At 41.1% G+C, this 117,270-nt stretch overlaps 1 protein-coding gene and 1 pseudogene across 1 annotated transcript; one reads left to right on the forward strand and one right to left on the reverse strand.

Annotated features, from left to right (window-relative positions):
* The first annotated feature begins 667 nt into the window (after window positions 1-667).
* On the forward strand, window positions 668-82,128 carry LOC133765287 (rho GTPase-activating protein 20-like). Its single transcript, XM_062198901.1, has 16 exons — window positions 668-695; window positions 1,122-1,215; window positions 38,015-38,056; window positions 39,235-39,319; window positions 52,981-53,058; window positions 55,229-55,295; window positions 60,195-60,374; window positions 64,584-64,720; window positions 65,932-66,093; window positions 69,827-69,933; window positions 70,729-70,924; window positions 72,119-72,269; window positions 72,393-72,470; window positions 76,776-76,813; window positions 79,208-79,245; window positions 81,366-82,128. The coding sequence occupies exons 1-15, from the start codon at window positions 668-670 to the stop codon at window positions 79,214-79,216; spliced, it is 1,452 nt and encodes a 483-aa protein (XP_062054885.1). The 3' UTR covers window positions 79,217-79,245; window positions 81,366-82,128.
* Window positions 82,129-116,677: 34,549 nt separating this feature from the next.
* Window positions 116,678-117,270, reverse strand: part of LOC133765288 (5'-AMP-activated protein kinase subunit gamma-1-like) — an 11,170-nt pseudogene continuing 10,577 nt past the window's right edge.

Raw genomic sequence — 117,270 nt, forward strand, 5'->3', positions numbered from 1 at the left:
TTTGGCCTGGCCCAGCCCCGGCCTTAGTAGCCACCTGGGGGTTGAACCCCCAGATGGACGATCCGTGAGAGAGAGCAAGAGGCAAGAGTGCTCGCGATGCCCATGCTCTGCTACTCTCCCCAAGTGGCTTCAACGGCCAGCGCAGGGCCAGGCAGAAGCCAGGAGGCTTGACCTCCATTCAGGTCGCCCAGGAGGCAGGGAGGCGTGGTCCCTGGGTCACAACTTGGACAGGCCGCACTGCAAGCGGCCCTGGGGCGTCGGACGCTGGACGCGGCAGGCAGCGCGCAGGTGCGTCCCGTGGCGCCACGGCGGCCGCCCGTGGGGAGTGCGCCTGCGCCCAGCGCTGTGACCCGGAAGTGGCCCCTGGTGCCCCGCGGTGCTCAGGTAGGAGTCCTCGCCGCGTCCCGTCCGCTCCTGCCGGAGAGCCCGTGTGAGCCGTCGGAAGCCGTCCTCGAGGCTGCCGGTGGAGCCTGCGGGAGACCCAGCGTCCCTGGGCTCAGGCCGGGCTAAAAGAGGCTGCGGCCCGAGACGGCCGCGGCAGTTCCCTTGCACTTCTGGACGTTTGTGGGCGCAGTCCTCTTCTTCGGCAGCTTCCGGAAGACTACCCCTCGGGACTCGGTTCCTGGTCCAGAGGAGCAGAAACGCTCTCTTTGGTGAGTTGGGCGCGATGGCCTTCCTGTCGCGGGCTAGGTGGGGCCTGGGGTGCAGATAGCGGCCAAGGGGTGTGCATGTGAGGGGTCGAGGGGAGAGGAGGAGGAGAGAGGCGGCCAAGGGAGATTCGGGAGGAGAGAGGAAGGGGGAGAAGGAAAAGGTGGCGTGAAGGTGGGGTGGCGTGGAAGGAAGGGGAAGAAAGGTGTGTGGGGCAGCGTGAAGGGAGGGCGAGTGTGACAGGAGTCCCGGTGGGCGGGTGGAGGCGGGGTTGGGAGAGGAAGAACTTTTCCCACGGCCCGGCTTCCGTTTTGGGGGTTTCTGGCCCTGGCTGGAAGCAGTCTTGGCCGCGTCCGTGAGAAGCGGCCTTGGCTCCCGGCTTCTCTTCTCTGTTCTGAATGGTAATGTGTGTGCGAGAAAACTGGCCTGGGGCACGCGAATTAACTTGCACGTAATCCGGTGAATTTTCACAGATTGCACACAAGGACTAGAAAGCAGAAGCTTAGAGAAACCCCAAGAATCCCTCTGTGCTCTGTTCCAGCCTGTCCAGGGTTCTGACACCTCATGGTAAGTACTAGATTTTTTTTTTTTTTCTTGTTAAAGATTGGTGTGAAAGGCAGAGTTACAGATGAGGCAGTGGCGGAGAGAGATTCAGTGTATGCGTTCACACCCCAGGTGGCTCCGATGTCCTGGGGCTGGGCCAGGCTGAAGCAGAAGCCAGGTACTTTATTCAGTACTCCAGTGTGGGTTCGGGTGCCCAAGTCCTTGGGCCTCTTGCTCTGCTTTCGTAGGCTTGTTAGCAGCCAGCTGGATCACGAGTGGAACAACCTGGGCATTTGGGGGTGGGGGCGGGCCGAGCCGTGGCATAGTGGATGAAGCTGCTGCCTGCAGTACCAGCATCCCATATGGGTGGTGGTTCGAGTCCCAGCACCTCCACTTCCGTTCCAGCTCTGCTGTGGCCCGGCCCAGCAGTAGAAGAGTGCCCAAGTCCTTGGTCCCCTGCAACTGTTTGGGAATCCTGGAGGAAGCTGCAGTCTCCTGGCTTCAAATCTGCTTAGCCCACATCTGCTCAGGCTGAAAATGGAGAGAAGTGGAGAAAGTTTACAGGTGGCACTGAAGGCTTGAGGGAAATGAAGGAGCGAGAATGATGCTAGGGTTTGACTTGACCTGCTGGTGAAATGGTGGGTCAGTTATTGCAGGGGAAGACAGGGGGCCAGAGCAAGAGGTTTTTTGGGGAAATCAGCAGTTTGGTTTTGGATACATTGAGTTTCATGTGTGTGTGGTTGTGTAAGGGCAGATGTTAATGAAATGGTATGACTTTTAATTTTAGGCGATTGGGATCGATTTAAATCAAGAATGAATTTCTGGGAGAAGCTGTTACAGTTATGTAGGTGACATGATGAGACTCTGAACTGGGACAGTGGCTGTGGAGGGGGAGGATGTGCAAGGTCTGCGTGAAATAGGCCTTAGTGACAGTTCAGTTGTAGCTACTGGTACAGCTTAACCAATTGAACTTAGGTCATATTGGTTGTTCAGGATAACTCTTAGTTCTAATGCTTGGTGATTAGTGGTGCCGGCCTGTCAGGAGAAGGAAGAAGGGAGTGAGTGAGCTCAGCCCAGGAGGTGTTGAGTTTTCAGCCTGTGGGCTCTCGCAGGGAAGACACCTGGCAGCCTGCCTGGGCTGCGAGCATGAAAAGGGAGACTTACTGCTCCTAGGATGTCAAATGTGTGTATGATTGATTTGGAACCTTACGATTTGCTTGTTTAGCTTCAGACCCTTACTTAGTAACCTGGGGCTGCATTGAGAAAAACAGCATTGAAAGAAATGCTCCCAGGCCGGCGCTGTGGCTCAACAGGCTAATCCTCCGCCTTGCGGCGCCGGCACACCGGGTTCTAGTCCCGGTCGGGGTGCCGGTTCTGTCCCGGCTGCCCCTCTTCCAGGCCAGCTCTCTGCTGTGGCCAGGGAGTGCAGAGGAGGATGGCCCAAGTGCTTGGGTCCTGCACCCCATGGGAGACCAGGATAGGCATCTGGCTCCTGCCATCGGATCAGCGCGGTGCGCCGGCCATAGCGCGCCAGCCGCGACGGCCATTGGAGGGTGAACCAACGGCAAAGGAAGACCTTTCTGTCTCTCTCTCTCTCTCTCTCACTGTCCACTCTGCCTGTCAAAAAAAAAAAAAAAAAAAAAAGAAATGCTCCCGAAAGAAATTAGATATTACATTATAGGATCACAAAACAATTAGTACTTTATGATGCGCTTATTCTGCAGTCTTCTACTCTAAAGAAATAAGAATGCAAACAAACATTCACGTGCAAAGATGTTTAAAATCACCTTAGTTGTAATGAAGAATGGGATAAATGCACAGAAGGTATTCCTCAACGTTAGCATGATAATTCTAGTGAAGGGGTTATGGTGGCTTTTATCCTCTCCTTTTTGAATGATTGTGATTTACAGTTTTTCACAACTGAGCATGTTTTCCTTTCTGATGAGGGAGGACAAATGAAGTTAGGAATAATATGTACATGGAAAAGAATAATATGTAAGTAAGTAGTAAATTCTGCTGAATCCACAGAGTAAAATGTTAGAAAGCTATTTATTTTTTTTAAGATTGTATGTATGTGTTTATGTATTTGAGAGGCAGAGTTACAGACAGTGAGAGGGCGAGACAGAGAGAAAGGCCTTCCGTCCGCTGGTTCACTCCCCAAATGGCCGCAACGGCTGGAGCTGTGCCGATCCGAAGCCAGGAGCCAGGAGCTTCTTCCTGTCTCCCGCACGACTGCAGAGGCCCAAGGACTTGAGCCATCTTCCCCTGCTTTCCCAGGCCATAGCAGAGAGCTGGCTCGAAGAGGAGCAGCTGGGACTAGAACCGGCGCCCACATGGGATGCAGGCGCTGCAGGCAGAGGATTAACCCACCGACCTACAACGGCGGCCCCGAAAGCTATTTATTTTGTTATGAAAAGTTTTTAAGTAGGTGGGTAAATGCTTCTAAAGTGTTAAGAGTACCTAGGGTCACGAAATTCTTGTGCCTTGTTGTTTCCATAGTGTTCTTTTTTTTATTATGTTTATGGTAAGGTTGGTAGCAGTGTGCTCTCTGTCATTTCTGTGATTACGTCCCTTGAGTCTGTTCTCTCTTTTTCCTTGTTTCCTGGGGATACACATTTTGTCAGGTTCACTGAGTTTTCAAGAGTTGTATTTTAGACTCCCTGATCTTCTGTTGGCCACAGGTCATGGCCACATGTCAAGGACACTCAGGCCTTCAGGAACTAGATGGAAGGAAGAACAAATCGTGTATTATATTGTATCTTACCAATGAAATACTATATTTTATATTATAAATTGTTTTTGTAAGTATTATACATTGTATTTTGTATGTTATAAGTGTACTTTAAATTGTATATTGTAAAAGGTATAGGGGCCGGCACCTTTGGCATAGTGGGTTACTGCCCTGGTCTAAAGTGCTGGCATCCCATACGGGCGCCGGTTTGATACCTGGCTGCTCCACTCTGATCCAGCTCACTGCTGTGGACTGGGAAAGCAGTAAGAACATGGCCCAAGTCCTTGGACCCCTGCACCTGTGTGGGAAACCTGGAAGAAGCTCCTGGCTTCGGATCGGTGAAGTTCCGGCCATTGTGGCCAATTAGGGAGTGAACCAGTGAATGGAAGACTCTCTCTGTGCTTCTCCTCTCTCTGTGTCACTCTGACTTTCAAATAAATAAATAAATCTTGAAAAAAAGAAGTATATGTGCTCAGAGGTATCACGTATAGGTGCTTGGAGGTATCACGTACAGTTCCAGGAGTCATGAGCCTAGCTGGCTGAATTCTGATTCCAGGATGGGTGAATCACCAGGTGGGTATCTCCCGTTAGGTGGGCGATTAAGATGTGTTAATTTTCAGGTTTCTTCTTATTTTCTGGATTTTGTGGCTAGGAGCTGGGAAATGTATCTTTTACCTTGTTTTGTAAATTTTTAAAATTTTATTTATTTATGTATTTTCCCAGACAACTTTTATTTAAGGTATACATACTTTATGCATTCAATAATTACAGCTTTAGCAGCTGTATTTATTGGTAGTAGTAATTCTTCTACCGTACCTGCTCTCTCATTGACACTCCTATCCTTTTTATAGTGTTTTTTAAGAATACTGACCTAGGCAGTTACAAGTACAGAATAGAGTATGAACTGTTTCCCCGGGGTGTATATTAGATTTACAAAACCGTATCTCGTAATAACTGCAAATTTGATTTTTGTTTGTTTGTTTGTCTGTTTGACAGGTAGAGTTATAGACACAGAGAGAGAGAGAGAGAGACAGGCCAGAGCTGGGCCGTTCCAGAGCCAGGAGCCAGGTGCTTCCTCCTGGTCTCCCATGCGGGTGCAGGGGCCCAAGCACCTGTGGCATTCTCCACTGCCTTCCCAGGCCGCAGCAGAGAGCTGGGCTGGAAGAGGGGCAACCGGGACTAGAACCGGTGCCCATATGGGATGCCGGGCGTCGCAGGTGGAGGATTAACCTAGTGAGCCACGGTGCCAACCCCTGTAAATTTCATTTGAAAGGCAGGAAACAGAGAAAAGGGGAGAGAGGGAGAAAGAGAGTAAGGCAGAGACAGACAGGGTGAGAGAGAGGATGAGGGATATCTCATCTCATGCATTATTTCCCTCCTCAAATGTCCTCAGTGGCAGGGCTGGGCCCCAGGTCTCCCACTTTGGCACAGGGGCCCACGTACTTGGATCATTTTCTAGTGCTTTCCCAGGCACATTAGCAGGGAGGTGAATGGGAAGTGAGCAGTTGGGACCTGGTCTGGTGCTTACACGGGATGCTGGCAGTCCCGGTGGAGGCTCAAGCATTTTTTTACACCCCAGCTCCAGCCCCATAACCATATATTTGTATTGTTTGACTACCCTCTCTTCAGTTTCATGCTCCCAGTTCATCACAGACACCATCCTACTCTCTGACTGTGTTAGTTTGACTTTGTATATTCCACATGTAAGTGTGATCATGTAGTATTGCTTATTTCTGTGTCTTGTTTCCCTCATGGTAATATCCTATAGTTCCATACTTTTGGATCCATCTGTGACAAGTAGTAGTATTTCCTTTCTTTTTAAGGTTTGGTGAGGATGCCACTGTGTGTGTATCCCATTTTTCCTTATGGGTCCATCAACAAACCTTTGGATTATTCCCATATCGTGGAATTGTGAATGATGCTGAAGTGATGTGGGGGTGCAGACAGTTCATTGAGATGGTGATTTTCTTTTGAATTCATGGTCAATAAAGGTTGTTCCTTTTTAAATTGTATTTGAGGAACTTCCATATTGTTTTTCATAATGGACAGTACAACGTGCATTCCCTCCAATAATGTGTGTTCGTTTTCTCTACGTTGTGCCCAATACGTGTGTTATCTTTTAACTTTTTAACAGTAGCCATTTAACAGATAGGAGTAGTAACCATTGTCATCTTGATTTACATTTTGCTGATGTTAGCAATGTTCAGAACTTTTTCACATGCCCACTGGGTACATTGTATGTCTTTGCTGGAAAACATTGATTCAGTCCTTTGTCCATTTTTAATTATATTCTTTGCTTCTTAGTGGTGCACATTCCTTGTATTACTCCCTTGATCGCACATCTGGTTTGCTAACATTCTCTCCTATTCATTGGTTTGCCTTTTCATTTCATTGATCTTTGCTTTACTGCTTTATTAGTTTGTTGTAGTTTCATTTCCTTATATTTACTTTTGCTCTCTGTGCTTAATTGTTAACACATGAGCAACCACTCTTGAGGCTAATGTCAAGGATTTTTCTATTTGTAAGGGTTCAGATCTTCTGTGTAGACTTTCAGTTCATTTTGAGTTGATTTTAATATGTGGTGTCACAGTGACACAGTTTCAGTTTTGGACATGTGGATAGCCAGGTTGCTTCTGCCTCAGATGTGGGCCCTTACGTTCAGTGACTGCATGTTTGGCAGCCCTGGTGGGCCAGGGTTCCCAGTGTCTTCAGTTGGATCCGTTAAACCAGATGCTGTGGCTGGAGTTGAGCAGGAGCTTGGCAGAAGCTGGCAGAAGCCAGGTTGGCCCTTACTGCTGGCTCATGGTCTGAGTCCCGTACCTCCATCCTAGCTTTAGTGCTCTGATGTTCTGTTCTATCTGTGGTACTAGGTCCCCAGGTGACACTGGGCCTTATTGCACACTGGGGTTGTTAAGTGTACACTCAACAGACCCGGGTACCCATATCTCAGGCAGAAACAAACTGAATATCCACATACAGATATCTGAAGCTGTGTTATGATATGGCCCTTATGCCAGAGAAGACAATGGGCTGGTTGAAGTTAGGGAGGTTGTGGGAAGCACACATGGAGGCATGTGTGGTGATTGGGGAGTAGGAGACCATGCAGTGATGGGGTCAAGACAGGGGACTGTGGCCTCCTTCTCTGGAAGCTAGGGTTATATGAGGCTGTGTCAGAAAGTTTTTTTGAAGGATGGATGTTTGGCATAGTGGGAAGACAATGCTCAGGATACCAGTGGCAGCAGTGATGGCTTAAGTAGTGGGATTCTTGCTACCACATTGGAGACCATCTCCCAGCTCAGCCTGGGTCAGATCAGCCCTTGAGTACTGTGGGCATTTGGGTAATGAACTGCTAGATGGGTGGGTATCTTTCTCTCTTTGTCTCTCCCCTTCTCCCCTTTATTGTTTTTCTGTGTTTTGCTTTTGAAACCAATTGCAATATTAAAACAAGGTGGAAAAAATGGTTTACGGATGATGCTGTATCCCAGTGGCAGTAGATCATTGAGTCATTTCCTAGAGTCACACAGTGGGCTGTGTGTACCTCACAGTAATCTCTGTTAGATCTTTTATTAGCAAACCAAGTAAATGAGCTCAAGGCTCTAAGCGTAAAATAATGTCCAAAGAGAAATGTAGATTTGATCAGTACAAATTTTATATAAATATTGAAATGTCACACTAGCCCATACATACATACAACTCTTGTGGATAAAATATAAGTAAAAATACCAACATGTTAGTTGGTGTATAAGGTTAAGGGGTTTTAAATGATTAATGTCACAGCTAATATTATGGTATTTGAAAATGGCTAATACAAAAACATAGCCTGTAAATGACTGAATGGTTCTTTCTTGGGGTGCTCAGTCAAAAGGCTATTATGTTGCATTTTAAATTGGTGATGAATATTTATTTTAGATTGTTTCCTTTAATTAAGAAAAATGGTAGTATGTTTTCATGTGTATGTGAAATTGAATAGCATCAGAGCAATACAATGAATATGAGATAAGCTTTTTTTCATAATTGAGGTTTTATTGGATTTTGAGAATCACTACAGAGACATTTCAGTTTGTATACTATTCTTAACAAACCAAAAATTTAGAAAGTGAGGGCTTGTCATTCTCTTTAAATCTTTTATTATTTTTGAAATAGTGTATTTTTTTTTTAAATTTGCCTCCTAAGAGCTTTATATTCCACTCAATAAAGAGTTCAGCTAGTAAGGAAGAATATAGGCAAGGGCCATAAAAATGATCAAACAAAAAAAGTCCTATCTTTAGGATCAGTTGTGTACTTAAACTGATCACTTTAACTAGTAAGATGGCATTAAGTGTCAAAGGGATCACATAAATAAGACCAAGTGTCTGCTAATAGTAATAGAATTAAAAAGGAGAGAATGATCCAACATGGGAAGCAGGCCATGAAGCAGACTCATAGAATGACAAATACCCTAAACAGCACTCTAGCTCAGAATCAGCCCTTAAGGCATTAGGATCTGGCTAAAAAGCCCATGAGAGCATTTCAGGCATGGAAAGCCAAGACACTGTGGCAAAAAGTCACCCACATGAAAGATCTCTCGGAGTGAGATCCCAGGGGGAAAGAAAGGGCTGTCAAAGAGGTCAGTACCTATCTCTGAAGGAAGGAGCAAACTTCCACTTTGATTATGGCCTTGTCTAAATAATGCTGGAGTTTGTGAACTCAAGAGGCTTCCATAGCCTTGGCAGCTCATGACCAAGAGCCTAGGGTGCTCACTGATGTCAAATATAAGAGTGTCAGCGCAGCAGCGGTTGTGGCCCTCATGGCACACATCCCATGGCGGGTGCTCAGGTATATTGTGGGGATATAGCTATGGCTCTCTGAGCAACAGTGTGCATCTGGAAAGTCCTGGAAAATGTGGTACCGAGGTTATTCTCACTATAAAGGAAACATCCTCTGTTGTAGCAAAGCTGAGCCAGGTGAGCTAATTTTTGCAGCAGGCAGGGATACAAGCTTCTGGGGGTCCTTGGTGTAGTGACGGCAGGAGGTGCTCTCCCCTCCTGTGACTAGCACGGTCCTGCAGACATGTGAGTCTCAGGGCAGGACGGCTGTGGCGAGGGCCCTTTCTCAGGGTGGGTGCACGAGATTTGGAAGGTTTGCCAAAATGAGCCTCAAAGGAAAACTGATTTTCTAACCTGTGACTTTTTGACATGAATTATTCCTGTTAGTCTATTTTTCCGAGAAACAATGTATAGAAATTGTAGATTTGTTTGATAATCCTTACATCTTCCTTTTTTAGATGAGCATATTCTGAATGTGGTTTGGTCTTGAGGGGAACAGTTTACTCTCCTGCTTTCCTTGTAAGAGGGTATATTTATTTTGAATAAAGAATGGTTGTTTGGTTTCACACTGGTGATCATAGGGTTATCTGTGGCCTTGATCTCAAAAAAAAAAAAAAAATGAGTGTCAGTTGTTACATCAACAACAGGTGTCGCTGTGCACTTGCTCCCCATGTAGGACCTCTGTCCTTAATGTGTTGTACTATGAGAATTAACGGTAAAACTAGTCTTCAAACAGTACTTTCAACTTTGTGTGTCTGTGTGGGTGTAGTCTGTTGAAATCTTTACTTTGTATAGAGTTAATCTTCTGTATGTAAAGGTAATTAAAAATGAATCTCAATGAAGAATGGGATGGAAGAGGGAGTAGGAGTTGGGATGGTTTGTGGGTGGGAGGGAGAGTATGGGGGGAAGAACGGCTATAATCCAAAAGGTGTACTTATGAGATTTATATTTATTAAATCAGAGGTTTGTATAAAAATGCCTACTACACTCATACACAGTAAATTTTAAAATGATCATGAATTATTAAAATTATAGTAGCATATCATTCTTTTCTCTCTTTTTTTTAACAGGCAGAGTGGATAGAGAGAGAGACAGAGAGAAAGGTCTTCCTGTTTTTTTTTTTTAACTTTTATTTAATGAATATACATTTCCAGTGTACAGCTTATGGATTACAATGGCTTCCCCCTCCCATAACTTCCCTCCCACCCGCAACCCTCCCCTCTCCCGCTCCCTCTCCCCTTCCATTTGCATCAAGATTCATTTTCAATTCTCTTTATATACAGAAGATCAATTTAGTATAAAGATTTCAACAGTTTGCACCCACATAGAAACACAAAGTGAAACATACTGTTTGAGTACTAGTTATAGAATTAAATCAAAATGTACAGCACATTAAGGACAGAGATCCCACATGAGGAGCAAGTGCACAGTGGCTCCTGTTGTTGACCCAACAAATTGACACTCTAGTTTATGGCGCCAGTAACCACCCTAGGCTGTCGTCATGAGTTGCCAAGGCTATGGAAGCCTTCCAAGTTTGCCGACTCTGCTCATATTTAGACAAGGTCATAAAAGACAGAGTGAGGATAGTAACCAATGATCCTAAGAGTGGCATTTACCAGGTTTGAACAATTATACTGCATTAAGTGGGGAAGAGGACCATCAGTACACACAGGTTGGGAGTAGAGCCATTGGTGGTAGAGTAGAGGTTATGATTACAAAGGAATGAGGCCCAAGTATGCTAGACAGGGTCTAGAACAAAGGACAGAGTCATTATTAGAGGAGCTAAGAAAGGTGCTGTCTAAGCTACAAGTAATTTTTCTGATTGAGAGGCAAATAGAAGCTGATAGAAGGGGCTTGATAATAATCTGGTGGGCTTTAGGCCTTGTAAGTTAAGAGGCCCAGACCTATCTATCTCTTCACATGGGGTACATCCTAAGGGAGGTGTGAACCTCCTAGGGGAAGGCACTCTGTTGACTTTCATTACTTGGCTGGCCTAGTAGGAGAGCTGGCCAGGTAAAGGCAGGGGGCATCTCTAACAAGAAATTTACAGTTCTTTCTGCAATGTTGCTGACCCTACTTGGCCGTCCCCTCAGCTGCAGTGGTCACTTTGGAAGTTGGGCTGAGTGAAGGGCTTTTCAGCTTAGAGCCAATAAGATCTGTGGCTCTGACCTGGGCATCCTTCGACTCCAGGGCAGGTCCATTTCCAGTGATCCAACTCTTGGCAGAGCTGCCAGGGCTCTTCACAAGCTGACTTCTGCTGAAGCCTATGCTTACCACATTGAAAGCCACTGCAGTGGACTGGCCTGTTGGGTCTCCTTGAGGGCAGATCACTGTACAGATCAGCCATTAATAGACCTGCCACCCATTGCTTCTGATGCCTAGCTTTCTTTTCTTCCTGGTTTGTGTTAAAGCAGACCAGAGGATGCAAGTCAAGGGAGTGCCCGTGTCCCATCTCTAATCTTCGGTGGCCTGAACTACAAGTCTATAGTCACAGGCACGTTCTGTAGTAGTTTTTCTAAGGTAGACAATGCCCATGAGGAAAATTATATTCTCACTTTAAATCTTTCTTTCCCTTTGGTCTGAAAGGGAGGTTTTTTCTACTTACTGTATACTTGGCTGATGGCGAAGTGAATCTAGCTATGAGATTATTATTTAAGTTCTTATTTTGGCTATGCTATTACAGAAAAATGTTAGCCATCTCTTTTATAAGGTCTAAAGATTAAATTGTGCGTCCTACAGATTCCTTCCTAATAGAATTAGTTTCCTACCTTGAAGAGAATAGAGAAATGAAAGAACAAGTTGGGCTTCGAATAGAGAAATGAGGGAGCAAGTCCTAGATCGCTTGCTGACAATAGCAATATCACATGAATACTTAGCAAACCGTTTCAACCATTAGATAACAACTTAAGAAAACATTTGCCAGAAGATCCAATGCCTTCTATAAATTTTAAGAATCATGTATTTGAAAACACCTCTTAAATATCTAACATGGTGTAGTTTGTTTAACCAGTAAACTTAAGCACAACCATATAAAATGTTTTTAGTTTCTTTCTACCAACAAGTATAAAACATATGATACACAGATTCAGGTCACACAAATTAAAATGTATCTTTGATTGATTTTAGCAGCTTAAATTTATGGACAATCTTATCTATAAGCCATTTAAAATAAAACTCTTAATAAAATTTCCCCATGTGGACATACAATATGTACACACATATAACATAGCATAGTAGACCAATATAGCTTTTAAAATAATAATAGCTTTTAAAATCTTTAACTCTTTTTGTAGATTGCCAATTGATTTGAATTGCTTTTGGTTTTTAGTAACCTCAGTTAACCATACTTTCTCTCAGTTGGTACTGTTAATACATTATTGGCTTCATCTGTTTACAGAGCCATCCCAAAGTACTGAATACAATAGAAGTGGCTGGAAAAAGTCCATAGGAACCTATAGGAGGGCAGCTAAACACAGAACCAACAACGCTTTAGTTTTATGAGCAGCAAATCCTATATAACTGTGGATGACAAAAGACTTTAAGTCGCCATGTTTAAAATTATAAACTCATCAACCAACAAGAGGCACTTGCTTACTTCACAGTATTTTTGAAAGCACCTGTAGGATTTTACAAGTATTTAACCCTTTAGGCCTCTGGGGCTTTCTCATTAAGATAACTATCATGTCTAGTAACACAAGATCATTAGACTTTTTAATTCTCAAACATTTGTATTAATAGCATTTTCCATTATAGAAACTTAAAGTTTGGTACCACATCACATCTTGACAGTACTTCTAATATAATCCAAATAGCCTGATTAGTTGGTGTCTCTATAAGATGAGAGACATAGGTCTTTCGATTTTTTCAGTTGGGCCCAAACTGGAAAAACCAAAGTCCAGGATTTACTGGAAATTTTAGAGACCAGATTGTTTGAAACTTTGATTTTTTGAATGCCTGTCAAGAATGCCAAGAAGGCTCAAAATCCAAAATATCTGGTTGAAATAAGATTCCTTAAAATCATGACATAACATAGACCAAATTTGATCATTGTTACAAGGTGATTATTCAAATCTTTGAAAATAAGCACATATTTAAATAACCCATAGCTCTTAATAAAAATTCAGCTGTTTTTGAACAATTAGAATTTAACAGACATCAAGAGAACATAATAGATTACTTTAACACATTGCTCTAACAGAGCATCAGAGTTTAATTCTATGTCAAAGAGAAATTGAGCTTCCTGTGATCTTTTGCTGTGAGGGTTCCTTCCTTTATCTTCTTTCATATTGGTGACCATGTTTCTGTGTTTCTGTGTGTAACACATCTTTAAGCATCTTTTGCAGGGCAGGATGAGTGGCAACAAATTCTTTCAGTTTCTGTTTGCTATGAAAAGTCTTAATTTCACCTTCATTCACAAATACTGCAGGATATAGTATTCTGGGCTGGCAGTTTTTCTCTCTTAGTGCCTGGGCTATGTCTCGCCATTCCCTTCTAGCTTGTAGGGTTTCTGATGAGAAGTCTGCTGTGAGTCTAATTGGAGATCCTCTAAGAGTAATCTGACATTTCTCTCATGCACATTTTAGAATCTTCTCTTTAGGTTTTACTGTGGTGAGTTTGATTACAATGTGTTGTGGTGAGGATATTTTCTGGCCATGTCTGTTAGGTTCCCTGTGTGTTCCCTGTACTTGGATGTCTTTATCTCTCCAAACTAGGGAGATTTTCTGTTAATATTTCACTAAAAAGGCTTTCTAATCCTTTCTCTCTCTCCATGCCTTCAGGAACTCCTAGAACCCGAATGTTGTGTGTGTGTGTGTGTGTTTTTAATAGTATCCTGTAGATTTCCAACCGTTTTTTTTTAGGTTTCTAATTTCCTCTTATTGTCTTTGGTTTGATTGTATTCTTTCCTGTGCTTTGTCTTCTAAGTCTTATAGTCTTTCTTCTGCTTCACCAATTCTATTGTTAAGGTTGCATTTTTGTATTTGTTCTGTTAAATTCTTCATTTCATTTGGATTTCTCCTTATGATCTCAATTTCATGGGAGAAATTGCCTTTCATATGCTGTATGGATTTCAGTAGTTTGTGCATTTGCTTCCTATTATTTCTGTGTAATCTTATGATCAATTTTTTGAGCTCCATTTCTTGCATTTCTTCCATCGATGTCATCATCTTCACAGTCTAGCATGGAAGCATTGTGTTCTTTTTTTTTGACAGGCAGAGTGGACAGTGAGAGAGAGAGAGAGATAGAGAGGAAGGTCTTCCTTTTTGCCATTGGTTCACCCTCCAATGGCCGCCACGGTAGGTGTGCTGCGGCCGGCTCACCGCGCTGATCCGATGACAGGAGCCAGGTGCTTCTCCTGGTCTCCCATGGGGTGCAGGGCCCAAGCACTTGGGCCATCCTCCACTGCACTCCCGAGCCACAGCAGAGAGCTGGCCTGGAAGAGGGGCAACCGGGACAGGATTGGTGCCCCGACCAGGACTAGAACCCGGTGTGCCAGCGCCGCTAGGCGGAGGATTAGCCTATTGAGCCGCGGTGCCGGCCGGAAGCATTGTGTTCTTTTGGGGACTTCATGTCGTCTTCCTCCTCCTTGTTTCTTGAATTGCTGCGTTTGTTGTTTGGCATTTGTGGAGAAACTCATTGTTTTTTTTTTTTTTTTTTTTTTTTTCCTTTTTTGCTCTGGTGGGTTTTATATTTGTACTGTGACTGTGCAGATAATTGGAATGTCTGCTTTTGAATCTCTAGAGACTTGTAGTGGATGTGGTCAGAGAGCTCTGTTCAGTCCTCCAGGGTTAAGGGCATGCCTATGTTGACACACCCAGGTTTGGCATGATACATCTCGCTCTCTCTTTTTTATCAGAAGGTTAAGTTTTTCTGCTCAGCCGAGCTCCTCTCCTTAATGGAGACCAGTACCTTAGCGCTAGCCCCAGTAGCTATAATATTCATCCACTCTGTCCCAAGGAGCACACAAAGGATCTGTGCAGTCCTCAGAGTAAGTTTAGATTCCCCAGCAATGTCTCTCTCCAGGTAACCAGGAAGCCCTGAGCATGTGGAGTCTCTCAGTGTGAGTGCCCAGAGTCCCAGCCATGCTCCCTGCCACACTCCCTCAGTTTTTTTCACAGTCCCAGTACAGAAGCCTCACATAGTCACAGGCTCCTATCTCCCTGTTAGTTCTCCCCACCAGTCAGGGTCTCCATTTGGCTGTTGCTGGGCACGGACACGAGCTGGCACAGCTGTTACATATGTCTAAAATGGTGCCTGCTCTATTGGCTTGTTACAGGATGCCATTGTAAGGTGATTGTCGTTTTTTATTTCCCTCCTCTAGTTTAGCTGGTACACTATTCCCCATGGGGTTCCAAGCTGGGTGCCCTCTAGGTTCTTCTTTCAGCTTTTTTTGCCAGTGGCTTGGGCTGCTGCAGTCTGGTCTCACCCCCACCCCCCTTTCCGATGCTGGTGTGTAGGCTCTGCTGCTGGAGTCCTGAGCCTGGGCCCACACCCTCTATGTATGTCCACCATGTCCCTTTAATTTTGGTAGCGTTTCCTTTGCTGCTTTCTCCCTAAATCTTCTCTGAGACTATACTCTCTCCACTTTTTTTAAAGCTATCTTCTCCTGGGCTAGAGCAGTAGGCTCCCTCCCTACTCTGCCATCTTGGAACCCAAGACCAAATACTGTGAATTTGAGTACCGGAGCTTGACCATGTATGGAGCAAGTTTTCTTGCCTTTAAAAGAAGATGCAAAATAACTGTGGTGGAAATGTGCTGATGGTAGAATGTGGGACATGAGAAGAGTGTTGCTTTGAAATGAAGAGCTCCAGAAAAGGTGTTTTGGGGCAGGCGTTTGGTGCAGCTGCCTTTTGGAAGCCTGCATCCCATAGCAGAGTAGCTGTGTTCAGTCCTGCCTGTGCCTCCACTTCTGACCCAGTTTGCTGCTAATGCGCATTCTGAGAGGCATCCATTGTTGATTCAAATACTTGGACTCTGCCACCCTCCCAGGAGACTTGGCTGGAGATCCAGGCTTCTGAACTTGGCCAAGTGTAGCCACAGCTGCTGTGGGCATTTGGAGAGTGATCCTGCAGATGGAAAACCACTTTCTTTCCCTATAGATTTCAAAAAGTAGAGATAATTGAACAATGTAAAGGAATATCTTGCTGTGTGTTATGGATTGGTTATCAAAGTGTTTGGCTCAGGAACTGGTGGAATCACCTCATATATTAAAAGTGGTTGGGGTCAGGCCGGTGCCATGGCTCACTAGCTAATCCTCTGCTTGTGGCGCCGGCACCCCGGATTCTAGTCCCGGTCGGGGCACCAGTCCAGTCCAGCTCTCTGCTGTGGCCCGGGAAGGCAGTGGAGGATGGCCCAAGTGCTTGGGCCCTGCACCCGCGTGGGAGACCAGGAGGAAGCACCTGGCTCCTGGCATCAGATTGACGCGGCGCACTGCTGTAGCGGCCATTTGGGGGGTGAACCAACGGTAAGGGAAGACCTTTCTCTCTCTCTCTCTGTCTAACTCTGCCTGTCAAAAAAAAAAAAAAAAAAAGTGGTTGGGGTCCTTGAAAGATGGCACTTTGATATTGAGTGTGATCAGACTATGATGATGAACGGTTTGGCAGGAATAAGACTTTCCTACTTTGGTAATTTCCCCCTAAATTTCCTTTTATTACCACATGAGTCCTAATTATTTGGAATTAGATTCATATGATGTACCATTTGTTTCTCAGGTGTGTTTTACGAGATATGTTCAGTCTCCTGTGGAAAAGAACTGTCCTCTCCTTGCTCAAATTTTTAAAACAAATTCTGACTTAACAAATTGACACTCTTGCTTATGGCATCAGTAATCACCCTAGGCTCTTGTCATGAGTTGCCAAGGCTATGGAAGCCTTTTGAATTCACCGACTCTGATCATATTTAGACAAGGTCGTAGTCAAACTGGAAGTTCTCTCCTCCCTTCAGAGAAAGGTACCTTCTTCTTTGATGACCTGTTCTTTCCACTGGGATCTCACTCGTGGAGATCTTGATCTTTCATTTAGGTCTTTTTTTTTTTTTTTTTTTTGCCAGAGTGTCTTGGCTTTCAACAATAGGAGTCACTGTGCACTTACTCCTCATGTAGGATCTCTGTCCTTAATGTGCTGTACATTGTGATTTAATGCTATAACTAGTACTCCAACAGTATTTTTCACTTTGTGTTTCTATGTGGGTGCAAACTGTTGATATCTTTACTTAATATATGCTAAACTGATCTTCTGTATATAAAGAGAATTGAAAATGAATCTTGATGTGAATGGAAGGGGAGAGGGAGCAGGAAAGGGGAGGGTTGCGGGTGGAAGGGAAGTTATGGGGGGGAAGCCATTGGTAATCCAAAAGCTGTACTTTGGAAATTTATATTCATTAAATAAAAGTTAAAAAAAAAACAAATTCTGAAATCATTTGATTCACATAGCTAGCTCATTTCTATCCCTTATGCTTTATATATCTAAAGAGGTAAAAAATATTTTCATCTGTTTGCTTAGCACTATGAGATGAAAGAATGCAAGAAATTTCCCTCTATTCTTAAAAAGTATACAGTTGGATCAGAACTATCATCTTGGTGAGATGCATAATTACAAACAAAACCAAAGTATGCATAATGAAATGAACCAGTTTGTTTACCTCATGATCCTCCGTCATGTATGTTCCTCTTTTCAGATCTCAAGCTTCAGAGAGGTCAGGACCTTGTTGCAGTCATCCCAGCACTTGGCACACAGTATTCTGCACATTTAGAAATGCTCAACAAGTGATATTTGAGGATGCTCGATAAGTAAATTTTGATTAGTGCAAGCAGACTAGCCAGAAATATGCATCTTGATAATCCTTATACTATATGTTTGAAAAGGGAACATATTCTTGTCTCAAGCAAATACTCTTTACTCCAGTTCTTGTGATTTCTGGCTATAGGCACTCTCCCCTCTAGCCTGGCTTGGCCATCTACCCTGTAAGTGTAGTCAACTTCATTTCCTTTCAGCAGATTTCATCAGTTTTCAGCAGTATTACTCATGTGCTCACCAATCAAAATAACACTGTGGTAGAGATATGAAAGTAAGTGTGGTGCAGGTGAGCATTCAGGACTCCTCTTTATAATTTGCAGCAAATTACTCAAATATTCCACTCTTTTGTTCATCTGTGAATATTTGAGAAATGAATTTTCTTCTGTAAACATTGCTTTGTCTCCTTTAGACTGGCAGAGGACAGTGCAGCAGCAAATACACAAAACTACAATTTGCACATGGCTAAAGTCTGTGGTTACCTTACAGCATCCTGGGCACTTGACATCTGTGAAGTAGGAATTGGGTCTCTGCAGCAGGTGCTGCTTCCTGCATTTGCTATTCATTTCTGTAGAGAGATGGAGGAGCTCCTTTGCTTGAGGTGAGTTCACCTGGAGAGTCATCATGGCTAGAAAGGCTAGTTAGTCTGTCATTTATTTATCTAGTTAGGATACTTTTAAAATAATTGATTTTAGTCTATATCATTGGATTTTGAACTTAACTATTCATAGTGGTAAATAGGAAACTATGCGTGGTATACTAGATGGCCCATTTAATCAGTTGCTCAGAAACATTTTTAACTATAAAGGATGATTGCAGATGCTTTCCTAGATTGACATGTATCGTTATGATACTCATAGTTCATTTACATGTATGAAATTCCCAATATACTGTGTAAACTTCTGAAGGGCTCAGTCACCCTAGGTGGAAAATGCTCATGATTCTATGAGCATTATACTGTTGAGCATCATTCTAGACATAGTTTCCTATGAAATCAGAGCATTCCTCTTGATTACATCGGGAGTCTTTGAATAACTCTGAAGATACTTTCAGTTGATTAGATAAGTGTTAATTTACATCCCCCTTCCTCTCCTAACAACAGTTTTAAAGTATGCATTATTTTGAAATAAGAAATGTTGTTTGGGTTTTGTTTAGTTTAGCAAATGTTGGATTGCAGTGCTGTTATACACCTTTAGTCTTTATATATTTAAACACCATTCTTAATACATTGCCTTCATCAGTAGTGTCATAAGGTGTATTCTTTCTGTTATCACTTATTTTTTCCAAGGTCACTTTAAAATGAATTTTAGAATGTCTATTCTAATCTCTACTCTACATCTTATCCATTTTATAATACTTCACTGTAATTTTTTTATATTGTATTTAAAAAAATTTTTTTTAACAGAGTGGACAGTGAGAGAGAGAGACAGAGAGAAGGGTCTTCCTTTACCGTTGGTTCACCCTCCAATGGCCGCTGCGGCCGCTGTACCACGCTGATCCGAAGCCAGGAGCCAGGTGCTTCTCCCGGTCTCCCATGAGGGTGCAGGGCCCAAGGACTTGGGCCATCCTCCACTGCACTCCCTGGCCACAGCAGAGAGCTGGCCTGGAAGAGGGGCAACCGGGACAGAATCCGGCGCCCGGACTGGGACTAGAACCCCGGTATGCCGGTGCCACAAGGCGGAGGATTAGCCTATTGAGCCACGGTGCCGGCCAATATTTTACTATATTAATGTCTTTTTAAAAAAATTTTTTTTATTTTTTGACAGGCAGAGTGGACAGTGAGAGAGAGACAGAGAGAAAGGTCTTCCTTTTGCCGTTGGTTCACCCTCCAATGGCCGCCGCGGTAGGCACGCTGCGGCCGGCGCACCGCGCTGATCTAATGGAAAGAGCCAGGTGCTTATCCTGGTGTCCCATCGGGTGCAGGGCCCAAGTACTTGGGCCATCCTCCACTGCACTCCCTGGCCACAGCAGAGAGCTGGCCTGGAAGAGGGGCAACCGGGACAGGATCGGCACCCCGACCGGGACTAGAACCCCGGTATGCCGGCGCTGCAAGGCGGAGGATTAGCCTAGTGAGCCGCGGCGCCGGCGTATATTAATGTCTTAATAATAGATGTTGTCCTAAGGTCTTCATGTATGTAACTCATTTAATCTTCACCTTTATTAAGCAAATGCACATAGTCTTCATCCATTCATCAAAAATGACTTATTGAGCATCTGTGAATGTGCAGAATACTGTGTGCCAAGTGCCAGGATGGATTCAGCAAGGTCCTGGCCTCTCTGGAACTTGAGATCTGAAAAGAGGAAAATACGTGACTGAGGGTCATGCAGTAAGCAAACTGGTTCATTTCATTATGCACATTTTTTTTGTTTGTAATTATGCAAGATTATGGTTTAACCATAATTATAACCAAATAATTATGGTATTAACCAAGATTATGGTTCTGATCCAATTGTATGCTTTTTAAGAATAGGGGGAAATCTCTTGCATTCTTTCATCTGATAGTGCCAAACAAATAGATATCAATATTTAATGAGGGTTACAGGAATGCTTTTATGAAACACCATAACCTGAGAGTTGTTGGAATTACCTAGTGGGATTTCAGAGGGCTAGAAAAGATCACCCAACAAATGGAGTTCGCTAATAATGGAAGTACTCATACACAAATGGAAATAGTGTTGATTAGGAACAGTCAGACATCTAGGTTTCCAAATAGCCTCAGTGAGCCCTGTTAAGACTGAAACATTCAGTTGAACTCTAGGGCTGTTCAGTACCTCTAACACTTGAAACGTGGATTCAGAAGAAAAGCAGGAATAGTGTTTGAGTAAAACATGAAGATAAAAATTCTGGTAGTCTTTTTATGAAATATGTTAAAAAATTCTTCTAGAAAGCAGAGACTGCTTGAAACATTATATGTCAATTTGGTAAACAATGGCAATAATGAGATCTTCCCCAAAACATTCTATGACACTTTAATGTCAGTCTTTCCTGTCTATATTTGGCAAACCAATGATCTTATTATTACTACTTATATGATTAATTATAGTAGTGCATCTAGAAGTGAAGTCCAGAAAGTAATGCCCTAGAATGAAATGTTGGTCTCAGTAGTAGGAGATGCCAACCAGTCTATTGCTTACAGCTCCTTCTGTAGCACCGGTTTTGCTTTAGCTGAGCCATTAACCATTTTTTTTTTTTTTTTGACAGGCAGAGTGGACAGTGAGAGAGAGAGAGAGAGACAGAGAGAAAGGTCTTCCTTTGCCGTTGGTTCACCCTCCAATGGCTGCCGCGGCCAGCGCACTGCAACTGGCGCACTGTGCTGATCAGAAGGCAGGAGCCAGGTGCTTCTCCTGGTCTCCCATGCAGGTGCAGGGCCCAAGGACTTGGGCCATCCTCCACTGTACTCCCTGGCCACAGCAGAGAGCTGGCCTGGAAGAGGGGCAACTGGGACAGAATCCAGCGCCCCGACCGGGACTAGAACTTGGTGTGCCGGCGCCATAGGCGGAGGATTAGCCTATTTAGCCGCGGCGCCGGCCAGGCATTAACCTTTAAAACAGCCCAAACTGGGTTCAGAAAGGTAGCCAAAGGAATGACAGGAAATGCTGAAAAACTGAGAGCAAGGGCAGCTTCTGGGTTCTCATTGCAAATGTGTGGACCCTGAAAATCTTTATGAAGTAAGGGAGCTATTGACGTTAGTGAGCTTGATCATTTCAGGAAAAGTGCCAATGAAAGCTCTGTATGCCTTTTCACATCATGAGGTGTTTCACTAGGCATTCTGTGAAATGACATTTTTAATGGTTGACATGCATTTTGTTCATTCCCTGTCAGCTAGCATCTTTAGTACAAATTCTTAGAGCTTTATATAATCTATGTGTTGCTGTACACTCTTGTGGGGTATTTAATGTCCTATTTTATTTATTTAGTTGAAATTTAGAGTGACTAAGGACAGAGGGAGAGAGAGGGATGGAGAGATAGGTAGGTAGGTAGGTAAGTAGGTAGGTAGGTAGGTAGGTAGGTAGGTAGATAGATAGATAGATAGATAGAGATGTATACCTCAAAACCAGTGGTTCACTACTCAAATATCTACAATAGACAGTACTGGATCAAGTCAGATGAAGATCCTAGAACTACAGCAGGGCTTCCCACATAAGTAGCAAAGGGCCCAAGTCCTTGGACCATAATCCATCGCTTTTCTAGGTTCTCTAGTAAGGAGCTAGATAGAAGGGCAGCTGGATCTCAAATCAGCATTCCAATATGGAGTGTGGCATCACAAGTGGTGGTGGACTAATCCACTGCAACATCAAGCAAACTTGTCTCAACCTCCTGTGCTGGGAGGCTTACCTTATGTAGAAGACATTTAAACCAAAAGCTGAGGAGTCACGGCTGACATCCACACATTGCTCTACACAGAAAATGCAGCATTCTAAGAGTGTGGTGGGCCGCTGGTCTGGATTAGCTATCACTCAGTTTTTCTTATCATAGGTAGAGGAATGAAAACCTGTTGCAGTTGAGCCCATCAACATCAGAAGTTGAGACTTAAACCACACTTGAACTTTGAGTGAGATCCTTTTGCTAGTGTTGTCAATCTGAGAAGCCAGCCTCTATGGGAAAGCTTAAGCAGAGTATACTCATCCATGAAATTTGGATTTTGCTGCATTCAAATAGAGAATATCAACAGTAAGTATTTTTTGTTCTATATATTTACTTTTTGAAAGTCCGAGTGATGCACATATGCATACATACACACATATATGCACACACAGAGGGGATAGAGAAAGAGAGGTAGGTAGATAAGTAGATAGATAGAGATATCAGAAATCTGTTCACTCCTCCAAATGCCTGCAACAGCTAGGTCTGGGCAAGGCTGAAAAAAAGGATCATGGATCTACCCCTGGGTCTCCCACACTGGTAGCAATGAGCCCAAGAGCTTTAGGCATGATCCATCAGTCTCACAGGTACGTTTGCAGGGAGCTGGATTGGAAGCAGAGCAGCTGGGACTTGTACCACCATTTTGACTTGGGCATCACAAGTGGTGGCTTAACCCACTGTGACACTAGGCTGGCTCAATGAGTGTTTTGTTTCTCATGCAAATTTGTAGATAGCTAGAGTGGGTCTGTTTCACAGGTCTCATTCTGCCATTGGAGGGCTAGTGGCTACTCTGGACTCTTAAGATTAACTCAGAATCATTCACACTGCCTTTCGCCAACGTTTCCATATTTGTCATGTCTCATGGCCAAGCCAGAGAGTACAGTTGTCTCTCTGGTCCTTGAGGATCAGTTCCACTCACCTGTGGATACTAAATTCCAAAGATACTCACATTCCTTACATATAATGGTATATTACTTCCATTTCATCTGCTCATATATTCCTGCATACTCTAGACCAACTCTGGATGACATCATAATATCTAGTACAGTGTAAATCATTATACTGTTTTGGGGGGAGGACTAACAAGAAAAAGAATCTTTACATGTTAGTTATCTTTCACTTTACTTGAGTAGCCTGAAACTTTACCTTGTAGCCTGGAACTGTTAGAGACAACATTGTGTGAGTGAATGACCATGGGTAACGTTAAGTATTTGACCTGTTTTTGACCCACTAGTTGTCATTTGCCAGCCTTGTAACAGATCACAATTTACTCTTGGGCACCACTATTCAAAACTCCCCTAGCTCAGAAAGTTGTTGATTTCTTTCAAGTTTAAGCTCTCTTGAAAAATATCATTATTTGTTTTCATCCATACCACCTCACGTTGGATATTTATGTCAATTCCATATTTTTCTAAACCACAGCTTGCCATTTCTTTGAGGTATTATCTGGGAGAATTTTGATCTGAAAACTTGGACAGGAAGGTTTTAAAAAATGTAGTATTTTGCTTAGAGTGTATAAAAAGGCTCATAGTAGAACAAGGGTTCCATGCCTGTCTTGTTAATCATTTTCTCACTATATAAACATGCATGCTGAACAGAAGCTGCCTTTATAATTAGAATGCAGTGAAGCTTCTTCTGTTCATTATCACGACCCTGTTTTATTTTTTTAATTTTTATTTTTTATTTTTTGACAGGCAGAGTGGACAGTGAGAGAGAGAGAGAGAGAAAGGTCTTCCTTTTTTTGCCGTTGGTTCACCCTCCAATGGCCGCCGCGGCTGGCGCGCTGCGGCCAGCGCACCACGCTGATCCGATGACAGGAGCCAGGTGCTTCTCCTGGTCTCCCATGGGGTGCAGGGCCCAAGCACCCGGGCCATCCTCCACTGCCTTCCCGGGCCACAGAAGAGAGCTGGCCTGGAAGAGGGGCAACCGGGACAGAATCCGGTGCCCAGACTGGGACTAGAACCCGGTGTGCCGGTGCCACAAGGCGGAGGATTAGCCTAGTGAGCTGCAGCGCCGGCGACCCTGTTTTAAAATATAGGCTGAGAGACCATTAGCATCATAGGGTACATATTCCCACAGAGACATTTTTCACTTCCTGCTTTCATTTGCAATTTCATTTCAATTGTAGTGTTTAATACTTTCCCCATGTCTTGTGTATGAAAGAACAGAATGGTGGTAGGATGCTACACTGTAACTCCTAAATTCCCAAAAAGATGTGACTAATGCTGTCAGGTTTAAATTAAGATGAATTTCTTCAAGCTCGTTAAGACTGTGATATTCAGCTTTTCTAGTAGGAAGTTCACATGGGGGATTTCTCAATTCAAGAATATTAACTGAGTAAAAAGACACATGCTTTGTTGTTTCTAGGTTCTTTGTTTGAGTAATTTCATTTAATGTCATGCATTACTGAGGAAGCTGAACTGTGGGCTCGATGGGTATCCCAGTTGTGCTGTTGTTTGACATTGACATGGTCCCTTCCTTCATTCCCCAGCCAAGGAAGTTCATCCTGTGGCTGAACATCCAATAAAGTGTTTCTGAACCATTTTCTTTTCACCTTTTGCATCCTTTTAGCAATTGAGTATCCAGGACACAGGAGATTCCCTTCACATGCTTTCAAAATGTACCCATGTCTGATTTTGTGATTTCTATTTACACTTTCCTCAGGTATTCCATTATTAGATGATTGGCTAAAGAATGGAAGGAAACAGAAGACAGAAGCCTTTATCTTAATCTTTCGTTGCTTAAAGAATCCACCAGGTGAGATCTGTGACTGGTGTGAAACTGAATTTTCTATCTACTCAGAAAAGTATTCAAATGAACATCAGATCCAGAGAGTCCTTGAGGAATTCTGTTTTGTATTACTTGTAAATAATCTGTGAAATCTGTGAAATTTATTTCAAGTAATTTTGTTCACTATCACATAAGAAGCATTTATGTTGGAATAACTATAGAATGAATACTCTCCTCTCTCTTTCAAATTTTTATTTATATTTCGTAAAATTGGAACAGTAGGGATCCTTCCATATCGCATGATTGAAAGCCAGTAGTATTTACTGGTGCCTATTTTTAAAGTGTACATAGAAAAGCTACCTTATATCTATGAGTGTTGACAATTGTGTTCCAGTCTGGCCAAAACCTTGTGACCCAGCAATAAGATCATAATAAAACATCTAGGTAGGAAAATAAGTTGACCTTCTGATAACCCAAGTCAACTTGCATTACTATGTTACCTATTTTTGTCCTCTATCATTGGATCTATTTTTAAATAAGAGAAACACGATGTATTTTCAGTTATTTGTATGAAATACATTTTCATCTATGTTTGTTTGTGCCCTTTGCTATGCAACTTGTTTCCACAAAGGGACTTAACCAGATCAAAATCTTTTTTTCAATTGTCATTCATGTTCTGTGTTTGAAAGACAGGGAGGGTAACAAGTAGAGTTCTTCCATTTGCTGGTTCTTTGCTCAAGTTCCTGGAGTAGTGAGGGGGTAGATCAGGCTGATGCCAGGTTTAAAGAACTCAGCTCAGGTCTCCCACATTGGTGGCAGGGATCCAGGCACTTGAGCCAGCCTCCTAGAAGGAGTATATGTAGTAAGGTGGAATGGGCAGTTGTTCTGGGACTTGATACTGGCACTGTGGTAGAAGATGCTGGCATCTTAACTGCTGTGCCAAACACCCATTCTGAATCTATGTTGTCTTGGAATATTATCTGTGTACCCAAAACCCTGCAAGTAGAAACTGAACAACCCCTAATCTAAGTCCATGCAAAAATACTATCTCAAACACCCTTGAAAACTGTCTACATATGGATATACCTGTTGGAAGCCAAGAGGTAGGTGTGTATTTCTTTGTGATAAAGCAGCTCTTCTGATACCCAGCGAGCCCCAGAGGGGGAACCATCCAGCAGAGCGACAGAGAAACGCTATCTAGACATTGAGAGAATACTTCCAGGGTTTCTGGAGTGCTATCTGTGGGTCAGGCAGGCATCAGGGATTGAATTATCTTATTCCATGCTTTATCTCACACTTCATCACAACACTTTGAAAGTCATTATCTTCTTTTTACAGGTAAAAGAACTGAGATGCGGAAATATTAAGTAGTTTGCCAAAACTCAAACATCCATAATCTATCTCCAGTCCCAATTCCAAAGACCCTATTATTTTACCATCTGCCCTTGCCTTCCAGAGGTGAGGAGACAGGAGAGGGTCCCCTGCATCAGCACACAAGCTTAGCTGCAAGAAGAATATAATGCTATGCACATCTCATTCCAAGTTGGAGAAGTGAAGACCAGGCAGTTACAATATTTGAGTATCTAATTGTCAGTCTACTCTATGAAGACATAAGGAATGGAGTAACTAACACCCTGCTCCCTCAGCACTGTTTCAATAGGCAGTATTCTGAAAAAATCTTTTTCATGAGATGTTGCCTTGAGTAGCTTATGAGCCCAGGGTATTATAGTCATAGCATCACTACATTTCTTCCGTCATGATTTTCTTCTCTCATTCCTTTATGCATTTTTGTAGCCAAATTGTGTGTTTAATTTGTGTTTACCATATTATCCTATCCCCCTCTACTCTTTCAATCAACTTGAGAAATAGACATGGGAACTAGGAGATCTGATTTAACGTGTATATTATCATCAGCATTATTCGTTTCTTTAGGAAGGCTGAGTAGGACATGCTTTATCGCTTTATCCTCCATTTTGTGATTTCTTTTGCTCATTTCTATAAACTATGGGAATGATGATTAATATTGGGAGCCTGATTTTCCACTGTGATGTTGGAACTCTGCCCTGAATGAAAAGATAGAGGACAGATGCAGCTAGAAGCAGCATTTCAGGGTGCACTTAGATATTTTACAGTGGTTTTGATTTGTTCAGAAATGTTCTCAAATATTATTCATTTTATGGACTTAGTTTTGTGACAGCACTTCCAATTTGGTGTTCCAGAATTCATTCATCTCAATGAAGTACCTGCCTTGTGCCAAGGTCCTGAGAGGTAAAATATGACTTCCTATTCTTGCCAGCAGAGGGCAGCAAAGAACACTGGAGCAGGTGCTTGATATCAGCTACTGAGGATGTTTCCCTTGGTGGAGGCAAAGATGAGGGTGTTCAGAGGACCAACATGAGAAAGGATCATTACGGGGATCCAAGAGGGAGACCAGAACGTATGGGGAGTGTAAGGGTTCTCCCAAGGGCTCGTAACTGCCAGCACAAGTAGACATCTGGAGAGTCATTGATTATAATCTTTTCTTGGTATTGACTGTTATTCTCAGCCTGTCTGATGCCAAGGTGTGGCTGGCTAAGGTAACAGGCAACTAAAAGCATATCTGGACACTAATACAAACTGGCTGCCTAAGAGTTATCAACAAGCTGCCCACAGAGGCTGAGGGGTCCAGAAGCAGCCCTGTGAGGGTGAAGGATGAATGGGTGTGAGGGCTCACCAAATCCAGCTGCAGAAGATACTGAGGCCCCGGGTATATGCCAGGAAGATGATTCTGTGAAATATATATACATACATATGTAGATAATACCAAGGATATTTTCCCCTTGTCTTGAGGGTGGGGGGCACTGCTTAGCTATGGAAACACTGTGTGATTTAGGAATTAGACAGTTCTCACTTTACCAACTGTTAGGTATCTGGCCCCCAGTCACACAACTTCACTGAGCTTCAGTTTCTCCACCTGTCAAATGGAATTAATAATTTTTACCTCAGAAGCTGATGTTGAGGCAAGGGGATGCTATATATAAACTACCTTGCAAGAAGCTTGATGTTTTGTAGTTGCTCAATGGATTTGATTGTGTGACATATTCTCCCTCCTTTCTCTTTGGCCATGGACAAACATCCATGATAGTGTTCACTGTTTTGGAAAATAATGTCTCCCTGTCTTTTCTAAGCATCCTAGGTATTAAGCAAGAATTATTATGTGAGTTAGCTTGCTAAATTTTCTATACTGTTATCCCATTTTATAGTTGCGGCAATCCTTTGAGGTGCACTATCACCTCTGTTGTGCAGGTGGAGACACTGAGACTCTGCTAGAATAACTCCTTTTACCAGCACCCTATACGTGGCGAATGCTGAAGGGGGGTTCAAAAACTACATAGTTTGGTTTCAGCCCTCCTGCCAGTGTTGCTACAAAACCTTCTTTCCTGTGTAGATAGTTCATCACCCATTTACTTTTTTTGAGGTTTAATTTATATATGTATGTGTGTGTGTGTATATATATATATATATATATTTGAGAAAATCAACTTTGAAGAACCCAAGAATAGTGCATCCTTTGTGAGCACTTAGACATTACTATAGCTTATGAGACATAGATAACATCCTCCACTTAATACATTAAAATGAAGTAAATCTTTGCAAACAAGTTTTACTATTAACTCTCATAATCCAACAATTTGAGGACAGAGGTCCTGCATGGGAAGTTAATGTACAGTGACTCCTGTTGTTAATTTCACAATTAACACCCTTATGTGTGATGTGAGAGATCACCCATTTAAACACTTAAGAGGGAAAATTGAATAAAAGAATTTTGTGTTTGTGATATGTTAAAATAACCTTATAATTGACACAGCATCACATTGATACTATCTCTTCATTTGGTATTTAGGGCCGAAAGGTCAGTGTTCAATGACAGAAATGAAAATAGACTGCTATGGTCAGAGTTCTTCCCCCACCCACCCAATTCTCCTGTTGAAGCCCTTATCTCTCTCTCTTTCTGTGCCATGCAAGGACATAGTGTGAAGATGGTTGTCTATAAGCCAGGAAAAGAGGCTGAGTCAGTGGGGCCCCATGCTCTTGGACTTTCAACCTCCAAAACCGTCAGACAAGTAAACTTTTTCTTTGACACATTACCTAGCATAAGGGGTTTTGCTGCAAGTACAGAAAATGAGTGAAACATGTATTTATTTTAATGTTGTACATATTATTTTTGTATAAAATATTATATAGTTATACTAAAATATGCAAAGAAATAATATTGCACTATAGCTTTGAAATATATTGCCGCTTGGGCAAACTGGAGGAAAGGTTGCTGAAATCTCTCTGTGTTTCTTACAACTGCATGCAAATGAACCATCATCTCAGTTTAATTTTGAAGAATTGAATGATGGTTCCAAAATCTAGAAAACCAATATATCAGTTTGAGAGTTTGTCAGTTATGGCATGAGCCTTAGAACCTTGACATCACAATGCTGGGTGATCTTGACTACTGCGGAACCCACAGTCTTCAGGGACTTGTTCATAGTCTCTGTTGAAGAGTATAGACAGAGTCAAGGGTTGTGACAAATGGAAACTAATGCTTTCAGAGCTTCCGGAAGTCATCCGCCAGTCCCCGGCGCAAGGTAGCCTTTTCCTATACTACTTGTGATCATTTAAGCAGACTGGTCGCCCCAGGAAGAGTTCTGTCCTGTTTTCCCTAAAACAGAGGAAGTAATTCCTGACTTTGGTGCTGGTTTCATGAGAAGCTACTTTTGTTCTTTGATTTAGTGCTACTGAGCTCAAAAGAGCAGGCTTTGTACTATCAGGGGAGACACTTCCTTGGCTTCATGGCAAAGAGTTTTCTCTGAAAAGATCTCGAAAGAGGCTGTCCTGTTTATGAAAGAGTTTTATGTTCTGCTCAGTCTAACTGTTTTACCTATTAGGGCACAGAGCCCCATTGGTACATGGTCCTAACTCAACCAGTTATATCTAAGCCTGTCTGATGTTAAGAAATGTTTGTGGATGTTTCCAGTATTATTTCATGTTGTTTAGCACTTCTCTCCCCTCACCTCCCAATTTGAACACTAATTTAGAAAAGATGGGCCGGCTCCGCGGCTCACTAGGCTAATCCTCCGTCTAGCGGCGCCGGCACACCGGGTTCTAGTCCCGATTGGGGCACCGGATTCTGTCCCGTTTGCCCCTCTTCCAGGCCAGCTCTCTGCTGTGGCCAGGGAGTGCAGTGGAGGATGGCCCAAGTCTTTGGGCCCTGCACCCCATGGGAGACCAGGAGAAGCACCTGGCTCCTGCCTTGGGATCAGCGTGGTGTGCTGGCCGCAACGCGCCTACCGTGGCGGCCATTGAGGGTGAACTAACGGCAAAAGGAAGACCTTTCTGTCTGTCTCTCTCTCTCACTATCCACTCTGCCTGTCCAAAAAAAAAAAAAAAAGATGGGAAGCATTTTACTAAGTGGGAATCAATGTATCCCTATTATGTAAATTATCATGCTAACAGGGGACCACGTTACAATGACTTCTTTACCAATCGCTGTGTCATTTTGTTTTACATGTGATAGGCTGAAAATTGCCTTGTGTTCCCTCTTCTGAAACCATGTTTTAAGAGCTTGGTGAGTGACAGCTGTGGTGTCCATCTTAGTGTTCTTTACAGAGGGCAGTGTGGTAGTTGAATGGAAATACTCTCTTTAGAGATGTAAACTGCTTTAGAATATCAGGGGCATGTGATTTAATTTTCCTTTGAAAAGGCAGAAGACATGCCTGTTGCTTTTACTTAGAATGAATTAGCAGCAGATATGTATGGAGAACTTCACAGTTGAAGATTGCTTTTGATATTTTACTTGAACTTGCACTAAAACCAGGCAGATTGATATTATTGTTCCAGATTACATGTTCTCTTTTATGATATATGCTCCCTTTCATACACAGCCAGTTAGAAACAAACTCTGAAATTTTCAATAATCTTCAGTACTTTCTTTTTTTATTCTTAAAATTTATCTATTAAGGAATACAAATTTTCATAAGTACAACTTTAGGAGTATAGTTATTCTCACTATATCAGTCCTCCCACCCACACTCCCATGCTTCGTCCCCCTCACTCTCCCCTTCCCAGTTCTATTCTCCATTAAGATTCATTTTCAGTTAACTTTGTACATAGAAGACCAACTCTATATTAAGTAAAGATGTCAACAATTTTCACACATACACACACGCACACATACCCAAACTGTTTGAAAACTGGTTTTACAGTTAACTCTCAATACAGTTCATTGAGGACAGAGGTCCTGCATGGCAAGTCAGTGCACAGTGACTTCTGCTGTTAATTTAACAATGAACACTCTCATGGATGACATCAGTGACCACCCGAGGCTCTTGAAATGAGCTGTCTAGGCTATGGGAGGCTTTTTTAATAGAAAACGTTTATTTCATAAATACAAATTTCAAAAGGACAACTTTTGGATTATAGCGGTTTTTTCCCTTATGGACAAGGCCATAAGCAAAGTGAAAGTTATCTCTTCCCTTTAGAGATAAGTACATTCTTCTTTGATTGCCACTTTTTTCCGCTGGGGTCTCACAGAGATCGTTCATGTAGACTATGTTTTTGCCACAGTATCTTGGCTTCCCATGCCTGAAATGCTCTCACAGACTTTTGATCCTCAATACTGCCAAGTGCACACTAGCAGAATCTTTCGTATGCACATTTATGCTAACTGTGTATTCAACAGAATTTCAGCTTTTTCTTTCTCATGCTATTCAGACATGTTACAGCCTTCACTTATTGCTGATTGCAAATCCGCATTCAAATTTTTAGATGCTTATGGCAATGGCACCTAGTCTCAGGAAGCAACATTCTTTTTGTTAAAACAATAGAGGTACAACAATGACCAGAAACAGAGAGATTGAAAATCACAGGAATTCCTTGTTACGGACCTGTAGGGCACAGGTTTATTTGGGATTCTCTGTGTCCACTTCATAGGGTCCTCTAAGCTTGGTCCACGTGTTGGGAGATTGCTCTGGGCTAGGATCTGCTTCTGAGCTAATTCAGAACATTGGCTAAATTCCCTTTCTTGTAGTTGAGGTACCTTCCTCCTCCAGCTGTCACCTGGGGGCTGGTATTTGCTCCAGGGAGCTGACTGTATCTAGTCTCATGTTTTTGTGCAGCTCCTGCCCATATGTTAGATTCATTCTCCCTTGCCCTTCAACTCTCTCTGGCTTCCCCTTCTCTGCCATGTTCTGAGTCAATGTAGATGATAATCTCTGATTTGGGGACCTTTGGGGGTTAGTAAACTAACCTCCTAAACTAGGGAATGTAGTCTCCCTATTTGAAGGTTCATCACATTCATCCCGTCTTCACAGTCTCTTTTTGCAGATAGCACAGTCATAGGCTGCAATCATTAGGGTGTGAGGCTTTTGGATGGGTTGTTTTAGGACCCTCTGTGTACCACAGACTTTCTGGAAAACACCCCTTCCATCATTCCACCAGCAGTTGTCCATGGTTACCAAGACCTCCATGTTAGTAAGTCCAATGATGAGTTCTCAGTAACCACCTGCCTTACCTTCCATAGCATTTGATGGGAGTGATGGCTCCCTTCTTGTTATCCTCTCAGTTCTCCACTTACCTGACACCTCTTGGTCTGAGCGGCTGTCTTCTTTTGCACGCCTGTAAGACGATACTTGCCCTAGGTTCTCCCTTGAATGTGTTCCCTGTCCAACTCTCTCAGTGCCACCTGCTCTTCAATGAGACCTGTAAAACCTGAAACCCCATTGGCATCTGTAGTTGGAGATCCTTGTCTGAGGAATTGAGATGACAGTTTTATCATGTGTCACTCCTAATGATTGACATCGAACTAGTCTGTGACCATTGACTAGCTACTCTTTTGTGTTTGCTGTTGAGCAGGGACGGTGATTTTCAGGAGGCTGGCACTTTAGCGAATGCAAGTGCTTCAAAGGGACGTGTCCAAAGACTGCTAGTGCACGGTCCGATAAAGTTAAGAACGGGTAATAAGAAAACAAAGCATCATGCTTTTTTGTTCAAGGATGAACTGAAAATCTCTAACATTCAGTAGGTACATATGCTGCATGCTATCCTGATCATCGTGAAATATATTGTCTCTAACAAAATTCATTTTCATGCACTCTTTCTCAGCGAGTAGCATGTTTTTACTTTGTTTTTGCCAGTGGTTTCATTCGTCACTTACTAAACAAGTAGTCGTGGAAGTTTTATTCTGTATTGTGCCCCTGTAGACAGTGCAATCAAGAATGGGAGCGACAGGGTTCCTCTCTCTCTCTCTTTTTTTTTTTTTTGAACATTTATTTATTTATTTTAAAGGAAGAGTTAGAGAGAGGTAGAGGCAGTGAGAGAAAGAGAAGGGGGAGGGGGAGAGACAGAGACAGAGAAAGTCTTCCATCCGCTGGTTCACTCTCCAGATGGCAGCAAACGCCAAAGCTGTGCCAGTTTGAAGTCAGGATCCAGGATCCAGGAGCTTCTTCCAGATCTTCCACAAGGGTACAGGTACCCAAGGACTTGGGCCATCTTCTAATGCTTTCCCAGGCCATACCAGAGAGCTGTATTGGATGTTGAGCAGCCGGGACTTGAACTGGCACCCACATGGCATGCTGGCACTGCAGCAGTGGCTCTACCTGCTACGCCACAGTGCTGGTCCCAGGATTCTTCTTTCTTGAGACTTGCCTAGAGATGATAAAACTAAGAAAGAGACAATTGAAGATTGTAATAATATGCATCTGATAGTAGGAAATAAACAGTGCCACGTGGAGAGTGTCAGAGTCCCACTAGGGTGCCTATGTGAGATGCAACATTGAAACCATTCCTCTGGTGTGAGAAGCAGCCACCTGTTCTAGACTGGGTGTCCCAATTTGCCTGGCTGAGGGGACTGCAGGCCATCGTGTATGCAGCTTGACCCTTTGGGAGCAGGGCTTTAGCAAGGCTGATGTTTCTGGAGCTCATTGTAATTGACCAGGTCAGAGGTGAGACTGAATAAGTGCTCAGGGTTCTGGTCACAGAGGATCTTGACAGATCCCAGTAAGGGGTTGAGGAATTCTTTTGAAGGGGTTTCCTTGTGGAAATGACCATATCAGGTAAATATTGTAGTATATTATTGTGGCTGCTGGGAGATAATGGATTGGAGAGCTGGCAACAATATAGGAGGGAGACTATGTCCTGGAGATGATAACCCAGATCACCGATACCAAGGACCCCAACTTGGGAGGGACAGTGAAAGCAAAAGGTACAGGAGGCAGATTTGGTGTGCCGGTTGGAGATAGACACCAGAGGATGGCCCGGGTGCTTGGGCCCTGCACCCGCATGGGAGACCAGGAAGAAGCACCTAGCTCCTGGCTCAGATTGGCAGCACACTGGCAATAGCGGCCATTTGGGGGGTGAACCAACAGAAGGAAGACCTTTCTCTCTCTCTCTCTCTCTCTCTCTCTCTCACTCACTCACTGTCTAACTCTGCCTGTAAAAAAAAAAAAAAAGGAAATTTGAAATAAGCTATCTTTAGAGAAGGAGTGGAGAGGGTCCCTTCCCCCCCCCCCCCCCCCCCGGCCAGGATCAATTTGAATAATTATAGCATCTTTCACGGGCTGGAGAAAATCGTCAACTTAAAAATTTAGCCTGCTATGATTTATTGAATTTTGAATCCAGCTTGCAGTTAGTTGCCTTGGCAGTGCCAGCCTCAATGACTTCACAGGCTTTGTACAGCCCAGGGACCAGACATTCACCATCCCAGCTTTCAAGATGCAAAATTCGTATAAGAATTAAGATTCAAATGTATTTGTAATATCTGAAACTAAGGTTATTCCGAGATTATGTATAGTCTATCTCTGTGAAGAAGAAAATTTTATAAATAATTCATCCATGATTTAATCTTTGTTCAACCCCTCAGACACTCTGTTGAAGTCAATCAGATGTGCATGACCAGAGAATGAGTGATTCTCTTAAAATGTAACACCTTTAAAATATAGAGTATGGCCTCAAGTCCATAGTCAGCATTCAGAAAGAGACCAATCCATCTGTTGCCACTGGCTGCCATTAGTCTTGTGTGTGTGGGCCCCTTGTGGGCCAGCCTTCACTGAGCACATGCTTTTGTCAAGGACCACCTGACTCTTGACCGTGCTGTGCACTGAGAGGGAATAGATGGATGTGAGGTGTTCTTGGTTATGGAACATGGAGAATTGGGGTTTGCTCAGGAGAAGATGTGCTTGCATTACATTTAAGAAAAAAAAAAATCTTGCTTGATGATCTTTTTGGGTACAGCAAAAATAATTACTACAAATATGTAATCCCTGTCAATGAAATATGGATTTCCAAATGCATTGTTTAGGAAGGTGATACCAGTGCCTCCAGGTGCCTGAATATTGGCTGGCCAATGATAAATTACAGGGCCAAGTTCTTGGTTTTTTTTCACTTTTTTTTTTATTTAATAAATGTGAATTTACAAAATGCAACTTTTGTATTGTTGTGGCTTCCCCCCCAAACCTCCCTCCCTCCCGTGGCCCTCCCCTCTTCCTCTCCCTCTCCCATCCCGCCCTTTATTGAGTTTCATTTTCAATTGCCTTCATATACTGAAGATCAACTTAGTATATACTAAGCAAGGATTTCAACAGGCTGCACTCATACAACCGCACAAGGTATAGGGTACTGTTCGACTAGTAGTGTTTTTACATTTCATAGTAAAACACATTAAGGACAGAGATCCTACGTGGGGAGCATGTACCCAGTGACTCCTGTTGTTGATTTAACAATTGGCGCTCTTATTTGTGATGTCAGCAATCACCCGAGACTCTTGATATGAGCTGTCTAGGCTATGGAAGCCCCTTGAGTTCACCGACTCTGAACTTGTTTAGTCAAGGCCGTATCACAGTGGAGGTTCCTTCCTCCCTTCAGAGAAAGGCGCCTCTCTCCTTGATGAGGGCCAAGTTCTTGTAAGTATCACTGCTGAGTCTTGTAATTTTACTTTGATATGGAAGGATATAATCCTTATTGCCTTTTCTAACAAAGATAGAGAAATGCACCTAAATTTTCTTCCAAACTTGTTTGTTTTTTTTTTGGGGGGGGGGAGGGGTGGGAAGCATTTTAATTTGACCCTGTAATAATCCGCTGCCTCACGCTTTGACTTCCAGCCATGGCACTTGTATGACACATATTTTCCCCAAGAGGTTTTGATGTGCCAATATGTGTGGAGAGAATGAAATAATGGGAACTGTTGGAATGATTTGCTTTGGTCTGGAGCAATGGTTTTCCAAGGGCTCCATGAGCTACTTGGGGAGTGGGTATTTTGGATTAATAAAAATAGATTTGAGAGAGCAAGGCTCTGGGGCCCCTCTCCAATATCCTCCAGCCTGTAGGTCTAGGCTTTTGTGTGTTTCAACTAGTAGAGTAGATCAATTCAGCTTGAAAAAGTCCTTTTATTCTCCCAAAGTAATGCCCTAAAGAAATACTACTTGATTATACAAATTAAATTATATCCTGGGTTGCTAGAATTGCTATTTGGTGTCTTCAGTGATACGGCCACCTGAAACAAAGATTTGATTTATGGGATGTGGGTGAGTTTTCCAAGGCCCATTTTGAGGCTAGTATGAGGAAAGGAGACGGGGCTCCATTTCCTAGACATCTTGTGTCTATGTTTTTGTGTACACAGGTACCTTGCAACCCCTGCCTGCTTCTCTGAACAGGCACAAACCGTATGTCCTGTGTGTTTTTCACATAGTTCATCCCAGGCGCTTAGTGCTCTTTTTTGCTCTCCTCCTCTCCTCACTCCCTCCAGGTCTGTCAGGTTATTATTGAAGTTGATACAATGAAGATATATCCAAACTGTTAATTAACTCAGTTCTGTGATGGAACTGCTTGCAAATATTACTGAGAAGAAAAACATGCTTGTACCACTGTCTGCATGTCTTTTTGCCGTGACAAATTTTCTCCCTAGGTTCTCAGATTCTATTGCTTAATGTTTTCTTAATCTTGCAGGTGAAAGGAAGCTGCCTATTTGGGCATATGTGGTGCCTTTGATGAGGAGTTCCACTAGACAGTTTTTTCAATGAGGGAGAAGTGTGGGCATGAGGTGGACATAGGCTATATTGGCTGTGAAGCTATGTAAACACATACAACACATTTACAACAATGCCCTGCACTGAGTACATTTGCTGTTGGCTGTTATCACTCTTATGCAAATTGGCATAAGTAACCAGTGGTGGTCAAGTCCATATGAAGGTGGAAAGCCAAGGAAATGTCCACTTTTCTGTGGAAGCATGTCCTGAGAAGGCATAGAAATGCAGCGTGGAGGAGCTCTTGTTGGTAGAAATAGGAAATGTGGCAGCCCCTGCAGAAAAACCTGTTGCTTCCATGAGTTCAATGTAGGATGACCACAGGACTGAGCAATTCCACTCTGGAATATAGGTCCAAGAAAAGTGTAAACATACATACACTCTATGTTTGTTCCTAACTGTGACTTTTGGGCACAAATGTTCCTAGCAGTGTTGTTCATTAGAGCCAAAAGTTAGCAACAAGTCACATGTTCATGACCTGATGAATGGATAGTTATGATGTGGTGTAGGATCTGGGGGTGGTGGAGAATAGGGCGTGGCTGCTTACTAGAGAGCAGGGTTTGCCCTTGGGATAATGAAAATATTCATGAACAAGGTATTACAGATGCTGCCGGTACAGGACCCAGTCATATAAATGGTCAGTTTTATTTTCCATGTAGTTAATCACTCCCCAGCTGTTTTGAATGCTAGTAAATTATAAGCCCATGTATGTTTGAGACTGCAGATCTTTTTCATTTTGGATTTCAAATACATTAATGATGTAGTAGAAAGGATATAAAACATTAGTCACCAACCACTAGGTGCTTTGACATCCTTCAGCACATCATAGCACTAACATTATTTTCTAGGTATTTATTTGACATCTGACAATTCTGCAGCCTCTGTGAAGTACAGTGGTATGGATTTCCCCCCTAAAGTGAGCCCAGAGCATTCATTCACATGCCCAATCTCTTCAGTATGACCTAATCTGATCATAATGCGTTTTCCATTTGAATAGCACTTCAAGCTACAAGAGCACTCTGAGGTTTAATGACCTCCACTTTCGATGGTGAATACTGAGACTCATGTCAGTTCAGTGACTCCTGTGATCACTGAGTTAGCATCCCATAGCTGCAATCCAGGGTTTCATTTCAAGTCAGCTTCTCCTTCCCTTTAAGAACTCTTTCCCATCACTGTAACGTTGCTGTACAAGAGCAGACTCCACCCAGAGCCCTTGTATGAGAGGGCACTACTTACACCTGAGTCCCCGTCACCCACAATTGCAATTGCCTGCTGGTGTGTTTATCTGCAATGGTAGTTTTAATCAGATGGAATTAGTCTTTTATGTATCTTACTATTTTCTCTGACTTCTCTGCTTGCAGCTCCAGGACCTTTAAGAAAAAATGGGAACGCTTGCTGGACAGGTATTTCTCTAGCATACACGTTTTGAATCTTTAGTTTGTGATAGGAGGCATAAATCTCTGCGAGCAGTGCCCCTACATGATTCCCACTTAAAAATGCTCTTCCCACTTAAAAATACTCTTAGATGATCTTGCAATCCTTGGTTCCTCTACATGTGCTGTAAGTCGTGTTCCCTCATTCACATGAATGTTCTATTCACTGTTGAAGAAGTTCAAGATGTACCTTTCATCTTTCCCTCCGAACAGCCTATGGATCAGAGCTGACAATATTCCCAATATGTATTAAATGTCTATAAATGTAACTAGTACTGAGCTACTCAGTAGCTGAGTGGATCTACTCAGTGCTCTACTGAGTGAGTCTGAAAGCACCTGTTGCTTCCTACACTTGAAGCCATGAAGGCGGTCCAGATAGGAAAACTTTGAGGGGTGGATCTGCTGCCCAAACCACACATCAAGACACTCCCTGTTATTTTCCAGGCCATGCCGTCTTTCCCAGAATTATTTTCCTACTCATCTGGTTTTGTTGTTGTTCTTGTTTTGGCTTTTTAAATATTTATTTATTTATCTGTTTGAGAGGTAGAGTTACAGAAAGAAGGAAAGGTGGAGGGTAAGCTCTTCCATCCACTGGTTCACTCCCCAAGTGGCCACAATGGCTGGAGCTGGGCTGATCTGAAGCTAGGAGCCAGGAGCATTTTCCTGGTCTACTGTGGAGCTACAGGGGCCCAGGCCTTGGGCCATCTTCTACTGCTTTTCCAGGCCATAGCCAGGAGCTGGATTGGAAGAGGAGCAGCTGGGACTGGTACCGGTGCCCCTGTGGGATGCCGGTGCCACAGGCAGTGATGTTACCTCGTATGCCACAGCGATGCCACTCCTCATCTTTTGACCCTGCTGAGAAGTTCTACAAATCTAAATATAAATAATACAAAAGTTATTTATAGATAAATATAAATATTTATATCCTGTAAGTATGCTATAGATATCTGTGCACAGAAATACATATATGTATGTCTCTGTATCAGTATATGTATTAGCTAGCTCAAACAAGAGTTTCGTGTGTGTATATATATATATATGTACATATAAATGATGAGAAATATATAGAAATTTTTTGCCACATGAATTGATTTGAAGAGAAACATTAGCTAATTCATTAATTTTTGTTTCTTAATGATTTTGATTAGGTGTACAGCTGAGTCGAAAGAGAAAGATCAAAAGCAGACCACACTTCTGCAGATAGAATGTGACACCGTTGGCAACATTCCTTATGTAAGTGTGTTTCGGACGCAACATTTTAAATTGCAGTTTCCTGACTTTGACTGAAAGAGAGGTAGAGACAATGGGGATAGAGGTTTTAGGTAGAGAAACAGATAGAGATCAAGAAGTATGGGAAGAGGAACAATATAGTGGAACAGAGGAGAGGAGAGAGGAGGGGATGAGAAGAAGAGGGAGGAGAGAGTGAGATTGGAGTGACAGAGAGAGATGGGAGAGTGAGAAGGGAACATGGAGAAATATATCTTCACCTACACATGTAATTTTTTTGTGTACATAAAAAGTAAATGTTAGGTTATTTGAAGCATTGGGAATCCATGATAACTCAATGCTTATGCTTAGAAAGAATATTTCCTGTTAAATATCCACTAAGTTTCATGTTTTCATAAAGTGTTTTTCCTAAGCCAGTATTCTGGGAGTTAAATATTTCTCTTCATTTGTCACTACTTTCAAACAGTGATTTTGTTTGTTCCCAGTTTTTCAATATTTATTTCATGTTAAAATATTTTTATTTATTTGGAAGGAATTTTAAAACCCTGAAATGTGTGAAAGAGTGATAGGAATATCGCATCCAAATGTGCTGATTTGATAACATCTTGTCCTATTTTTGTTCCATAATTTATTTTCTCTGTCTCTCTCTTGATATGTGTCTGGATATGCTGCTTTCTGAAGGCAGTTACATATGCTGCATGCCTTTATCTTCGAATACCTGTGTATTCCCAAGATCAAGATATAGTCTTAGATAAACACCATACAGTCCTCACCTGGAAATTGAACATTGGTATAAATAATATTGTCATCTATTGTTCATTTCATGTTCCAATTGATTGTTTGCTCTAGTAATGCTCCCTTTGTGGAACAGAATCCACTCTCTGAGTTAGGTATTGCATTGAGCTGGATATGTCCCATACCAAAGTCTGTCAGGATTGAATTAAACTTGAAGGGGTGAACCTTTGGAGAGATCGGTGTGTGTCTTTCTCATTTTTGTATGTTGCAGGGAAGAATAGCTTCAGTTGGATCACATTTGATTTCTAAAATTATGACACACTAGCCCAGATCTTCATAACGGTGACCATGATAACACTGATATGCTATTTGACTTTTTTCTTTACAGCAGCTTCAGATCACAAAACATAGTATTTGCAGTGGAAAAAGCCTAGTCCAACACAGCCATTTCCCAGCAGCTAATCAGAGCCAGGCATCTTTTATGAGCTGTTTTCCATAACCAGAGGAATTGCTTGAAGAAGTTGAGAATGGAGTTCTCCTGTAGGGAGGAGCACCCTGTCTCAACCTGCTTTGGTTTTAGTTGTGGCAAATGGTTGCTCATCCTGGAATTTTTCAAAATCAATTTCATTTATGTATGGTTTTCATAAAATAACCATACCTAATGCTGTTCATTCACACTTGAAAATCTGAGTTTTCTCTAATTTTATCTTGATTTTATCTTACAGAAACTTGCCATTTCCTGTAGTAAAGTTTGGTGCCAACCAATTTTCTAATTTGCTTTCATCCAAAAATGTGTAGATTTCAGCCTCACCTTTTTTTTTTAAAAAAAAGATTTATTTATTTATTTGAAAATCAGACTTACACAGAGAGAGGAGATGCAGAGAGAGAGAGAGAGAGAGAGAGAGAGGTCTTTCATCCGATGGTTCACTCACCAGTTGACTGCAATGGCCAGAAGCCAGGAGCAAGGAGCTTTTTCCATGTCTCCCACACAGGTGCAGGGGCCTAGGGACTTGGGCCATCTCACTGCTTTCCCAGGCCACAGCAGAGAGCTGGACTGGAAGTGGAGCAGCCAGGTCTTGAACTGGTACCCATATGGGATGCCAGCACTTCAGGCCAGGGCGTTCACCCACTGCACCACAGTGCAGGCCCCTCAGCATCACTCTTGAAAGGTTCTTTTGCTGAACCTGGAAAGAATATCCTAGCTAATAATTCTCTCTCTACGTCTTGCAGGTGTTCCACTGTGTTCTGATCATGATACTTTCTGATAGCTTGAGTGGTCCGTGGTGACTGTCTTATTTGCCTGTTTTTGTGTCCCTGTTTTCAGGATCTGTGCTCCTTCTCTGACTTACAGTAATATGACCACAATGTGCCAAAACATGGTTTTCTTTGAATCTATTTTGTTTGATATTTTCTGAGTTCCTTTAATTTGTAACTTTTTAAAAAGATTTATTTATTTACTAGAAAGAGTTACACAGAGGGAGAAGAAGAGGCTCAGAGAGAGGTCTTCCATCCACTGGTTCACTCCCCAGATGGCCGCAATGGCTTCCGATCCGAAGCCAGGAGCTTCCTCCGGGTCTCCCACGCTGGTGCAGTGGCCCAAGGAGTTGGGCCATCTTCTACTGCTTTCCCAGGCCACAGCAGAGAGCTGGATGGGAAGTGGAGCAGCCAGGACCTGAACTGGCACCCATATGGGATGCCGGCATATCTTACCTGCTATGCCACAGCACCAGCCGCTAATTTGTAACTTTTTATTTTTGTCAAATTTGGGGAAATTTCACAGTGCCTGCAAACATTTTTTCCTCCTTGTAGGCAGCAAATAGATGGGTTTTGTTTGTTAATCCATTCAGCCAGTCTGTGTCTTTTAACGGGGGATTTGAAGGCATTTACATCAAGATGAGTATTAATAAGTAACTACTTTGCCCTGCCATTTTCCCAAAAATATTCCTGTTTTTTACGTTGAATTTCCTTTGAACTTTTACTGAGGGATTTTGTTCCTTTACCTTCTTTTGTAGTGATGACCATGTTTCTGTGTGCAACACATCCTTAAGCATCTTTTGTAGGGCTGGATGGGTGGTAATAAATTCTTTGAATTTCTGTTTGTTATGGAAGGTCTTTATTTCACCTTCGTTCATAAATGAGATCTCTGCAAGTATAATATTGTTGTATGACATTTTTTTTTTCTTTTAAGCCTGGGACTATATCTGGCCATTCTCTCCTAGCTTGTAGGGTTTCTGATGAGAAGTCTGCTGTGAGTCTAACTGGAGATCCTCTAAAAGTACTGTGGCATTTCTCACATGCACATTTTAGAATCTTCTCTTTCTGTTTTACTGTGGTGAGTTTGATTACACTGTGGCATGATGAGGATATTTTCTGGTTATGTCTGTTAGGAGTTTCGTGTGCTTCCTGTACTTGGATGTCCCTTTTTTTCTCCAAATTAGGGAAGTTTTCCATTATTATTTCATTAAAAAGGCCTTCTAATCTTTTCTCTCTTTCCATGCCTTCAGGAACTTCTAGATCCTGTATGTTGGGCCCATTTTATAATATCTTGTAGATTTCCAACAGTGTCTTTTAGGTTTCTAATTTCCTCTTCTTGTCTTTGGTTTCACTGTATACTTTCCTGTGCTTTGTCTTCCAAGTCTTATATTCTTTCTTCTTCTTCTTCTTTTTTTTTTCTACAGGCAGAGTGGGCAGTGAGAGAGAGAGACAGAGAGGAAGGTCTTCCTTTGCTGTTGGTTCACTCTCCAATGGCCGCTGTGGCCGGCGTGCTGCAGCCGGCGCACCGCGCTGATCTGAAGGCTGGAGCCAGATGCTTCTCCTGGTCTCCCTTGGGGTGTAGGGCCCAAGCACTTGGGCCATCCTCTACTGCACTCCCGGGCCGCAGCAGAGAGCTGGCCTGGAAGAGGGGCAACCGGGACAGAATCCAGTGCCCTGACCGGGACTGGAACCCGGTGTGCCGGCGCCACAGGCAGAGGATTAGCCTATTGAGCTGCGGCGCCGGCCCATATTCTTTCTTCTTCACCGATTCTGTTGTTAAGGCTCCCCACTGCATTTTTAATTCAATTTATTGAATTTCATTTTGATTTCTCTTTAAGGTTTCAATTTCATGGAGGAAATTTTCTTTCATTTCCTGTGCAGATTTCAGTAGTTTGTGCATTTGCGTCTGATAACTTCTGTGTAATCTTATGATCAACTTTTATTTTATTTTATTATTTTTTTGGCACTTTTTTTAATTAAACTTTTATTTAATGAATATAAATTTCCAAAGTACAGCTTATGGGTTACAATGGCTTCCCCCTCCCAAAACTTCCCTCCCACCCACAACCCTCCCCTTTCCCGCTCCCTCTCCCCTTCCAATCACATCATGATTCATTTTCAATTCTCTTTATATACAGAAGATCAGTTTAGTATATATCAGGTAACGATTTCAACAGTTTGCCCCCATATAGTAACACAAAGTGAAAAAAAATACTGTTGGAGTACTAGTTATAGCATTAAATAAGAGTGTACAGTACATTAAAGACAGAGATCTTACATAATATATTTTTTTAAAAAAATTAATTAATTCTCTATGCCATTTCCAATTTAACACCAGGTTTTTCCTTTTTTCATTTCCAATTCTCTTTATATACAGAAGATCGATTCAGTATATAATTAGTAAAGATCTCATCAGTTTGTACCCACGCAGAAACACAAAGTGTAAAAATACTGTTTCAGTACTAGTTATAGCATCACTGCACATTAGACAACACATTAGGGACAGAACCCACATGGGATGTAAGTACACAGTGACTCCTGTTGCTGACTTAACAATTTGACACTCCTGTTCATGGCGTCAGTAATCTCCCTAGGCTCTAGTCATGAGTTGCCAGGGCTATGGAAGCCTTTAGAGTTCGCTGACTTTGATCTTATTCCGATAGGGTCATAGTCAAAGTGGAAGTTCTCTCCTCCCTTCAGAGAAAGGTACCTCCTTCTTTGATGGCCCTGTTCTTTCCACTGGGATCTCACTCCCAGAGATCTTTCATTTAGGTCTTCTTCTTTTTTTCTTTTCCATGGTTTCTTGGCTTTCCATGCCTACAATACTCTCATGGGCTCTTCAGCCAGATCCAAATGCCTTAAGGGCTGATTCTGAGGCCAGAGTGTTGTTTAGGACGTCTGCCATTCTATGAGTCTGCTGTGTATCCCACTTCCCATGTTGGATCTTTCTCTTCCTTTTTGATTCTATCAGTTAGTATTAGCAGACACTTGTCTTGTTTGTGTGATCCCTTTGACTCTTAGACCTATCAGAGCCATCGAATGTGAACTGAAATTGATCACTTGGACTAGTGAGATGGCATTCGTACATGCCACCTTGATGGGATTGTATTGGAATCCCCTGGTACATTTTTAACTCCATCATTTGCGGCAAGTCTGATTGTGCATGTCCCAAATTGTACATCTCCTCCCTCTCTTTTTCCACTCTTAAATTTAACAGGGATCACCTTTCAGTTAAAATTTAAACACCTAAGAGTAATTGTGTGTTAATTACAGAGTTCAACCACTAGAACAACAACAACAAAAACAACAACAAATACTAAAAAGGATAAAGAATTACATTGTACATCTAGAGTCAGGACAAGAGCTGATCAGTTCATTGTTTCTTATAGTGTCCATTTCACTTCAACAGGTTTCCCCTTTGGTGCTCAGTTGTCGACGATCAGGGGAAACAAATGATATTTGTCTCTTAGGGACTGGCTTAATTCATTCAGCATGATGTTTTCCAGATTCCTCCATCTTGTTGCAAATGACTGGGTTTCATTGTTTCTTACTGCTGTATAGTATTCTGTGGAGTACATGTCCCATAATTTCTTTATCCAGTCTACTGTTGATGAGCATTTGGGTTGGTTCCAGGTCTTAGCTATTGTGAATTGAGCTGCAATAAACATTAATGTGCAGATGGCTTTTTTATTAGCCAAATTAATTTCCTTTGGGTAAATTCCAAGGAGTGGGATGGCTGGGTTGTATGGTAGGGTTATGTTCAGGTTTCTGAGGAATCTCCAAACTGACTTCCATAGTGGCTTAACCAGTTTGCATTCCCACCAACAGTGGGTTAGTGTCCCTTTTTCCCCACATCCTCTCCAGCATCTGTTGTTGGTAGATTTCTGGATGTGAGCCATTCTCACCGGGGTGAGGTGAAACCTCATTGTGGTTTTGATTTGCATTTCTCTGATTGCTAGTGATCTTGAACATTTTTTCATGTGTCTGTTGGCCATTTGGATTTCTTCTTTCGAAAAATGTCTATTGAGGTCCTTGGCCCATCTCTTAAGTGGGTTGTTTGATTTGTTGTTGTGGATTTTCTTGATTTCTTTGTAGATTCTGGTTATCAACCCTTTATCTGTAGTATAGTTTGCAAATATTTTTTCCCATTCTGTCGGTTGCTTCTTCACTTTCCTGACTGTTTCTTTTGAAGTACAGAAACTTCTCAATTTGATGCAATCCCAAATGTTAATTTTGTTTTTGACTGCCTGTGCTGCTGGAGTATTTTCCAAGAAGTCTTTGCCTGTGCCTATATCTTGCAGGGTTTCTCCAATGCTGTCTAATAATTTGATGGTTTCAGGTCGTAGATTTAAGTCTTTAATCCATGTTGAGTGAATTTTTGTTTAAGGTGAAAGGTAGGGGTCTTGCTTCAAGCTTCTGCACGTGGAAATCCAATTTTCCCAGCACCATTTATTGAATAGACTGTCCTTATTCCAGGGATTGGATTTGGATCTTTGGTCAAATATAAGTTGGCTGTAGATGTTTGGTTTGATTTCTGGTGTTTCTATTCTGTTCCATTGGTCTATCCATCTGTTTCTGTACCAGTACCATGCTGTTTTGATAACAACTGCCCTGTAGTATGTCCTGAAATCTGGTATTGTGATGCCACCGGCTTTGTTTTTGTTGTACAAGATTGCTTTGGCTATTCGAGGTCTTCTGTGTCTCCATATGAATTTCAGCATCATTTTTTCCAGATCTGAGAAGAATGTCTTTGGTATCTTGATTGGTATTGCATTGAATGTATAAATTGCTTTTGGGAGAATAGACATTTTGATGATATTGATTCTTCCAATCCATGAGCATGGAAGATTTCTCCAATTTTTGGTATCCTCTTCTATTTCTTTCTGTAAGGTTTTGTAGTTTTCATCGTAGAGATCTTTAACGTCTTTCGTTAAGTTTATTCCAAGGTATTTGATTGTTTTTGTAGCTATTGTGAATGGGATTGATCTTAGAAGTTCTTCCTCAGCTGTGGCATTGCCTGTGTATACAAAGGCTGTTGATTTTTGTGCATTGATTTTATATCCTGCTACTTTGCCAAACTCTTCGATGAGTTTCAGCAGTCTCTTAGTAGAGTTCTTTGGGTCCCCTAAATAAAGAATCATATCATCTGCAAAGAGGGATAGTTTGAGTTCTTCCTTCCCGATTTGTATCCCTTTAATTTCTTTTTCTTGCCTAATAGCTCTGGCCAAAACTTCCAGAACTATATTGAATAGCAGTGGTGAGAGTGGGCATCCCTGTCTGGTACCAGATTTCAGCGGAAATGCTTCCAACTTTTCCCAATTCAATAGGATGTTGGCCGTGGGCTTTTCATATATTGCTTTGATTGTATTGAGGAATGTTCCTTCCATACCCAGTTTGCTTAGAGTTTTCATCATGAAAGGGTGTTGTATTTTATCAAATGCTTTCTCTGCGTCTATTGAGAGAATCATATGGTTTTTCTTCTGCATCTGTTACGTTGATTGTTTTGCGAATGTTGAACCATCCCTGCATACCAGGGATAAATCCCACTTGGTCTGGGTGGATGATCTTTCTGATGTGTTGTTGCATTCTATTGGCCAGAATTTTATTGAGTATTTTTGCATCTATGTTCATCAGGGATATTGGTCTGTAATTCTCTTTCAATGTTGCATCTTTTTCTGGCTTAGGAATTAAGGTGATGGTGGCTTCATGGAAAGAATTTGGGAGGATTCCCTCTTTTTCGATTGCTCTGAATAGTTTGAGAAGAATTGGAGTTAGTTCTTCTCTAAATGTCTGGTAGAACTCAGCAGTGAATCCATCTGGCCCTGGGCTTTTCTTTGTTGGGAGGGCCTTTATTACTGTTTCAATTTCTGTGTCAGTTATTGGCCTGTTTAGGTTTTCTATGTCTTCCTGGCTCAATTTAGGTAGGTTGTATGTGTCCAAGAATCTGTCCATTTCTGATAGATTTACCTGTTTGCTGGCATACAAGTCCTTGTAGTAATTTCTGATGATTCTTTTTATTTCTGTGGCGTCTGTTGTTACGTTTCCCATTTCATCTCTGATCCTATTGATTTGGTTCTTTTCTCTTCTTTTTTTAGTTAGTTGGGCCAATGGGGTGTCAATTTTGTTTATTTTTTCAAAAAACCAGCTCCTCGTTTGGCTGATTTTTTGTAATGTTTTTTTTGGATTCAATCCTGTTGATTTCTTCTTTGATTTTAATTATTTCTCTTCTCCTGCTGGGTTTGGGTTTGGTTTGCTGCAGAGTTTCTAGATCCTTGAGATGACTTGAAAGCTCATCTATTTGGTGCCTTTCCAATTTCTTGATGTAGGCACCAATTGATATAAACTTTCCTCTTAACACTGCTTTTGTTGTATCCCATAGGTTTTGGTATGTTGTGCTGTTATCCTCATTTACTTCCAGAAAATTTTTGATTTCTCTTTTAATTTCTTCTATGACCCATTGTTCATTCAGGAGCATGTTGTTCAATCTCCATGTGTTTGCACGTGCTCTAGGGATTCCCGAGTTGCTAATTTCCAACTTCATTCCTTTATGGTCTGAGAAGCTGCATGGTATGATTCTAATTCTTTTGAATTTGCTGAGACTTGCTTTATGGCCTAGTATGTGGTCAATCCTAGAGAAGGTTCCATGTACTGCTGAGAAGAATGTAAAGTCTTTAGATGTAGGATGAAATGTTCTGTAGATATCTGTTAGATCCATTTGGGCTATAGTGTCATTTAAATCTACTGTCTCCTTGTTGATCTTCTGTCCTGTTGATCTGTCTATCTCTGAGAGTGGAGTATTGAAGTCCCCCAGTACTATTGTGTTGGGGTCTAAGTCTCCCTTTAAGTCCCTTAACAAGTCTTTTAAATAAGCTGGTGTCCTGTAATTAGGTGCACATAGATTGATAATAGTTATATCTTCCTGTTGAATGGATTCCTTAATCATTAAATAGTGCCCCTCTTTGTCTCTCCTGACAGTTTTTGTGGTAAAGTTTATGTTGTCCGATATTAAGATGGCTACGCCCGCTCTTTTTTCATTTCTGTTGGCGTGGTATATCTTTTTCCAGCCTTTCACTTTCAGCCTGTATGGATCATTGTTGGAAAGATGAGTTTCTTGTAAGCAGCAAAAAGATGGGTTTTGTTCCTTAACCCAATCAGCCAATCGGTGTCTTTTAACTGGACAGTTCAAGCCATTAACATTGAATGTGACTATTGAGAAGGAGTAACTTTGCCCTGCCATTTGCCAAAGATATTTTCTAATATATGGTTTGAGATTCCTGTGATCTTTTGCTGTGAGGTTTCCTTCCTTTATCTTCTTTCATATTGGTGACCGTGTTTCTGTGTTTCTGTATGTAACACATCTTTAAGCATCTTTTGCAGGGCTGGACGAGTGGCGACAAATTCTTTCAATTTCTGTTTGCTGTGAAAGGTCTTTATTTCACCTTCATTCATAAATGAGAGCTTTGTAGGATATAATATTCTGGGCTAGCAGTTTTTCTCTCTTAGTACCTGGGCTATATCTCGCCATTCTCTCCTAGCTTGTAGGGTTTCTGAAGAGAAGTCAGCTGTAAGTCTAATTGGAGATCCTCTGAGAGTAATCTGGCGTTTCTCTCTTGCACATTTTAGGATCTTTTCTTTATGTTTCACTGTGGTGAGTTTGATTATGACGTGTCATGGTGAGGATCTCTTTTGGTCATGTTTATTAGGGGTTCTATGAGCTTCCTGTACTAGGATGTCTCTGTCCTTCTCCAAACCTGGGAAATTTTCTGCTAGTATCTCACTGAAAATGCCTTCTAATCCTTTCTCCCTCTCCATGCCTTCAGGAACTCCTAGAACCCGAATGTTGGGTTTTTTGATAGTATCCTGTAGATTACTGACAGTATTTTTTAGATTTCTGATTTCTTCTTCTTTTCTTTGATTTGATTGTTTCCTTTCCTGTTCTCTGTCTTCTAAGTCCGATATTCTCTCTTCTGCTTCACCCATTCTGTTTTTAAGGCTTTCTAATGTGTTTGTCATTTGATCTAGTGAGTTCTTCATTTCATTATGGTTTTTGGTCACTATCTCAGTTTCCTGTTCTACTAGTTGTTTCATTTCATTTTGATTCCTCCTTAATATTTCATTTTCACGAGAGAGATTTTCTATCTTGTCCATTAAGGATTTCTGTAGTTCAAGAATTTGTTTTTGAGAACTTCTTAATGTTCTTATCAGTTTTTTTGAGTTCTGCTTCTTGCATTTCCTCTATCTCTTCATCTTCACAATCTTGGATTGGGGTGTCTTGTTCATTTGGGTGCATCATAGTGTCTTCCTTGCTCTTGTTACCTCGGCTTCTACGTTTGTTGTTTGGCATGTTGGAGATAATTTATGTTTTTTTTTTTTTTGCTGTGGTGATTTTTTCTTGTTATACTATGCCTCTAAGTGGGCTGTCTGCTTTGATGGATCCTTAGAGGCTGTGATGGGTGTGGCCAGAGAGCTCTGCTTGATTCTTCAGGTTTAAGGCTGTGCAAAAAGTGACTCACCTTGCTCCTTGCTGGATCTTTCTCTCTCTCTCTCTCTCTCTCTTTTTTTTTTTTTTTTTGACTCATTTGGGAATTAATTCCAAATGGCTGAGTGGAATTGAGGGCAGTTGAAATCTGGCCCCTGTGAGTATTCGTTTGAACTACCCCTGGGACCACACACAGAGTTTATGCAGCCTTCAATGTGTTCTCAAGTTTCACCTTAGACCCAAAGTTACTGTGTTTGTGTACTCATTGCCGCTTTACATATGTAAAATGGTGCCTGCTCTTTGTTTTGCTTAAGTGGAGGGAGGGGCCTCTGCCTTTCCCCACTAATGTCTCGTGTTTCTGGGGCTTTTGTCTTACCTCCCCTTGTTCCCGTGCTGGGGAGATTCTGAGGCTCGTCTCCCGCGGTTGGATTTCCACGCGGTGGGCTCCTTGTAGGTCCTCTGTGTCACATCCACTAGATCCAGAAGCGTTTCCTCTGCAGTTTTTTTCTTGAATCTTTTCCTGAGGCTCCCGTTGGTTCCCGTGCTGGGGAGATTCTGAGGCTTGTCTCCCGCGGTTGGGTTTCCACGCGGTGGGCTCCCTGTAGGTCCTCTGTGTCACATCCACTAGATCCGGAAGCGTTTCCTCTGCAGTTTTTTTCTTGAATCTTTTCCTGAGGCTACAGTAATTCCACTTTTATGAAACTTTATTTTCCCAAACTACGGTGCACATCCTCACTATCCGCCATCTTGGCTCCGCCCCCTATGATCAACTTTTAAACTTCATTTCTTACATGTCTTCTGCATCAGTGTATTCACAATCTAGTATTGAAGTGTTTTACTCTTTTCAGGGTGTCATGTTGTGTTCCTTATTCTTGTTTCTTGAACTGGTGGGTTTGTTGTTTGGCATGTGTGGAGATACTCATTGGTTTCTTCCTTTTCTTCTTCTTCTTCTTCTTCTTCTTTTTTTTTTTTTTTTTTGGTCTAGTGGATTTTATCTTTGTACTGTTGCTCTGTAGATAAATGGAATGTCTATTTTCAGTGAATATCTAGCTTGTAGTGGGTGTGGTCAAGGAGCTCTGTTCAATTCTCCAGGTTTAAGGGCATGTCTGAGGTGATACACCCAGGTTTGGCACAGTAAATCTTCTCTCTCTCTCTTTTTTATCAGAAGGGAAATTTTTTTCTGCTCAGCTGAGCTCCTCTCCTTAATGGAGACCAGTGCCTTAGCGCTAGCCCCAGTGCCTATAATATTCATCCACTTTGTCCCAAGGAGCACACAAAGGATCTGTGCAGTCCTCAGTGTAAGTTCAGATTCCCCAGTGATGTCTCTCATCAGATAACCAGGAAGCCCTGAGCGTGTGGAGTCTCCCAGTGTGAGTGCCCAAAGTCCCAGCCTCACCATGGATCCTGCCTCACACCCTCAGTTTTTTTCACAGTCCCAGTATAGAAGCCTCACACAGTCACAGGCTCCTATCCCCTTGTTAGTTCTTCTCACCAGTCAGGGGTCTCCACTGGACTAGTTGCTGGGCATGGACACGAGCTGGCACAGCTGTTACATATGTCCAAAATGGCACCTGCTCTATTGGCTTGTTACAGAATGGCATTGTAAAGTGACTGGGGAGAGAGAAATTGTGTCTATACTTTTTTTTTCTCTTCTAGTTTGGAAGGTACACTTTCCCTGTTGGGGTTCCAAGCCAAGTTTTCTGTAGGCCCTCTTTGCAGCTTAATCACCAGTGCCTTGGACTACTACTGCTACTGTCTGGTCTCACTTCACTTTCCAATGCCAGTGCATAGGCTCTCGGCTGCTGGGCAGGCTCTCAGCTGTTGGAGTCCCAAGTTGTGGGCATCCATGCCATCCACGGAAGTTCCACCATGTCCCTCTAATTTTGGTAGAGTTTCCTCTGGCATTTTCTCCCCAACTCTTCCCTGAGACTACACTCTCTCCACTTTTTAAAAACTATCTTCTCTTGGACTAGAGCAGTAAGCTCTAATTTTTTCAATCATACCTTTCTTCCTTCAGACTGGCTATTTCCAATTGATGTATTTTCAAATTCATTGTCTTCCATTTGCCATCTCATTTGTGCTTTTTAGTCCACCCACTGCATTGTTCTTTCAGATATTTTTCACAGCTAAAGTTCCCATTTTGAAATATCTTCTGTTTTTGTGCTGGGACAGCCTCTACTTTTTTTTTTTTCCATTTTCAGCACATTTGTTTTAATGTCTTGGAGCACATAGCTGCTATTGTTTCGTAATTTTCATATGAAACTCTTAGAGATCTGGTCACATTTCTCTGGGCTGTTATATATCGAGTAACATCTCATATGGAAAAGAAATGAAACTCATTTCCGTATTTTCTAATTATTGAATAGTTTATTTAAGTTACATGCTTATAAGCAGCTCCATCTATTGTGTTCATAGAGAGAACAGGATCAGAAAAGAAGGCCCATATCCTTGTACTGCTTATTTTGAATTAAATGATTTCCATATACCATGAAAATCCATTATGTTACAAACCAGATAAATTGGAAAAAGATGAGTAAGCCTTCAAAAGAGTTTTTTTTTCCCTTAAAAAACTGTAAAAGTGTTCATGTATAGTTTTAAAATTCTATGGGTATCTCAAAAAAGAACTCAAATGTCTAGAATTTTCAGCCTTGAATTCTGGGTTCATGGTCTCAATACATTTTGACGATGAAAATCTAAAAAGGGTGATCTGACTAGGAGAAGGTATTCCCTACACAGTGGTTTACGGAGCAAGAATGCCTGTGAGAGCCAGTTCTTAGTCTCATTTGACAAGGACTGAACATATGGTATGCAAAGAAATCAATCTAAACATAAAAACACAACTCATCAAGAGAAGGAGAGAGACTAACTCCTTGTTGAATTATTGTCTGCATGATGGAAAGAGTCTTTGGGTGTTGGGCTCTTTCTGAATTGAGGTTCTTTCTCTTTGGGCCTAAGCAGTTATATTTTTAGTACCATAACTCCTCTATTAGAAATATGTTAATTAATTGAAATTCTTTCTTCTGGCTTTGTGTTATGTAAAGTAATAAAAATCAGTTATCATTAAGGTTTGGTGCTTCATATGTATTTTGCTTTGTCATTACTCAAACTTTACCCTGAAACCAAGAGTTTCATAATTATAGAATCATATACTTTAACATTCTCCTGTATCAGAAGTTTTTTCTTCTTTTCCCTCTTACAGTCTGGAATTATACCAGTTACCAATTTAGACACAGTGAAGGACGTTATCCATATGGCACTACCAGTGCTAGGATTAAGTGTAAGTAATCTGAAAGATACTTTTAGTTAAATAACGACTTTGGTTTTTTAGATGAATATATTTTCCCCTTGATCCAGATGCACACATGCTTACAGTGTATATTTGTAAAATACAGTTCCGGGCAAAGATCCAATTGTAGGCAGAAATATATTTTGTCCCCAGAATCATGTGCACATGTGGGATGGAAAACATCAGAGATGTATTTGTCTGTGTATGGGTATTGCTCTTCTGTTCTGATTTTAAATTTCATGTGAATGGAAAGCCATAATTTAATGAAGTTGGAGTATAATTTCAGATTGTTATTGTCATGTATTTTATTTTTGTGTGTATATATATATATACACACACACACACACACAAAATATCTTACATGCTTCCTAATGCGAAGGTTATAACCTTGTCTGTTGGGTTGCTATTTCTGTATATTCTGGTTTCTCCAATCTCACACCTATCATCTCAGTGTACACAAACCTAATAGACATGTGTAGTTGGATTTTTTTTTTTAATTTTTGAGGGTCGGAGAGGACAGAGATAGCAAGAGAGACAGGCAAAGACAGAGAGACACACAGAGAGGAAGACACAGAAATACATAGAGAGGGTGCTCCCCTCTGTTGTTGGTTCAATCTCTAGATGCCCACAGTGCCTAAGGGTGGTCTGAAGCTAAGGTCTGGACCCAGGAGTACAATTCAGGTATCCCACGTGGGTGGCAGGAACCCAGTTACTTGAGAATTCATAGCTGCTTCCCAGAATGCACATTAGCAGGGGCTGGAATGAGGACCTAGAACTTGGATTGGAACCCAGCTGTTGTGGTGTGAGTCTCAGGCTTCTTAAAACCGCCATGCTAAAATCTCACTCCTTGTAAATTTTGACATGAAGAACACCTGCATAAAAGCCGTATGCCTTAGATGCTGATTCAGGTAATGATATATCTGGTGCCTCCAGTAAATTATTAAAGAGTAAGATAAGAGTTGAATGAAAGCTTGCTATTTGGGGAATGTGTGTGCACACCACATACATGTCTTTTTTAAAAACTTATTTGAGAGACATAGACACACAGAAGAGTTTATGTCTATGGTTTCACTCGACAAGTGCCTACAGCAGCAGTAGAGCTGATGCCTGGAGCTGAGAACTTAATCCAGGTCTCTTGTGTAGATGATGGAAAGCCAGCTAAATCCAGTAAAACACAGCATTCTTCAAAGAGACTGGAGATAGCTGAGAGTGGAATGATCAGGATTAGACTTACCTTTACAAGTGAAGTGGCATAAATATGATTCCTTATTCCTTAGGTCACTTGGGATAATAGCATTGTGATCCTTGTCAAAAGTCATGTGGCATGAATCTGGGATGTAGTCTTGGAGGCTCAGAGAGGGACCGAAGTTATTTCAGTCAGTCCTGTTAACTCGAATAGCATTGGCACTGGTCCCAATTATTTTCTTCTTTGGAAATGTAGAAATGCTAAAGAAATACATCCTTGATCTGGCTAAAAAGCCCATGAGAGTTTCTCAGGCATGGAAAGCCAAAACACTGTGGCAAAAAAATGACCTAAATGGAAGATCTCTGTGAATGAGTTCCCAGTGGAAAAAACAGGCCATCAAAGAAAGAGGTACCTTTCTCTGAAGGGAGGAGAGAACTTCCACTTTGACTATGGCCTTGTCTAATAATGCTGGAGTTTGTGAACTCAAGAGGCTTCCATAGCCTTGGCAGCTCATGACAAGAGCCTCTGGTGATTACTGACATCATAAATAAGAGTGTCAATTGTTAAATCAATAATAGGAGTCACTGTGCACTTGCTGCCCATGTAGGATCTCTGTCTTTAGTGTGTTGTACTATGTGAATTAATGGTAAGACTTATCTTCAAACAGTACTTTATGCTTTGTGTGTCTGTGTGGGTACAAAGTGTTGAAATCTTTACTTAGTATATACTAAGTTGATCTTCTGTATATAAAGAGAATTAAAAATGAATCTTAATGAAGAGTTGGTTGGGAGAGGGTGTAGGAGATGGGATGGTTTGTGAGTGGGAGGGTGGTTATGGGGGGGGGGAATGCTATAATCCAAAAGTTATACTTTCAAAATTTATATTTATTAAAGTTTTCTAAAAAAAAAAAAAGAATACATCCTTGAAGTATGCCCTGACAAAGACTTGTGATGCTTAGTTCTTTTTGTCTCTAAGGGCTCAGAAATGGACTACCAAATGTGGGTCTATTCAAACCAGAGAAAGGCTTCTTACCCGCTCATCGGTAAGTGTCCAGCAAAATAAAAAATGAAATGTATTGCTTCAAAATGTTACCTATTAATTTCCAGACTATGCATTGTTTGTTCTTAAGCTTAAATATCTTTACAAGGGAGAAAACAACCTCATAAAGTCAGTACTCATTTATAAAAGGAATTGCCAAGTGTGTACTCTACCCCGGGTGCCTGACAACATATCTTCATACAGCAATTTAAGTTATAGTTGGAGAAGAAACTGAAGTTTTATTCTCTGCTTTTCCATGTGGATAACACAACTGTCTTGGAATAGTCCTTTTTTTTCTTTTTTATAATGAAATGAAAATGGAGTCGAATTTCATCTCTCCAAACATTTGATTGATGTCCATATACTGGTTTGTATTCCCCTTTTCCATTTCTTGTTTCATAGGTAGCCTCTATTTTTAAGTCTTCGAAAATCTGTCACGTCTGTGTCCAAGTATACCACTCTCCCTCCTCCTTCCTTTCTTATTCTTTCTTTTAAGTTTTATAATAACATACTTTCAGTTTACTTTAAAATTATATGCTTTACCCTCTACTAAGTAAAAACTTTACCAATAGTAAGAAAGAACAACAACACTGTTCTAAATAGTAGAGGAACAGATTATTATTTACAGACAAGGGCTTTAAACAATAATCACACCTCAAAATGTGAATTTTACTCATATACATTAAATTTTTGTACTCTATTTGGTACCACAGATCAAGGAAAGCATATGATATTTGTCTTTTGGGGACTGGCTTATTTAACTAAATATAATGGTTTTCTGATGCATCCATTTTATTGCAAAAGACAGAATGTCTTTCTTTTTTGTGGTTGAATAGTATTCCATAGTATGTATATAGCACATTTTCTTTATCCAGTCATTGGTTGGTGGACAGTTGGCTTGATTTTATATCCTAGCTATTGTGCAATTGAGCCACAATAAACATGGGGGTACAGATAATTCTTTCATGCACTGATTTCATTTCCCTTGGTAAATTCCCAGGTGTGGGATGGCTGGGTCACATGATAGGTCTATTTTCCTGTTTTTGAGGAATCTTCATACTGTGTTCCATAATGGCTGTATTAATCTACATTTCCACAGATGTGTATTAGGGTACCTTTTTCCTACGTCCTCACCAACATTTATTGTTTGTTGATTTCTGCATGAAGGCCAGTTTAATTAAGGTAAGGTAAAACCTCATGGTGGTTTTGTTTGCATGTCTCTGGTAGCTAGTGATCCTGAGGATTTTTCATGTGTCTCTTGGCCACGTGAATGTCCTCATTTGAAAAATGCCTGTTCAAGTCCTTTGAGCATTTTGTAGCTGGGTTGCTTGTTTTGCTGTTGTTGAGTTTCTTGAGCTCTTTATAGATTCTGGATCTTAATCCTTTATCTGTTATATAGTTTGCCAATGTTTTATTCCATTCTGTCAGTTCTTCTTCACTTCGTTGATTGTTTCCTTTGTAGAAGCTTCTTACTTTGATGTAATCCCATTTGTGTATTTTTGCTTTGATCTCCTTGCTTCCAGGGTCTTTTTCAAGAGGTGTTTGTCTATGCCAGTGTCTTGCAGAGGTTCTTCAATGTTCTCTAGCAATTTGATGGTATCATGTCATAGATTTAGATTCTTGATCCATTTTGAGTTGACTTTTGTATAGGGTATATAGGTATATAGGTAGGGTTCTTATCTCATACTTCTGCACATGTATATCCAACTTTCCAGCACCATTTGTTGAAGATACTGACCATTCTCTAGGTATTGATTTCAGCTCATTTGTCCAAAGATTAGTTGGTTGTACATGTTGAATTGGTTTATGAAGATTCTATTCTGTTTCATTTATCTATGTATGTATTTTAGTGTCAGATCCAGGCTGTTTTGATTATCAATGCCTTGTAGTATGCTTTTTTAAAAAAAATATTTATTTATTTATTTGAAAGTCAGAGTTTCACAGAGAGAGGAGAGGCAGAGAAAGAGAGATCTTCCATTCAATGGTTCACTCCCCAGTTGGCCGCAACGGCCGGCGCTGTGCCGATCCAAAGCCAGGAGCCAGTAGCTTCTTCCAGGTCTCCTACGTGGTTGCAGGGGCCCAAGGACTTGGGCCATCTTCTGCTGCTTTTCCAGGCCATAGCAGAGAGCTGGATTGGAAGTGCAACAGCCGGGTCTTGAACCGGCCTCCATATGGGATTCCGGCACTTCAGGCCAGGGCATTAACCCACTGCACCACAGTGCTGGCCCCTGTAGTATGCTTCTAAATCTAGTATTGTGATGCTCCCAGTTTTGTTTTTGTTGTTTAGTATTGTTTGAGCTTGTTGGGCTCTCTTGTTTTTCTATATGAATTTTAGCATCATATTCTCTAGATCTGAGGAGAATGCCTTTGGTATTTTCATTGGATCACATTGAATCTGTAAATTTCTTTCTGTCATATGGACATTATGATGATAAGTCTTCTGATCCATGAACATGGAAGATTTTTCCGTTTTTCTCTGTTTTCTATTTCTTTCTTTAATGTTCAATACTTTTCATTGTAGAGATCTTTCACCTTCTTGGTTCAATTTATTTCAAGGTGTTGACATTTTTGTAGCTATTGTGAATGGGACTGATCTTACAAGTTCTTTGTCAGGCTTGGCATTGTCTGGGTACACAAAGTCTATTACTTTTTTTGCATTGATTTTATATCCTGCAACTTTACCAAGCTCTCTTATGAGTTCCAGTAGTCTTTTAGTGGAGTTTCTGGTTCCCCTGTGTTTGTGAATGTGCGAGTGCGAGTGTGTGTGTGTGTGTGTGTATGCATGTCATCTGCAAACACATATATATTTATTGTGAAATTATGCCAAGAAGTTATTTGAGCATGATTAACAATTAAGATAATCACATTCAAACTCCTAAAAGGTTTTTTGATTAACAAACATGTACAGTTCAGCCATTCTTTTTGTTGAGTTTTCTATCATTTGATCTTGGGGTTGTTGATAAAAACATTATACCTCTCCTAAAATAGTTGTTGAATTAACCTATATAAAGAAGAAACCATTCATGAATCATCATGTGTTTCAGTGTCTCTCACAGAAACAAGCCCTGGAAAGGAAAGGAGGCATACCATTTGTCATAGACTTTGTGATATAATGCTGGTGATTTCTATGAAATCATACAGTATTACTTACCTGGGCAATCTTCCTATTCTTCTTTCAACAGTCATGTAAAGAAACTAATGTGTAATTTATAATGTTTTCAAGTCACTTAGAAAATTTGAAAAATAAAGTTTCTGTTCTTTCTGAATGTACTTTGTCAGTCTCAAAATTCAGGAATTGCTAAATACATCTGAGGACAAAAGCCAACCACCTATTTTATGATGTTTCTCCTTAATTTTGACATCTTTGTAACAAGATAGCAATAGAGTTAGTGTGAAAATCAAATACTGTAAATGAATTTATTGAGTAGATGGCATTTGTTTATGTAAAATGTTTTTTCTGGAGGATGATTTGGACCCGAACAATAGCATGCATGGTGACTGGCTCTAAGAAATCCTAAGAGTGTATCTGTCATTGGTGACCCCTAGCAGTCATTAAGGATGTGTGTTTCATATGCTCTCAGTTCCTGATCATCTTTCTCTGTCCTGGTTATGCTGATGGTTTGGTTTTATTAAAATTGCAGTGATAGAAGCTTCTTTTACCATGAAAGAGACAAGGTGCTATAATTCTTGCTCTGAACAGAGTATTAATGTCCCATGAAATGGAAAATTTAACTAATATGTCAGAAATTGAAGAAAGGGAGCTTTCACTTTGTTGTTGAAAAGAAAATCCCTTTGACAGCACAGAATCATGAAAACATGTTCGAAGTTTATTTTTTGAGAGGCAAAAATAGAAACAGAATGTTAAACTGCTAGTTCTATCCTTAAAGGTCCACAAAGATTGGAGGTGTCCTAGGGCAAGGGCCAGGAGCCAGAAGGCAGGTCATCAATCCAGTCTTCCACATGAGTGGCAGGAACATCAGTATTCAAGACAACAGCTCGGCATCCTAGGGTCTGATCTGCATTTGCAGAGAGCTTCAGTCAGGATCCATGATCAAGGACCAAACCAGGTGGTCCAATGTGGGACACAGGTGTCTTCATGGACATCTCAATTGCTAATACCCACCAGTAGCAGAGGACTTTGAGAATTTCTTGGGTTGCCAGCAATTTAAAAATGAGAGAGGAAAGCAATGACTTTACATGTACTCTGTGAACATCAGTTGGTAGGATGGCTCTGGGTCTCTAACACTCTGCAGCACTCCCTCAGCTAGTTAGCTGTGAGGGGCTCCCGAGAGGGCCAAAGTAGGAGGGAAGTGTAACAGCAGACCATGGCCCCAGTGCTCTTGAGAATCACAGGCTATAAAACTGACAGAGAAATGAAGTCTCTTTTCATGATCTAACATCGTGGGAGAGAGATTCTAGATTACAGCAACTCATGACATATATCCCAGTCATTTAAGAAATGCAGACCACTGATGTTTACTCATATGAGGATGGTAAGTATGGAAAGGAGTGAAATCTGGTTGAAATTGATTACATCTTTTTATTGTGAGGTGTAAAAATATAGTTGGAGTCAAGGCAGATTTTAGGAGGCCTTATACTTTACAACGGAAATAACAAGTTATCAATGTGCAGTGCACTGAGGGATCTTGGGCTTCTAAGCTAGGCAATGGGTTACTAGTTCTGTTTGCGTTGGAAAGGTCCTCTGCCTGGGTACCTGCTTTATGCAGTGCCTCCCCAGAGAGAGCACACCTGATGCTCACACCCGAGACACAGCTCTCTTCCTTGCAGAAGCCCCAGGAGAACTTGAGCTGTCCCCGGTGCTGTACCCACACTGACAACAAGGCATGTTTGATCATACCTGTCACCATCAGCCTGATGTTTATTGAGATTTTTCTCTGCCTAGGGCATGAATGTCTGTATGCTATTCAAGCAAGCTACCATCGAGCTGCTCTTCATAATCATGAACCGGGGAAGTCCACCTCCACCTCGAGCGTGGAGGATCCCATTCCGGAGATCTTGTCTGATGGAGGGATCCAGTTTGTTTTGAAGCCCAGGCACACGGCTAAAAGGCAGCACCGCTGCAGTAAGTCTAATTTCCAGCAGGGTTCTGCTCTCTGCTCATCCATGCATTCCTGAGAAAAAATTCATGACAGAGAGCTGTTCTCCCTGAGGGAGGAGGTGTGCGTAAGTACAGGGACCCAGTACTCACCAAGAACCAGGCTTAGAGAAACTGTTCAAAGTCAGAACCCATCTCACTCCCAGGAGGATTGCGGTGGTTCTTCTACATTAGAACTTTTGTCTCCTCTGGATACCCTGAGCATTTGCTCCATAAAATAATGCATGCACAAGCCTATGTGTCTCTAGAGAGAAGTTTCTTGGGGCCTGGCATCATGGTACAGTGGGTTAAGCTGCATCCTGCAATCCACATCAGAGCATTGGCTTGAGTCCTGGCTTTCCCAGTTCTGATGAAGCTCGCTGGCTTTATCAGAATGTGCCCGGGAAGGAAGCAGAAAATGACCCAAATACCTGGGTCCTTTGTCTCGCATGTGGGAGACCCAGGTGGAGTTCTAATCTCCAGCCCTATTCCTGGTTGTTGTGGCCATTTGGGAAGAGAACAAAGTGATGAAAGATGTCTTTCTCTGTGTGTTGTTCTGTATTACAAATAAATCTTTACAATGAAGAGCATCATGTGTGAAGGCCTGGAAATGAAGACTAACCATTCCAGAGGTTACCCCTGAATCTGGAGTGAGAGCAGGAAGTAATCAATTTACTGCATGCCTTAGACTTAGCTTATACGGAAGATCTCCAGGATGGTGAGAAACTGTGGCATTGCATTTGGATCTCTTCTGGCTTGGGCTGAAGTGGCTAGAGGGTTGCTTCCTGAATTGATCTCTTCATTATGCCCATGGCATGCTGACTTTCTCCAGGCTTCAGATGCATATCTAGACCAGACATGGACTGAACAGTTACGGTCAGGGATGTTTCAGCTTTTTGCTTTCCATTCTCTCCCTACTTGTCAGTATTCTTTTGAGAGACCTTTCTCTGAAGAACAGTTTTTAGTAAGGTGGGAAATCTTGTGGCAAGAATATAATAATTTCCACTGTGAATGGTGTTCGTACTTTTCTTGTTGTGAGGATATTCTGTGAGTTATATAGCTTATAAATGTGTTTTTGGTTGTAATTTGTGAGCATATAGCAATATTCTATAAATGTTGCTCCTATACAAGATTGTAAATCTTAACTTTTTAAACATCCACAACCCCCATTTGGGCAAGAGAATGCCACCACCAGAAGCATCGCCAGGACTGTCAGAAAGGCTCAGTGTTTTTGAAGTGAGCTTGTTGAATTATGCAACGTGTCTCATGGAAAATGGCTGCTGTTTCCATTGGTCGCAGAAGCAGCATGCATGCTCTCTCACTAAATAATGTACCTTATGAAAGCCTCAGCTAAGCACCGAAAGTATTTTTGTTTGAGAAAGATTGTAATGGCACTCATCTCTCTTTGTTCCCATATGTTCTGGATGTATAGATTCATATCAAGGCATGGAGCATGATGCTTAATTGCTTTGCTGTGTGACAACTAAGTAGTGGTTATGTCCCAGTAGTTTTTTAAATAATGAAATCAGGTGAGTCTTAGGTGCACCAGGTTGCACACGAGTTAAACCATGTACTCTTGCCTGTTTTAAACAAAAACTTGGATATGGTAGTGTGTATGAGTAGCCTCCTGCAGTTGAGATGGCATTTGCTTTTTTCTTGTCTCCTTTTAAAATGGTGGAATTTTGAATGCTTGGTGTTGGATTTCTTTGTGACTGCATGCTATCTGGAGAGTACTGACTAGCCAGAAAGAGAGTGGAGATAAAGTTTACTTTAGGGTGAGGAAACTGATGTGTAGGATCCCTTACACCATTTGATTGTAAATGATTATAGAAGAAAGTAATTTTCTTCAAGGTTGTGATGACTTGTGTGCCATGCTGAGTAATACATTATAATAGTGCAATGAGGTGTGGATAGCGTCATTCTTATACAAGTTGAGTCAAAGGAAAGTCCAAAGAATTGAGTAACTGGGCTGGCTGATGAAGTGGCACATCTTGGAGCCTATCCTGGCTTCCTCAATGATACAGCACCATGAGGATTGCCTTCCCTTGTTTGTCTGATGGTGATGCATTCAGGGGCCCAGAAATGCCAAGAAGATGGCTAATGAAAGCTATTTGGGGAGGGGGCCGGTGCTGTGGCACAGCGGGTTAAAGCTCTGGCCTGAAGCGCAGCCGTCCCATATGGGCACCAGTTCTCATCCCGGCTGCTCCTCTTCCAATCCAGCTCTGTGCTATGGCCTGGGAAAGCAGTAGAAGATGACCCAAGTCCTTGGGCCCCTGCACCCATGTGGGAGACCCAGAAAAAGCTCCTTGCTCCTGGCTTCAGGTCGGCTTAGCTCTAGCTGTTGTGGCCATCTGGGGAGTGAACCAGTGGATGGAAGTCCTTTCTCTGTCTCTACCTCTCTCTGTAATTCTGTCTTTCAAATAAATAAAATTAATCTAAAAAACCAGATTATTTTTGGCAATTTCACCCATCTGTCTATCACACTGCACCTTGACCCCTCTGGTGCCTTTTATGATATTCAGCATAAATGGGTCATTTAAGAAGAAAAGTTTAGGTGCCTTCTTAGAAAACGTGCACAGCTGAGCAGTAGATATTCCAAACTCATGTTTTCCTTGGTGATCCTCTTGTCTGTGGAAAATTCTTCTTCAGCATTCACCTGGCAGAGCTTAATGGGTAGCTAAAATATAGTCTGTATAGCTTGGCAGGGTGGCACAAGGAACAAGGCCCCATGGGATCCTGCCACTCGTTTGGGAACCAGGTGAAGAAGGTGGAATCAAATCACCTGGGGAACAGGTAAAGCTTTGTAACCCTGAAGAGTGAGGGAGGCAGAGGCTGGTTGAGTGATATCAGGGAGCTTGTGTCATGAAGTGCAGATCTCTTTGATGGGAGTGAGTTGCTGGTGGTTGGGCATTCAGACTACCAAACAGGAAATCTCATAGGGAAAGGTGACTTAGCATGAAGTAGATGATGAGACTCCACTTGGTTTGAATGTCAACTGTATTTTTTAGCTTTTCAAATGAGTTCTGACGCCTGACTCCACTGGGTAAACTTAAGAGGACGCATATAACTCAATGTGAGGTGTCTCATTGTGCAAAAAAATAAAAAGCAAAAACTGTAGGTAGCACTGCCAGAATTGAACCTGAGCAGCTTCCTCAAGTCTTTATATTTCATTTCTGGTTGATTAATTGATTGTTTGATTTGAGAGACCATCACACAAGAGGCGAGAGAGAGAGAAAGGGAGAGAGAGAGAGAAGAGGGGAGGGGAGGGGAGGGAGGAGGAGAGAAGAGAAGAGTTTCCTATCCTCTGATTCACTCCCTAAATGTCAGCTGTGGCCATGGGCCAGGGACAGAACTGGAATCTGGTATTTATGGCATGTCTCCTTTATGACAGGCAGGGCTAGAGCTGGAATTTGGGAACTTACTCCATGTTGTGCTTGTTAGAGGTAGGAACCCAAATTTGTTAGCCATGCATACTGCCTCAGAGGGCCTGCATTTGCAAGAAGCTGGAATTGGGAGCCAAAGATGGACATCAGCTCCAGATACTCTGATATGAGCCTAGGGCATCTTAACAATTAGGCTAAACACCTGATTCTAACTGCCAGCTTATAGGAAATTGGGAAGAAAAGTTCATGAACATCACGTGGATGGAACTAGCCAATTTCAGATCGTAAGCTCTTGCACACCACAAATGGATCTTTTCTTTTTCTTTTTCTTTTTTTTTTCTTTTTCTTTTTCTTTTTCTTTTTTTTTTGGACAGGCAGAGTGGACAGTGAGAGAGAGAGAGAGACAGAAAGGTCTTCCTTTTGCCGTTGGTTCACCCTCAATGGCCGCCGCGGCTGGCGCGCTGCGGCTGGTGCGCTAAGGCCGGTGCACCGCTCTGATCTGATGGAAGGAGCCAGGTGCTTCTCCTGGTCTCCCATGGGGTGCAGGGCCCAAGCACTTGGGCCATCCTCCACTGCACTCCCTGGCCACAGCAGAGAGCTGGCCTGGAAGAGGGGCAACTGGGACAGAATCCAGTGCCCCGACCGGGACTAGAACCCGGTGTGCCAGTGCCGCAAGGCAGAGGATTAGCCTGTTAAGCCGTGGCGCTGGCCTCTGTCTTTTCTGAGGGTGGAAACAATCATCTGTCAAATGGAAAGGGTGGAAACAGAATCTGTCATTGATCCTCTACAGCTAATGGTCTCACTTTCTCCTCAGGCTTTCCCACGAACTGGCTGTCTTGCTGGGGCATTACCAGAAGCCGTAATGACCTGCCCCAGGACTCCCCTCCTGCTGTTTCAGTGCCAGCATTCCTGAGAATGTCTGGTGTGGAGGACCTGGCCCTCACACTTTTGGTAGGTATCGTTTTGATCTTCTGAAGCCCTCCTGAGGAGTGAGCGTTCTGAGGGGGTGGTGTCATCATCCAGAAGTGTTTCAGATGAGGCCATCATTTGTCAGTCCCTGGCTTTGGCCGGCATGCCTTCTGAATGTGACCTCAAAGAAGAACAGTCAGATCAGTTATCGTGCTCTTACTTCAAACGCAACAGGAGAAACAACCGTTCCGTTTATTCTGCTGGTGTCAGCGATGTTACCCAGTCACCTGCTCACACACAGCAGAAAGGAATGTTTCTGAGTCTCTTTGAGTCGACATCTCCCCATGTTCCCCTTTTAGCCTCTTCCTTGAAGTGTTCCTTCATTTCCTTTTTGTCTAGATGACTCAAACTTATAACTCAACGTCCCTCACATGGGTGTGGTTTGTATTTCAGATGATTAGATGGATCATCTGCCATTTATGTATCCTTCTATCATAAGAGAATGTGTCAGAGGAAAGCCACAGAACGTGGCCTATGTTATTTCCCGGGAGGGCATTTAAGAGTTGGCACATTGATTGTCCAGCACATCTACACGCACTATGCTAGATGTAGGGCATTTTATGCTAGGTGGGGAGGAATGTATCAAGTTAGTTCCATGCTAGATGGTGCCCCAGCCCTTGCAGCATTCATAAGTTGAAGGAGTTGCTAGGATCCTCATCACTGTGACATCATTCATGGATAAAAGGAAAGCATGAGTAAGGTAATGTACTATGCCCAAGGTCTCATGTAAACTAAGGGACCTAATAGATGACAAATTCCTGGAGATACCTGACTGTGACACTTTGTTCCCCTCTTGGCATGAAGATGGGGCAGAAGGACATGAAAGTCAACAAGTGTGGCAACAAGTGTGGCAATGAGATTTTCCTAGTTGGGAAAGGTCATCAGTACTAGGAAATAATGAGAACAGGAGAGAGTGATTCATTAAAAGCTTGAAGCAGAGAAGTTTGGTTTAAAAGTTTCATTCCTTGAAAAGGAAAATAGGTTAAAGCCAGCATTCAAAACAATTTAGTGGGTGGACACAGATCAGATGGATGGGTCAAACATATATTTAGAGACACTGAAACAAATTTTCTTCCCCCACTTCAGCTCCTGCTGTATTAGTTCACATACGCTTCTCTACAGGGGCTAGCTTTTGTTCTGGGCTTGTGGGTATGAAATGTCCTTTAATTAGCTTTCCTTTTTCTTTTCCACAGGAGATGATTTGTGTTATCAAGCAGAAAGGGCCAAAGACAGAGAATATTTTTCAAAAAGTTGGTGACATGAAGTCGTTTATAGCCCTAAAGGAAAGATTTAATAAAGGAATTAGAGGCGACTGGGGCAATGAATCGCCACTTGTGTTAGCAACACTATTAAAGGTAGGGGGATTCTGGCATCATCTATGCACAATATGGAAGCTGTGTGATGGGTTTCATTCCTTGTGACATCTCAAGAAGAGTAATAGGCCTAATCAGTTAAGCGTCTGAGAAACTGAAAAACACATCAGAAACTCCAGGTTGTAGGCAGCTACTCCCTTCATTGGGCAGACTCTGCTTGTTAGATAGCTTTCCTCAGTCTTCAGACTCAATGCTTGCTGTCCTCATCTGAATGCTCCATGCAGAATTATGCTAGCATAGTTCATAATAGTTGCCCAAGCATCTTCCAAATAAACCCTGGTTATTCATAGAGAATTTTGGCCAGTACAAATCTCCTGCGTTTGCCAAATTTGACAGTGTCTTCCTAATGACATCAGAGTTTCCCAAAGAAACTTTATTTGAAATTTTGAAAACCATTCTAGGTGTTTTCCAGAATAAACAAACATGGCTTTTAAAATTAATTAAAAATACACATAAATGCCAAGAAAATTCCATTCTTTCCATTGTCATTCTTTCCCCTGTCTCTTATGCCTTTGCTTCACATGTGGTGTCAGGACTCTGCTATTTGGAGCTGCCTTCATTTTGACTACTGTTGGCATCTTATGTTCATTTCCATTGTACTTAAGCCAATACTCATAGTTATATTTACATAGTAATGAGCCCCAGCACAAAGCTCAGCTTGTAAATCTGACTTTGAAAGTGTTGCAGCAGGCAAAGCTACGTTAGAAGTTTTAAAATGTTGGGCCTGTGTTGTGGCATAGCAGGGTATGCTGGGGGTTGGCCTGCTGGCGTCGTATATCAGAGCACCAATTCAAGTCCTGGCTGCTGTGCTGGGCTGATCCAGCATGCTGTTAATGCATCTGGGAAGGCAGTGGAAGATGGCCAAGGTACTGAGGTTCTTGCCTCCCATGTGAGAGGCAGGGATGATGCTCTTGGCTTCAACCAGGGTCTAAACTGGATTTTACAGCCATTCGTTTATGTAGGATCTTTCTCTGTCTCTCTTCCTCTTTCATGAACAGTGTGTGTGTATGTGTATGTGTGTCTCGCTCTCTGTGTCTCTGCCCATTGAGCACAGAATTCTCTTTTTTTTATTTATTTGAAAGTCAGAATTACAGAGAGAGGAGAGGCAGAGAGAGAGAGAGAGAGAGAGAGAGAGGTCCTTCATCCGATGGTTCACTCCCCAATTGGCCACAATGGCCAGAGCTGCACCGATCTGAAGCCAGAAGCCAAGAGCCTCCTCTGGGTCTCCCACGTGGGTGCAGGGGCCAAAGGACTTGGGCCATCTTCCACTGCTTTCCCAGGCCATAGCAGAGAACCTGGCCGGAAGAGGAGCAGCCGGGCCTCGAACCCGCGCCCATACCATATGGGATTCTGGCACTTCAGGCCAAGGTGTTAACCTGCTGCGAAACAGTGCCAGCCCTGAGCAAAGAATTCTAAAAACCAAGGTGATGCAAAATACACATGTATTTCAAAATTATATGGTAAAATCACAAGTATCCAGGTACATTTCTATAAGGGAAAATTGAAGTGTTGGTATTTTCAACAGCTGTGAAACAAAAATCTGGTAATACCGTAATCACTACAAAAAATATCCTTACATTCTTTGAAACGCTCATTACACTTGCTCTTTCCTTACCCTGCATCAATGCTTGGCCACATGTTAAATGGTTACACTTCTGTAATGACTTACAGGCCCACATGTACATCACTCAGATCATAAAAATATACACTAGATTAGACAGGCACATGTTTGTGTTGTTTCTGTTGTACATGAAGTTGATGTCATTTTTCAACAAGATACAGGGTTTACCCCTCTGAGGACTTTGGAGTCTGATTTTTGATAAATACCATGTGAATCACCTGGAGAGTTGGTCCAGGCTAAAAATAAATACAATCATCGAGTTGAATTTGCCATTGAGCTACCTAGAAGCAGAGGTACAACAGCAGATCGTTTTCACATATTCTCCTTGGCTCACAGTGTGGCTTCCACAACATGCCCCGTCTATTCATCCTGCAGCACAGGGAAAGCCAAGAGAGGCACATACCCCACATGCATGGAAGTAAGTACTCAGCAGACAAAGCTACTCCTGAACCATCCCAGACTTCCACATCATTCAGAGCTCCACACATATTGGACATACTCCTTGGGAAACAGTCAAAGGCTGTAATTACAGTGGGAGAGTATTGGACACCAGTGACATAGTCAAGGTATAAGAGGGCTTGGATTTTGTCCGTTTTCTTCACTGTTCTGTCCCCAGTAGTCCAAACTGGATATGACATAAATGACTACTCAAGAAATACTAGAATGAGTGAACAATGTCTGCATTATGAACACAACACTTACTGAGAGGCATTTCCTACACACACTGCTATTTAAAAGTGTCATGGGCCATATAGTGAGACCAGTGGAAAGAAAGCTAGCAAGGGGATATGAACTGGAAATATAAATCCCACCATCTTCTGGTTATATTTGTAAAGAGTTGATCAATGAGCTAGTGAAAAGGAAAGTAGAATGAGGCTATTAGGAGAGTATTTTGCCCCAGGGAACAGACATAGTCAGAATGTCCAGTCCTTACTTCCTATTTTATGTGAGTACATGTATGTATATTTAGTTCATTTGGTTCGGAACTTTTGCTGCTAAGACTTAAAAGGATTAGTCTGAAATCAAAATGTGAAGTATGTATGTTTACATGTCCTCAGTGCATAATTTGGTTTAGGATGACCCATAAGCAGATCTGTCCGTTTGTACTATTTTGCTAAAATATAGGCAAAGAAGACTATATAGATTTGTTTTATATATTTGAATGGCAGAGTGATAGAAAGAGACACGTATGGGTCTGGCAATGTAGCACAGTGCATTTACCTACTGCCTGCAACACAGACAACCTACATGTGCACTGATGTGAGTCCCTGCTGCTTGCTTCTGGTTGAACTTACCACGAATGGACATGGGAAGGCAGCAAAAGATGGCCCAAATACTGTGGTCCCTGCCGCTCACATAGCAGAGCTGGGTGCAGTTCCTGGCTTCTGGATTCAATGTGGACATTTGCAGAGTAAATTTGTGTATGGAAGATTTCTCTCTGTCTCTGTTTCCCTCTCTGTCTCCCCTCCCCCCCTTGTCAACTCCATCTTTTGCATAAATAAATAAGCTTACAATGACACAAACACACACACATGCTCATACAGAGATATCAATCTTCCACATGTTGGTTCACTCCCCAGTTTTCTGCAGTGGCCCAGGTTGGGCTGGGCCAACCTGAAGCCAGAACCCAAAACTCGTTTCAGGTCTCTGAAGTAGGGCAGAGCCCCAAGTACTTGGGCAGTTACCCACTGCTTTCTCAGGCACTTTGGCAATGTGCTGGATCAGAAGTAGAGCAGCCAGGAATTGAAGGGACCCTCTGATATGAGTTGATGGCATCCCTGGCAGCAGATAAATCCACTATGCCATAATAACTACCCCCCAGAAGATGATTGAGACAATAAGAGGTGTTTCTTCCCTTCCAAAACTTCTCAGACTCTGTACACCTCTAGTGTAAGTCAGAAGAAATTGAAGCACCCGTTTCTGCATGTACACAATGGTGGGAATTAGAGGCCAAACTCTATGGAGGTCACAGTTTGAACGTCTAGAGAAAAAGCGGAGATTAAATGAAATATTGCAATTAAATGTTTTCTTTGTAATTTTTCCAATCTATATTTGCCAACAAATTGATATAACTTCTTTTTTAATCTCTGTAAGGATTGTCTTCGAGCCTTTCCTGGCACGCTGTTTTCAGCCGACCTCTATGATCAGTGGCTGAATGTTTTTGATAAAGGGAACGACAAGGAGATCAGAGACATCCAGAGGTGATTCTATATAATTGGTACTCTACTCCAGACATGCCTCAGAAAGCAACCGACATAGTCTGAGAAAAAGATTCTCTTCTGCTCTCGAGCATGAACCACTATAAGAGTGCACATTGTGAAGAGGGTTCTTGTAGTCCCACATACCATAGCCAGAATCAGACATGTAGACTCTACCATTGTCATTGAGTTCTTATTCTCCCCAAATAGTGTTATCATCGAGTTGTTGACTATTGTGCACATTCTGAATGTATGACATTGGTGGGGAGGAAGCTTGCTGGTGTCAGAAACATGCTACAAGAACAGTTGACCACTGGTCTGACCGTCATGTTGTCAGAAGCAACTAAGTGGAGATCTTTGTGTGTGCTTATAGAATTGAAGTCAGTCAAGCACTTTTGTATGCGTTCATGCCTGGGATGTGTTTGTTCCATCACTACTTTAGACTCTTGGCTTGAGGCAGCATTCCTGTACTATTGCCTTTCAAAGAAGGGCAATGCTTTCAATGAATTGCTGTTGAATTTCCTCAGTAAGCTCTCACCTGAGCACATTCTGTAACACAACATCTGTTTTTAATATACCTGTGTTCAATTAGATATTTACAAAGTTATCCCAAGTGAAAACACATTGTGATTTCAGCAAAAAAACATAGGATTTTTTTTTAAGACTTACAGCTCCTTTTGTCTGTATTTTCATTGGATTATGTCAATGGCATTAAAACTACTGTATTCCCATTTTTTTTTAATCTACAACTTCCTGAGGAAAATGACCTGTTATAAGACTGCATTTTTTTGTGTTTAGGCTTTTAGCCCATCTGCCCAGAGCTAACGCAGCTGTCCTAAGACACTTGTTTTCATCATTATATGCAATCTCATGTAATGCATCATACAATCAAATGACTACATCAAAGTTAGCTTTGTGCATCACCCCGAGCCTTCTGTATGTCTGGCGATCTACTTCAAGAAGCCCAGCCCTTGAAGGCGAATTGAAGAGAAAGGTAATGAGGTACCCTGTTTGTATGTGTTGAGGAGCACAGTCCCATTGGGAAAGTGAAAGTCAGGATTTGCATTCTGATGAGTTTGTTTTTTTTTTTTTTTTTTTTTTTTTTTTTACCGTGAAGACTTCCATTTTACCCCTCTACAGTGTCAGGTCACTTATTCTGTATTGGGAATTGTGGAAGGGTGGGGTGTTATGCAGGAAATTGATAGCAGTGAGTTACTTCTTTCCTATGTAGGAAACAGAAGAGTGATATGACTTAAACATGGAGAGAGAAGAAGCTCATGTAACATGATAGAAGGAAACCAAGTTTTGGTAGTTGGGCCATCTAAGGTGCAGTTCTGTCTCTGTCACTGAGAGCCATGCAGACTTGAACCAAGTTTTCTTCATGGCTTCCTAAGCGGAGTGATGGCAGTGGTGATAATAGTGGTCAGTAGTGGTCAGCAGTGACACTGCCTTGTGTGCTTGGGCAAGATGAGCACATTTATCCTTCCCCCAGTGACCTTCATCCACCTGCTGTGGCTCATTCAGAGAAATGTTTGTGTGCAATTTCATCTCTGCTACTGGAATGTGAAGGTGAATCAAGGTTTCTGGAGCATTCTAGTGGGCCCATAACATCTCCAGTATCATCACAGCTCTTCTCAAGCTCGTGCAGAATGTAATGCTGGGTTGAGGCAGAGCCGTGCTGGTGGAGAGACTTCAGCTAACCAAGCAGACAGTTTCTTTGCACTGACTCCTTTCACGTCAAAGGATCCACAAAGAAACTCTGCTTCTCAAGCTTAAGATAATTCACTTGAGAAGCACATTTCACATGTGTTCTTCCATCGAGTACTTTACATATTTTAGTGTGAAACTATTACTTCTTCACTTCAAAACATCCTGCATAGGTTAACTGACACTTACCTTATTTTTGCCAAAGAAGCAAGTGATATCAAAATATTAGCCATTCAACTAGGCCACAAAATATGTTGGTCTTCTAATGAGAAGTGTTTTTGGACAAGTTACATAGTATTCTTGAAAGTGTAACTGTGATTTATGAGAAAAAACTGGTTCCTGTGTGTTATTGTCAAAAGCAATTTTTTGTTAGAATCCAGAATTTCACATTTTTTGTGATATTCACGGTTCACATAGGACTTGTGCTTGTAAATAGGCCAAGTGGAAAAGAGCACCCCATGTTTATCCTTTTGTGTCACAGATATCCCTTGTGGAGTTTATGATTGCAAGTTACCCCAGAATATTTAGACATGGCAAGAAGTCTAAGAAGAGCTGTAAGAATTCCAAAAGAAACGTTGGAGAGAGTACACAGCAAGTCATCGCCACTGCGGGGCAGAGTGCTGCCGCCCTAGGTGAGAGTTCCCTGAGGTGGGATCTTAGGGCCAGCGTGCCTGGTTTCCTAGGCGGAGGCAGGTGTGTTGTCCGAAAAGACCTTCACTCAGGCCAAGTGTGTTGTGTCTCTTCTTCTTCCGCAGACACCGAGCCCGGCACCCGGGAACCGCTGCCTGACGTGCTGACCCCACGCATGACCGCCAGAACCGAGCCTGACCATGGTAGGGGCCCGTGTGTCCTGTGTCCTGTGTCCTCTGCCCCTGGGTGCCCGTTGGGTTGCCGGAGCTCCTTGAGCGAGAACAGGCTTTCCTATTCCCTACGGGACCGGGAAGCTGTCGCCAAGCCATTCCTTGTTCCCTGAAGGTGTCCTGTGTCCTAGGATTCCTCTGTCTTCTGCTTACATATATCTTTCATTTTGTCCACCAGAGTTTGAACTATCTTTTATGCTGCTCTTTCAATTTGTTTTACTTCAATTTTCCTAACCTTCCTTAATGGTTTTCTTTTTCTTCTGTCTCTAAGTGGTACAGTTTTTTGCTTTCCCTCTCAGTGTCCATTTTGCCTTTGCACTGTTATATGTACTTTGTTTCCTGTAATTTGCCATTGTTCAGGACATTTTTCTCAGTGTCCTCTATCTGTGAATGCAAGATTTCCTTTTCATTCTGTTTCTTTGTAGGTACTGTGGTCTCTCTAATCTTGTTACACAAGGTTGTCTCCAAACTTGTAGCGCCCTCATTTGATGTTAGGAACAATCTGTTTGGCTCATGTATGGTTTGTGCTTTAGAGTTACTGCTTTTGTTCCTTTTTGACGTGACATTTTTGTGGTGGAATGTTATTGCGAAGTGTCTACTTATTCTGAAAATGTGTCTGTGTTTTCTACCTGTTTTGGAATCCTCATACTTCTGCTTAGTATGGATGTGTTTCCTCAGTGTAGACGTGCTCGTGTGCAAGTCGTGTCCTCCATGACTGCCATTTGTCCCCATGAATCCTATCATTGGCTGAACACTGCTGCATAACAACTCGGCATTTTTGAATGTTCTCAGAGCCTTTTAGTTTTTCTTCCTTATTCTTTAGTTAGGAAGTTATTTTTTGTTACTCTATACTAATGCTGAATGGAATCTATCTTCTCAGTCACTCAATTCAGTATGCCTGGATCCTTCCATGGATGAAATAATAGCAGAACCCTAATCAAGTGTCAAGTCTTCTCGCTGAACCTAATGCTCCAGTGTGCAGTGGAGCCAACCTGCACCTATATTTGCATGTTGTTCCTTTCCTGTTTTCCCCATTCGAACATTTGTAAATATAGCAGAAAATTTTTCAGATATTGTCTGAGATGGTGCCAAACTAAAAAACACTCTTTGACTACCTGTGACTTGTCTCCCAGGTAGACACCATTTGTGCCATTTGTACGTTACCAGATTTCTCATTACATGTTTCTCTATTCTTTGGCTCTCTGGAATTGTCTTTGCAATTAGGAGTATCAAGATATGTCCCTGGACAGAAAGAAAACCTTTAAGAATGAGTGGAGCACAGGAAATGATTTTACTCCAGCTGTTTGAAATCCATGAGCCATTTCCCATAATGCATGTTTGCATGTATGGGAGCATGAGTCAGAATTGTCAGGAACATCCATTGTGAGTGTGTTCATCTCTGTGTTTCAGAAATATTGATTTTATTCCTCTCTGATGTGGAAATGGGTATACTGTCTGAAAAATCACTGAGGACTTATTTTCTTTCCCTTACCCAAAGACCTGATGATTACATGGGAATCTGACATTTAGGATGGTATGATAACTGATCAAACTCAAACTGTGTCCAATGATGCTAGCACCAGTCTCCCTTTGGGTACACTTCTGTTCGAACCTCTGTTCTCTTGAGTACTTGATGTGCTCACATATCAGAATGCCTTATAAGTTCCTTTGATATTCTCTGCTGATCCTTTCTCTGAACAATAGGGGTTGCTTTTTCAAGTTTTCCTTTGTGTTTCTTATGTTGCTGGAAACCTTTGATTTTCTGTCCTGGAAGGATAGAGTTCCTAGGTACAACATTGCCCCTAGGGCACATTTACTGAGATAACCAGTTTGCTTCCTGTGGCTCTACACTGGCCTCACAGGTGCACACTCAATATCCACTTTCCAAGATTACAAAGATTTTCAGTTTCTCTCTCCTTATGCTTTTGCAGCTGTTTATGGTCACTGCAATGCTTGGTACACAAGTTCTATACCACCACGTGCCACACACTTTTTCCCTTGTAGTATTCTATCTTTGCATTTGGTACTTCTGATATGTAGTTGATTCTTAATTTATGATGTCTCAGAAACCTCCAGAAAGAGTGTGTTTTCTCAACCTATCCTAAGACACTTTTAGGTATATCTGCAGCCAATCTAACCAACTTGGAAATCCTAACCATTTCCACACATATACCTGGCCCAAATCCTCCATATGAAGAGAAGGGCTTGCCTGAGCTTGGCATGTGTCAACCATGTCATTTGTATTCTCTCTATTGCTTTACTGAAGAGTTGGCATGGTTGCTTAGTAGCTTGTCGCATCCTATCTACATTTCTGGAGCCCTCCACGAAGGATAAACTTGCCTAAATATTTGCATGACTTTGTCATGTGAATTTAAGTCTTCAGTTGCTGTCCAGGAGGGACCAGATTCCTTGATGGAGTTATCCATGTGGCTCCTGTACTAGGACAGTGGGTTGTGCATCATATTGTTCTTTCGTGGCTCCCACTGGGACATGGAGAGAGCACTTTCTGAATTACTGGATCCTTTCTTTTCATCTATGACTGTTGTCTCATTTTCCCCAAGTGGAAGGGAAATTCTTTAAACTCAAATGATTGCCAAGGACATAAACAAACCTCTAAGAATGAATTTCAACTTGCCAGTTGTTTTTCTCTCAAAACATGACAACATCTCCCCATTTTCTCCTAATTTGGATTTTTGTAGACTTACCCTTATTATGTCTCAGAAAACTTGTGAACATCCACATTATGAGAATGTGTTGTCTGGGTTGGAGATCACTTCTGTTCCTGCTTTCTGACATGGAGTTGGATCTGCATCTGAAAATCTACTTAGGCAACTTTTATTTTTTCTTCCACAGGAAGTATGATAGTCTCACTGGAGTCAGACACAGAATCAGGCATGGTGACTGACCAGGGTCTTCCAGTGGCAAATGATACCATGCCTCAGCTCAGTAGGGGTCCATATGTTTGTCCTCTGATCTATGAGATGCTGAAGATTTCATGTGGCATGAACTATGTCTACCATGCTTTCAGGCTAATGCTGAGAGCTACTTTTCTCAGAACGTTTGGCTATGTTTTCTTAATGTTCCTGAAACCTTTAGTTTCTGCCACAGAAGGATGTATTTCCTCGATAGAGATTTGCCCATGTGACACCTGTACAAGACCATGTGGAAGCGCATCATCTCTCATTGGCCAACAGCTGTACATTCTATGGGCACTTTGCAAGTTACCAGAAACTTTGGGATTTTCTATCTTTACCCCTTTGCTATATCCTAAGGTCATCTAATGCTTTGTTCTCAGCTGCTGTTCAAATACAAATAAAACATCTTGAAGAAATTTAAAATAGGAATTGTTTTTTTCAAAGCAACTCTCCTATCTATCTGTTTTGTTCTCATGCATTTTCCTTTACTTCTCTTTTGGGGGTACCATAAAGTTCATGACAATCATCATTATGAATTAAACATGGTGGGATGTAAAGTAATTTATTTTAAACCATGTGCATATTGATACGGGTCTGTTTTCTGAAAACATCATCAGACAGCCTTAGTTCTTTTCATCAACAGAATAAGTAACACCACAATGGAAATCCAATCAGTGTCAAGGTGTGACTGACCATGATCTTCACTTTATGAATATTCAGCCCGAATCTAGAGTGGGACCACACTTTCCTTTTGCACTTTATCTTCTTAGTTACTGAAAAGCACTTTGGTGTATTTCCTTAGGATTTCTTCTTACTTCCATACAGTTTCTTTAAGTTTACACAAAGAATCCATTTTCAAAATATTCATGTGACCAGTAACTTGACTTGGTCTCTTCAGTTGTTATCCAGGAAGGATGGAATTGCTCAGCAGAGATTGTCCTTGAGGGCTCTAATCTAAGGCAAAGCTTTTGTTTCATGTTGTTCTCTGTGTGGCTCCCAGCAGAACATGGAATGGGCACTTTCCAAGTTACTGTATCCTTTCCTTTTGTCTATACTTAGCTTTTTCTTTATTGAGGGGTGTTTGCAATTGTTAAGTCACAAATGATATTTAAGGATAAAAATAAGGAATCTAAGGATATATTTGAAATTGGCATTTTTGTTGCTGAATCATTAAATCTGTGAGCCACTTTCTCATTGTACCTATCTTTATAAACCTATGTTTCTCTTGTGTCAGAAAACTCAGGAAAATCCACATTATGAGCATATATTTCTATGGGTTCAAATAATGTTTTCCTGCTGTGAGTTGATAAAATGATTGCATTCTGAAAATATCCTAAGAAAACTTTTGATTTACCTTCCACAGGTGATTTAATGCTGCCCTGGAGTACGAATCACTGTAAGGTATGATGATGGAGTAAAAAAAATTTGCAATGGCAGCTGAAGCCTTCTGTCCTCTACATTCTGAGTTACTGAAGAGTTGAGTTAGTGTCATTCCTTAGCATTTTTCTTCATTTCTATGCACTTCCTTTAACCTAACACTAGGGGCTACTTTTCAAAAATATCTGAGTTTTCTCAGTTTGCTTGAAAACCTTAGTTTCCTCACAGGAAGGAGTACTTTAGTAGAGAATTGTCCTTGAGGTATCTAAACTAAGATTAGTGTTTTGCTTCATGTTTTTCTATCATTTGTTTGCTGGAGTACACTGAGTGGGAATTTTCCAACTTGCCAGTTTCTTTCATTTTTTTCCATCCTTTTCCTTTGGCTTTACCAAGGGATAGTGTAACGGTCAGTACACAATGCAGTCAAAGACAAAAATTAAACAATGTAAGAAGGACGTTAGCATGAGGACTTGTTTTGCTCCCCCAAATTGTTAAACCTGTGCATCAAGTTCTCATCCATTGTATTTACATAAACTTACCTCTTAGAAGCCTCATGAAGTCCACATCATGGGTATATTATGTTTCAGTATATTTTTTCTTTTACTGTTGCTCCATGTTGAAATGCATATGTTGTCTTCAAATATACTAAGATAACACCTGGTTTTTCTTCAACATAAGAAATTTCCGCCACCACTCCAAACCAGAACAGTGTCATGTATATTCACTGACCAAAATCCTCCAGTGGTAGAAGATGAGAAGTCTGACCTTCTATGGGACCACCCGTGTCTACTGTACTCTGTCTTCTGAGTTACTGGAGAGCACAGTTGACATGATTCCTTAGGATATTTTTCCCGATAAACTTCATTTAACCTCACAGCATGAACTACGTTTTCTAGAATGCTTGCACATGTTTTCTAATGTTGTTTGACATCTTCAGTTTCTGTGCATGAAGAATGGATGGAATTCCTGGGTAGAGAATTGCCCAAGAGGCACCTAAAATAAGAAAAGTGTTTTTGCATTGTTACTCTATCGTTGTCTCACAGTTGCATGCTGCATGGACACTTTTCATGTTACCAGATAGTATTAGTATCTCCTTATGCCTTTGCCATAATGCAGGGTAATTTTAGTGCTTTCTACACAAATAGTGTTCAAAGGTAAAAATGACACCTAAAAATGAATCCAGAACATATATTTTCCTTAGCTTTTCTACATGAAGTCTCAGAAACCTCATGAAAATCCCCATTGTAAGTGTAGGATGCTGGTATTTAAAGGAATTTGTTATTACTATTTGAGACTGAGAGGAGTCTGTTTTATGAAAATATTTTAAGACAGCTTTAGTTTTTTCTGCAACGGAACGAATGACACTCCAGGGGAATCCCACCCAGTGTCAAATATGGTGACTGGCAAAAATCTTCCACTGGGAGAGGATACCAGGCCTAATCTTGCAGTGGGCCTACTGATGTTTTCTCTCCTCTTTTTCTTACGTATTATGAGTACAGCTGGCCTGATTCCTTAGGGTTTTCTCTATTTATTTTAAAGATTTTTAAAATTTTTTTATTTGAGAGGTAGAATTACAGACAGTGAGAGAGAGACAGAGAAAGGTCTTCCATCTGCTGGTTCACTCCCCAAATGACCACAATAGCCAGAGCTACACTGGTCCAAAGCCAGCAGACAAGAGCTTCTTCCAGGCCTTCCACATGGGTGCAGGGGCTGGAGCACGTGGGCCAGCTTCTACTACTTTCCCAGGCCATGGTGGAGAGCTGGACCAGAAGAGAAGCAACTGGGACTAGGACCGGCACCTATATGAGATGCTGGCACCGCAGGTGGAGGATTAACCTACTGTGCCAGAGCACCAGGATTTTATCTTTCTGCACAAATCTTTTAACTTTACACTAAGAACTATTGTGCAGAAATGTTTGTAGAAGTTTTCTAACTTGGCTTGGACTCTTCAGATCCTGTGCAGGAAGCATGGAGTTCCTTGCCAGGGAATTTCCCGTGGGGCACTTAACCTCATCTACTCCATTTTTTATTCCTCCTATTCTGTCCTTGACTCCTAGAGAAACACCAAATGGGCACTTTCCAAGTTACCAGACCTTTGATTTTTATCATAATCTTTTTGTCTTCTGAAAGAGTAGTTGCGATTGTTAAGATACAAATAATAGTCAAGGATAAAAGGGAAAAAAAACCTAAGAATGAATTTAAACAAGAATTTTGTTTTGTTCTAAAATTATTAAACTATGAGCTTTTTTTCATTATCCATATTTTAAGAAACTGATTTTAATGATGTATCAGAAAACTCATTCAAGTCCACAATAGGAGCCAATTTTCTTGGATTTCAAATTTCTTTTGCTGGCATCAGATGTTGAGATGGGTCTGTTGTCTGAAATATCCTGACAACTTTTGTTTGTCATTCTACAGGGGATTTGATGCTACCACTGCTGTTGACACAATACCAGGTAGGGTGAATGGCCAAAATCTCGAAATGGCACAGGATGCCATGCCTGAGCCTAGATGGGCCCACCTATGTCTTCTGTCCTCTGCATTCCAAGTGGCTGGACAGCTGAGTTAGGATCTCTTTTCCTTAAGATTTTCTTTTCTTTTCTCTGTATTTTACTTAACATAAGAGTAAGGACTGCTGTTTCAAAATGTTTGTTTTTAAACTTTGCTTGAAATATCTTCAGTTTCTTCCCCTGGTGAGTGAAGTTCCTTGGTAGAGAATTGCCCATGAGGCCCATAAACTAAGACTACATCGTCTTCATGTTTTCCTCACACTTGTTTGCAGTACAACACTGAATTCACATTTTCCAAGCTACAAGTTTGTTTCATTTTTTTCTTTTCTTTCATTAAAAGTAGTTCTAATGCTGCAACACAATTTGGTATTCAAAGACAAAAACTAAAATGTAAGAATCAAGGTACAATATGAAGTTGTTTTGGTCCAAAAAAGCATTTACTCTAGGTATCAATTTGCTCATCAATGGTATCTTTTCATAAGCTTATCTCTAAGCTGTCTCAGAAACCTCCTGAAATCCACACCATGAGTGTATCATGCTCTCACCTAACATTATTTTTCCTGCTCCCTGGTGTTCTTCAGCAGAACAAATTACCCTGCTACTGCAGACCAGACCAGTGTTCAGTATAATGACTGAGTGAATTCTCCAGCAGGAGAGGATGCCAAGCCTGAGCTTGGTATGGGCCCACCCAGTGCACTGTCCTCTGACTTCTGAGTTACAGAAGAGCACAGTTACCATGACTCCTTAGGATTTTTTTCCCCATGCACTTCACAGTAAGGACTGCTTGCACAAGTTTTCTATTTTTGCTTGACACATTCAGTTTCTGTCCAAGAATGGATGGAATTCCTGAGTAGAGAATTGCCCAAGAGGCACCTACACCAAGACAACCATTTTGCATCACGTGGTTCCATGTTTGTTCACAGTTGCACACTGAATGGACACTTTCCAAGCTACCAGGTCCTTTCAGTTTACCTGCCCTTATTCTTTTGCTTTATCAGGGGTTAATTCCAATGCTTTGTACACAAAGAGTATTCAAAGATAAAGGTAAATCTTCTGAAAATGAAGAGTGGGGATTTGTTGGGTTCAGAAAGTATAATATCTATGGTTTTTCATAACACATATTTTCCTTAAATTGTTTGCATGAAGTTTCAGAAACCTCATGAAAATACTCCTTTATGAGTGTATGACACTTGGCTTTAAAGTACTTTTTTTGCCACTCTCTCTCTCATACTGAGTTTACTTTATGAATATGTCCTAAGAAAACTTAGGTTTTGCCGGCACCGTGGCTCAACAGGCTAATCCTCCACCTAGCGGCGCCGGCACACCGGGTTCTAGTCCCGGTTGGGGCGCCAGATTCTGTCCCAGTTGCCCCTCTTCCAGGTCAGCTCTCTGCTGTGGCCCGGGAGTGCAGTGGAGGATGGCCCAAGTGCTTGGGCCCTGCACTCCATGGGAGACTAGGAGAAGCACCTGGCTCCTGGCTTCGGATCAGCGCGCTGCACCAGCCGCAGCAGCTATTGGAGGGTGAACCAACAGCAAAGGAAGACCTTTCTCTCTGTCTGTCTCTCTCTCACTGTCCACTCTGCCTGTCAAAAAAAAAAAAATTAATTAATTAATTAATTAATTTAAAAAAAAAGAAAACTTAGGTTTTATCTTCAGTGAAATAAATAATGCCACTCCTGGAATCTGACCCAATGTCAAATATGGCGATTGACCGGAATCCTGCCTTGGAAGAGGATTCCAGGGCACAGCTGTGTCCTCTGTCCGCTCAGTTACTCAAGAGCTCCATTGGCATGATTTCTTAGGGCTTCCTCTTAACTTCTCCACAGTAGCACCAGCAAGCACTCTGCAAACCTAGGTTATTATTGGCAAAAGGCAATTTTTTTACAGGGTGAAGTTTGGTCCATAACCTGGAGATATGTATTATCAGTTCCTTCTCATGTGTGTCTTTTCTTGGTTTAATGACGTTTACCTCATTTCTTAGGGGAAATCTTTAGGGGCAGTTCTTTAATCAGGAATTGGGATATCTCCAGAATCTGAGAATATTATTTCACTTTTTATTTCAACAGAAATGGAACCATCTCATCATATCTGGTGCTTTGGAACAACAGTAATCGACCCTATAAAGCAGAGCTGCAAAACTCACATCTAGTAGGGGGCCGCCCAACTCTCTGAAATGTGTCATTTTATTTCATTCAATGGTAGCATATTCACAGCTGAACATCACTAATTTTCCTACACTCTAACGTGCAGCTAAGAGTGTTTTTAGAAAAAAAATTGACAGATTTTTCTTTCTGTCCAGAAATAAACAAATTGGCTCATAACTGACTTCAAAGGAGTCATGTTTTCTGACTGTGCGGAAATCATGTTGTACACTTCACACTTCACAAACTTATTCAAAAAGGAATATGTAATGATCTGATTCCAAAATTTCAGCTCAACCCATTTCAGTCTTTAATTTCCAATTCCATTGTTCAAGGGGACATGCAACATTTACTATAAAATCAGTATTTAAGGATACAGTGAAATATATAAAAACAGAATGAAAATATGAGCTGATATTGGCACAAAAAATTTAAACCCACACATAGTTTTCTTCATGGTAGCATTTTCATACATTTTTTCATCATGAAGTCACAGAAAGTTCATGAAAGCTCACATTCTAAAATCTCATCAAAATTTGATGAAGATGCATACCATAAAATCCTTTGAATGGATTTAAAATTGTGTCCATACCAAATCACATTTTAATTCTATCTCTATTTTTTTGAGTTTTTTAAAGATTTATTTATTTACTTGAAAGTCAGAGTTACACAGAGAGAGGAGAGGCAGAGAGAGAGGTCTTCCATCTGGTGGTTCGCTCCCCAATTGGCTGCAATGGCCGGAGCTGTGCTGATCTGAAGCCAGGAGCCAGGAGTTTTTTCTGTGTCTCCCACGCAGGTGCAGGGGCCCAAGCACTTGGGCCATCTTCTACTGCTTTCCCAGGCCATAGTGGAGAGCTGGATCAAAAGTGGAGCAGCCAGGTCTTGAATTGGTGCCCATTTGGGATGCTGGCATTTCAGGCCAGGGCGTTAACCCATTGCGTCACAGTGCCAGTCCCTATGTTTTTTTGAGTTTTATGTTCTCATTTTTCATTTTGAGGGGCTTTTGTTCTTTTTTTATCTTTTTATTTTTTGTTTTATAATTTTTAATTTTTTTCCTATTTTGACATTTATGTTTTTATACCATTTATGAAATGGTTGATGTCTCCTGGACAAATAACTATTTTCAATATTCTGGATATCCTGAAGATGATGTTAATTATACCATATATTACTTTTACAAGAATCTTCAGAAAATCATACATTAATAATTAAATATTATATTATAAGTGATTCTCAGTTCCCACCCACTTTTAAAAAAGAGTAAGCTCAGTTACCTGACTGTAGAGTGCCATGATCAAACTCCACTAATTTGTTATGTAGGAAAATTTGGTATTATACTGTGTCCAGAGCAAAACGTGAATCATAGCATCTTTCCATATATGTCTTCTAGATTTTAATTCCTATCTTATTTTCATCAATGAAAAGTCATTTAGGAAAAATTCAGTAATACAGTCCTTTGAATGATGCCCATAAACCTTCAATATACAAATCACATTCCAGAACTCAATGGAAATTTTCAGAACATCTGAGCTACATCAACAATTTTGTAAGCAAAATCATCTGAAATATTCTTAAATTACCATAAATTTTCTCTCTGATTGATTAGTACATCCAATGGCAGGAATGGACCTAGTAAAGGTAGTAAGATGGCTTTGGGGTTGATGCTTTTTAAAATGATTGGCTAAAGTATAGGGTCTGAGCCGCTAGGGTGTACGTGGCAAACTGCAGGGTCTCAGGATGTTATCAAGCACCTTAACTGCCTGAAAAGACACCTGGAACTTTAGGTATTTCCCTGCTATCTGCTAATCGGCTGTTGCTAGGGGAGTTTATCACAAGGGAAGTTTATTCTCTTTTCAGGAGCTTTTGGCTTAGGGTTCAGGCCTGAGTTACAAGATGGAGGCCTACTCTAAAATAGCTGCATCTTGATTCAGGCTCAGGTCTCTCATTGTAAATCTCTATTGTTTTAAACATATTTTACTGATGGCCCATATCAGTGAATCTGTAAATCCAGTGAATGATGTGAAATCTTTTTCTCACATGCAGAGCACATTACTTTGCTTAGTATATAGAAGATATACCCAGTGATCTGTCCACTTCTATCTTTGTTCACCTAAAGAATTACGCCATGACTTCTTGGCTTCGATAGTCATTTGTACATGATTATGGCTTTGAGGGAGGCCCAGCTCAGTTGGGTAGTTCTTCTGGTCTCACTGGGTCACTCGGGGGCCAGAAGACAACTGTGTATTTCTCAACTTCCTTTGATCACTACATAGTAATATACCAGGGGGGAGATTGGAAATCTTTTCTCACACAAATTTCATAAAGTTTTCCTATATTGCAGCTCCATCTGATTATTCCCTATTTTAGATAAACACTTGGACCCACTAGATCTTGGCTCCTATATTTTTTCCACTACCAGGAATTACACTGGTGCTTTCAGTATTCTCTGGAAAATTTTAAATTCTGTGATAAATGATCATGTTTTGTGGTAGTTATAATCTGCTTAATGCCCACTAAAATGTACAGGCAGCTCTTCATATCCTGTGGTTTCAGCCAAATCCAGAAAGAGAATATAAGATGCAAAGTTTCTCATTATCATTATTCTCTGAAGTATAAGTTCCATTCCTTACAGAACACTTAATTTGTAGCAGGTAGTGTAGGAGATGTAGAGGTCACGTAGAAGGATATGTGAGGGTGGCATAAATTATATGCAAATACAGTTCTACTTGATATTGGGGTAGGGGCATCTACGGATTTTGTTATCTTTTGGGATCACGGAATCAATTCGCCACATATGCTGAGGGACAACTATCTATGGGGGAATGAAGATGTGCATATTTCTTGGAATAAAAGGATTTCATATGTTTTGGTAATATCTTTACATTTGAAAATTGGAGAGATAAAAGAGCACATATGGGATTTCAGAGGGTAGCAGTAAGACATGCATTTGATGCATGATGTTTTAGATTAATTGCAGCATTATTTTGAAGTTCTGAAATACATGAAGCATTTCCATTCATGATGCTAAAATGGAGGATACTAATGGGATCTCTTCTCATTAGAGATGACTGCATGGCTGTGTGAAAAATCTTTGAAACATCAACAATTGCAGGATAAAAGGGACAAAAATATATGCCTTCACAATTCATATAGGTTTTGAATCAGGAAAGAAATACCCTAAAGTCAACCCTTCCAGTTGCAAAAGAAGGGACAGAAAAGGAGGTAAAGAAAATCTGAGATTCAAGGAATTTGTCAATTGCGACTCATGGGCAAGATTCTTGCTATAGGGAAATAGTTAATAGTTTTCTCTTGGCACTCACACAGTAGAGACTTGAGGAAAGTAATTTACATCTTCATTTTGGAGAAAGATCCTAGGGCCTGAACAACTGTAAAAGGGCACAACTCTTGAACTGACTTATAATGACTAGAAGGCAGTGAGTTTTTCAGTTTATCATCTTTATGGTAGCTGTGAGAAAGATAGTATAATCAGCAGTCTATGCTTAGTGATGTGATAAGATTAAACATTTTCATCAACAAAATAAAGGCCCTTGGGATGAATTATGTTATTCCAGAAAGAAAACATACCCATGCTACCAGTACCGAAATTCTGAATCCATGAATACAAGGTTTACTCATGAACATATATCTTAAAAAAAAAAAAAACTGTGCATGGATTTCAAAATTATTTGCCCCAAGGAATTCATTTCCATGAGCTTTTTGAAGTACCCTTGTATTTACACAAACACATTCATTCACTTCATACTCCACAAAAGCAACGTGTTAGAATTTGGGGAATGGATGATATATTAGTGAAAAAACAACATCTTTACAAAGCAGTGGGCAATGTTTTGGATATTTTTCTTCAGCTCCTTCCATGCTAGGCAGATGAGCCAGTATTCTGAAGATCTGTAGTAGATAGTGACCCTCTTTTCTATTTTGTGTTTTGTGTTTTACTTGTCTGCAGCCCGAGTGATGGTAGGAAGAAATGATTTTGCCTTAGCTTTAGGCCACAGTGTCAATTTTTAGTTTGGTTGGCTGAGGCCTTTGAAAGAATGAAAGCATTCCTTGTACAACTCAGTCAAATAAAAATGCTACTAGAAAACTGTAAGATTTTTAATTTTCAACATGGAAAATGAGATTATGAATATTTTACACAAATGGTAAAGGTATAAAACTAGTTGAGAAAAAATAGCAATGACTTTGGAAAATGGTTGCTTCTGTGGAGGGAAGAAAGAGAATGAAGTACAGTAATATGAGACCTCAGACATATGCCCACTATTTAAAAGGAATATTTTAAAATACTAACATTGTGCTATATGCTTCAGTTTGTTTTTATCAAATAAAATAGGTAATACATATAAAATTCTTTTGCATGTATATGTGTATATGTGACATGGGTCTAATGCATGTATTTATGTACAAAATTGTGTGTACAAAAAAATGCATGGGAGGGCCCAGCATTGTGCTGCAGCAGGTTAGGCTGTCATCTGTGAGGCTGACATCCCAAATGGGCACAGATTTCTATCCCAGCTGCTCCACTTCTGATCCAGCTCCCTGCTGCTGCACCTGGGAAAGCAGCAGCAGGTGACCAAACTACTTGGCCCCTGCCACGTGGGTGGGAGACCCCAGTGAAGCTCCTAGCTTTGTCCTGGCCCAGCCCTGGCTATTGCCGCCATTTGGGGTGTGAATCAGAAGATGGAAGATCTCTCTGACTCTCCCTCTCTCTAACTCTGCCTTTCAGACAATGAAATAAATTTTTTGAACATGCATGGAAAATGGAATTAAAAGAAGAGTTTGTTAGGTCCAGCATTGCGGCTCAGTGGGTTACACTGCCACTTGAGATGCCAGCATACAATATGGCAGCACACCTTTGAATCCCAGATGCTCTGCTTCTGGTCCAGCTACCTCCTCGTACACCTGGAAAAACAGCAGAAGATGACCCAAGTATTCGGGACCTTGTAATCTATTGCAGGGGAACTAGAAGGAGTTTCAGGGTCTTGGCTTTGGCCTTATCCAGCTCCAACCATGGTGGCCATTTAAGGAATGATACAGCAGGTAGAAGATCTCTTTTGTTGTCTTTTCCTCCATCACTCTGCTTTTCAAGCAAATAAAATAAACCTTTTAAAATTATGTTTATTTTGGTAGACACTTTTTGAAAACATATTCAGGTCTCTCATCATACATGATTCCCATGTGCTGATTGAAGACTTCCTGAATCAATGTATAAAAAGTTATTCATTACTTACTAAACAAATGAATAGAGGAATTTCTACCATTCAGCAGTGCTGGCCTTTTCTATGACATATATGTACGTGAGTTCTCCATATTGACATGTGATCTTGGTGAACTCGGTGGTTTTGATGTATAGCAGTGTTCCATGCTATGAGTAGTGCATTCTTCTCACACCTGCCTATCCATCTGAGCCCAAATCCCTAGGGGCTTTAGGTTTCAAAGGAACAGTTTATTAGCTTCCAAGGGAATGAATTTTTCAAAATCAACTCCATTCCTTTTTTTGTAAGGGTTATTTGCATTCCGCTTTTGTAGTTCTTTGCTTTAACATTTTAATGTCCATTGAGTTCAGCTTCCTGTACTAAGTGGCTAACGCATCAGTATTTTTTAAAGATTTATTTATTTACTTGAAAGAGCTTCAGGGGTAGGGTAGGGGGGAGATATTTTCCCTCCACCAGTTCTCTCCCCATATGGCTGCAATAGCCAGGGTTTGGCCAGGCAGGAGCCAAGAGCCAGAAACTTCATCCAGGTCTCCCGGGTGGGCAACAGGGACCTAAACACTTGGGCCATCTTCTGCTTTCCCAGGCCACTCACTAGCAGGGAGCTGGGTCAAAAGTGGAGCACCCAAATGGGATACCAGCTTTGCAGACAGTGGCTTTACCCAGTATGCCATAGCACCAGCCTCATTTATGTTTGATGTGTGTATTTAGAATGATTGATAAACTTCAGCTACTTTCGCTGCATCTCACATGTTTCAGCATATTTTAAGTATTTTGACAGTCACTTATTACATGTGATTAGTATTCTGTCATTTCAGGCTCTTCTGCAGAGGAAACTTTTTCAAAGTCTCTCTTTGTGGATTTCGCCTTTAGCTTTCATGGTTTTCAGATGCTTTGATTTAGGGTCTCAGTCCACCACAATACAGCAGTGAGTTCAGAAAGGTAGGAAAGAGTTTCATTCTGCATGAAGAATGAGATACCACAATGTCACTGACAGCACTTCAAGGCCAAGGTCCACAGCCCCAGCCACCATTTTAACCTCAGGCATTCCCACTTCAGGTCACCGTCTCCCTTGCTAATTGCCCCTGAGAAAGATGACTAGTCACTAAGGACAGGCCCTGTGCCCAGTGGGTCTGCTGTAGTTACTCACACTTCCTAATCCTACCCAGGTTTCCCCACTCATCCTCCCTCCAGGCTGTTCCTGGACCTCAGTGATTTGCCTGCATCCTCCTTCCAAGGGTTTATGAATCCATCACACTTCTTCCTGACAGTCACTTCCCAGTCTGCTTGAGCAAAATAAACCCCGGGCAGCCTTAGAATGGCGTCATACTATTGGAATGACAGCAAACTGTAGGGACTTACAGCAGTGGAAATGTGTCTGTTTACTTGCTTAACTTCAGTCCCTTAATGTCATTGTAGTTAAAATAGTTGGTTTTTTGAGAAGAGGTGATTTTTGTGTTATTAGGAACCCAATGGTTGGAGTCAACATCGGATTATTGCTTGGTTAATGGGATTATGTTAACCATGCCTGGTTTAAATATGATATCCATAGACGGTATCACAAGGGCGTTTTCTGATTACAGGAAGAAAAGGGGGGAGGGTTGGGCATGTAGCTGAGCCATGCAAATACCCGATCCCACATTGGGGTACCTACATGTGATCCTTGCTCCTTCCCCTGACTCCAGCTTCCCACCAGTGTATACCAAGGAGGCACGGGGGTGGCTGTGATTATTGGATCCTGCCACTCATGTGGGAGACCTGTTTTGTTCATGCTTCCCAGCCATGGGTCAAGCCATGGAAATTGCTGGCACTTGTGCTATGAGCCAGTAGGTGAGCTCTCTCTGTCCCCCCCACCCCGCCCTCCCTCTCAAATAGGGAAATTCCAAAAAATAAGATTTTAAAACAGAAAAGAAACTGCTCTCTCCTTCTCTCCTTCCTGTGTCAATCCACACTTGCTCATTTTATATGTAACCATGAATGCGGAATGAGTCAAGGACAGCTCTAAAGGCTGAGTGGACAAAGATGATCAACACCAGCATGCATCCTGCCAACAACAGTGCTTCTCAGTTCATCCAAATCTATCTCAGTGCCTCACATGCTGGGCTCATCATTGGGAATAACAAAGAAGAGTAAAAGAAGAGACAAAGGGAAGATGCTAGCAGAGGAGTAGCACTAAAAAACAGATCTAGGTAAGTGCTGCCTTGTCTATAAGATAGAAGGCAAACCCAACTTAAAGCCCTCAAATCCACAGTCTCATTAACTAAATGCTATTTCATTTTCAGAGAAAGGCATGTTTTTGAACATCAATGATGACATCCAGATGAGAGATTTTCTGTGAAGAGGACCGATTTGTATGTATCAACTTTATAATCTGTTACAGGAGAGGAGGCCTCTGCGAACATTCAGGTCCTCTTGGGAGAGGCCAGACTGCACTCTTCTATGCGGCTCAATGCCAACAGTCTTCTCTTTGGCCTGCCTCTCTCTCCTTGCTTCCCACTCTGCAAGGGACAGAGATGTGGAGGAGTTGGTCTGCCTACCAGACCCCCAGGAAGTGTGAAAGCAGTGGTTGTAGGAGTCATGCAGAGAGGGCAGGAAGCAGGGTCCCGGCAGGGCAGCAAGAGTCCAAAGAGGAGCCTCCCCTGGGTCTTCGAGCACACAGCCTGAGAAGTGGGAGGACAATCAGGAGGCAAAAGACTGCACTCACAGCTCCCACCTGCTGCATCAAGCGCCTGTGATGGTGAGCTCTGTGGGCCCCCACTGGAGTCAGCAAGTGGACCGCCCCACATGCATAGTTATCTTTCATTCTCTCCCACAAGCAGAGTCTTGGCTACACTTTTGTGAAAAACAAAATGATGGGCAAAAGCGTGAATAAAAAATCTTGAATAAAGATTTGACAAATACATTCCTTGGTTCCTAACTATCACTACTTTTACCCACTTCTTTCTGAGGCAAAATCAGATCTTTGATTAGGGTTGGGGAAAAAACCAGTATGGTGAGTCAAAAAATTTTTAAAAAGTTGGATGATCTCAAGCCGTGAGTGGGGAATTCAATAAACATTTGTGTTCAAGATCTCCTCAGGTCACAGTATACTGTGGGCAGGGTTCCTCCTGAGTCTTGCCAGAAAGTGAAACAGTAGCTTCTTTGTGGGTTTCCTTCTCATTGTTTCAATTAGTGGCATAGTGAGGCACAGTGGGATGGGGTGAATTCAAAAGCATCAGTTCCACTGACTTCCAGTTTATCCTATATCAACATTGCTGGGGGGGTGGTGGTGGTGGTAGGAAAGATTGGAGGAGGCTGTTGCAAGGGCCCTACCACAGCTAGGGCCGAATCAATGAAATTGCAGACAGGCGGGCAGAGCTGACTACTTTGTGGAGGCAAACATGCTTCTCTCAAATCCTTTCCCCTGCAGAAGCGGGCAGGTGTCAGAGGGTTGGGCTATTGGGTTGGGATGGAGGCTGGGACAGGTGCAGCCTTCTCTGGTTAGAGGAAATGTGGTATCAAGAGGGCATCACTGAATCCCAGTAGTAACCAACAGCTGGTGCTGTCCAGGACGCTGGGTGGAAAGTGGGAGGCAGAAAAGCCTCACGTTCCTTTCCATGAGCTGGTTCAGGAAGTTAAATGCAGCCAATGTTGATTTGGGCGGAGTGTTAAGCCTGGGATTTCCAGCTGTATCCACGTGCGAATCAACGTGGCCTTGTCCTTCCAGTGCTCACAGCTGAGTAAAATGGCTTTCCTCGTCTTTGTGGGCTCTTCCTTTCATCCTGGCAGTTAGCAGAGACTGAAATTTGTAATCCTTTCATGAGCCTTGAAGAGTGCAACACAGAAAAAAAAGGCATGGGTTGGTGATGCAGGAGGGATGATGCGGGACCTGTGAAGACGTGGGAGTAGCCAGACCTCGGGCAGTAGTGGTGCTGCCTATGGGCAAGAGGCTGCCAAGCCAGGCCCCTGCACTGGCACCATAGGGATTGCCTCTTGCATCCAGAGCCAGGGCAGTCCCAGAAGCTGGCCATGCCTTACAGGGGGGAGGTTGGGAGCCAGGAGCCTTGCAGGCACAGAGCCCGGGTCCTGTTAGGGCACTGCAGGCCTGGCGCCCGCAACCAGAGGGCAGAGTTGCAGTGCCATGCCCCAGGTTGGGCCAACACTCTGGTCTGGGCCACGCACTCTTTTGGGTCCACTCTGCGACCTGGGTCTTGGCCGAACAGGATTGCAATGACCTGGCCACCCGGGCAAGCAGGGCGGAGGCACAGTGAGGCAGGGAGAGCTATGCATGCCAGTTGAGCCCCAGTTGACGCTGCAGTCCAGAATCCACCACTCCCCTTCTCCCAAGCCCAAGGATCTGTGGAACATGGCTGAAACCTTGCAGCGCTGGCACCTGGACAATAGCCTGGACAATAAGTTTTAGTGCTCTTCCTGGAAGTGACCAGCTTTGGTCCTCAGGTATCCCCTCTACTGCTGCCACTGCCATCAGCCCTCTCTGGAGCCACAGGATCAATATTGTCTTCTTGACCTGCAGCAGCAACAGAGGATGCCTCTGCCACCCCTGGTCGACCCTTCCCTCGTGATGGTGGGTGCTCCCTCCTGTCCCGTGCCTACATGCACCCCCTGGCTGGCCACATATCTTGGCCGTGTCCCAGGGTCTGCCCTGTCATCCCCAGGGTTCAACTTGATGGGCATCTGCACCCCATGTCTGTGCTGAACAGAGAGAACACCTTGCCTAGAGTGGTCACGCCCCCGGGACTGGGAGGACACTGCCACAATTTTTAATGGAGCCTGGACTGTGGGAGCAGCCCCTGTTTTCTCCATGGGGATGCCCCTGCAACGTTGACCAAGACTACTGAGACTTCCGACAAGGTGAGGGCCTCTGGTCAGCGGTGGCGGCAGGTTGGGGCTGCCGGGAAGCCAGCCTGTCATGGGTGGGCGTGGGGGTGTCTTGGAGAGGGACAGATGAGGGGCTCGGATTTGTCCTGAGGGGTGTGATGGGGCTGCCAAAGAGTTATTAGTAAACTGTGCAGGTACTGTGATTTCAAGTTAGCACAGCTGCTTGATTGTGGAGTTGTGAGAGGTGACAGTTTCTATGCAAGGTGCTGGGCTCTGGATTCCAGGAGTGTATGCAGTGGAGGGTGGCCCAAGTGCTTGGGCTCCTGCACCCGCATAGGAGACCAGGAGGAAGCACCTGGCTCCTGGCTTTGGATCGGCATAGTGCTGGCCGTAGTGGCCATTTGGGGAGTGAACCAATGGAAGGAAGACCTTTCTCTCTGTCTCTCTCTCACTGTCTATAACTCTACCTGTCAAATAAATTAAAAAAACAAAACAATGATTTAGTGTCTACTGACTCCCACCATTTTGGGCATCTTTATGCTTGGAAGTGGAACAGCTGGGACTCAAGCTGGTGCCCATATGGGATGCCAGCATCACAGGTGGCAGCTTTATACATGTGTCACAATGCCAGTCCTAATTACTGATGTTATCAATGTATGTGTTTTTTTTTTTAAGATTTATTATTTATTTGAAAGGCAGAATTACAGAGAGGCAGAGAGAGAGAGAGAGATAGACAGACAGACAGAGGTATAGAGATCTTCCATCCTCTGGTTCACTCCCCAGATGGCCGCAATGGCCAGAGCTGCACCGATCCGAAGCCAGGAGCCAGGAGCTTCTTCTGGGTCTCCCATGCTGGTGCAGGGGACCAAGGACTTGGGCCATATTCTACTGCTTTCCTAGGCCAAAGCGGAGCCAGATCAGAAGTGGAGCAGCCAGGACTTGAACCAGAACCCATATAGGATGCCAGCACTGCAGGTGGAGGCTTTAGCCGCTGCACCACAGCGCTGGCCCCATCAATGTTTAATTGACTTTTAGTCATTAGCAGGTGGGCAGATCATAAAGAATGCTGATTTGATGATTTTCCTTTGAGGAATAGGAGGTGTAAAATCTTTGGATGTGGTGAAAGTGTCTCCCTTTACACCCATACCTACCTGTACTTAGTATATACCAAGTTGATCTTCTGTATATAAAGATAATGGAAAATGAATCTTGATGAAGAATGGGATGGGAGAGGGAGTGGGAGATGGGGTGGTTGTGAGTGGGAGGGAGGTTGTGAGGGGAGGGTCCACTATAATCTAAAAGTTGTTTTTTCAAAATTTATAGTTATTAAAGTTTAAAAAATAAAAATAACACTTGCTATGATACATAAAAAGAGCAAGAATACTCAAGTAGACCTATGAACTACAGTGTGTTTGCTAATCTTTTGATGATGAGGGAATGTGAACTACTATTCTGTAGATGAAAATCAGATAAGTCAGTGATATTGCTTATATCATCTCTCAATAGTCCATTAAAATATTACACAGTAAAGCAGAGCAATGCAGCTTTATTGTGTAAAGATTTCATATTTTAGATATATTCCAGCTGTTTACTATTTGCTTGATGGTAGCTGTAGCCGTGGAGACAACTGTAGAGATTACCATGCTAATCAGATGAGTGCTTAAGCTTTTTAAAATTCACTATCAGTTTGTATACATCAAAGCTTATCTCCAAAATTATGACCTTAGATGAGCTAAAAGCAGAGCCCATCTGCAGGTGATTTTACTAATTGGTTTCTGGGTCTTGTTAGCAAATACTATATTTAAGAATTTTAAATGAGTTGGCTCTCTTGACATTGCACACAAATCGGAAAAATAATAATATTGAATATGCTAGTCCAGAAAATTGGCATTGAGAAGAATCTTTAAATATCTAAACTTCTTGGTTCCCACATTAGGAGGCAGAAACTTTCAGAGACTTGTAGCTCAGAGAGACTTCCAGCTGAGTCCAAATCAGAATCTCAGGTTTGCTGGGCCTCATAACATTTTGTTGCACAAGTCCACACAGACTCACTTTTATGTCTGTGGTACGTGCCCATTTTCTTCTAAATCAGCGACAACTTTTAAAGGTATGTGAGGAATAAAATGATTGCCACAAGTGAACTCAAGTTCTGATCCGATGTTTGATTTTCTTGAAACTCAGGTGGTCCTCTGTGCTGCTTTTTCACATTCATCTTTATTGATTTCATCTTTCAAGGTGCAATTGTTTTGATATGAAACTTTGCTCAATAAATATAATCTATATCACCAAAATTCTGAGCAAAAGGAATAACAAAACATGACAATTTCTAGACTGTGCCCCATTCCCATTTATTGGAGCACTTTCCATTGCTGTGGAGATGAAGAAAATATACTGTTTTGTGAGAAAGACGTCTGACAGGGTGGGTCGTGTCCTCACAAGATAGCAGCTGCTGTCACATGCAGTTTTTCCCATGTAAGACTGTTTTTTCTTGTTTTATTTTCATTGTGCTTTAAACATGATTTCAGATTATAAATATGTCTTACTTAGATAATTTCCTTAAAGAATTTAAATACAGACATAAGCTGAAATTTTTTCTATTGTCAAAACTTCAGTATGAATACATCTAACAAAGTGAATTTGATTTGATTTTTAAATAGTGTCTCATTTTAACTTGTTGCATGAATTGCTTATAGAAATAAATCTTACATTTGGTAAAGTGAATTATACATTGTTTGATATACTGTATGTGAAATACAAGTATGTGATTACTTAATAATAAATACCTAATACTTAATAATAAAATACTTAATAAATACTTAATACTTAATAAAATACTTAATAATAATAAATACTTAATAATACTTAATACTTAATGCTTAATAATAAAATACTTAATAATAAAAATACTTAATAATAAAAATGAGGGAATCAAGATGGAAAATCATCTTGAAACCAAATGTAAAATAAAGCAACCACAGCAACATATTTTCACTTTGTAATATGAATATAATCATGACAACAGTGTTGGACCACACATTCCTGAAAAGTGGATTGTTAGCATGAATAAGAGCTTCTTCTTTTTTTTTTGACAGGCAGAGTGGACAGTGAGAGAGAGACAGAGAGAAAGGTCTTCCTTTTGCCATTGGTTCACCCTCCAATGGCCACCGCGGTAGCGCGCTGCAGCCGGCGCACCGCGCTGATCCGATGGCAGGAGCCAGGTGCTTATCCTGGTCTCCCATGGGGTGCAGGGCCCAAGGACTTGGGCCATCCTCCACTGCACTCCCTGGCCACAGCAGAGAGCTGGCCTGGAAGAGGGGCAACCGGGACAGGATCGGTGCCCCGACCGGGACTAGAACCCGGTGTGCCGGCGCCGCAAGGCGGAGGATTAGCCTAGTGAGCCGCGGCGCCGGCCAAAGAGCTTCTTCTAAGCTCCATACACTGGTGAGTAGGAGTGGTGATTAGCAGTATTGTTTAAGCATGCAGACACATATTTGTTCACCTGAGCACCAGTGACATCATAAAGATCAATTATGTTTCCTGTATTCTTCAGGTTTTGTGTGTTTTCTCTGGCTTCTGAGGTTATTTGGGAGAAGTGAATTTAGATTCTCTCTTTTTAAAAAAGATTGATTTTTCTATTTGAAAGGCACAGTTATGTAGAGAGAGTAAGCAACACACACACACATACACACACACACCGAGAGAGAGAGAGAGAGAGAGAGAGAGAGAGAGAGAGAGAGAGAGAGAATGAGAGAGATTAAGAGATCTTCCATCCACTGGCTCACTTCCCAAATGACTGGACCAGATTGAAGCCAGGAGCCAGGAGTTTCTTCAGGGTCTCCCATGTGAGTGCAGAGGCCCAAGCACTAGGGCCATCTTCTACTGCTTTCTCAAGCACATTAGCAGGGAGCTGGATTGGAAATAGAACAGCCAGGACTCAAACCAGTACTCAAAAGGGATGCTGCTGCCAGAGGTAGTGGCTTAACACACTATACCACAGCATCAACCCAGCCTCTTTCCTCTTAGTGGTGAATTTATATGAATGTAATTCAGTTTTGGATTTTTAATGGACCGAGATAACCATGACATGTGTTAGATTTACATGTATATGTCTGTTTCACTGGTGTAGCCTGATAAATACTATTTAATTATTGGAATGGCAGAGTGGTAGGTGGACCTAATCTGATTGATCAATGTCAGTGCATAGGTGTTAATTCTTTTGTATTTCACATATCACAAGTGCAGTGTTCTCTGTCATTCTTGGGACTGGTGGGAGCAATCTGCATGAATGTCCAGTGGAGCTCTATCATGCTAGTGAGTGAAGAACAATGTGTTATAATCATTGGGGTGATGAAGATGCAGAAGTGATCTGTAGGCAACTGGGCCTCGGGTTTATTTTCATCATTCTTGATTCATTTTGTTTCAGTTTCAAAAAATGTATTTCTATACCCAAGGGCATGTGCTGTTTATTTAAATGACACATTTCTTAGAAGGAATGGAGAACACCAACTTTTGGTCTTTGTCTTACTACTTTGCGTAGGTAGTCTTTTGTTTTTCCCAACACTGCCAACTACAATGGCTTAAGGTCATATCAGGTTAGCATCTAATTAAAGTTTCATGCTTATCCATCAGATAATGTCTGAACTCCTAAAGTTTGCTTCCTTAGGTGCAGGCATGTGATTAGAACAATGGATTTTAATTAATGTTCAAGGGAAATAATTCTCACATAGGGTATAGAGAAAACATCAGTGTGGTGAAGAAAGCAGTATGAAACACAGCATTGTGATAAAGTTAGTATTCTTTAAATAAAAGGTTTGTGGGGAAAATTTGGGAATTAAAACTTTATACATTTTATATAATATAAAAATCACCATTGTCACTTTAGTTGTCACTGAGGACTGCTATAATTTCACATCTCATCTCTCGGGTGATTCTGATAATTGGTTTAACAAGCTTAATTGCTTCTCTAATATTGTATTAGGAAGTCTTTTGAGAGTTCATACTTTAAATTATAAAAGTACATCTGATAGTGTTGCTGTGGATTTGTTCTGAGAGGAGGGGTGCGGTGGGGGCAAGAGGCATGGAGTCAACACATAGACCCCCGGAGCCAGGTGAAAGCGGGCCAAAGGAAAGCAGCCTGCAGACTCATTTATTGTAGTTGGTATAGCAGCTTATATAGCTGAGTGGTTTATGCCCTAACCAATCACAGCCTGTTGCCAGGCAGGCTCTGTTGCCAGGAGGTTTCCGAAGCCATTCCTGAGTAACTGATGCTAGCTTTCCAGCGGCCATCTTGGCATGGCCTTCTCATTCCACCACATGATAGTACATTGGAACTGGATATTAATGGAGAGACCTCTTGAGAAGAAAGCTGGTACTCATGTTGGTGTTCATGATTTCTTTTGTCCAACTAACCATAATCCTTGATGCTATTGCATGATTTTGAACCTTGAACCACTTATAACATTTTTGCAATTGTATTTAGAGTTGGCCTGTTCCTTTTCCAAAATCATTGTTTATATTGATAGAAAGTAAAATATGGCATTTGAACATTTTATCTGTACATACTTCATTATGCTTCTCTTCAAACTAAAAAACTATTCCTAATACTCATCTTTATCACAGATAATGTAATTGGTAAACATTGTTAAGATTTGCTTATTTATTTGAAAGGTAGTATTTCTGTTTCTCTCTCTCATAGAAGGAGAAGGTGAGAGAGAGGAGAGAGAGAGAGAGAAAGAGAGAGAGAGAGAGAAAGAGAGAGAGAGAGAGAGAGAGAAATATCAACCTTCCACCCTCTGATCCACTCCCCAAATGGCCTCAATGACTGGAGTTTGGCCAGGCTAAAGTTAGGAACCAGGAGCTTCCTCAGTTCATCCACATGGGTGATAGGAGCTCAAGGGCTATCTTCCACTGCATTCTCAGGTACATTAGTAGAGAGCTGGATGAGGAATAGAGCAGTCAGGACTTGAGATGGTATTCATATGGAATGCTAACACTACAGGCAGTGGCTTAACGTGCTGTGCCATATATTGGCCCTAGTGATCATTCTTAACATTGCACATTATCTCATCATATTCAAATTTTCACAGTTGTCCACAATGGCCTTGACATTTGTCCAAAACAGAACCTCGTGATGCTTTTGTTTCACATTTCTCTGATGGCTAGTGATCCTGACCATTTTTTCATGGGTCTGTTGGCCATTTGGATTTTCCCTTTTGAAAAATGCCTGTTCAAGTCCTTTGTCCATTTCTTAAGTGGGATTGTTTGTTTTTGTTTTGTTGTTGAGTTTTTTGTGTGCTTTATAGATTTTAAATATTATTTTTTATCAGTTGTGTAGTTTGCAAATATTTTCTCCCATTTGATCGATTGCTTCTTCAGTTTGTTGAATGCTTTCTTTGCAGTGCAAAAGATTCTCAGCATGATGTAATCCTATTTGTCCATTTTGGCTTTGACTGCCTGTGCTTCTAGTGTCTTTTCCAAGAAGTCTTTGCTTGCCTATACCAATGTCTTACAGATTTCCCCAGTGTTCTGCTCTAGTAATTTGACAGTATCAAGTCATAGATTAATAACCTTGATCCATGTTGAGTTGATGTTTATATAAGGTGTAAGGTAGGGGTCTTATTTCTTACTTCTGCATGTGGAGGTCCAATTTTCCAGCACCATTTGTTGAAGAGATTATCCTTGCTCTAGTGATTGATTTAAGTTCATTTGTGGTACCTGAATGGACTAATTCCTTGGATTTCTATTTCATTCCATTGGTCTACCCATCAGTATTTATGCCAGTACCAGGCTGTTCTGGTTATAACTTCCCTGTATTATGTCTTGAAATCTGGCATTGTGATGCCTCTAGCTTTGCTTTGTTGTTAAAATTATTTTTGCTATTCAAGGCCTCTTGTGTTTCCCTATAAATTTTAGTATTTTTTCTAGATATGAGAAGACTGTAATTAGCATTGAATCTGTAAATTGCATTTAGGAATATGGATATTTTGATGATATTCTTCTAATCCACAGACATGGAGGATTCTTCCACATTTTATGTCTTCTGTTTATTTCTTTATTGTTTGTAATTCTCATCATATAGATCTCTCACCTCCTTGGTTAAATGTGTTCCAAAATATTTAAATGGGAGAGGGAGTGGGAGATGAGAGGGGTGCGAATGAGAGGGAAATTATGGGGGGGGGGGAGCCATTGTAATCCATAAACTGTACTTTGGAAATTTATATTTATTAAATAAAAACTTTTCAGTAGCAATTTGAATGGTATTGATCTTAGGAGTTCTTTCCTTAGTCATAGCATTGGCTGTGTATACAAGGGCTATTCATTTTTCTGTGTTTATTTTATATCCTAACACTTTACCAAACTCTCTTATGAGTTACAGTAGTCTTTTAGTGGAGACTTTTGGTATCCTTATATAAAGGATAATGCCATCTGCAAAAAGAGATAATTTGACTTCCTCCTTTCCAATTTATACCACTTTAATTTATTTATCCTGCTAATGGCTGTGACTAAAACTTCCAGGATTATATTTAATAACAGTGGTGAAAATGGGCGTCTTTGCCTGGTTGTAGATTTTGGTGAAAATGCTTCCTACTTCTCCCCTTTCAATAAGATGCTGGCTGTGTGTTTGTCATATTTGCTTGATTGTATTGAGAAATATTCTTTCTGTACCAAATTTGCTTAAGATTTTTTTTTTTGACAGGCAGAGTGGACAGTGAGAGAGAGACAGAGAGAAAGGTCTTCCTTTTGCAGTTGGTTCACCCTCCAATGGCTGCCACGGTAGGCGTGCTGCGGCCGGCACACTGCGCTGATCCGATGGCAGGAGCCAGGTGCTTCTCCTGGTCTCCCATGGGGTGCAGGGCCCAAGCACTTGGGCCATCCTCTACTGCACTCCCTGGCCACAGCAGAGAGCTGGCCTGGAAGAAGGGCAACCGGGACAGGATCGGTGCCCCAACCGGGACTAGAACCCAGTGTGCCGGCGCCTCAAGGTGGAGGATTAGCCTAGTGAACCGAGGCGCCGGCTTGCTTAAGATTTTTTAAAATTTTATTTCAGTTATACAAGTTTCATAAAGTTTATATATACATAAAGTTTATATATATATATTTATAGATAGATATAGATATAGATATTTAGGAACAAAGTGGGGCTTTCATACTCATGCCCACACCCCAACACTCAACACTCTCTCCCTCCCTCTCAGATTCCCATTCTTATTTTTTACAATGATCATATTACAGTGATCATTCAATTTTACTTAGTGATCATATAGTTAGCCCTACTAGTAGAAGAGTACAACAGATAGTATGAAGAGAAAGAGAAAAAAATACAGCAAAAGTAAACAAAAGATTGTTCCTCAATAGAAGAGACAAGGGCTATAAACAATCGTCTATTCTCCAAATGTCTATTTTCCTCAATACATTACATTTCAGGTATTCTACTAGTTGCACTGGATCAGAGTAAACATATTTGACTTATTTCACTAAGTATAATGGTTTCCAGTTATGACAGACTTTTTGCAAAAGACAAGATTTTTTTGCAGCTGAATAGTGCTACATAGTGTATATATACTGTAATTTCTTTAACCAGTCAATAGTTGATGAACATCTGTGTTGACACCATATTTTATCTACCGTGAATTATGTGGCAATGAATATGGGGGTATAGATCACTCTTTCATGTACTGATCTCTTTTAGTTTGAGTTTTGATTTGCATTTACCTGATGGCTAGTTGTCCTGAGCATTTTCACAAGTGTCTGTTGGCTAGTTGAATTTCCTCTCCAAAAAAAAAAAAAAAAAAAAAAATGCCTGTTAATCCTTTCCCATTTCTTTACTGGATTGTTTGTTTTGTTGTTGAATCACTTGAGCTCTTTATATATCCTAAATGTTAACCCTTTATCAGTTGTGCAGTTTGGAAATATTTTCTTCCATTCTTTTGGTCGCTACCTCATTTTGCTGAGTGTTCATTTGTCAGTGCAGATGCTTCTCAGCTTGATGTAATCCCATTTGTTGCTTTTTTTTTGGCTTTGATTGCCTGTGCTTCTGGACTCTTTTCTAAGAAGCCTTTGCCTATGCCAATGTCTTGTAAAGTTTCCCCCATGTTCTCTAAGTATTTGATGGTATGGAGTCATAGATCTAGGTCCTTGATCCATTTAGGGTGGATTTTTGTGTAGGGTGTAAAGTAGGGGTCCAATTTGATACTTCTGAATGTGGAGATCCAGTTTTCCCAGCACAATTTGTTAAAGAATTTCTCTGACCCATGGATTGATTTTAGCTCCTTTATCAAATACAAGTTGGTTGTTGTTGGTGCATGGATTGATTTCTGGAGTTTCTATGCTATTCCATTGGTCTGTTTTTGTGGTAGTACTATGCTATTTTTATTGTAACTGTCCTGTAATACGTCTTGAAATCAAGTATTGTGATGCCTCCAGCTTTGTTTTTGTTGTATAAGATTGCTTTAGCTATTCGAGATCTCTTGTGTTTCCATATAAATTTCAGCATTGTTATCTAGAGCTGCAAAGAATGTCATTGGTATTTTGATTGGGATTGCATTGAGTCTGTAAATTCCTTTTGGTGATATGGACATTTTGATGATGTTGATTCTTCCAATCCATGAACATGGAAGATTTTTCCATTTTTTAATGGCTTTTGCTATTTCTTTAGTGTTTTGTATCTTTAATCATAGAGAACTTTGATATTCTCATTTAAACTTATTTCAAGATATTTGATTCTTTTTTGGAGCTATTGTGAATTGTATGGATTTTACAAGTTCTTTCTCAGCCATGACATTGTGTATACAAAGGCTAGTGATTTTTTTCTGTGTTGATATTATATCCTGCCACTTTACTGACCTCTTTTATGAGTTCCAATAGTCTATCAGTGAAGTCTTTTGCATCCCTTGTGTATATAATCATGTCATCTGCAACTAAGAACAGTTTGACTTCCTCTTTTGTAATTTGTACCTATTTGATTTCTTTTTCTTGTCTAATGGCTCTAGATAAAACTTCCAGGACTATATTATTTAGCAATGGTGAGGTGGACATCCTTGTCTGGTCCTGGATCTCAGGAGGAATGCTGCTAGCTTTTCTCTGTTTAAGAGGATGCTTTGCATGAGTTTGTCGTATATTGTGTTGATTGTGTTGAGGAATATTCCTTAAGATTTTCATCAAGAAAGAATGTTGAATTATATCAAATGTTTTCTGTGCATCTATTGAGATAATCATGATTTTGTTCTTCAGTTTCTTAACGTGGTATATCATATTGATTTGCAAATCTTGGACCATCCCTGCATAGTGGGGATAAATACCACTTGGTCAAGGTGGAAGATCATTCTGATGTGTTGTTGGATTCAATTAGCTAATATTTTGTTGAGGATTTTTGCATCTATGTTCTTTAGGGATATTGGTCTATAGTTTTTTCTCTGTTGCATCTTTTCCAGGTTTAGGTATTAAGATCATGCAGGCTTTGCAAGAAATAGTTTGGGAAGATTCCCTCCTTTAAATTGTTTTCAAAAGCTTCAGAAGAATTGGAATTATTTCTTCTATAAATGTCTTGTAGAGTTCAGCAGTGAAGCCATCTGTTCCTGGGCTTTTTTTGTCCTTATTACTGATTCAATCTCCATGTTGGGTATTGGTCTGTTTACATGTTCTGTATCTTCATGACTCAATTCTGGTAGGTTGTATTTTCTTGGAATCTAACCATTTCTTCTAGGTTTCCTAGTTTGTTGGTGTATAGCTCTTTGTAATAATTTCTGAGGATTGTTTTCATTTCTGTTGTATCTGTTGTTATATTTCCTTTTACATCTCTGGTTTTATTGATTTGGGAGTTTACCCTTTTTGGTTAGTTGTGCCAATGGTTTATCAATTTTGTTTATTTTTTCAAAATCAGCTTTTTAAGGAATAAAAATTTTTTTGTTTCAATTTTGTTTATTTAATTTTAAATATTTCTTTCCTCCTAGTTTTGGATTTGATTTGTTGTTGACATTCTAGGTCCTTGAGGTGCATTGATAGCTCATTTATTTGGTACCTTTCCAGTTTCTTCACGTAGGCACTGATAGTTATGAACTTCCTTCTTAATACTGCTTATGCCTTAGCCCATAGATTTTGATATGATATATTGTCATCTTCATTTATTTCTAGAATTCTTTGATTTCTCTTTTGATTTCTTCTTCTAAGACAAACTGTTCATTCAGGAGCATGTTTTTCAGTCTCTCTGTGTTTATGTATGTCCTAGAGATTCCTAAGTTGTTGATTTCTACCTTTATTCCATTGTGGTCAGAGAAGATGCATGGAATGACTTTGATTTTTTTTAATTTGCTGAGACTTGCTTTGTGGCCTAGTATATGGCCTATCCTAGAGAAAGTTCCATGACTGATGATATGAATGTGTATTCTGCCACTATGTGTTGAAAAGTGCTGTAGATATGTTAGGTCTATTTTGTCTATAGTGTCAATTAGCTCTGTTTCCTTGATGGATTTCTGTCTGGTTGATCTATGCATTGCTGAAAGTGGGGTGTTGAAGTTCCCTGTTACCATTGTGTTGGAGTCTATATCTCCCTTTAGGTCTATTAACATTTTTAAGTAGCCAGGTGTCTTGTAGTTGTGTGTCTATACATTTATTATAGTCATATCTTCCTGTTGGATTGATCCCTTAATCATTACATAGTGCCCTTCTTCATCTCCTTTAACAGTTTTCATGTTCAACTCTATTTTGTCTGATCTTAGGATGACAACACCATCTCCTTTTTAGTTTCTGTTAGCATGGACTAGCTTTTTCCATCTTTCACTGTCAGTCTGCATGTGTCTTTGTTGGTGAGATGTTCTTGTAAACAGAATATAGATGGGTCATGTTTTTCAATCCATTCAGCCAATCTGTATCTTATCTGCAGAACTGAGGCCATTTACATTCAAGTTGACTATTGATAAATAATGACTTGGCCCTGCCATTTTCCCATAAATATTCATAACTTTTGAATTATAGTGGCTTCCCCCCCCATAACCACCCTCCCACCTGCAACCATCCCATCTCCCACTCCCTCTCCCATCTCATTCTTCATCAAGATTCATTTTCAATTATCTTTATATACAGAAGATCAACTTAGTATATACTAAGTAAAGATTTCAACAGACTGCACCCATTAAGACTTGAACCTTATTTCACCTTTCCCTTCTATCCTGTAGGGTTTCTGATTAGAAGACATCTGTGAATCTAATTGGAAATCCTCTGAAAGTAATCTGGCATTTCTCTTCACATTAGAATCTTTTATTTATGTTTTACTGTAGAAATTTTGACTACAATATGTCATGAAGTTCTTTTATGGTCATGTCTGTTAGGAATTCTATGTGCTTTCTCTGCTTGAGCATCCTTTTCTTTCCACAAATTGGGAAGTTTTCTGTAATTATTTCACTAAATATGCTTTCTATTCCCTTCTCACTTCTACTCCTTCAGGAACTCGTAAGACCCATATGTTGGGTCATTTGATAGTATCTCATAGATTTCTAACATTGTTTTTAAAATTTTTCTGTTTTCTTGTTTTTCTTTCATCTGACTGTAAGATTTCCAAAGATTTGTCTTTTTGAAGTTTATTTATTGACCAACAGTAATTGTATGTATTTGTGGGCTATACTGTAATAGTTTGATGCATGCATATATTTCAATGATCGTATTAGAATCATTAGCATCCATTGCTTTAAATAGTCAAGCTTTCTTTGTAGTGTAAACATTCAGCCATCTTTCTTTAGCTATTTAGAAAAGTACAGTATGTTATTATTAACTATTATTAACCTACTGTGCAATAGAACACCACAAGATTGTTTTTACAATAAGGAATGAAATTAATTTTTGATTCAATAAAAGCAAACTTTTCTGAGGTTTGATTTATCTGTATATATTTTTTTTGAGAGAGAGAGTTAATTTTGGAGAAGAACGCAAGAATGGTGCGTCTTTTGTACTATAGCATTTAGACATTACTAAAGCTTATGAGACATAGATAATGTCCTGCACTTAATACAGTAATGTGGGACATCTTAAATTTCTCAAACACACAAATATCAAGCCTTCTAATTTTAGGTTTTTGATTGCATTATTCCCCTTTAATCTCATCTTTTACAACCCACTTCTGAGGCAGGTTTCGCTGTTGAGATGTTATCTCTTCCTCATGTGAATCTTCAGAGTACATTTTAATGGTAATTATCTCTTTCATTCTGTTGCTTATTTATGTGCATTTTCCATGTAAGTTTCTTGAAGGTAGGACTAAGGTTTGATTTCTTTGTATTCATCACAAACCCAGAACAGGGGCTGCCTTTCAAATGATTTAACATGTTTGTAGAATGATAAATAAATTAATGAACAGTTTTAACAGAAAGCAGATATGGCAAAGATGGTAGCATAATTGAGTCAGTCCTATGGATGGGTGAAATTGGAATACAGTTAATCCTAAAATATTTGGAAAATTTTAAGAGTTCACATTTATTGTAAGCTTGGTAGAAAAGTTCAATAAGATCTCAAATCCATTTCTAAAAAACACAAATGCCTTGAGATATCATAGGGTCCTTGCTCATCAACACTTAGAATACCATGCAATTTCCTTACATTTTTGAATTTTCAGTGATCAGAACTTCACTGATATAGATACAATGCTTAGTTTCTAGAATTTTTATTTTTCTTATTTGTTTACTGCTAGAACTAGTAGTTCTCTAGCTCTATCATAAGCCTTATCACATAAATTTATAATTTGCATTTAAAATCTCTGCTTATTTTATATCAAAATATTGAAATTTGCATAAAATTCCTTGGGATCAGTTTGAATATTGATCATTAAAATTGTAATTGATTTAAAATGTTGCTTCTGAATGGACTTAGAGACTTGGATCTATCTTCTGTGATAGTAAAGTATAATTTGCAGTGTTTTCATCTGGTACTGTGTTGGTAAGCTCTGTTGTACTATAGTTTCTAAGTCTTTCCACTCAGGTTAAAATATAGTTTGGTTCAGGGCCAGCACTGTGGCATAGCATGTCAAACCACTCTCTACAGCACCAGTATGCCTTTTGGGCACTGGTTCAAGACCCGGCTGCTCCACTTCCTATCCAGCTCTCTGCTATGGCCTGGGAAAGCAGTAGAAGATGGCCCAAGTGCTTGGGTCCTTGCACCCACGTGGGAGACTGGGAAGAAGCTCCTGGCTTTGGATTGGTGCTGTTCTAGCCATTACAGACATCTGGGGAGTGAACCAGCAGATGGAGGATCTCTCACTTTCTCTCTGCCTCTGCCTCTGCCTCTCTGTAACTCCCCCTTTCAAATAAATAAATCTTTAAAAAAATTTTTTTTATTTTTGACAGGCAGAGTGGACAGTGAGAGAGAGAGAGACAGAGAGAAAGGTCTTCCTTTGCTGTTGGTTCACCCTCCAATGGCCGCTGCGGCCAGCGCGCTGCGGCCTGTGCACCACGCTGATCCGAAGGCAGGAGCCAGGTGCTTACCCTGGTCTCCCCTGGGGTGCAGGGCCCAAGCACTTGGGCCATCCTCCACTGTACTCCCAGGCCATAGCAGAGAGCTGGCCTGGAAGAGGGGCAACCGGGACAGAATCCGGCGCCCCGACCAGGACTAGAACCCGGTGTGCCGGCGCCGCAAGGCAGAGGATTAGCCTGTTGAGCCACAGCACCGGCCAAATAAATAAATCTTTAAAAAGATATATCATTTAGTTCATAATAAAGGTTCTTACAATATAGTGAAGTGATTGGATGGACTAGATGCAGCCCTTGATTTCCCTCAAAAACTGCAATTTCAAATTATGTCTCCTGCTTCTCTGGGATTCTGAACCTTTCCTGTCTTTCTTCTCCCATATCCATGTTCCACACATGTGCTGCAGTGCATCTGTTATTTTAGATTGTACCTCCCTTCATTTCTGGATTATCTGGAGCAGCCTGTCAAAGGATGCCTGGTCTTCCCAAATATACTTTCTTTCTACACCTCATACTATTTAATTAACTCCTGCATACTGACCCCAAGTCACAGGTTCAAGTACAGGAGTCCTTGCAGGTTTCTGTTTGGCGATGACAACTTTGAGCATGCTGGTCTGGGATATGGATGTTTGTGTTTCCAGACTTACCTGGATAACTTTCATTTGCACCTGCTGTTCTGATGTGATTACTAATAAAGCCCCCTCTTCTCTCAGGAGTATCATTGTTTGGATAACAAATTATATAATTTGGTCACCTCACCTCTTCCTAAGATGTGATAGTAGTTTGAAGTCATTTTTAAAAAAATTATTAATTTATTTGAAAGAGCCACAGAGAGAAAGAGAGGCAGAGACAGGTCCTCCCATCCAATGGTTCATTCCCTGATTGGCCTCAATGGCCAGAGCTCGCGCCAATCTGAAGCCAGGAGCCAGGAGCTTCTTCTGGGTCTCCCATGCGGGTGCAGGGGCTCAAGGACTTGGGCCCTCTTTCACTGTTTTCCCCAGGCCACAACAGAGAGCTTGATCAGAAGTGGAGCAGCTTGGACTCAAATCAGCACTCATGGGATGCCGGCATTTCCCGGCAGTGGCTTCACTCACTACACCACAGCACCGGCCCCATAGCTGAACTCCTGCATTTTGTCTTATCTATATTGATTGCAGTACTGTATTGAGAAACTGTGAGGTGCTGCTAATCCTTCTCAGGGCTGCTGTCTGTGAATTAAGGCTTAACAGTCTTGAATTGCAGATGATTTAGCTTCTTATTCACTTTGCAAAAGCCTCTTGGTAGTGTTGCAATGTGTTACTGTAGAAGAGAAAGAGTGCCATCTGCTGAGTACATTTGAATCCAACTTAATCATAGGAGGGGCCTCCAAGGGACTCAGCATTTTTTCTGATATGGTCTGTGAAACTCACAGCTGTTATCTTGATTTCCTTCATTTTCAATGGATGTTATTATGTTAGAAAAAAGAGAAAGATAATCTACAGCATAGACATTATGCTTTTCTATTATTCATGTCCAATTTACCTTGACTTAACCAATGGGATGCCTATTCTGGGGCTGTTTTCCCTGATGAAGAATTCCTGCTTTTGTTTCTCTTATATCTCTCTGCTTGTTCCAGGGTAGGTAAAGAGGATAGTATTTGTCTATGATTGTAAGATCAACAAAGGTGGGTCTACTGTAGTTCTAGGGCTGCTTTGTGTAAAGACTAAGGAACTTTTTGTGTAGAAAAGAGTCTCTATCAGAACTCCCCCACCCCCACTGAATTAATTTTAAAGGAATAGTATGAGAATCCAATGGAATTATATTTTTATTGTGAGACAGACATCGTGATTGTTCAACACACTGCTTATTTTTTCATACCAGGAAACATGCAGGTATTGTTTCATTTTCTATTTCACACTAATCCTATGTGCTAAATATTACAGTTCCTATTTTAAAAAGAAAAACTAAAGCAAAAGATTAAGTCAGGGGCTGGCACTGTGGCACAGTATGTAAAACTACCGCTCTCATCCCGTGTCAGTGCCAGTTTGAGTCCCAGCTGCTCTCTCTATGACCCTGCTCCCTGCTAATGAGCCTGGAGAAGCAGCAGAAGATAACTGAAGTTCTTGGGCTCCTGCACCCAAATGGCCTGGAAGAGTCTCCTGGCTTTGGATCATCCTAGTTTCTGCCATTGCAGCCATTTGGGAAGTGAACCAGTAGATAGAAAATATTCCTCCCTCCTTTTCTCCCTCTTGCTCTCAAATTCTGCCTTTCAACCAAATAAATAAATCTTTAAAGAAAATTTTGAGAAAAGAGTCTCTGAGAGCTTTTAAACCTTTTGTGATTATTTTTACTGCTTCCAGTATTTTCTTATATAAGCAATTGTATATTTAAAATCAGTAAGAGAATCTGACTCAAATCATAGATTTATAGGTAGAGAAGGGAACACTCAGAAGATTCCTCCACCTACCTTCCATTAGTACCACAACTTCCTGACACAGATAGGTTTTTATCCATGTCAGATTTAAATACTTGATAGTAGACAAATCAAACAACATGACCCTCAGAGAATCCTTTCTTAGGTCTAACCTAAGTTCTTCATCTTGGTGTTTAAGACTTTCTCTTGGTTATGAGTTCATTATGGGTAGACATCAGCTCAACACTGGAAGTACTGATCAAATTCCTCAAGAATGCTATGAAATCATTCATCAGTCTCACCCTTCACTAGGCAGAATAATCCCAGTTCCTTTCATCTTTCCCAATAATTAATACTTTTCATTTTTAACCATCTTTGTGACTCTTCTCTACTTTAGTAGAGTTAATTTTGAACCTTCTAAATTGAGTATAGGTTTTAAAGTGTTCTTCTAGAATAAGAGTACCTATGGTCCTACAGAGCTTGTGGTAGCTCTGCAAGAGAGATCCCTGTCATCTTAGAAGCAGAGCTGGTTCATGGACATTTTCACTTTCAAGTTCACAATGCAGTTTCTTCCCTATATATTGATGGTATGAAGACTTCATGAGGGAAAAAGGACATGAAGTTTCAATATTAAGGTGATCTTCATGTAGCTCTTATTTTCTCATTCTATATAGACCCAGCTTTTATGTTTATAGATAAAACACCCAAACTAAAAACAAGCAAAACAATGAATCCTCCAAAGTTCTTTCTTTTTTTTAATCTCTGTATTCTGTTGATGGCCTGGTGGTATAACTATTAAAATAATCAACAAGTAATTCAACAAATAAAAAGACACTACATAGCACTCTGGAAGAATGAATTGCCACGCAAATGAACAAATTATAACAAACTAACTTTAGGAAAACCAAATAAGTACTTACAAGGAATTATTTATCTGTACCCTTCATTGTTTCAGAAACAATGTGCACTTTAGTATGGGCTAAAAAGATATATAAGTGATCACAGTAACACACTGAATTTAATGGAACCGCCAATGTACTGTACAGACAGCTGACATCTATTATCTCAATTTTTGAAATGATTGTTTCTTTTTCATTCAAGTCCTAGTCCTTTTTATTTATTATTTATTTTTAATTAAATAAATAAAAATTTCTAAAGTAAAACTTTTGGATTATAATGGCTTTTTCCTCCCATAACCACCCTCCCAACCACAACCATCCCATTTCCCACTCCCTCTCCCATCCCATACTTCATCAAGATTCATTTTCAATTATCTTTATATACAGAAAATCAATTTAGTATATACTAAGTAAAGTTTTTAACAGTTTGCACCCACACAGAAACACAGAGTATAGAGACTGTTTGAGTACTAGTTATGCCGTTATTTCACATAGTACAACACATTAAGGACAGAGATCCTACATGGTAAGTGCACAATGAATCTTGTTGTTCACTTAACAAATTGACACTCTTATTTATGATGTCAGTAATCACCCGAGGCTCTTGTCATGAGCTGCAAAGGCTATGGGAGCCTCTTGAGTTCACCAACTCTGATCTTATATAGACAAGGCCATAGTCAAAGTGGAAGTTCTCTCCTACCTTCACAGAAAGGCACCTCCTTCTTTGATGGCCTGTTCTTTCCACTGGGATCTCACTCACAGAGATCTTTCATTTAGGTTGGTGTGTGTTTTGTTTTGGTTTTGTGTTGTTGTTGTTTTTTTTTCTTTTTTTTTTTGCCGCACTGCTTTGGCTTTTCATGCCTGAAATACTCTCATGAGCTTTTTAGCGAGATCCAAATGCCTTAAGGGCTGATTTGAGGCCAGAGTGCTGTTTAGGACATCTGCCATGCTATGAGACTGCTGTGTATCCTGCTTCCCATATTGGACTGTTCTCTCCTTTTTAATTCTATCAGATAGTATTAGCAGACACTAGTCTTGTTTATGTGATCCCTTTAATACTTAATCCTATCATTATGATCAATTATGAACTGAAACTGATCACTTTGGCTTGTGAGATGGTATTGACACATGCCACCTTGATGGGATTGAATTGGAAGCCCCTGGCACATTTCTAACTCTACCATTAGGTTAAGTCTGATTGAGCATGTGCCTAACTGTACATCTCTTCCCCCTCTCATTCCCACTCTTATATTTAACAGGGATCACTTTTCAGTTAAATTTAAACACCTACAAATAATTTGTGTTAATAAAAGATTCAACCAATGGAATTAAGTAGAACAAAAAAATACTAAAAGGGATAAAGTATTAAGTTGTTCCTTGACAGTCAGGACAAGGGCTGATCAAGTCATTGTTTCTCATAGTGTCCATTTCACTTCAACAGGTTTCCTTTTTGGTGTTCAGTTAGTTGTCACCAATCAGGGAGAACATATGATATTTGTTCCTTTGGGACTAGCTTAATTCACTCAGCATGATGTTTACCAGATTCCTCCATTTTGTTGCAAATGACTGGGTTTCATTGTTTCTTACTGTTCTGTAGTGTTCTATAGAGTACATATCCCAAAATTTCTTTATCGAGTCTTCTGTTGATGGGTATTTAGGTTGATTCCAGGTCTTAGCTATTGTGAATTGAGCTGCAATGAACATTGAGGTGCAGACAACTCTTTTTATTTGCCAATTTAATTTCCTTTGGGTAAATTCCAAGGAGTGGGATGGCTGGGTTGTATGGTAGGGTTATATTCAGGTTTCTGAGGAATCTCCAAACTGAGTTCCATAGTGGCTTAACCAGTTTGCATTCCCACCAACAGTGGGTTAGTGTCCCTTTTCCCCCACATCCTTGCCAGCCTCTGTTGTTAGTTGATTTCTGAATGTGAGCCATTCTCACCGGGGTGAGGTGAAACCTCATTGTGGTTTTGATTTGCATTTCCCTGATTGCTAGTGATCCTGAATATTTCTTTCTTCATGTGTCTGTTGGCCATTTGGATTTCCTCTTTTGAAAAATGTCTATTGAGGTCCTTGGCCTATCACTTAAGTGGGTTGTTTGTTTTGTTGTTGTGGAGTTTTTTGATCTCTTTGTAGATTCTGGTTATTAATCCTTTATCGGTTGCATAGTTTGCAAATATTTTTTCCTCTTCTTGTGGTTGCCTCTTCACTTTCCTGAATGTTTCTTTTTCAGCACAGAAACTTCTCAGTTTGATGCAATCCCAATAGTTAATTTTGGCTTTGAGTTCCTATGCCTCTGGGGCCTTTTCCAAAAAGTCTTTGCCTGTGCCTATATCTTGCAGGGTTTCTCCAATGCTCTCTAATAATTTGATGGTGTTAGGTCATAGATTTAGGTCTTTAATCCATGTTGAGTGGATTTTTGTGTAAGGTGTAAGGTAGGGGTCTTGCTTCATGCTTCTGCATGCAGAAATCCAGTTTTCCCAGCACCATTTATTGAATAGACTGTCCTTGCTCCAGGAGTTGGTATTAGATCCTTGATCAAATATAAGTTGGGTGTAGATGATTGGATTGATTTCTAGTGTTTTTATTCTGTTCATTGGTCTATCCATCTGTTTCTGTACCAGTACCATGCTGTTTTGATAACTACTGCCCTGTTGTATGTCCTGAGATCTGGTATTGTGATGCCTCTGGTTTTGTTTTTGTTGTACAAGATTGCTCTAGCTATTCTAGGTCTCCTGTACCTCTATATGAATTTCAGCCTCATTTTTTCCAGATCGGAGAAGAATGTCTTTGGTATTTTGATTGGTATCGCATGGAATCTATAAATTGCTTTTGGTAAAATGGACATTTTGATGATATTGATTCTTCCAATCCATGAGCATGGAAGATTTTTCCATTTTTTGGTATCCTCTTCTATTTCTTTCTTTAAGATTTTGTAATTCTCATTGTAGAGATCTTTGACATCCTTGGTTAAGTTTATTCCAAGGTATTTGATTGATTTTGTAGCTATTGTGAATGGGATTGATCTTAGCAGTTCTTCCTCAGCTGGGAATTGCCTGTGTTGCAAAGGCTGTTGATTTTTGTGCATTGATTTTACATCCTGCTACTTTGCCAAACTCTTCTATGAGTTCCAATAGTTTCTTAGTAGAGTTCTTTGGATCTCCTAAATAAAGAATCATATCATCTGCCAAGAGGGATATTTTGACTTCTTCCTTCCCAATTTGTATCCCTTTAATTTGTTTTCTTACCTAATGGCTCTGGCTAACACTTCCAGGACTATATTGAATAGCAGGGGTGAGAGTGGGTATCTCTGTCTGATATCAGATCTCAGTGGAAATGCTTCCAACTTTTCCCCATTCAATAGGATGCTGGCTGTGGGTTTTTCATAAATTGCTTCGATTGTCTTGGGCAATGTTCCTTCTAGACCCAATTTGCTTAGAGTTTTCATCATGAAAAGGTGTTGAATTTTATCAAATGCTTTCTCTGCATCTATTAAGATAATCATATGGTTTTTCTTCTGCAGTCTGTTAATGTAGTGTATTACGTTGATTGTTTTGTGAATGTTGAACCATCCCTGCATACCAGGGGTAAATCCCACTTGGTCTGGGTGGATGATCTTTCTGATGTGTTGTTGCATTCTATTGGCCAGAATTTTATTGAGTATTTTTGCATCTATGTTCATCAGGGATATTGGTCTGTAACTCTCTTTCTCTGCTGCATCTTTTTCAGGTTTAGAAATTAAGGTGATGCTTGCTTCATAGAAAGAATTTGGAGTTCTAGCCATCAGGGAAATGCAAATCAATACCACAATGATGCTTCACCTCACACCAGTTAGAGTGGCCTTAGTATAGAAATCAACAAGCAACAAATGCTGGACATGATGTGGAGAAAAGAGCACCCTCACCCACTCTTGGTGGGAATGCAAACTGATAAAGCCACTATGGAAAACAGTATGGAGATACCTCAAAAATCTGAATATAAACCTACCATATAACCCCAGCCATCCCACTCCTGGGAATTTACCTAACAGAAATGAAATCAGTAAGAACAAGTGCTATCTGCACCTCCATGTTTATTGTAGCTCAATTCACAATAGCTAAGACATGGAATCAACCTAAATGTCCATCAAACAAAGAATGGATAAAGAAATTGTGGGATATGTACACTACAGAATAATACACAGCAGCAAAAAAGGATGAAATCCAGTCCTTTGCACCAAAATGGAGCAAGCTGGAAAATGTCATACTTAATGAAATAACCCAGTCCCAAAGAGACAAATATTGTATGTTCTCCCTGATTTGTGAGATTTAATAGAGTTCCCAGAATGAGAGCTTTAGATGTGAAGTTGGCAATTTTAGAATCACTGACTTGTATAGTCCTTGTGCTGACTGTTGAGGGACAGTTTACTATTGTTACTTTTTTATTTTTTATTTCCTTTTCTTGCTTTGTAGTTCTTTTCTTTTCTCTTCTTCATACTATCTATTGAACTCTTTATGTAACCTAGAGTTAATCATATGTATATTAAGTCAATTTGAAAATGATTCCAGTAAAAAAGAAGGGGAAAAGAGAAGGAGGAGGTGTTATATAACTGTGAAGTAGTATGGTTCTCATACAGTTCTACAGACTTACTTCTCAGGGTACAGCCCAAAAACTTGTCATGGGACTCCAAACTCATTAAAATCTATGGTTTAAAAGCCATCTTAACTGTTTTTTTTTTTAACTTTTATTTAATGAATATAAATTTCCAAAGTACAGCTTTTGAATTATAGTGGCTTTCCCCCCCCATAACTTCCCTCCCACCAGCAACTCTCCCCTTTCCCGCTCCCTCTTCCCTTCCATTCACATCAAGATTCATTTTCAATTCTCTTTATATACAGAAGATCAATTTAGCATATATTAAGTAAAGATTTCAACAGTTTGCACCCACACAGAAACACAAAGTGTAAAATACTGTTTGAGTACTAGTTATGGCATTAATTCACAATGTACAACACATTAAGGACAGAGATCCTACTGGCTTCGGATTGGCGCAGCTCTGGCCGTGACGGCCATTTGGGGGGTGAACTAACAGAAGGAAGACCTTTCTCTCTCTCTCTCTCACTGTCTAACTCTAGCTGTCAAATAAATAAATAAAAAGTAAAAAAAAAAAAAAAAAGGAAACTGAAACAACTCAATAGTGAGAAAGCAATCAGATAAAAAAGATAAATAACTTGAACAGATATTTCTCAAAAGATACACAAATGGAAATCAGGTATATATGAAAGGATGCCTCGCATCTCTAATCACGAGAGAAATTCACATTAACACTACAATTAAAATCACCTCTCAAGACTGGCACTGTGAAGTGGCAGGTAAAGCTGCCACCTGCAGTTCGAGTCCCTACTACTCCACTTCCGATCCAGCTCTCTGCTATGGTCTGGGAAAGCACCCGCGAGGGAGACTCAGAGGAAGCCCCTGGGTCCTGGCTTCAGATCAGCATAGCTCCAGCCGTTGTGGCCATCTGGGGAGTGAAGCAGCAGATGGAAGACCTCTCTCTTTCCCACCTCTCTCTCTCTCTCTCTCTCTCTGCCTCTGTCTCTCTGCAACTCTGCCTTTCAAATAAATAAATAAATAAATAAATAAATAAATAAATAAATCTTTTAAAAAATCACCTCACAACTGCTAGAATAGCTATTATCTTTACATTTTTGTTTGATTTCACTGTATTGGAAAGACAGAAAAACAGAGACAAAGTGTGTGTGTGTGTGTGTGTGAGAGAGAGAGAGAGAGAGAGAGAGAGAGAGAGAGACAGACAGACAGACAGAAAAAGGGAGAGAGAGAGAGAGAGAGAGACTGATTTTCCATCTGCTGCTTCACTCTCTAAATGCTGACAACCAATAGGACTGGGCTGTGGCCAGGAACCTGAAACTCAATGTGGGTCTTCCATGTAGGTGGCAGCACACAACTACTTGTCATTACCTGTTGCCTCCCAGGATGCACATCAGCAGGAGGCTGGATCCAAGGCAGACTTGGGACTCAAACCCTAGGATTGCAATATTGGATGTAGGCATCCCAAGCAGCATCTTCAAGGCTGAGCCAAACATCCACCCCAGGATGGCTATTTTCAAATAGAAGAAAGATAATCAAGTGTTGGTGAGGATGTAGAGAAATGAGACCCTTCTGTATTCATTCATTTATTAGTTATTTGAAAAAAAGAGAGAGAAGAGATTCTTATCCCCTGGTTCAATCTGCAAATGCCCTCTTTAAGAAGTTCTGGGAAAAGCTAGGTGCCCAGACCTCAATCTGAGTCTCCCACAGGGATCGCAGGACCCAAGCACTTGAGCCATCCTCCCAGAATACCCAGGAGCAGGAAGCTTGAATTGGGAAACAGCTGGGACTTCAACCCAACTAACCCTGAGATGTGTGCATGCCAAGTGGCACCTTACCTCCTGCACCAAATGCTTCCCTTGAGTTGAAACACTAACACATTGTAGGTTAGAATGTAAATTAATGTCACCATTATAGAAGACAGGATGTCTGCTCCTCAAAATATTCAAAATAGAAATACCATACGATCAAGCAATACAACTACTAGATCTCTATCTAAAGGAAATGAAATCTGTGGATCAAAGATGTCTGCACTGCCATGTTCATTGCAGCATGATTTACAATATGTAAGACTGAGTCATATTGAGTGTTTATCAATTGCTGAGTGGATGAAAAAAGAGTGTATATACTGTACATGCTGGAATCCTATTCAGGATTATTAAAGAAGGGAATACTCTAATTTGCAACAACATGGATGAACCTGGAGAAGTTAAGTGAAATAACTCAGGCACAGAAAAAGCAATACTCCATGATCTCACATGGGACCTTAAAAATTAAATTTATAGAAAAAGAGTAAAATAAAATGGAGCCATCTGCATCATCAGAAAGCTGTAATCAGGACCTAGAGTCAAGGATCAAACCCAAGTACATCCAACGTGGACCTTGGAGGTCTTAACCTGTAGGTCAAATGCCCACTCCTCTTCTGCAGTGACACATATGCAGTAGATAAGCCTTCAGTCTGGCTCCCTCTGTAAACACTCTCTCCTTTCATGGCACTCTCTGACTTTCTGTTGGGACTGGTTGTTCTCTAGGGATGAGGAACAATCCAGACCTAAAATTTCCTTTACCCCCTTGTGTTAGGTTCCCTTTTCTCTTGATCCTACCTCCCATTGTGAAGAGAACATTTTCTAGAAGCTTCCTGAGAAAGGATTAAAAAATTCTTGAATACCTGTGCATGATTATATTTTACCCTTACATTGACTAATTGGTTGGGAATTTCATTCTAATTAAATATTTCCCCAGGGACTATGAAAATTGAGTCATTGTCTTCTAGCTTCCAAAGTAAGTGATGAGAAGTTCACCAATTTTGTTGGTGCTCACAATCGTGTCTATGAACGGTCTCTTTCTGGAAGATTTCAGGTGCTTGTCATCATCCATGGTGTCTGAAAACCCTTGATGCTGTCTTGATGCTGTGCCGCACTGCCAGCCTTTTTCCTTTATTGCACGTGACGCTCACTGGGCTCTGCAGCCTTCGTTGCCGAGGAAGCTCCAGGAAATCACTATTGTTGTTTCCTGCTGAATTCTCATCACCTAGCACCAGGTCTGGCACACAGTAAGTACCCAATACAAAGTGAATAAACAACCTAACAGCTAGGTGAATAGGGGCGTTTTGGGGTAATTGTTCTTTTCTAATTCCCTCCCTATTTCTCTTCCACTCACAGGGACACCATCAGTTTTCCTACTTTCTTATAGCCTTCCAGTTTTACTTCAGGACTCTCTGTTTTACTTGATGCAAGATTTCATTGACTTCATTTTTTAAATTTTTGGTGCATTTATAATTTCTATAATAATGTGTTTAAATATCCAATATTTCTTCTTTGATTTTCTATATGCTACTTATTTACAAAATGGAATATATAATATTTCTTGTTTTAAGGATATATAGTATCTTTTATCCTTTTAAAAATATTTAAATTTTAAAAATTATTTATCTGAAAAGTAGAGTACACATAGAGATACAGA

This window comes from Lepus europaeus, chromosome 8, assembly GCF_033115175.1.
Source record: "Lepus europaeus isolate LE1 chromosome 8, mLepTim1.pri, whole genome shotgun sequence".
NCBI classification, from domain to species: Eukaryota; Metazoa; Chordata; class Mammalia; order Lagomorpha; family Leporidae; genus Lepus; species Lepus europaeus.

Excerpts from the sequence above, each read along its gene's own strand:
- LOC133765287 (XM_062198901.1), top strand. The coding sequence starts at position 668 with ATGGCCTTCCTGTCGCGGGCTAGGTGGG. Across the intron at positions 64,721-65,931 it reads ACCTGGCCCTCACACTTTTG|GAGATGATTTGTGTTATCAA; the intron begins GTAGGTATCGTT and ends TCTTTTCCACAG. Across the intron at positions 72,270-72,392 it reads GCAGAGTGCTGCCGCCCTAG|ACACCGAGCCCGGCACCCGG; the intron begins GTGAGAGTTCCC and ends CTTCTTCCGCAG.